This window comes from Sprattus sprattus (assembly GCF_963457725.1).
Source record: "Sprattus sprattus genome assembly, chromosome: 4".
NCBI classification, from domain to species: domain Eukaryota; kingdom Metazoa; phylum Chordata; class Actinopteri; order Clupeiformes; family Clupeidae; genus Sprattus; species Sprattus sprattus.
The window spans coordinates 37985076-38128802 of NC_137923.1; the positions used below are offsets into that span (position 1 = coordinate 37985076).

The 143727-nt window shown below is 42.7% G+C and overlaps 12 protein-coding genes across 20 annotated transcripts; 6 read left to right on the forward strand and 6 right to left on the reverse strand.

Annotated features, from left to right (window-relative positions):
- Positions 1-1569: 1569 nt before the first annotated feature.
- LOC308363785 (putative ATP-dependent RNA helicase ddx6) lies at positions 1570-10281 on the reverse strand. Its single transcript, XM_080836639.1, has 14 exons — positions 10147-10281; positions 7562-8699; positions 7313-7376; positions 7107-7211; positions 6776-6905; positions 6431-6577; positions 6247-6341; positions 5703-5825; positions 5380-5508; positions 5121-5237; positions 4927-4990; positions 4702-4803; positions 4248-4482; positions 1570-4053 (listed from the first exon to the last, which is right to left on the reverse strand). The coding sequence occupies exons 2-13, from the start codon at positions 7750-7752 to the stop codon at positions 4268-4270; spliced, it is 1482 nt and encodes a 493-aa protein (XP_080692765.1). The 5' UTR covers positions 7753-8699; positions 10147-10281; the 3' UTR covers positions 1570-4053; positions 4248-4267.
- A 501-nt stretch (positions 10282-10782) lies between these two features.
- On the reverse strand, positions 10783-13446 carry LOC308363790 (trypsin-2-like; the record flags this gene model as incomplete). The annotated part of the gene is made up of 6 exons (XM_080836654.1): positions 10783-10830; positions 11170-11271; positions 11657-11793; positions 11992-12248; positions 12727-12880; positions 13347-13446. The coding sequence occupies 6 exons, from the start codon at positions 13444-13446 to the stop codon at positions 10783-10785; spliced, it is 798 nt and encodes a 265-aa protein (XP_080692780.1).
- A 922-nt stretch (positions 13447-14368) lies between these two features.
- On the reverse strand, positions 14369-24913 carry lipea (lipase, hormone-sensitive a). 2 transcript variants are annotated; one of them, XM_080836637.1, is made up of 11 exons: positions 24885-24913; positions 23682-23931; positions 22014-22298; positions 21350-21440; positions 20800-20945; positions 19347-19532; positions 18760-18912; positions 16890-17034; positions 16337-16564; positions 15544-15914; positions 14369-15111 (listed from the first exon to the last, which is right to left on the reverse strand). In XM_080836637.1, the coding sequence occupies exons 2-11, from the start codon at positions 23919-23921 to the stop codon at positions 14791-14793; spliced, it is 2166 nt and encodes a 721-aa protein (XP_080692763.1). In that variant the 5' UTR covers positions 23922-23931; positions 24885-24913; the 3' UTR covers positions 14369-14790. The 2 variants fall into 2 exon arrangements, with proteins under 2 accessions (XP_080692763.1, XP_080692764.1); XM_080836638.1 differs by lacking the exon at positions 24885-24913 and having other exon boundaries at positions 23682-23990.
- A 15035-nt stretch (positions 24914-39948) lies between these two features.
- LOC308363495 (sodium/hydrogen exchanger 3-like) lies at positions 39949-57370 on the forward strand (the record flags this gene model as incomplete). Its single annotated transcript, XM_080836301.1, has 16 exons — positions 39949-40243; positions 50500-50802; positions 50984-51144; positions 51378-51456; positions 51582-51759; positions 52123-52343; positions 52518-52720; positions 53038-53127; positions 53775-53845; positions 53978-54107; positions 54478-54635; positions 55106-55229; positions 55466-55639; positions 55847-55901; positions 56016-56132; positions 57099-57370. The coding sequence occupies 16 exons, from the start codon at positions 39949-39951 to the stop codon at positions 57368-57370; spliced, it is 2631 nt and encodes an 876-aa protein (XP_080692427.1).
- Positions 57371-60826: 3456 nt separating this feature from the next.
- Positions 60827-83451, reverse strand: ago3b (argonaute RISC catalytic component 3b). 2 transcript variants are annotated; one of them, XM_080836635.1, is made up of 20 exons: positions 82887-83451; positions 79233-79404; positions 78619-78739; positions 77787-77995; positions 77173-77309; positions 76511-76645; positions 75846-75890; positions 75292-75379; positions 74920-75067; positions 74360-74479; positions 73877-74020; positions 72792-72925; positions 72266-72450; positions 71761-71920; positions 71467-71557; positions 71102-71296; positions 67059-67193; positions 66335-66436; positions 64299-64498; positions 60827-63752 (listed from the first exon to the last, which is right to left on the reverse strand). In XM_080836635.1, exons 1-20 carry the CDS (start codon positions 82903-82905, stop codon positions 63644-63646), a joined length of 2649 nt encoding a protein of 882 aa, XP_080692761.1. In that variant the 5' UTR covers positions 82906-83451; the 3' UTR covers positions 60827-63643. The 2 variants fall into 2 exon arrangements, with proteins under 2 accessions (XP_080692761.1, XP_080692762.1); XM_080836636.1 differs by lacking the exon at positions 75846-75890.
- An 839-nt stretch (positions 83452-84290) lies between these two features.
- olah (oleoyl-ACP hydrolase) lies at positions 84291-87817 on the forward strand. Its single transcript, XM_080836653.1, has 7 exons — positions 84291-84412; positions 84617-84744; positions 85033-85171; positions 85389-85488; positions 85737-85906; positions 86072-86154; positions 86525-87817. The coding sequence occupies exons 2-7, from the start codon at positions 84618-84620 to the stop codon at positions 86665-86667; spliced, it is 762 nt and encodes a 253-aa protein (XP_080692779.1). The 5' UTR covers positions 84291-84412; position 84617; the 3' UTR covers positions 86668-87817.
- An 8580-nt stretch (positions 87818-96397) lies between these two features.
- Positions 96398-101783, forward strand: tekt2 (tektin 2 (testicular); the record flags this gene model as incomplete). Its single annotated transcript, XM_080836640.1, has 9 exons — positions 96398-96553; positions 97001-97126; positions 97413-97618; positions 97737-97880; positions 99741-99855; positions 100080-100187; positions 100669-100812; positions 101267-101346; positions 101585-101783. 9 exons carry the CDS (start codon positions 96398-96400, stop codon positions 101781-101783), a joined length of 1278 nt encoding a protein of 425 aa, XP_080692766.1.
- Positions 101784-103775: 1992 nt separating this feature from the next.
- LOC308363496 (free fatty acid receptor 3) lies at positions 103776-104801 on the forward strand (the record flags this gene model as incomplete). The annotated part of the gene is made up of 1 exon (XM_080836302.1): positions 103776-104801. One exon carries the CDS (start codon positions 103776-103778, stop codon positions 104799-104801), a length of 1026 nt encoding a protein of 341 aa, XP_080692428.1.
- Positions 104802-108621: 3820 nt separating this feature from the next.
- LOC308363497 (free fatty acid receptor 2-like) lies at positions 108622-109620 on the forward strand (the record flags this gene model as incomplete). Its single annotated transcript, XM_080836303.1, has 1 exon — positions 108622-109620. One exon carries the CDS (start codon positions 108622-108624, stop codon positions 109618-109620), a length of 999 nt encoding a protein of 332 aa, XP_080692429.1.
- Positions 109621-114974: 5354 nt separating this feature from the next.
- usf2 (upstream transcription factor 2, c-fos interacting) lies at positions 114975-124054 on the reverse strand. Of its 7 annotated transcripts, none has more exons than XM_080836644.1 (11): positions 123681-124054; positions 122869-122912; positions 122557-122672; positions 122222-122341; positions 121913-122063; positions 118723-118810; positions 118154-118198; positions 117822-117880; positions 117277-117371; positions 116955-117083; positions 114975-116603 (listed from the first exon to the last, which is right to left on the reverse strand). In XM_080836644.1, exons 1-11 carry the CDS (start codon positions 123716-123718, stop codon positions 116523-116525), a joined length of 966 nt encoding a protein of 321 aa, XP_080692770.1. In that variant the 5' UTR covers positions 123719-124054; the 3' UTR covers positions 114975-116522. The 7 variants fall into 7 exon arrangements, with proteins under 7 accessions (XP_080692770.1, XP_080692769.1, XP_080692768.1 ...); XM_080836643.1 differs by having other exon boundaries at positions 117259-117371; XM_080836642.1 differs by having other exon boundaries at positions 122842-122912.
- A 118-nt stretch (positions 124055-124172) lies between these two features.
- lim2.4 (lens intrinsic membrane protein 2.4) lies at positions 124173-129683 on the forward strand (the record flags this gene model as incomplete). Its single annotated transcript, XM_080836655.1, has 5 exons — positions 124173-124186; positions 128070-128245; positions 128519-128668; positions 128851-128985; positions 129622-129683. 5 exons carry the CDS (start codon positions 124173-124175, stop codon positions 129681-129683), a joined length of 537 nt encoding a protein of 178 aa, XP_080692781.1.
- Positions 129684-136901: 7218 nt separating this feature from the next.
- LOC308363498 (formyl peptide receptor 2-like) lies at positions 136902-138417 on the reverse strand (the record flags this gene model as incomplete). The annotated part of the gene is made up of 2 exons (XM_080836304.1): positions 136902-137381; positions 137869-138417. 2 exons carry the CDS (start codon positions 138415-138417, stop codon positions 136902-136904), a joined length of 1029 nt encoding a protein of 342 aa, XP_080692430.1.
- Between the last annotated feature and the right edge of the window lie 5310 nt (positions 138418-143727).

Genomic DNA, 143727 nt, shown 5'->3' on the forward strand with positions numbered 1-143727 from the left:
CTTTATGGACCTCAAACCATAATTGAAAAAAATGGGTCCATTTTTTATTTAATTTCTTGCAGTGGGGAGTTTCTAAATCTCTTAATTTAACAAAGTTTAGGATCTCAACATTGGATTGGAAAAATAGGTCCATCATTATGTCAGATATCCCACAGCCTCGAGCCAATTTAGGTCTGGGGAACGGTTTAATCTGGGCACAATGGATCTCTGGTCGTTTACTGGATCTTTGTTGGATAAGACTAATCATGTTTGAATTTGTTGGATTCCACCCAGGGTGTGAAAACACCTAAGTCACACCACGCTCACTCCTGCGCAAGCGTCCTCACACACACACAAATGTTTGCCACAGCCAAACATTCCATCTCAGCCGCAGTCGATCTTCACACACACACACACACACACACACACACACACACACACACTTCCTCACACGCATACCACATAGCCCCTCTTTGTAGGAAAAGATACAGCATTCTTTCACAGATTCTTGGCTTTTGAGACACACACACACACACACACACACACACGTTCTTACACAGTAGAGTTTCCACTCATTCTAATGTCCCCCATATCTCGCTCAGACACAAACACACACACACACACACACACTTAATACATTCACACTTTTTGGTTTTCATACAAGTCCTGAAAGTGAGCTTTTCAAAACCCCAACATAGACGTTCCTACATCCAGTCTATCAGCTCACTCTCTGCTTTTAACCTGTAAACGGAAAAAAACTGTAAACAATGATCATCATTTACAGGTCCAGATACACCAGATGAGCCTCTTTAGGACAGACTCCCACTACAAACCCTGGTTCAGATAGGTGAGGTCATAGGCCAGAGGGAATTCTGGTTTAAAAAAAAAAAAAAAAAAAGGAGAAGCACAGGGTGCTACCACTTCCCTAAAAGTTGGGAAGAATTCTTACCTCAACTGGCCAGAATATTTACTGTAATACTTAGCGAATCTTCAGAAGTACCGATCAGGAGCTGTTCATTTTATGCAGCCCTGGAAAGGCCAAAATTTACTCTGGAGAGCCTTTCAGTGCCAATTTGAAAAAGCTAGTGGCACAAACCAGGGCAAAGACCTGATGTTGGAGATCTCACACACTACACCGTCACCCAACCAGATGCGTCTCACCATTCCAATCCACAAACCATCCCATCCCATCCCATCCCTCCATACACCATCCCACACCCCAATCCCTGATCGATCCCCAATCCCACCCACACTTGGCTCAAGCATACCCATCCCCACCCTGACCCACACACACACACGCTCCTACTCCCGCACTCATAACCCTCCCAGTCTCATAAACCCTCATAAGCCCCCCCAGTATTTGGCCCACCTCTCCACCTAGTCAACACACTTCTCCCATTTAGTTGACCGTTTCCTCCAGTTTTGGCAAAAATGCATCCCCACCCAGCCCAATCAAGACATTCCACCAAATCTCAAATACGCCCCCCCCCCCTCCCCATTTGAAAATTTAAAAAAAATTACAAATCAAATCCCAAACCCTTACTCCCCTACCCCCAACCCTTACCCTCCCACCCCGCTACGTTCCTCTGCAGCAGGGAAAAGACCAAACTTAAAAGTACGTCACAGCTGCCAGTTAGAAGATGCTACAGTTTATGCTTCAGAGGGGAGCGCAAAATCCTAAAAACTCCAGTGAGTGTGCCGAGCAGACAGCCTATCACGGAAGCTTAACACACACACACTACAGAGAGTGCTATAGTTATAACACCCGATACAGAGAGTGCTATAGCTATAACACACTCTACAGAGAGTGCTATAGCCATGACACACTCTACAGAAAGAACAGGTCAAGAAGATGATGAAGTGCCAAGCTATAACACACACACACACACTACAGAGAGAACAGGTCAAGAAGATGAGGTGCCAAGCTGGACACACAGAAGGAAAGGAAAAAGGGATAGATGTTCCAGAAATCAAAAGGAAAAATGTTGAACACCCCATTGTCTGAAAAATAAAAAAAGAACAAGGCGCAAAGAAAGATTAACACTTTAGAATGACAGTGTCTGTTGAGATATGAGATGATGAGCAGTGCCACAGGGTTTAAAAAGTGTGTTTTTTCTTTTCTTTTAGGCTGACTCACTCCATCTGATGGAGATAGAGGACAAAGAGGGTCTACGTATAGCTTGATTTTACCTCAAAAACATCCAAACTGTTGTTGTACATTCACCTGTTTGCCAGTATAATAAAAATAAATGTTAAAAAGGGAGGGGGGAGGGGTGTCTTCAAATAAAGTTATTTTTGTGCACAAAACTGAGGCAGGCAACTCACTTAGTTCAAAACACGAACAGCATCTCCTTCAGCACAAGCCCCCTCAGGCCAATCATATTTAATTTCTGCAGAAGCCTGACCAATTAGTACACAGAATGTGCTACTGCATGTAAGACGTCACTGACTGGTGGTCAGCATGAAGCTTAGCTTCGTGAGTAGAGCTCCCCTGTCACACACAGCTGTATCATTGGTCCTGCAAAGTTCTGCTCTCGCATGCAAAGCACTCTGCTGCATACAACGAAAAAGCCAGCAGTTGCAAGATGTCCCATCAGGCCATAAGGTCACGCTTGCCTGGAAGTCAACTGAATCATGATCGATAAAAATTTCATGTACATTTCTTTGCAATCGCCATGATGAAATTGGTCATGCAAAGTAGGAAGAAAAACTCAAATGCAGGGCTCATGATGGCAAGCTTGTGTTATTATTGCCATGTTTCTACAAGAGGGCACTGATAAATGGAGGAGGGCTGTTTTGTAGCCCTGTGTTTTGTGGCCAGTGTGTTGGAAGTAATGTGTTGTAGATGAATGAAGCATGAAGCAGAGTCGGCAGCCAAATGCATAGTTACCTAAGAGAGACATTCTTCAGAGCTCACAGGGGCAGTATGAAAACACCACAGGAGGACAAGCCCTCATGATGACATACCGCCCTGCGCCAATTCAAAACAAAAAATAAAGTAGATCACCTTGTATTGGGACCTAGGCACCTTGTACCTAGTCATTTTCAAAAATTCTCGCTAACAGGTGCCAAAAAAAAAAATCTACTCCGTCACACAAATAGCAGATTCTTATAGAACAGAAACTCTCCCGTAATAGGACAAAAATAAGAAAAGAAAATGAGGTCTCCTACTTTAAAAAGCACCATAAGCTTTTGTGCTTTTTATCAATTTTCCAGCCTAAACTAAATTGTTTCGATGGCTCAGACATGCCCTTGGTTCTTGGTGTGACTTAAAGACTTGAAGCCAATTGGCTGCCAGTACACGGAGCATCACATCAAAAGGGGAGTCCTGTCAACAACACAGCAGGTTTAACTGTTCTGCCTCGGTTAGACTTCTAAAATCTCTGGGCATCACAAAGATGCTAGCTAGGATAGTCTGCTTTTCTTTCAACGTCTCAACGTCTACAGTTGGTCAGAAATTAAGGCACTTAAGTGACAGGGCATGTGTTTGTGTGTGTGTGTGTGTGTGTGTGTGTGTGTGTGTGTGTGTGTGTACACGTGTGTGTGTGTGTGTACATGTTTGTTTCTTTAAAAGGACACACACCAAAACAGTGCGTGTGCACTCGTGAATGTGCACGCATGCATGCTGTGTGTATGTAGGTGGACCCATCTCTCCATTTTCTGAAACGACCTCTGAAACCTGTTTTTTTCTTTTTTTCATGTTCTTCCCCAAACCAAATGCTAACAGAAGGAGCAACAGCCAGCTCAGGGCACATCAATTCTGTTGTCGCTTGTTGATCTACCTCATCCTCCAGGCCCTCAGCCCTGTTTATTTATTGCAAGTCACTCAAGGACTCTGGAATGTTTAGGGTTTCCTTCTTTAAAAAAAATTAAAAGGGCCAAAAGAGTGCATGCCTCAGTTTTGTGCACAAGAATGAAACATTTTGCTTTATCTGGCTCAGCAATGGCAAAATTGAGGGTATGAAAGAATGAAGGGAACAAGCCAGGAAAAAAGAAAGAAAAAAAAATTGTCCATAGAGGAGTGTGCAAAAGCAAACGTCTGTGCAAAAGCCAGTGACACCATAGCCTGTGGTCCTGTAGGGACAGAAGAGAATAAAACCACAACTGTTAGTCAAGGCTAATTTTCCTTTAGTTTCTTTTCTTGCTGCTCCCACCATTTTAAATAATTTCAATACATTAAGACTTGCCGAGCAGCAATGAGACAGAAGATTAACATTCTCAGATCTCATTAAAGAGACTTATACGCCGTAACTACAGAAACCACTCACCTGCCGGTCATTGCTTCGCTTTAGGGCTGGCTGGGTGTGGTCACAGGACGTCTAGGCGGCTCCTCCTCCTCACCATCTGGCGAGACCGAGTGGTACTCCGCCACATACAGACTCTTGTCAATGGAGCCGGGAATGGGCTTGATGTCAGTCACCAGCTGCTCCTCGATGGACTTCAGATTGAAGCGGTCATCAGACGTGATCAGGTTGATGGCCAGACCCAGGTGCCCAAAGCGGCCTGATATGACAGCGGGAGAAAGAAACAGGGGGGGGGGGGGAGAAAGAAGGAAAGAAAGTATGGGTTGTGAGCAAGAGAGATGAAGAGAGGAGGGCGAGAGGTTAAGAAGGCAAAATCAGCATCATGAGACGATTGCAAAGAAAAGCTTGTTCAGATAGCGGTGCTCATGGTGGTATGGTATTGGTCTCTATATTGTACGCTATGGTGCCATTTACCCACCTGATCGACCAATGCGGTGCAGATAGGTTTCTGCGTTCTTCGGGAAGTCAAAGTTGATGACCACGTTCACTGCCTGAATGTCGATTCCCCTGGTGAACAGGTCTAGAGCAAAAAGACAGCAAAACTTATTTTCATTCTGAAAATACCAGGCCTTTGCCTCACAGACAGACCCGCCATTAAACTAACAATAACAGCACTTTAGAAGAACACACAGATTTGGCTCACCAGTGCACACCAGGTTCCTACAGAGGCCATTCCTAAAGTCATGAAACACTCGGTTTCTGTACTCCTGTGAGTGGAAGGACCGAAGATTAGCATTCAGCCAACACAGACCATTTCCACAAGATCTGAGCATTGTGAAAGGGTTTGTTAAGGTAGCACATGTACATTACAGAAAACCAATTGCCAATAACACACACCTGCATCATCTTGGCATGGATGTAGAAGCAGGAGTAGCCCAGCTGGGTGATCTTTTTGGCAAGCAGCTCGACCCTCTGGGTGGAGTTGCAGAAAATGATGGACTGATTGATCTGCAACTGCAGAGTGATAAAAGAGAAGTATGTTTAGAGGGAACACATGATACAAACCAAGTTATTAAGGAGGGTGGGAGGGAGAGAGAAAATGAGTCGACATGGAGAGCACAAGTGACATATAATAGGTTGGCCCGCCATGACCTACCCTTGAGAAGAGTGTGTTGAGACAGTGGACTTTCTGCCTCTCAGTGACGTAGGCATAGAACTGGGTGATGCCCTTTAGAGTGAGCTCCTCCATCAGGTTGATTTCATAAGGTTTCTGCAGATGTTTGCTCTAAGACACACACACACACACACTTACTTAACAAGACCATTAAACAGAAAACAGCTCAGTGAATGTCCTTGTTTTACAGGCAAGATAAAATGCTGCCCGAGGTTGGCCAACATGACAAATTACTTTCTCACACACACACACACACACACACACACACACACACACACACACACAGAGCCTGAGGTGTTGCTCACCATGAACTTCTGCACACTGATGGGGAAGGTTGCGGAGTAAAGCAGAATCTGCCGGCCCTTGGCCAGGAAGCTGATGATATCCTCAATGAGCACCACAAAGTCCTGAGAGAGCAGCTTATCTGCCTACAAGAGAAAGACATACGTACACAGTTTCACATGGAGTTCAAATCTAATCCACACAAACACCCTCAACCATAGTTTCTTTGTCTTGTCCAGTCTGGAAACTTAAAGTGCATTTTCTGCGGTCAGATCATTCTTCAGACAAATCAATGTGCCATGCAACTGGGTCGTTCATTAGCAAGAGCTTAACATAATGGTGTGGTTTGGCTTTTCTTCAAACATGTTCACAAACAAAGGCAAAACTATAGCTTGGGAGAATGAAGTCCAGCGCAATATGCCTACAGAAAGCTTGTGGAAATACACAATTTTGGTGATATGAAGAAACGTAGCAAGTATCTGATGAGATATGCCTACAGGTTGACTTTCACCTGACATGAGATGGTAGACAGACACTTATTGGTAAAAGCAGAAGACTACCACTTACCTCATCCATGACCATCATTTGAACTCTATCCACTTTGGCCACACCCTTCTTAATCAAGTCTAGAATTCTGCCCGGTGTCGCAATGACAACATGAACTGCATGGGGAAAGCAAAGTGCAACATTTGAGCCAAAAAGAAATTTCACTGATAATCTTGTTGTTGTTATTATTGGGTTGGTATATTACCGGTCTCATCCAGACGTAAAATGTCATCTCGCAGGTTGGTTCCTCCGGTGGTTGCCATGACTTTGACTCCACCTAGGTGCTTGCTGATCTGGATGGAGATCTGACTGACCTGCAGGGCCAGCTCGCGGGTGGGTACCATCACAACAGCTGGAGAAAGAAACAAGACAAATCAGACCACCTGAAAACTATACCCACAAGGCCGTGTTACACATGAAGCAGCATGATTTGCTCCCATCTGTGTGTGTAATTTGTAGGCTTATACTAGACTAATTCTGAGATGTGTAATGAAGGGGTTCATTAAAAAAAAAATATAATAAAATGAGAAAGAGTGAAGAGACCCCTTACCCTGGATGTAGTCTTTCTTAAGGTCTATCCTCTCCAGTAGTGGGATGAGGTAGGCCCCACTCTTTCCGGTCCCGTTCTTGGCCCTGGCAAGAATGTCACGTCCAGAGAGGGCGATAGGGATACTTTCCTCCTGGCAAGGGGACACAGACACAACTGGATGTCAGTTTAATGAAAGTAACTCTAATTCGATAATCAAATTCGACCTGCACTATGAACTACTGAGCAAGGTTTTCAGCAATCAGCGTTATGACATGAACAACAGTGCCACAACATGCAAGCTATTGGCTGTTGGGATGCCATGGAGAGTAGGCGGAAAGGTCTGATTGGTTACCTGAATGGGGGAGGGCTTCTCCCAGCCCATCTCAAATATCCCCATCAGTAGCTCCCGCTTCAGGCAATAGTCTTCAAACTCATTCCCCTTGGTCGAAGTCACATCCTGGGAAAACGGAAGGAGGAAAAGAGGTTGACATTTCAGTAAAGCCCATCAATTTCTATATAATACTACTCTGTTTAAGCTTGCAACACAAACACACTTACAGAAGTTCTGACTCTGGTGTCTTTGGGGGGGAGCAGTAGGCTCTTCTTCCAGTCATCACCAAACCTAAGAGTGAAAGCGCAGCAGACACCAAATATTAGTACAGTTCAAACACCTTTGAGTTCACACATTAAACTGCTCAGTGGTGAGACGTAAGGCCTATATTCAATGCAACTCTAAATAATAAAAAAGTAATACCACTACTACATAGATGTAGAATTTCACACACAACAGGAGGCTGAGGAACCCACCTAATACCGCCTTCCTGGGTTCCACCCCCTGGCTTCTGGGCTCCTCCTCCTACAGTCATCTTTCCAGGTGGTGTGCTCACAGAGTGGGGTCCTGATTGGGAGAGCGGTTTAGTCTGTCCTCGTAGCTGCCCGTTCTGCTTGTTCAGACCCATAACCATGGGGCCCATGCTTTCTGTTCTTGCGGTTGCCATTTTTTTCTCTCCTTTTCCTTCGGTTTGCTCCTTTGCCTTTTAAAGTTTGTTTGTTTGTTTTCGTCCTCTCTGTAAGGTTTCAATGCCCTTTCCAGAGTATTAATACCAAAAAAAAGCTAATAAAGCATTTACAATGCACTCTATTTCTTAAATCCAAAGTTATTTAGAAGCGTCTTTATAGTATTTACATATACACAAGTGCACGTACAGTGTAGCCTCTTTCAATAAGAGCAACTGACGTCATGAAAAATAAGTATTACTCCAGCTCTTCCAAACGAAGAGAAATGAGCATTTATATGCATAAATATAGAAGACCTGACCACAATATAGAAAATTATATGCAGACAAGCTTCACAAAAGTACAAGTCCTGCAGACTTAGAACATAGAACAGCTAAGGCAATACTGAACAGGAGAGAGTCTGAAAAAAATATCCACGTCTCGTGCTCACAGTTCAATCTCTTGTTTTCCTCAGTCCGTTTTCCAAAACAAAAAATGCCAGTTCATCAAAACAGCTGTTTTTCTCTCTCTTGGTTAAAGAGTCTTTTCCTGCTTTTCAGAACTTTTCAAAAATGCAAGGGATTTTTCTGTTTGTTTATTCCCCTTCAAATAGTTGTATTGACAATGAATCTGAATGTGTAAATCCTGTTGTTTCAAGCAGTCATGCTGCAAGTGGATTTCCTGATACCAAAAATTCCTGATGCTTCAAAAACAGAATTTATCCTGGGATACTGTAGTCCAAAACACCAAAAGTTCCCTTTGCTTTAATTGGAACCAAACTTCACCTGTGTAGTCTTTCTTGTAATAGTAGTTCTCCACAGACTTCAGCTGTGTGAGGGTGTACATATATATGCACTTGTGTGTCAGTTAGCATGTGTATGTGTGTACAAGGTGAGGGGTGAGAAGCGTTTCCTCCACTAAACAGGCCAGGAACTCAAACCTCAGTCACCTGACAAGGAAAATGGGAGAGGAGATGAGTTTAGCGCCACATTAATAGAACATCAGTTAATTAATTCCACACAGATGTGCGCACACATTTTAAGCACAGCCTCACTGTAAAGGACCCTTCATGCTGGCAGTTCACAAATCATGTCAGGATGCTTTGCAATGTAATGTTATTCAGAAAGTGTTACACTGGCATTATAGCAGAATCACAACCAAACGGGTTGTAATAAAGCATGTTAGACGTCTGACTGGCGCGTATTAACGATCTTATGTTTGAGAGTCTAGCTAATACGGACAATGCTAAAAACATGCTTCAAGACGCCGCCAAGCGCTGATTGTCAAATCAGTTGAAAAGTTCTGCAGCAGGGGGCAAACTTTGTCGATGCTATCTGTGGTGGGGAACACTAGCCATCTCTGACTGGCGTTGCACGCGTTTTACTAATACATTCGCATAAGCTAGTCGCAGGTGATACATTTTAACGATTTGTGTAATTGAGATGGCAAAACCTTAGGATAGCTAATGTTATTATGACTGAATTAGCTCCAACTACCCACACTGGACAGCTAACGTAGCTAGCAATACTTCGCCAACTGCAGGTTTGAATGATCAACCTAGTGGATATTTCAGCTATGCGATTAAATTATACATGGTTTTAAAATAGTTAAGCTGTGGCTTGACCCCATTGCCACATAAGCCATGTTAGCAGGAAATTACGCAGACCTGAAAATAAATTACCTGCTAACGGCAAGTGCTGTCGACATCGACGCATACTGTTATACTGTTAGCGAAACTAGCGATAGCTGCCTAACCTCACACCAACCAACTTGTTACCAGCTAACGTTAGACGACTAGATACGTATTTAAAAAAAAAAAAGTTTCAGACGTCGTGGTTCAACACAATTTCGCCGCATAGAGTTAAACTCGTCATGTTTACTAGCGTAACTAGCCACATCTTGATATGGCAACCTACACAATAATCACCATTCGTAGCTGTAGCTAGTCAAGTCAGCTTTTGCTAAGTAGCTCAATGTTTCGTTGGTTTATTTGGCTAGCTATCCATTATGGAAGCCCGAGCTAAATCCGTCCTCTGCATTATTGCATTGAAGGTAACTGCATACGTTCCGTTTCTTGCATTGCATTCCCAATTTACTGAACTATCTGGACGCTTCTAGTAAACGGAGAATCAAGTGTATGGCTTTTTATCCTTGCTCGCTAACGATGGTTAAAAGTAAGCTTTCGGTTGCTTTATTGTAAAGGCAAGAAATTCAAACAGCAAACCTGACCTGAAGTTAGTAATCCACAGTAGCCTGTGGGTGCTAGCATTAGCTTAATTTACCAATTTGTCTTGGCTAGTGTTAATAGCTAGCTACAGTTAGCAATAATATCTTGCAAGGAAGCCATTCAGATGTAATAGCAAGACAGAAATTTGATGTGAGTCGAAATATTTTACCTTTTTTCTCCACCGTAAGTCTTATCTTGATGTTCTAATCGATGCTGGTCAAATATTCATATGTATAGCTCAACAAATTCTCAAACTCACATTTACCAACTGGTCTCTATTGTGTTTGTTCTTGCTAAATCAACATGGTCGCCGTCTTCTTCTTCCTACCCTTCTTCGTCTTGTTTGTTTCATCGCTACTTATTTGACAGCAACCCCAGCGTGTTAATGACCTTACTGCCATCTATTGATGTGGTGGAGCAAGTCTCACAGCAAATGTACCAAATACTATTTACCACCATCAAATGCTAAATTTGTTTGTGAATGACTTACTTCTTGACTTTCGTGTCTTTAAAGAAATGTGTATTTGTTTGACTGAACTGAATAGTGACACATAGATAATTGAACATATTGTGACAGACCCTTTCACTTTAGTACAAAGAAATGGTCAAAGCCTCTGTAGATTTGATTTGAGTACAAATTATGTTTATTTGGTCATTTTTGTTCCACAAAACAGGTAACAGAGCCAACACTGCACAATTCATCTCAATGTACTACACAGACAAGACTTGCAATTTGATCTACAATCAAGTAGGCCTACAGACATTTTTAGAGTAGTGCAGCCACTCCTCTCCCCAGTCCACCACTTTAATGGGAGGCCATAGTCGATTTGATCCAGCTTGTAAAATTGCAGACCTAGAGAGAAAAATCAGAGAATCATCTGACACATTATATGTGTACAAAAGCAAACGTTTTAATGTCCCTACACAATATGTCTGGATGATGGGTGGTAACTGATAGCTATGTAACTTGGGTTATGGACAATTCTTGGTCAAACTACATATAATGTGTGCTACATCAAAATGTCAATGATTGTCAATGAATTTGTAATCATGAAACCACCTGCCACACAATGAGATTATTGCTCTTAAGAGTGAAAAGGGGCTAAACCCCTGGGTTACATTGAACCATGGTACATTTCACAAAACATAAACTGCCTGCAAAAAAGGACATGAAATAATGTGGTTGTCATACCTTAGCATAGACTCCAGGACGGTTCTCTTCAGCACAGCCCCAACCCCAGGACACTACTCCCTGAAGCTCATTGTTGCAGACCAAAGGACCACCAGAATCCCCCTGTGTGTGTGTGTGTGTGTGTGTGTGTGTGTGTGTGTGTGTGTGTGTGTGTGTGTGTGTGTGTGTGTGTGTGTGTGTGTGTGTGTGTGTGTGTGGAGAGAGCGAGAGAGAAAGAGAGAGAACACAAGTTTGTTTCTCTTTGTTTCAGTATTCAAGTAGTGTTTTCAACTGGCTAATGCTTGTGGTTTAGGTCAGTATACTCTGTCCAGAACTATTATGTAGGTAAAAAAAAAATGCCACCTCTGTTGATGTTGATTATTTGATCATAATCTCAAATACATTTGATAATGTTCATTATATACAAGTGACACTATCATTTACTTGTAGCATTTGTATGTGATCTATAAACATAAATTAATACAGAAGGATGAAACAGCTACTGTACCTGGCAGGAGTCCTTCCCTCCCTCCAGAAAACCAGCACAGAACATGGATGAAGTGATTCTGTCTGGGTAGGATCTCTCACAATCCTCCTGGGTCAAAATGGGCAAATCCAGACAGTTCAGACACCACCGGCAGCCAACTAGCCGAGGAGGACAGGATGGAGTTAGAGAGAAGAGTGGAGAGTTAGCTCTTAACACATAAAAACTCACTAAATAGCAACAGAATCTTTTGTATATAGGATATGTAGTCTGCTGAATAAACGTATCACTAATAATGATATAGAACTGGCTGTGTCTGTCTACTCCATCCATCTTAAGCGACTATTACTCATACTTACAGGGGCTCTGAGTAGACCCCCAGCCAGACACATGGCACTGGGTTCCCGCACCGGCACAGGATGTGGGCAGAGCCATGGGCTGCACATACTCATTCAGCTGTGCAGGCTGCGCCAGCTTGATTAGCATGATGTCATTGTTGATGGTGTAGCGGTCGTACTCTGGGTGCCTGATGACCAGCTCAGGGGTGATGAACTGCTCAGTGCCCTCCCCGTAGCGCACCTCATGGTCACCCAGCACCAAACTCATCTCACTGGCACTGGAGAAGGGGGCAAGGCAAGATGAGTTTATTTATAGAGCATTGTTCATGACAATGGAGAAATAAGAGGTTTAAAAGGTAAAGTGCATTAAACAGAGAAAAAGGCTAACAGTGAAAAATAAAAGATTAGAAGGAAGAGTTATTAACTAAAAGAACATGAGAAAACAGGGAAGAGAGGGAGACATACAACAAGAGAGAGGGAGAGAGAGAGAGAGAAAGAGAGAGAGTGGGAAACATACAAATAGAAGAAGAAATAAAGAATACATGGAAACACAGAAGCACTCACCCCAATTAGAAATGTTGCATTAAAGTGATGCATGACATGGCCTGACCATTACTGGTCATATCTATGCATTGAGTGCCTTTATGGATTTCTATACTTATTCAAAGTTCTTTGCAAACAAAATGTAACTCAACTAAATAGAATTTCACTGCCACTAAACAACAGATCTGAGAACAGCTGTGGGGTAGAACTCACTCTTTGTAGCAGTGGGCCGCAGAGACCACCCAGCGATCAGTGATCAGCGTGCCTCCGCAGAAATGCCAGCTGTTCTTCAGAGACACCTGCCAGGGTCTGGAGTGAGGCTTGCACTCGTACCCTCCCACAATCTTATCCTCAAGCTCAAAAGCCACTGAGAAGGCAGAGGGGCACAAGATACAGTTGGGAGAATAGAGGAAAAGAAGGATAGGAAGGATAAACAAACTGTGAGCAGATCAATTGTTTTTGAAGGCCCCGATGGCTTATGAACTACAGTCATAGACAAAAACAAATCATAGACCAAAAAAAACACGAAATTATATCAAGGCTCAAACGAGAGAATAACAGACTTCTATGGACCAGTGAGGCGCTGAAGCCTACAATGGCTCAATAGTCCACACAGATTTAGGAATCTGAAAATGGGAGAAAACTTTCAAAAAGCATGTCATCATTTACATAAGTCTAGAAGTCCCACACCGCTTTGCCAGAGACGGCTCACTGGCCTATGGTAAGTCAGCCTAGTTTACAAAATAGAAATGACTTCGTACTGATAGGTGGTACTCCGACGCTATATTATTCCATAGGATAAAACACACACACTGACACACTGACACACTCACCAGAGGCCCCTAGAAACAGCAGGAAGACTAACTTGTGCATAGTTGCAGTGGCCTGATTATGACTCAGTGGAGTGGGGTATGGTGGTCGCACCACGTGCATTTATGATGCTCCCAAAATGTTCTCTTTCTTCCACGCCCCTGTGACATTGACCAAGTCAGCAGTCCCACTTCTATTTACGGACAGTGGAGGCGGTATCAAATGTGGCAGATTGAAAAGGGAACAGCGGTTAATCAGTAAAACCAAAGAATGATAATACTCCACATATGTCCCACACATCCACTATTCCCACACCAAGGAACATTTGTTCCCAATGACAAATTTAACATGGTCTTCTGCAAAATCCACTGGCAGAGCAGGCACATCCTCTGGTGCATTCTCAGATAAGGATATTGCCAAGTGTAATTTATTACAATATCTGGACAAGGCCTAAACTGCACTTAAAGACAAATGGACACTGATATGGCTCCACAGCCCTTTGTGAAATTAAATTGGGATGCACACCCCTTTAATTGAAAAGACACAATTTAATTTTCCTTTTAATTGATTGTAAGTGCGTCCCCGGGCCAGTAGATGCTTGTTGATGCTGTGGAATTCGGGGAGGGGTCAGAGCATAAAACTCAGCCCTCAGCTCTTTGTCGCACACCAGCAGACTCCGAGTGAGACTCAGCAGATCTCCGAGGCCTTGGCTGTCTGCATGTCACGCCTGAGCAGTGAGAGTGCCCAGCACAGCAAAGCCTGAGGGTTTGTGTACTTTCAGAGTGATGTGGTGGGAAGAACTCAAGGTGTGTGTCGTATCGGGACATGATAAACTGAAGCAGGGTTGAGACGAGCTGCAAATGTGGGAGTGTTCTGAATGAAGGTCGGTTTCGTTTAAGGCATATTCAACTAACATAACTTTGACATGAATATGAGCAACTCAGTGGACAAAAATATTTTATTGTACTCATTTTACATTACAATAATAAGTCACAACAATATAATTTAAAGAAATTTAAATATATCCTTTTTAAATATCTACGTTTTAAGACCAGTGCAGAATCCCAAATTATTGTCAGTTCATGGTAAGAATGCAGTCGCAGCAGTCCTTCATGAAGGCTGTTTGTGTATTGCTGTTAGCTTAAGGCAAAGAGGTGTTGGTTTACAAAGAACATCGACAGCTATGGCTATGTGAGCCTTGTAAGGTTGAAAAGCTGACCATTTCTGAAAAGGCTAAAAGCCCAACATTTAGTTCCAATACATTAAAAAAGGTACACATTCAAGATCATGTGCAAAGGCAAGAAAGTCTTGAGCATGAGTCTTATTTTCTTTTTTTCCAGCACTTTACATTCTTAATTTTCCAAATGCTACATCAGCATAATGCACTGTGGTCCCTTTTAACAGACACGAGGATAAATGCCACATCCCCTCACTCTACCAAATTTGCTGGTCCTTCAATTCATCCACTTAATCACTCAGCTCATTTTCCCCCTCCAGCTCCTCATCTCGTCTTGACAACCCAAAGGGGTCCGTCACTGCAGTGATGTGATTGTTGAGGTGCACTTTTGGCTGCTCGCAGTTTGCAGACACCGGATATTGCTCAAACACATCTCTTATTCTCTGCGTGCAAATATCTGAGGCCTCCTGAGTTTCCTTGGAGAGCTGGAATAGGCTGAGGAAGCCGTGGGGGAGGTCCTCCACAACGGACAGGGTCACTGGTTGGCCGATGCTCCTGAGCCGCTTGGCAAACATCACAGAATCATCCAGCATGGCGTCCAAAGCAGATGCCTGTAGGTGAAGGAACACAAGGTCAAAAGGTCACCCATTTCTGAAAACGTAGACGTAGCCATGTGTCAATCTGCTCAATAATAATTAATTCAAACTCTTTGAGGCATGTAGAATGAGGACACTAATCTGTGCCAGTTTGGAATTAAGCATTTACATCCTCTTACAGCTTCCTATTCCCCCTTAATCTCTCACATTGGCCTCCTTAGTCCACGATTTAGCACAATAATCAGTTTGTTTACTCTTTCTTTTCTCACTCTTTTTCTTTCTGGTTCTTCACTTTCAGTCTCTTTTTCTGCCTTCTTTCCTCATACCCTTTCTTTATAGTTTGCCTTTTATCTCTGCCCCTTTTAGTCCTTTCATCCTTTCTCCCTCTCTCTTTTCCTCTTCTTTTTTTTATGCCCTCCCGCCATTTTGACCGGCCCTTTCTCTCACCACTATGTGCAGGGGCGGCAGGCCCTTCAGCAGGTTGTTGGGGGCGAGCAGCGGAGACACGTAGGGGTTCCTCAGGATGGGCGCATTCGGTGTTCGCACTTCCGACAGCTGCTCTGAACGGAGAGGCACAAAGCCCTCTGGGTAATCCACCAGTCCGTTGTTATGCTCTGCATCACAGGACTTTGCCTTTGGTGCGCCCTGTGGTATATGACTGGGGGGTGAGGACAGGGACAGGGACACGGGGTCCAGGAGGGACTGGAACCAGCTGGACGCCCCCTGGGTGAGGTCGGTCAGAAGCAGGGCGGTTTCACGGCCCAGGGCTCCCAGGGTGTCCAGCTCTTCAGTGGGCTCCACTGTCTGACACTCCACACCTGGGACACACATGGGGGGGAAGGGAGGAGATGAGAGAAACCTACTGGTGGGAAGAGACTGAGCTTGGTTGCGGGGAAATTCTAACAGAGAGAAGGGCGAAGGGCAATATAAATCTGAGCAAATTATTTACCATTGTGCTAACTTGGCAGAGCACAACACAATGTCTTTCACACCCTCCCAGTGTGTAAATTAATATTGACAAAGATATAAATCAATAAAAGGATATAGATTTAGCAGTTCTACACCAGTGTGAGGCAAAAACATCTCAGTACATAATGATCCTGAACTCTTTACTTATTTTATTCATTTACTGCTATTAACCACTATTGACTCTATAAAAGACCAACCAATTAACAACGACCTTCCTAACAACCCTATGGCTACCAAAGTCACTTATTTAAGTGTGTAAGCGTGCACTAACCAGCATAGGAGTTGATGCACTTGCAGAGGACACCCAGAGGCAGCATGGGGTCGATGAGTGTGAGCAGGCGGGAGGGCGACGCGTCAGCCGTCAGCAACGTGGCAGGGTAGGCGGCCATGATGCCGTCAGGCACACGCACTCCATTGGATATCGCTCGCATGGAGACCGTGATGCACAGGTTGCCGCCAGCGCTGTCTCCAGCCAGACACACACGTTCCGCTGTGGAACCTGTGCCACAGACGAGCCTTTAGTACTGATGTTGACATCGAATCAAAGCTACATGAGAACTGAAGCACAACTGTCTAAACTGAGAACTGGAGTAGCTAAGTCAGAAGCAGTAAAAAAGCAGCGTTTTGCAACAACCAGTGGAGAGAGTGTTCACAATGACTATCGTTTAATGATGGTAGTAGCACAACAATGATTTTGGGAAATGCCTCTCATATGAGAAGCTAAGAGTCCTCACCAGGTAGGCTAGTGCTCAGGTGAGAAGCAAATACCTCACCTGGCAGGTTAATTATTAGCTGCGACAGTGAGCTGCAGTAAGAGGACTCACCCAGCAGGTGGCAGTTCTGCAGAGCCCAGCAGTAGGCGTAGAAGCACTCCTCTAGCGCCCGAGGGAAAGGGGCCTCTGGGGCCAGAGAGTAGTCCACTGACAGAATGGGAACACCCAGCTGTCTGGACCAGCTCTTCAGATAGCTCTGAATGACCGAAAGAGGGAGGCAGGGAGAGACAGGGGGAAAAAAAACGAAAGCGGTTGGAAATACAGCCGCGGAAAAAATTAAGAGACCACTTCAAAATTATCAGTTTCTCTGGTTTTACTATTTATTGGTATGTGTTAAAGTAAAATGTACATTTTTGTTTTATTCTATAACCTACTGGCAACATTCCTACCAAATTTCAAATAAAAATATTGTCATTTAGATCATTTATTTGCAGAAAAATGACAATTGGTCAAAATAGCAAAAAAGATGCAGTGTCTTCAGATCTCGAATAATGCAAAGAAAACAAGCTCATATTCATTTTTAAACTACACAATACTAATGCTTTAACTTAGGAAGAGTTAAGAAATCAATATTTGGTGGAATAACCTTGATTTAAAATCACAACTTTCATGTGTCTTGGCATGCTCTCCACAAGCCACAGAGTCTTGCACCTACTGTGAAATTGGACTCATCAGAGAAGACGAACTTAGAAGACCCTCCAGTCCGCTTTGGTTCAATCCTTATGGTCTTTTACAAACCTCAGCCAGGCAAAGTACAACGTTGTCCCGGAAGAGAAACTTGCTTCCTTTTGCTCTGACAATGTTCCCCAACTCTGAGAAGTGTTTTTTCCAGCAGGGCAATGCTCCATGCCACACAGCCAGGCCAGTAAAGGTGTGGATGGAGTACCACCAGATCAGGACCCTGTCCTGGCCAGCCCAATTTCGAGACCTGAATCCCATAAAAAACCTCTGAAATGTGATCAAGAGGAAGATGGATGGGCACAAGCCATGAAAAGAAGCCGAGCTGCTTGAATTCTTGCGCCAGGAGTAGCATAAAGTCACCCAACGGCAATGTGAAAGACTGGTGGAGAGCATGCCAAGACACATGAAAGTTGTGATTTTAAATCAAGGTTATTCCACCAAATATTGATTTCTGAACTCTTCCTAAGTTAAAGCATTAGTATTGTGTAGTTTAAAAATGAATATGAGCTTGTTTTCTTTGCATTATTCGAGATCTGAAGACACTGCATCTTTTTTGCTATTTTGACCAATTGTCATTTTTCTGCAAATAAATGATCTAAATGACAATATTTTTATTTGAAATTTGGTAGGACTGTTGCCAGTAGGTTATAGAATAAAACAAAAATGTACATTTTACTTTAACACATACCAATAAAAAGTAAAACCAGAGAAACTGATAATTTTGAAGTGGTCTCTTAATTTTTTCCGCGGCTGTATATGAATAAATAAATAACTTGCATTTTAACTAAAGGCCTTCTTACACAGATTTCCCTGCAGCAAGGCAATGGCCATTGAAGCTAAGCAATGCCACTACTTCATGGCTCAAATCTAACCTATGCTTGTATGGTGAACAGATTTCAGAGCTGCATGATTTTCAGCACAAATTGAAGTAGTTTCATCTGTGTTCTAATGTGACAGTTTGAGGACACTGAACCACAGTATACTCAAGAAGCCTGAAGAAACACAAATTCTCCTTTTGGTATGTTCCTGTTCTGTCCCACAGCAATGATCTTACACCACAGTGTAGCAGGTATCGCATTGTTAATCTAATACAAAGTTAATATAATCTAATCTAATTTAAATTGTAACAGTATTGCCTTATTGTCCCAGTTAACTTGACGGTCAACTAAGACATGCTGTTCTCTGGACACAGCATATTGGCCAATGCTGGTTTATCAAACAGACAGGTCAAAACACACACCTCATGAGATTTGGAGGTCTGGGCCACAAATCCACCACCATGGAAGTGGACGACGAGCCTGGGTGAGTGGGCTCCCCGCTGAGGGCGGAACCCTGAAGGGAGAGACATGGAGCCAGAGGTACCCTCGGAATATGCCAACAGCTCTTCACTGTCCTGGCAACAGATCAGGAGAGGCACAAAATGAAGGGGTATTGCATCACAACAATATGAGCAATACAGCTCACTACATACACAAATGACTAAACAATACTACCATTAATAGTCATTCACAATGCCACTCCAACTGGCTTCTTGCAACTGTTACAATTACAGTGTAGATGCTAATATGCCTATATAAACTTTTACTAGTACTATATCTGCTGGATGATCTACTCCTTCTACTGCTACTATTAGTAATAGAACAACTACAACTATTACTACACCGTCTTCTACTACTCCAGCTCACTACTCCTACTTCTACTCCTGTTCACTACTGACTATTGCTCACTACTCATGTTCACTACTATTAAGAATACAATAATAAATTCCATTACCAGCAGCAGCGGCACCACTACCACACCACCATTGCTCTTACTATTCCTCCTCACCTGTCCCTCTCGGAGTGTGTGTGAGATGAGTCTCATCTTGACATGGCCTGGGCCCCAGTGGGCAACAGGAGGGTGGACAGCCACACAGAGGCGGTGGTCAGACGCCAGAGGCATACGCAAGGTGACAGGAGGTACAGTCAGGGTCAGGTTCACCTGTACTGTGTTGGCTGTAATACTGGCCAAGCCCTGGGGGAGATACAAGGAACACACAAGAGATGAGAGCAGGACAAGAAGAGTGGTCTATGTATGGGAGAAAAGAAGGGATGAGAGAGGAAGAGGGGACTAACAGATACTGACCTATATGTGTGACTCCAAAGGAACTACAAAAATGAGGTTCATTTAGGTAAAAAGTCAATCAGTAGTTGACAAAATGTCTCTAAGAAGGTGTACCACCCATTGGTCAGTAGATTGCCTCTAGCAGCAGTAACCAAAGCATCAGCAGCAGTGCTACACACTCCAATGTACATGTCTACCTACCTTAAAGAAACAGTTGAAAGAAACTGACTAAGGAAATTAACATTATCTACTTCAAATAATGTCTGTAGAAACTGATATTACATAGTTTCCTTCAATAATAACACGTAAAAGGATTCAGACAGCAGAGTGTCTTTCAATGTGGAGAGGAGATCTTTTCCAATACAATTCATGTGAATGGTGGCCATTGTTGTCAGTGACATTTTGCTGAAAAACTCATTGTGTTCTGTTCTGACAAGAAAACCATTTATGGTTAATTGAAGGCACAAAGCTAAGTAGACAATGGCAGAATTTCTATTTGTGGGGAGAACGATCTCCATCCCAAAAAAGGCCATCTTACATCGAATCGAAATCTATGCAGTAGATCTTCTGCAATGTTAAGGGTTTTTTGAACAAACATAAGCATGCCAAATAAGGCCAAGGTGAACTACGCCTTTTACACTTTGTACTCACATGCTCAAATCTATATTTTGAGTACCTTCTGATCTAGTGATAAGGATATATATACCAGGTGTGGTGCAAAGCGTTTCTGTATATTACTCTGGATTAAAAAAAGAAACTCTTCTAAATACCTGACCTGAATATATGATGCATGTCAGTCACAATAATCACAAACAAAAATACCACATCGTTTCTACTGTTTCCTTTCAAGTTGAGTATGTCTTGCCTTGAGAAGGGTTTTAAAACATTGTCCAATATTAACCATATTTTATTATTTGATTACAGGATACAACAGCATTAGTGACCAGAGTTGGCCAACAAAACCAGTCCAGGAACAGTTAAACCTCCTTTGTTGTTTCCTTCATTGAGAGATAAATACCATAAAATGGTAATTTTCTTTTCCATGATTCAAATTAATTCATACTTGCTGAGAATGTATTCAGATCACGTGGCTCCATGAACAAATTAAATTGAAAAATGTTCAAAAGCACTCTTGCACTCACACGCACACAGACACACATTACACACACAGACTCACTGAGAGTAGCTCAGATTCTGTGAGGTTCCAGAAGGCCTTCCAGAAGTGCATGTCCAGATTCTGGGTGATGCGCTCAAACTCGGCCCCTCTTAGCTCTGGGTCCACCACATACTTCCCTGACGTGAGGATGGATAAGGCAGCTCTCCCTAACAACAACAATAACAGGAAGTTCATTAAACTCAGGAACTCTGTAAGAAAGCACATTTCATGAGCTGTGGTCTGGTGTTTTAACTATCAGTGCCAAATGTTAGCCTCCACTATAAACCATATTGAACGATCCAAACACACACTGAACTGTGAGGACTTTATGGAGCCTAAAGAGGCAATACGAGGCTAATAGCTTTTAGCATTTTCACATTACATGAATTTACTGCCAAGAGACCTGTAAGGCTAAAATGATCAATGTCACCTCTTGCTGACAAACCTCTACACTTACATATTCATTTACATATTACCCTATACCACAGACCAATTGCAAATTGGTGGGAAACAAAATTGCTATAACATGGAGTGCAGTTTTAACAGTTAGCTAAACAGTGACAGCACTGACCTATACCGGACTGCTGCTTTTTCCAGTTTTCCCCAAAGGACACCATACTGATGACAACAGTCTGAAAGAAAGGCCTCAGGGCTGGGGAAAACTGAAGGGGAGAACAAAACAAGTATTTACAAACTCACACACACACACACAGTGATTCATCTCAGTTATCCAGCAGGGGTTGATAATGCTTCAAGGCAGTGATAATAGCAATCTCCTGATCAAGAGCACACAGTATAAAAGCATGACGAGCCTGTCAACACCACATGACCTCATATCAAAAAGAAAACACACACACTTGATCATGTACAGGATGTTACAGAAGTAGAGGCCATTAGGAAATTAGGCAGGGGGCGAGTGATCCATGTGGTCATCGCTAAATCTTTTTAAATGCATGCTAGTGACAAAGCAAACCCACAACATAATACCTGACCCCTATCACTGACACTGTGGATTTGAACCAAGTGAAGAAACCGCTGCCATACATAACAATTAGACAACCTCACTAACACACACACACACACACACAAAACACACAAAACACACACACACACACACACACACACACACACACACACACACACACACACACACACACACACACACACACACACACACACACACACACACACACACACACACACACACACACACACACACACACACACACACGTACCTGGAAGCCCAGGCAGCGTCCGTAGAAGCAGGCCTTGTGCAGGGACATGTACTCGCGCACAAAGCTGTGGCTGATGCCCTGGTCCTGTGTGGAGTACAGCTGGTCCACACCGTTCTCGCCCAGCAGCCTCTGGCCCAGGTACATTAGCGCACGCAGCTGGCGCAGCGCCGTACTGTAGGCCTCCAGCTCACTGGCATTGTGCTCTGCCCGGAAAAAGGCACTGTTGCAGTTGTCCGCCACGTAGCGTGCTTTCTGGATGACGTGGAGGACGCAGGCACGTACCACCTGCAGCAGAGACGGAGTGAGAGGACAAGAGATGAAGGATCTCTAACCAAGAGCCAACATCAACAGCACAGCCTTTACAGAATAAACTGTACATAGGACACTCAATGTCATAAGAAGTACAGAACTAAGCATTACTCAAGCTCACAAACCAGGGACTTCCAGTGTTTTCAATAACACAAAAACAGTATTTTTTTTGGCAACATTTTATATTGCATAGTATTGCAAGACATATAGCTTTACATACCATTTGTATCACATTTTATTATATGAAATTATATATGTATTTATTTATTTTATTATATACTATTGTCCTGTATATTTCTGTGTAAGTACATTGAGAGCCACTAAACCCGGGGTTAAATTCCTGATTCTGATTCTGATTAAGATTACATTCTTACAGAGCTATTGCGCCAGAGTACTTTGACCCGGAAACTCGGATAAATAGCCTGTCACAACACTCTGATTGCCTATTGTTACATAACACTAACCATATTACCAACCCTAATCTGAATTGTATGCAATATCAAAGCATTTGTGTACTCTTATGCTTGTTACTCAACATATTAATTACGCTGTACGTACTTAATATAATGAATTCCACTTTAAACAAGCACTTCATAATACAAAGTATATGTGTTACTTCTTGAGTCAAGGAAACAGAAATGTCAAACAGAACATCAAAACAGCTTTCAGTTTTCTAAGTTATATAATTTAAACTCCCAATCCACCAGTAGTTCCACGCCAAAGTGAGGGTTTATGGAGTTATAGCGGGGGGGGGTGCAGGTTAAAGATGAAAAACCAGAGGGAGAGACCTGGTCAAATTAAGTATGGCAGTGCACTCACAGAATAGTAGCCTGTAACTAGGCTACTTGGTGATGAGTTTATAACCTACATTTATAACATGGCTAGGGCCTACCATTTAGCCCATCAGTTAGAGGTGAACGTCAAAGAAAAGCTATGCAACAGCTGATGGACATCTGTTCCCCCCCCCCCCCTCCCCCCAAGTAAAAACAGGTAATAGGCTATATGAGGGTCTCATTCTTTGCACCATGGTGTTGGGAGGGGTGGGGCGCATTTTTTCACTCATTGTCAAAATGGAGTCTCCATGAAAGGTTTTTGAACCACTGCTTTAAGAAAACATCTCCTTTCAAATACACAACAACAAAAAGAAACAGAAATTCAGAAATGTAGCATGGATGAATCTCCACCAAATTTAGCAGGAATCCTTTCACTCACATTTCGGCACCATAAATTCAGTGTGTGGACACTGATCATGTATTGTTTTGTTTTGTTCATGTAAAACACAAGAAAAGCAAAGCAGTACATCATACACACACAAACACAAGGGAGGATGAGTCAGAGACAAGCATGCTTCCACAGTACCTTGACTAGCGTGCGGTAACCATTCGCAGGAGTCTCGGGGTCCAAGTCAAAATGATGGAAGACACTGGTGAAGCACTTGACAACATGCTGAAGGGCGCGCCCGTGCCCTTGGATATGCCGCACGGATTCCAGCAGGCGGGATGCAGCCTCGGTGTCACTGATGCCAGTCTGCCCTGAGAGAGCAGCTATGGCATCTTCACACACTGCCTCCAGAGCAGAAAACACAGCCTGGTTTTCCATGGCAGCCCAGCTAGAGAGAGAGTGAGAGTTAGAGAAAGAGAGAGAGAGAGAGAGAGAGAGAGGCAAGAATAAAAAGCAAGAATAAAAAAGAAACAGAAAGACAACTGCAAAGTCAAAAGCAAACCCTCTAGGGCTAGAGCTGAGTGGGCATCATGTGATCACAAGAGGACTCCTGACCTACTGCTCCCCATACTGTGGCGGACAAACAACAACATTCGATTCGATTCTCACTGAGGCCAAAGTATAAAGTTCAGGAATTAAATGCCAGTTGTAGCCCAATGACCTAATTGCAATTTCTCTGCCAGGGAAAGTCCAGAATTGGTGCATTTCTGAGCTCATTGTTATCTTTAGCTGATGAAAATGTCAGTCATGTTGTGCGCCTGGTTTGAGGGTAGGTGGTCTGGAGTGCAACAAGGTGGTTTTTATTTTCATTTATAATAAATCCCCTTTTAATTGCAGTTTTTTTTTTTGCAAATCAGGGCAATTTGGTAGGGCACACATGCTTTCTTTTGTTGAAAGATCGTAGTTAATCTGACAGTGTAATTTAAAATAAACTAGTCTATTGTTGCATTTCTTAAAGGACGAAACACAAACTGAGCAAACGATGTAATGTCTACTAAATGTAATAAGAGCCTTTAGTACAAGTAGCGACATGACACAAAACGACACAGGGAAAGAAGGCTACAGTACATAAAGTTGATTAACATGTCTACACTTCACGCTATCGCTTTCGATGGTGCAGTATCCCACGTCGCAAGATTGTCTTACATTTGCATACTTTACGCATGCAGCGTTGCAGAATAAGCCAAGCACAACTTATTAACCGATCGATGATGATAATGTCACATCATAGATCTGTCAGATGTGCATGTCATCAGATCGTACAGATACACCAGATACAATGCAGCCTAGCAGGTGAAAGCAGTTACGCCGACATGTATGCAAACGCTAGCACGCACTTACCAAGAACTGAGACAACACTATCAGCTTTCGAGACACAGGGTTACATGGCTATCATCTTTCCAACAACACAGAAACAGACAGTAGCGACATTTTACTGCTTCAAACGAGAGGCATTCAGAGTTATAGCGAAGAGTCGTACTAAGCGAAAAGGGCATTTCAGTCAAGAATTGCACTAGCCTATGAGTCAGAACTTCACCACTTTCAGAAAAAGAGGAACGTAACGCAATATCTAAGATATATTTATCACGTGACTAGCAACAACGCACAACTATACCACAGAAGTAGCAAACATGTTAGAGTTTGCTTTGAATCATTCATGATCCAAATGCACATTTTAGTTAGGCTTTAAAAAGTTCCGAGGGTTTTGACGCTCAGTGTAAACTTACCCGGACGGCGTACGCATCCCTCCGCCAAAAGCATCCTGGGTATGGTAGTCATGTGAGCATGTGGAGTTTGATTTCAAACCGCATCTAGGAATCACAGAGGATTGCCAACTTTTAGGACTTGTTGGTGTATATAGCACCTCCATGGAGCTTCCTTGGGGTGAGATGGAATGCCTCTTCCGAAATCTTAGGGTGAGGTGCATTGGGCCTATTGTTAGTGGCGAAAGTAATGGATCGAGAGGCTTATATTGCAAGCAAAAGGGTTGAGCTTCACGCCTAAATCCTCAAAGTTGGCAAATAAATAGGTACTTCACAACAGTAATATTAATAGGCAGATCAGTATGATATAAATAGGCCTTATGTGATTGGTTGTTGCCTTGTGAAAAAGTATTTGTGCCCTTGTGTCCTAGTCTTCCTAGGGAAAATATAGCACAAAACAAGGGGGGGGGGGGACAAGGAACAAGGGTTATTAAGCCTAATTTATACTTCTGCATCCCTCTCCGTCCTCGAAAAAAAAATGGGCGGGCGGGGGCAGGCGGTTGATTCAGAAAAAATTGAACGTACTGGTCGGGCTTATATACTACTCCGACGGCTATGCGTCCTAAAGCCTATTCAACCTATTCAACGCCAGACCGCTGGGTGGGGTAACTACTGTTTGTCGAGCCCGTAGCTACCACATAACCTCTTTATTGGAAGTCATTGATTGTTTTTCTTCCCAACTGTCACTGACATGACACGGATGCTGCTTCAAGACCTGTCGGGCAGGTGCAGTCACATGGGCCTTGGAGACATGTAGCACAGTCAATACTAACATGTCTAATGCTATATATTGACTTGAGTAGGCAAATGTATCTCCATCGTGGTGGTCATTTTTTTGTGAAAAACATTGCGATTTATAACAAAACGATATGCTTATCTTACATACAATACAGAAACTATTATAAAACGATCCAATAAAATGAATACGTTCTTATTTTCTTTGGTATTTTTGTCACATTCATACTGCAATGATCGCTGGGTAACCTTTGAATAACTACAACGCTATGACAATGCACTCATTGGCCACGAGACGGTTGCCCTTGTCAAAAAGTGGTAACGTGAATGTGTCACTATGAAACAAAGCATGCACACTTCGAACAAAATTACCCCCCAAACTCTGAGGACAGGGCCAGAAAAATAAACCCACGGTATTCATCATACATCTTACATCATGCAGTGTTATAGTTATATCAGACACACAGCAAGAACATGCATACCTCAACATACAGTTGTGGGACTGCGATTTCAACCATGAATATGTTGGAAAAACACATACATTAGCACACTTACTAATGATCATCTGCCAGGCTCTCACACACGAAAAGTTGATTCCAAAACTCTCGAATTTAAGACAGAGTGGACTGACAAGTAGGCTATGCATTTGTGCTGCTTGTGGGCAGGACAAAACCGATGTGTTTAATCTGCAACGAGACGGTTGCCCTTGTCAAAAGTGTTAGCGTGAAACGTCACTATAAAACAAAGCATGCACACTTCGAACAGAAATACCCGTAGAACTATGAAGTAAGGGGCAGAAAATTAAACCCACTGCAGTCTTCATACCAATCCACATGCAGTGTTATAGTTATATCAGAAACACAACAAGAGAACTAACAACTAACAGACAATGGTTGATGGTGGAGCTGCTGGACTAGTTTGAGTTATAAGCAGAGGACGTGCTTGTAGCGATTTGAGCGACAACTACAACAACAACAGAACAGGAGACAGGTGGTACGTACGTTTACTAGATTTTCCGCTAAATCAAGCGTTAGCGTATTCACAATAACTCTCAAAAGTGTGCTGCTAATAAGTACAACGTTGTCGTGCCGATTATGCTCTCACACGCCACCCTCATTGAGGCAAAAGTAATGTTTGACTCAAATGTCTTTCACTGCCGTTTTATGTAAAGTCAGTCATTCTAAATAGGTTCTACACATACATGAAATACATTTCCTATTTATTAGATGCAAAGTAATTATGCTGCCAGCATTACTCCGTAGCAAATTACGTTAGATGTCAGTTGAAGCTGGTTGGAGAAGGCACTTTCAACACCGAGCCACCAGCCAAGAGACCAACAGTGGTCGGGAGAAATGTACTTTTCGAGGGTTTATATAAAATACGGTAGCCTAATGCTGCATGCTGTGCAGCTTTGTAGTTTACCAAAGTCGTACTAAAACATTTTGACAGAAAACAGGAAATGTGAGGTCCTGACATGTGTGATTCCGGAAATGATGTTGTTTGGAAATGATGTCGTAAACTGGCCAATCACAGCCAAGGGGGTCTCCGACTCTCTCCGTCTCTTTAAGAAAAGTTAGAAAAAAGCGTTTGTCTCCGACCAGCTCTCCGACGGCTCTCCGACGGGTCGGATGGGCGGCAACACCTGGGTGAAGGTGTTACCAAGGCGTGCCAAGGCGTGCCAAAGTGTCCCTCTACGACCAAATCGGAGAGAATCGTAGAAGTATAAAAATGCCTTAGTGTTCATAGGCCTATCCAATGCTGGTTAATAATTGCAGTTTTAAAATTGAGGATGTACTGCTGCCCTTACATTGGTGTTAAGAAAGTATAAGCAAGTAAGGTATGTTTATTACGTTAATTATGCCCAATTGTATTTTTAATCTTGGAGACTTTTTAACTTCCTTTATATTTAAAAGCGAAACACTGCTTTTATTCCATACCGGCATAAGGTCTTCCCTGTTACTATTTGAGTGTAACAAATTTAGTCTAAAATTAAACCTGCCTGTTTGTTGCCTGATGCACTAACATTCTGAAAGGCATGAGTCAATGTGTGGTGGGCATTATGACTGACCTGTGGCACAGTATGACAGGCATATCATGGTCAGCAATTTATAAATGCTTTTTCTGTCTGCCTGGAATATGAACCATAAATCTCGAACATGAGTAAGCACAATACCTTATACCACCACCAATACCAATAACACATTCTTTTTTTCTCATGATAGTGATACAACAATTAGTGCTGGGTCCGCAGTGTAATCTGTATGTATTGAAAAACACCTTAACTATGGCCCATGGTTAGATCAGAGTCAGTATGTAACTGTCAACATTTTAGTCTATAATTCTATTCCAGTTACGCCATCTAGCTAATGGAAATGAAGTTCTAAGGCCAATAACATCAGAATTAGTTTTTGAAGAAATCCATGATTTTCAACATGACTTATGTGGTGTCTAAAATATACACACACACGGTCCCACTGAAGCAGAAGTCGAATAGCAGATGTTGGGTCTCAGTACAGTTTATTATTGCAGATGTTAAACCACAATAAGAGAAAGTTCCGGATAAGTTTCTGACAAAATGATTCCGCGCTGACAATTTAAAACCTAACCTGACACTCCCACTACAGCCCTGACTGACTGACCCTTTAACCCAATCAAATGCCCACCTCAACCTGACTCCATCCAATCATAAAGCTTCTAAACTGAGCCTAATGACCCACCCCTTTTCCCTCATTTGAAATTGTTCTGTGTGTGATTAACCCTCAAACTAATTAAATGAATTATCTAACATTTCTTCTAACTCATATTAAAATATCCCTCACTTACATACCAAAACTGGTGTATCCGGTATCCAAAACACTGCTGATGGAGATTTCCAAACACTGTTAATGACTAGAGTAATTGTATTCTTACAGTTGCAATCAAAATTATTCAACCCCCATTGCACATTAGGTTTATTGGCAAAATATACAATTTCTCAACTGTTTGCAACAAACAAATTACACAAGAATTGTTTAAGTAGTTTACTGAAACTAATATTACAAGGGTTTTATCCAAATTCAACACAAAATGCTACTTTTAATGACTTAAATGAATTTACTGCAGTCTCAAAATTATTCAACCCCTTCATGTAAAGCATCTTCAGTACTTAGTAGAGCACGCTTTTGCTGTTATGACCTGCTGCAAATGTGATGCATAGCCAGACACCAGCTTCTGAAAGCGTTTCCTGAGGAATCTTAGCCCATCCACCACAGACACACACTCACACACCTTTTTGTAACATTTACACATACGGATGCACGTGGTCACAAGCCTGCATGCACATAAGCGCTTAAAGGTAATACCCTTAAAGATGCAGTCTGCAATTCTGGCGAAGGATGTTGATATTTGATCTCAACAGCCGATTTAATGACACCCCTCCCTTCCTTGCTCTTGAAGCAACATGCTGATAGGCTGGCAGTGTTAATGGTTCGGTCCAAAACCCTTTGTTTGTTTTGCATTGACAGAGCCAGGACTGTGTGTGAACACCAGTTTATTTGCCAGTTTATAGGTGGCTAGGAGAAAGCTTTAAAGCCTTGATGGGGAAGCTGCAAAAAAATACATGATGCATAAAGATTCAAGGGGAAAGCATGAAATACAGTATTTGGATCCAAAGCAGATTATTTTAAATATAAAATGGAAAACACACTAAAGACAAACACTATTCAGATGCAGACTGGTATGGAAGAGACAAGTCAGTTGTCATTGGGGTGAAGTCCTAATGAAGACGCTTTTCTTGCAAGATATTTGTAATACTTCCTTTGATGCCATATACTGTGTCACATGCAAAATAAGAAATGCATGTATCTAAAACCCTGTGCCTTTGCTTAAATAGATCTAATCAAATCAAATCAAACTTTATTTGTACGGTGCATTTCTATACCAGGAGGTAACACAATGCGCCTCACAGAAGAAAAATGGGGGGGTTACAAACACTTGTCAAGAGACACAGATTTTCCAGAGATTAAAAACAGGAAATGACGTACTAACCACACTGGCCCCGTAAAGGCCTGCTCAGTACAGTTATCGTCAAACTAAGAGACAGCTGCTAGCCTGCCTGGAGGGACAGCTGCTGTGTCTCTTTACACTTGTAAAGAGACAGATTTTCCAGAGATAAATAAACAGATAAATATTTTAGCGCTAAGAAGTATGTCTTAAGTGCAGGTTTTCACCGTTTCAGCAATACTAGGTATTCTAGTAGAGCATTCCAAAGGATGGATGAACCTATTTTTTTGCAGCAGATGATTTCACCTGTGTCACCGATGTAATAACCTCAGAACTGTAACCAGTTTAACCACTTTAATTACAGAAATGAAGTGCCTTTACTTCAATAGATTTTCCCTATTTCCACACAAGCAGTGTCCCTGGGTACTTTGACCAGCTCACAAGTGTTTGTATTACTTATGTAGGCTAATACCCCATAACCCAGTTTACTGATAATCCTTTCCGCAGACATACTAATAATTAATCTATTTAGCAATGATTGCGTTTGAAATGTGTTTGTATTATGTAAGTATATGTTTGCGTTATGTAGCTATTGGTGAGACTTGGACACCCTAGAACACAATGTAATCTAGCAAATAATTCTGATCCTTCCAGTAAATACACTTTTAAGCTCTTAAACCATATTAATCATCATATCATTTCAACACCACAGACAGCTTCATAAAAAAAACTCCTGGTCCAAAGCCAATGAGGCCTTGGTTTATCTTGAGCACTAGTTAAACATGAAACAGGGCCTCAACCAACCCAACCACTTAAGGCATTTTTATACTTCTACGATTCTCTCCGTTTTGGTCGTAGAGGGACACTTTGGCACGCCTTGGCACGCCTTGGTAACACCTTCACCCAGGTGTTGCCGCCCATCCGACCCGTCGGAGAGCCGTCGGAGAGCTGGTCGGAGACAAACGCTTTTTTCTAACTTTTCTTAAAGAGACGGAGAGAGTCGGAGACCCCCTTGGCTGTGATTGGCCAGTTTACGACATCATTTCCAAACAACATCATTTCCGGAATCACACATGTCAGGACCTCACATTTCCTGTTTTCTGTCAAAATGTTTTAGTACGACTTTGGTAAACTACAAAGCTGCACAGCATGCAGCATTAGGCTACCGTATTTTATATAAACCCTCGAAAAGTACATTTCTCCCGACCACTGTTGGTCTCTTGGCTGGTGGCTCGGTGTTGAAAGTGCCTTCTCCAACCAGCTTCAACTGACATCTAACGTAATTTGCTACGGAGTAATGCTGGCAGCATAATTACTTTGCATCTATTAAATAGGAAATGTATTTCATGTAGCCTATGTGTAGAACCTAGAATGACTGACTTTACATAAAACGGCAGTGAAAGACATTTGAGTCAAACATTACTTTTGCCTCAATGAGGGTGGCGTGTGAGAGCATAATCGGCACGACAACGTTGTACTTATTAGCAGCACACTTTTGAGAGTTATTGTGAATACGCTAACGCTTGATTTAGCGGAAAATCTAGTAAACGTACGTACCACCTGTCTCCTGTTCTGTTGTTGTTGTAGTTGTCGCTCAAATCGCTACAAGCACGTCCTCTGCTTATAACTCAAACTAGTCCAGCAGCTCCACCATCAACCATTGTCTGTTAGTTGCCATCATTCGCTGTTTCCCGGGAGGAGGAATTTATACAATAAACGACTACCACACACACAACGATTTCTCTAAGATCGTCTTCTTGAAAATTGGGCATTAGGTGTCCAGGCAGAGGATAATAAGTGAGTGTGCTCCTGTATGTTTTTCATCATATTCATGGTTGAAAAGGCAGTCTCACAACTGTATGTTGAGGTATCAGAATCAGAATAATGTTTATTGGCATGTGCATTCTCTTGTTGTGTTTCTGATATAACTATAACACTGCATGTGGATTGGTATGAAGACTGCAGTGGGTTTAATTTTCTGCCCCTTACTTCATAGTTCTACGGGTATTTCTGTTCGAAGTGTGCATGCTTTGTTTTATAGTGACGTTTCACGCTAACACTTTTGACAAGGGCAACCGTCTCGTTGCAGATTAAATACATCGGTTTTGTCCTGCCCACAAGCAGCACAAATGCATAGCCTACTTGTCAGTCCACTCTGTCTTAAATTCGAGAGTTTTGGAATCAACTTTTCGTGTGTGAGAGCCTGGCAGATGATCATTAGTAAGTGTGCTAATGTATGTGTTTTTCAACATATTCATGGTTGAAATCGCAGTCCCACAACTGTATGTTGAGGTATGCATGTTCTTGCTGTGTGTCTGATATAACTATAACACTGCATAATGTATGATGTATGATGAATACCGTGGGTTTATTTTTCTGGCCCTGTCCTCAGAGTTTGGGGGGTAATTTTGTTCGAAGTGTGCATGCTTTGTTTCATAGTGACACATTCACGTTACCACTTTTTGACAAGGGCAACCGTCTCGTGGCCAATGAGTGCATTGTCATAGCGTTGTAGTTATTCAAAGGTTACCCAGCGATCATTGCAGTATGAATGTGACAAAAATGCCAATGAAAATAAGAACGTATTCATTTTATTGGATCGTTTTATAATAGTTTCTGTATTGTATGTAAGATAAGCATATCGTTTTGTTATAAATCGCTACTATGTTTTTCACAAAAAAATGACTACCACGATGGAGATACATTTGCCTACTCAAGTGAATATATAGCATTAGACATGCTACAGTTGACTGAGCTACATGTCTCCAAGGCCTATGTGACGACACCTGCCCGTCAGGTCTTGAAGCAGCATCCGTGTCATGTCAGTGACAGTTGGGAGGAAAAACAATCAATGACTTGCAATAAAGAGGTTATGTGGTAGCTACGGGTTCGACAAACAGTCGTTACCCCACCCAGCGGTCCGGCGTTGAATAGGTTGAATAGGCTTTAGGACGCATAGCCGTCGGAGTAGTATAAAAGCCCGACCAGTACGTTCAATTTTTTCTGAATCAACCGCCTGCCCCCGCCCGCCCATTTTTTTTTTCGAGGACGGAGAGGGATGCAGAAGCATAAATTAGGCTTTAAAGCCTAAAAAAATCATATCATTCAATGCATTGTATCATAAACAGTATAGCATTCATGGCAGGAATTTTTGAAGTCACAATGCTAAGCTAAGTTTCTAAAGGGCATGATCCACTTGTTGTCAGCTGACAGATAAACCTTTCCTGCAGATGCAAATAAATCACTTACTGTTGTTTACAGTGGCGGCTGGTGATTTTTTTTTTTGGTGGGGCTATTTGAGCGGGGGGTCTGGGGGTTCTCCCCCCGAAATTTTTGAATTTCGTAGATGTGATTTCCTGCATTCTGGTGCATTTTCGGGTGGCCAGCCGGAGATCCCAAATCATTCACAATGATACATTCGTTGTTCGCTATTTCATGTAGGCCAATAAATTAAAAACGAGACGTGAGCTGTTGATGCAGAGAAGTGCTGCTCAGTTTTAAAACAGCCCCTTGCCTATACCAATAAAATAACTCAAACCAGTCAATACCAATGGTCTAAAGACAATATTAATATATCTGCCATGTAGAAATCAACTGTTTCACAGGTAATGATAATGAACAAGTTACATGTTTATTATGGTCCATGTCCAGATAGAAAGTGCCAACACATAACGATAAATTATACTAGGGAACAACAGTTTTTTGTTACTACAACTACTATGTAGTGTACAACAATTTAGTTTTTTTAAAGACATGTATACTGCAGCTGTATGAGTATGAGAAGAAAGATTATTTTAACTGGTATGAAACAGTAACAGCTCACAACTTAGAAACAACAAATTGCACTCTTGACCGCACATGTTTTTAAACGCGTTCTGACCAATGCTTCAGTTCTGTCATTCCTGTCTGTGTCCACGAACTGTCTATCACACGCACTTGTTTTAAACAGCAGGCAAAGAAAACAAAAGATGGCATTGACATACCCACAGCTAGCCATGCCTTTCGATCGAACCAATCTCGGGAAAAGCTTCTGGTGTATGTTTTCCCCTTTTCTCGCGTCTGTTGGGTTATTTTCACTTCTGGCTTGTCTGGTCCGAGTTGTTTAACAATTAGCTTTTCCGCAAAAGTTCTTCTTCCAAAGGGATGCAGATGTAAGGATTTGACTGAATTTGGGGCTAGCCGAGCTCCCACAACTACATCCGACGTCGCCATGCTTAACACCTCTCTGCTAGAATGGAAAATACCTGTTAACAAGCAGTGGTGCATCTTGGTAGGGGCTCTAGCCTTCAGCGCCCGTAACCCATAAAATTCCTCGACGATGATTGGCGGATGTGTATTCTTTTTTGCCTAGCAACAGGGGAGCCATTGGCTTAAATACAGCACACACGGGCTGATCGACCAGGAGCCCCGGCAAGACATCCTATTGGCTACTACACCAAAAATGATAAACGTTCACGTTTTAAACGTGGAACTTGAAAGTGAGTGTAATGTAAATATAATTTTGGAGAGTTCTAAACCCATTCTTAAGCAAAATCATCAATATCATTGTATTAACACAGGTTATTTTTTCAAAATGAGAGATTATTTAAAAAAGAAAAGAAAAGAAAAACAGGCAGTCAGGTCAGCGGGGGGGCGGAGCCCCAGCGCACCCTATGGGCGAGCCGCCACTGGTTGTTTATGCCATTGATCAATGAATGCCCGTTGCCTGAAGTGGCCTCATCATACACCTATGGAGCAGCACCCACAGACAGTCCTCAGAACTTTGAAGGACCGTACCTTAGTAGGCATATAGGAAATGACCATGTCTTGCATACACACATTTTCTCTTGCCCACTTGTAAATATCCTGATTTGATGTCTCACTGCGCGGTCTCTCTCTGGTCTCTCTGCAGCTCATGTTTGCGTTCTATCCAGATGTCACATCCACATCTTGTTCTGTCTTATGTCATACCCCTGACACAGTGCTGCTCACTTATGACAAACACAAGCTCACCCGAGGCTGTTTGTCGAGTCAAATGCTGTCTAAAGTCGTTATTTCAGACAAGGCCCACTGCTTTTATTTGACCAGATTCAGGAGCATACTCATTGATAAGGACACTGAAAGGATAAAAAAGGATTTGACATTGATTTGATTGATGGAGAATTCTGGAGGATTGCTGGGGATGAAAATGGGCGACATATCCAAACATGGAGAGCAGCACTTTGCTGTTTGTAATCATCAGCAGCAAACAGCAGCAGTAACCGCAGCTTCTTTTTCTTCTTCTTCTTCTTCTTCTTCCTCATTGTCATCACTTCCACATCATAACGGCACTATCATTTTAATATCGTGATGACCCTAGTAACAGCACTGTTTTTCCCTCTTTGTTTCACGCATCCAAAACAGAGTCTAGAGTACATTAGCGCCATCTCCTGTTCATCACAATTAAAAACAACATCAAGTTTAAAAACGAGAATAATAATGAGATACAAAGATATGTTTATGCTCCCTTTGGATTCGAGAAAACCTACCGCAAAAGACTCAGTCACTTAAGATGACCGATTCAAATTTTAGTTTGAAAGTCAAAATAGTACGTAGGGCCCTTCAACCTTCCTAAGGGCAGTTTCGAAAATGAGCAAGCCAGCAAGTCTTCGGACTACAGTATCAACAACCAACTTAAACTCAGCTTTTGCAATTCAATAACTGCTGAAAATCCTACTCATCACGCAAGACCTCCATGATGTGAAATCCAGGAAATGGACAGTGACCTCATTAATGTACAGGAGTCTTTATCACAAATTAGTCACCAATTTTATGGTATCATAAAATTAATGTGAATTACATACGTACCTATTTCAAAAGAAACTGTTTACAGCTTCCACAAAATGTTTTATGATGCATTTGTTATTTCCATAGAGTAACAAAGAAGTAGGCTTAACGTGAGACTAACTCTAGCTAAGGGAGGATCACACCTGTATAAAGGCCCTCAAATGCTACTCCTCACATAGTAACAGGTCCCAATGCAATTACATTTTCTTTCTTTTCTCAAACAAAGTGTGTGTTTCTAATTAAACTAAACCTAAGTGGGACACCAATAAAACAAGTGAATCACTGAAGGCTGCAATAGCTCAGGCCACAAGAGGATTAGTGGAATAACTTTGTTTTACAGACTATGCTATCCCATCATTGTAAATCTTCTCATGCACTCAACTCGGCTATGTGACCCATTAAAAGAGATACTAAACATACTTTAGTGTGCATTGGTGTCGTAATGAGTGCTCTGCACCACCGAGGGTCAAGGATCCTCATCCAGGGAGATCTGAGAAGGGCAAACACCAAGCTGCAGTCATGGCAGTCTGCTCACTAATGTGCTCAAGGCCCTGTGTGTGTGTGTGTGTGTGTGTGTGTGTGTGTGTGTGTGTGTGTGTGTGTGTGTGTGTGTGTGTGTGTGTGTGTGTGTGTGTGTGTGTGTGTGTGTGTGTGCGTGTGCGTGTGCGTGTGTGTGTTTAAGTGAGTGAGTTTCATTGGCACTCTGACCAGCGGCTGTTGCTCTACATCACTGCCTGCTGGTAAGGGGGAAGTTTCTGTGAGTCACTCTCAAATAGTCCCAGGGTAAAAAAAAAAATTGCCAAACAATGATTACAGGAAACAGTTCCCACAAAGCCCAGCTGTCTGAGGCCCATCCTAAACACAATAGCTGAGTCAGTCATTGGCAGTGTGTGTTTCTTAGGAGAGGCTCAATGACATTCCAAATCAAAACAATAACTATACGTCATCACAGAATGACTTTTCATTTTTAAAGGCTTTTTTGGTCTTTGCTGTTTTTGTAGTTATCACATTGAGTTGCATACATATAATTAAATATAATATGGAAGAATGTATCATATTTAGCTTCCAGTTACATGGTAGTACTATATTTACTATATGTTTCATTTGTAGTTATATAAAGAATATAATCTGTCAGACATAATGTGCTGTAGTAGTTCACTTTAATTGCAACCCTTACCCAGGTACAAAATATTGCCATAACAAGTTGTATTGTGTAAACCTTGGATAAATGCAATCAATAGAGGCTCCACCCGGAACTAGCCCAGTCCACTTGGTATTCAGTCAGGCGCCTATACAGGTACCTATATCTCAGGCGCCCAAAGACAACAGCACTGTTTGTGTGTTTGGATGTGCTGGGGGGTGGAGGGGGAGGGGAGGGTGTTGGCACCAACCCTCTTGAAGGACAAACTGTGTGTAAAATGTCCGCCCTGACAGAAATCTAATTTAAGAGCCCATGTATATACACATGATCAATTTACAACTTTAACAATATCTACAGTATACTTCTGGTCGATTTACAACTTTAACAATGTCTACGGTATACTTTTGATCAATGTTAGGTTAATATGGGTAGAATACAGTTTGATTTTCAGTGATTTATCAGTTGTAGATGTATATGGGTGACATAAACACCACACAGAGTATGTCATTTAGGACATCGATCCAGGCTCAAAAGTACCCCTTTTGAGAGGGAGAGATACTGTTTTGTACAGGAATGAGGAATGAGGAATAAGGAAAGCTCTATTGTTTTCCCGAAGGTTCTCCTCGGATAACACAGCTCTTCAGTGGCACTCCTAACTCTGCTGACTCACGCTGACAACCCTGCTGTTCTTTTTAGAAGAGGCTGTGATGGCACTGAGGTAAGGAACAGACCTGGTGCCTGGAACTAAAATAACCTCTAGCTTTCCCGATGAGGCTTTGACCGAAGAAGAGATCAGAGTTTCAACTGTAAACAGGATTGTCGTGCAAGCCGCCAATGTCCTCCAAACCATGCTGGTGTCATCTTGTGATTAATCATTCCAGCTGGTACGGAACACTTCCTGTAACCTCACCTCGGGGACCACAGGTGTTCCCTCTTCCATAGGGGTTCATGGAGGGGCCAGTGCCTATTAATGACCATGGATTAATCACCATGCCAAAATGATAATCCTGGTTATTCCAGGTTGCGGTGTATTCCACATGGGGTTCAGTAGGTTAGCCTCATAATCAGATAAACCCTAAAAATCCTGCTCGTTGCTGTATGTATGAGTACCTCAGTACCACTAAACCCAAAGGGGTAACTCCTGTGGATAGATTGAAGTCATTTAGGAATCACAGGTTTTAAACATGTGCAATGTGCCTTGAAAACCAGCATGTTTCAGAAAAATGGCCCTTCTTAAGGTCTTATCCTAATCCTAAAAATCTATGGTTAAAAATGTAGTGTCCTCATGTGAATAGTGGCGTAGGATTCTCCTGTTAACATTGATGAGACATTGTCCTTCAATAAACCTCTTAAGAGGGAGAGATGTTGACCCTAGGGAAACTGTGAGGTCTTTGTCTTGCTTATGACTGCTTTTTTTATACCCTAAGTCTCTCTATTTGAGTAATGTAAATAATGTGTGCATTTCTGTGTTTGCACTGCTTTGTGTTATTCACTATATAGTGTTATTGTGTGCTTTTGTGTGAATATGTGAACAATGTGGGTCGAGTGCTTGCATGTCAGTGTGAGTTGTGTAAGTTAGGTGGTAAGGTGTGAGCGTTTATGTCATTATGTGTCAGTGTAGGTGTGTGTGTGTGTGTGTGTGTGTGTGTGTGTAGTGGGGAATCTATCCCCTTGAGTGAGCTCAGGATTTAACAGCTATCTTAAGGAAGCAGTTACTGGGAGCAGAGAGAAGGAAATAACATACGTCACCTGTCATTCAACTTAGCAGGAAAATCAGGAGAGGAACTCGAAATTCTAGGGTATTCACACCCTTATCATCTTTGTATCACTGTGTGTGTGTGTGTGTGTGTGTGTGTGTGTGTGTGTGTGTGTGTGTGTTTATACTCACTAAGAGGACCAGCTGGAGGCAGAGTCAACTTGGTCCTTTTTCTCCTGTCCCTTGCCTTTGCAATCAAACATTAGAGAACTTTGACAGAAGTCCAGTCAACATGTAACTCAGTGAATTCAGGTGAATTGTAACAGTCAAGGGCTGCCAATGACTCTGGACAATGTTCATGCAACAGTCTCTCTGTTGCAATGTTATCAACTAAACACAAGACATACTGGTGTACTGGTACTAATGACCCTATGTAGCTTCTAACTGTTTTGTGTGTTTGTGTGTGTGTGTGTTTTTGCAAGGATGCAGCAACACAATCTTAGCTGTATTCATTGTCATGCATAATCAGTCATGAGATAGTTAGAGATAATTACTTAAAGAGATAGCATAGGAAGATGAGCCAGATATATTAGCAAATGAACCGTATTGAATGGAATACCTCCAGATCTCATTGGATAAAAGAGCACGTTGGTTCTCTCTGTGTCCCTCACCACAGGACAGAGAATGTAAGAAAGACAATAAGTGATCTCAGACGTTTGGGTGCAGGACCTGCCACCTTGTGCAGTCTTCAACCAACAGGGATATTTGTGTTTCTTCTTGCAACATGCCCCCTATAACTCTTCTCCCTGCGTGTTACAGCGATGGCAAATTTAGTTATCTATTCACCCTGGTTAAATTAAAGACACAAAAGTAACTGACTTTATAAACGTACTGACAGGATATATAAATAAATAAATAAATAAGTGACTGAAACAAACAAATGGACCTCTGTCTCATCATTAATGAACTGCTCAAACAAGACCGTCCAGGTGAGAGCTAGAGGGAGGGGCTACCTGTTACCTCACCTGCACAGACTGGACAAGGGAGGGAGGAGAGAAGCAAGTTCAGGAGGAGGAGGAGGTGATGTGGACACAAACACACACACACACACACACACACACATCCACACACACACACACACACACACGCACACACATACACACAGGGGCAATATAGACCTATAGAGAGGTGTGAAAGCCCTGTACTCAGAGGTGAGGGAGACTCAGACAGTGACAAAGCCAGAGGAAGGAGGCTTGGCAGAGGAAAGGCACTTGCTCTGGAGACATGGCAGGTGTGAGCAGACTGGTGCTGTTGCTCACCGGGGGCCTCCTGCTGCTGCTGCTGCTCCTGGGGACACCCTGCCAAGCCAACACAGAACCAGAACCAGACCTGGACCACCACACCGGGACCACCAATACTGACAGTGGAGATACCCATGACTCTGGGGGTAGCCACGAAGATGGCGGGCATGGCACAGTGAACATCACCACCCTGCCCATCGTGTCCTGGAAGTGGCACCACGTTGAGACGCCATACCTAGTGGCCCTGTGGATTCTGGTCTCTTGGCTCTGCAAATTAGGTAAGGTTGTGTTCAGATTTCATGTCTACATGCAGCCTGCCATTGAAATGAGATGCATGATTTGCACTGGACAGATGATTTCAATGGGTCTGCGAGATACATTTAAAAGCCTGCTTTGTTGTGCCATTTGTCAAAGTTAGTGATATTCTCAACAGTGATTTTAGAGCAGAGGTTCCATTGTAAAATCTAAATTAAGCTGTTGCTATGACAGTCCCTCATGTGCTTGATAAAAGAAAAAATGTATTGGTTTTCTAAATCTTAACAGCATACACAAATGCACAACAGGACTGCTGATACCAACTCAAGCCAAATACAAACAGCATTTCACAGTGTTGTTTTCTTTGACCTTTACAATTTCTGCTCTTACTGTCAAAGCAAAAAGGTGACATTTCAGTGCAAACTGAGAGTAAACATGGTTGTACCTACCACACAATTAGTACCCAAAACAATTATTCCACAATAAGCGATTTCTGTGTCTATCTCAGCCTGTTACATTTTGTTTCGGGGTACTTTAATACCATGCTGGGACTGTTTTTTGAATCAAGTAATAACCAAGTATCATACAACAACTTAACAACTAGAGCTCTGAATCACAGGGAGGAAATTAGCCTGTGCCATTTCATTATTGAATGAGAAGTTTAGGGGCTGTCACACAATGCACTATACATTATACACAGTGCACAATGCTGGAGGCTTTATATCCTCTTGTACGAGACATGTAAATATTTAAGACCATGCTGGAAGCTTGATGTCCTCTTATACGAGACAACCTGCAGGGATTGTCATGGCTGATTTGTAGGTTTTTGATAAAGTAAAAAAGGTTATTTTGCCAGTATAATGCAAACAGCATAAACCTGAGCAAGTCTCTAGACTATACTGGTTTTACAGAGTTTTGCTTTCCCTTTTTATACACCTGATTAATCCCTCTTATCTTTCTACCCTTCCCCTTGGGTTATGTGTCATGTTTTAATGGGAGGACCCATTGGGCCTGGAAATATTCATGTCATATTTGGTCTGCTCTCTGCACCTGTCTTCATGGCAAGGCCCAACCTAATAGCACCTGGTTTGCTAGAGAGTGAGAGAAATGTGGATGGGTCCCAGATTAAGAATGAATAGCCTCTGGGAGAAGATGGTGAGCTCACAGCAGACATGCTAATAGTTCCCCTGATACACTTACTTCCAAGCCCAGCTTAATGCTTTTCACACATCAGTATGCTTGCTTTGTTTGATTCCCATATAAACATAGCGTGCACATAATCGAATTCATCTCAGTAGCGTAAACAATTTTCAATAGTTTGTCAGACTACCACAGCGATTACACTGATTGTTGATTTTCTTGACACACAACTCAACATAATTGAGTTTTCCACCACGGGATACCACACCACACATGCTTTTGTGATAAATGTAGGTGTGTGTAGACATGTAAGCAAACACGTACAAGGCACAAAACACAATGCACAATGCAACACTCATGTTCAACTTGAAAAAACGTCATTCCCTCCAATGTGTTAAGGTCAAGTGTATGGTATTTTTGCACTGGCAAGGACCCATCCACTGATTACTTTAATTATCATTATCATCTAGACATGTTTCTCAATGGAAATTAGATGACTGTTTCACTTTCTTGATCAATAGGTTGCATTCATTTCTGATTGTCATGATTATATACAACATCTCTGTGGAATGGAAAAAAAACCTCTATCTCTGTAATATACAGCCGCGGAAAAAATTAAGAGACCACTTCAAAATTATCAGTTTCTCTGGTTTTACTTTTTATTGGTATGTGTTAAAGTAAAATGTACATTTTTGTTTTATTCTATAACCTACTGGCAACATTCCTACCAAATTTCGAATAAAAATATTGTCATTTAGATCATTTATTTGCAGAAAAATGACAATTGGTCAAATTAGCAAAAAATATGCAGTGTCTTCAGATCTCGAATAATGCAAAGAAAACAAGCTCATATTCATTTTTAAACTACACAATACTAATGCTTTAACTTAGGAAGAGTTCAGAAATCAATATTTGGTGGAATAACCTTGATTTAAAATCACAACTTTCATGTGTCTTGGCATGCTCTCCACCAGTCTTTCACATTGCCGTTGGGTGACTTTATGCTACTCCTGGCACAAGAATTCAAGCAGCTCGGCTTCTTTTCATGGCTTGTGACCATCCATCTTCCTCTTGATCACATTTCAGAGGTTTTTTATGGGATTCAGGTCTCGAAATTGGGCTGGCCATGACAGGGTCCTGATCTGGTGGTACTCCATCCACACCTTTATTGGCCTGGCTGTGTGGCATGGAGCATTGCCCTGCTGGAAAAAACACTTCTCAGAGTTGGGGAACATTGTCAGAGCAAAAGGAAGCAAGTTTTTCTTCCGGGACAACGTTGTACTTTGCCTGGCTGAGGTTTGTAAAAGACCATAAGGATTGAACCAAAGCGGACTGGAGGGTCTCCTAGTCTCCAATTTTCAGCTTTGCCCAACACATGGTCGTCTGATGGTTAGACGGAGACCTGGAGAGGCCTACAAGCCACAGAGTCTTGCACCTACTGTGAAATTGGACTCATCAGAGAAGACGAACTAGGAGACCCTCCAGTCCGCTTTGGTTCAATCCTTATGGTCTTTTACAAACCTCAGCCAGGCAAAGTACAACGTTGTCCCGGAAGAAAAACTTGCTTCCTTTTGCTCTGACAATGTTCCCCAACTCTGAGAAGTGTTTTTTCCAGCAGGGCAATGCTCCATGCCACACAGCCAGGCCAGTAAAGGTGTGGATGGAGTATCACCAGATCAGGACCCTGTCATGGCCAGCCCAATTTCGAGACCTGAATCCCATAAAAAAACCTCTGAAATGTGATCAAGAGGAAGATGGATGGTCACAAGCCATGAAAAGAAGCCGAGCTGCTTGAATTCTTGCGCCAGGAGTAGCATAAAGTCACCCAACGGCAATGTGAAAGACTGGTGGAGAGCATGCCAAGACACATGAAAGTTGTGATTTTAAATCAAGGTTATTCCACCAAATATTGATTTCTGAACTCTTCCTAAGTTAAAGCATTAGTATTGTGTAGTTTAAAAATGAATATGAGCTTGTTTTCTTTGCATTATTCGAGATCTGAAGACACTGCATCTTTTTTGCTATTTTGACCAATTGTCATTTTTCTGCAAATAAATGATCTAAATGACAATATTTTTATTTGAAATTTGGTAGGAATGTTGCCAGTAGGTTATAGAATAAAACAAAAATGTACATTTTACTTTAACACATACCAATAAATAGTAAAACCAGAGAAACTGATAATTTTGAAGTGGTCTCTTAATTTTTTCCGCGGCTGTATATTAGTCTCTGTAGTTGGAAAAAAGGAAATGTCACTAAAAAGACACCAGTCACCACTATAGTTAACACAGCTGTATCGCACAAATCACCTGTTAGCAAGCAGTGAGCAGCAAACAAATTCCTTACAATCATCTCTCCTTATAAGGTCTCTTTGGAAGACTTGAGAATCGACTTAAAGGACTAGTTAGTAGTTTTGAAATAGGCTTGGCGTAGACTTTTATGTAGGCTTGACATATAAACAGTGTTCCCTTAATATTTTTCTGCATTTTAAACACTCAATTCAACTCCTGCCCTTTACATGTAGTTGTTTACCTGTCTTATACGTCTAGAAGCGAAGTGTGCATAAATGCATGGCATGGAACTCACCTCTTCCACCATTACCTTTGAATGCTCTCTGAGAAAGATGATTGTCATTGTCATTGGTGGAGCATTTGGTAATCGGCATGCTGATGTTATGGCAGTTTCACTATGTGGGTGACAGTGTCCTGATGAATGAGCAATACTGTTGGTGCTGCAGTCTCACGTTTCACAACAGAGGAAAGTGAAGATTTTGACAAGAAATATCATTAGTAGTACTCACAGAGTATGACAATGTGTGATCTGTCACTGGTGGAAAAAAGTATGGAATACTTTCCTTGAAGGGAAATTCTACCCAAACTCAGATACAGTATGTGAGGCTGCATTTCTCTCGAGTTGAGTGATTGTTTAAAAGAGAGGAAAAAGTGTGGTATTGTGGCTTAGAACAGGAACGCATCACATTTATTATCACATCATGCTTCATGTTGCATGTATTACATTTTTTGTGTCAACCTCATATCATGTTCTTTCTATTTTGAAGGTTAGATCCAGCGTTTTACTCAATTTAAACCATAGGCCTATTCCAAGTTGAGTGAGTGGGCAGTGTACGTGTGCTGCGAAGAATATTTTCACAAACCCAAGCCAAGACGTGATGTCTGGTCAACAAACGAAAGGCAGAACTCCTGACTTGAAGTGAGATAAGGGTTGTGGATCACTAGACTGTGTCGAAATGTCACATTTAAGCTCAGCGGGACAGAAAAGTGTAGAAAAAGAAAGTGTCCGGGGGGCACTGTGGCGCAACCAGTAGCCCCGACCACATTCAGGCTTGATGCCCATGGAGGACACAGGTTCGGTTCCGGCCTGATGTCATTTCTCCTGTCCACTCCCCACCTCTTCTCCCTCTCATTTCCTGTCCAACTCTTCACTATAACTATCGATTAAAGGCCATAAAGCCCAAAAATAAATCTTAAAAAAAAAAAGAAAGAAAGTGTCCTGCACCAGGGATCAATTAACTTCAAAATTGTCACTGTCTGGCTTATAGATAAAGGGGAGGGCAGCTCTGGACATGGGCCCAAAAACATGCCATCCCAAATTTGTGAGATTTACACACAATTGATTTTTCAGGGGGTACAAATGAGCTATGCTCCTGTCCCCACACCCTTCCCTACTGTATAAAGGTGAGAGCGATTCTATGCTTCATCTCCCTCAACCCCGACGGCGATATACTGTAGTTAACGTTTCACACACCTTCACATACTGCATCAAACCAAAGCCCTCACAAAACTGTTGGAGTAGTCCTTATTTAAACAACAGAAATGTGGTGCCATCAGTCTGCAACAACATTAATGTGAGCTGAAGTGTGACCGGTGGTATGTGTACACAGGGCTCACATCAGCGGAACCAAGACAAGCGGCTCGACGCCCACGGGCAGAAAGGTGTCAAAATGATGTAAGATGGCGGGTTAATGTGGAGCTATATTAAGCCAGTTTCAGGCCCATTGCTCCCTGAAGGACGTATGCTGCTGGAGAGCATCTTGGTGACTCAGGTGTCTGTGCTGCACTGAAATAATCATGGCCACAGGTCTTCATCACCACAGACTGTACTCTGTGGTGAGGTCAGAGAGAGGACAGAGAAGAAAAGTGAAGAAGATAGGGGTAGAACATGTTTGTCACAGGGGTACAATGAGTGTTCCTAGAACTCACATATAAACAGTTTTGTGCTGATCCGGTCATGATTAACATAGCTGATTGTGCCAAATATGGCCAAATCAGTTACTTTTATGAAACTAAATTGTTAGTGTTCATTCGAACATATCCCAGTTGAAATACTCATACTCAAGTCTTAAATAAACTTCGGGTCTGATAGAGAAATATGAAACTCTAACAATAATCAAGTATGAATGTATTAATCAAGTGCCTTATATTTAATAATTAGCTTGTATGTATCATGTGCTTATGTAAGCAGGAATATGGCTTTTCTGTGTTTCTGTGTGTGTGTGTAACTTAGATTATTAGATGCCACTTAATCTGCATATGTGTAATAGCATCACCAGAGGTGATAAGAAGGGTCGAACTGTGCTTCTTTCGACCTTGTCTAAAACTGACATCCTTGCAAGACAGGAAGCATAGTAAGATGACCTCTGACGTCAGAGACCCACCACGTGGTTATCCCTGCTGACAAACTGTTTTGGCATTAGAGACTGCTAACTTCTTTCTATATAAACCCTGTGTGATGTGTTTAATTTTACTTCTCTCTCGTCTGCTGCAGTCTGTGAGTGACCCCAGGCTCCCTCTCTCTGGCCAGCCAGGACGTGGTTGAGCCTGACAAGCTTGTTGTTGTTGTTTAATAAATATACTTATATACAACTCCGGAGTCCTGAGGTAACTTAGGTGAATTTTCACTTAACAAGGTCAGTAATAATTAGGAACCATGTGTGTTGACCATGGATTTCATTGTTGCGTTAAGTACCTCTTTAGTACCTCTTTACAAAGGTTTAAGACTTTAAGTCACACCTTATACACCTTCTCGTAACATAAGAGCTTGGTTTATTTGTTTATAACTTAAACTTAAAGTCCCCCCCCCCTCTACACACACACACACAGACCAGTCAGGATATGGGAATTACTCAGTTTGCATCATTTTTTTTAAAACATCAATTGCTCCATTGTGCCTGATTCTTTTCACACAGTTCTGGGCTCTCAGCCCATTAAAACACCCTGCTGATTGAGTGCCTTGCATCACCGGAGCACAATCATCAGGAACCTATAAGGCCCTCTTTCATGACGAATGACATAAGGAGACTGAAGAGAATGCAGGCCCTGGGCATATCTGAGTTATTATGTGAGGTTTTTGTTTCTCAGCGGACACTCTTGTATTAACCTAGTAAATGCTGCCTCACTGTGGAGCTTCACAGACATATCTAAATACTCTGAGCCGAGTGAAAGAAATGGACACCTCCCTTGCATATGACCAGAGAGTGGATTGTAGCTCACATTTGTCATTCTTGTAACCACTGGCACCTAGCATAGGTGAGTACAGACAGGGAAGCTCTAGAGACAGGGCAGAGGACACATACCAGTCAGTGCTTTGCAATGACCACTGGTAATTCCCCTCATGTCTGAAGGTACTAATATTAGTGTTACTCAGCCTTTTTTCTTCTATTAACCTATCATGTGCTGCCTCACTGTGGAATGTTCCAGAATCACTCAGTACTCCGTGCCCAGTTATAGAGATGGACCCCACACTGGCATATGACCGGAGTTTCATGTCTAAGGTTCATATCTCTGGTTTATCCTCAGATAAGTCCATTATTCAATGTTCATTGCGTCCCTTTGAGAAAGATACCCACAGGGCACATGTGAGTGAAAGGAAGGCTTAGTCTCAGTGTCTCTATATCATCAATTCTTCTTCTCTCAGTCCTACATGGCAAGGATGATGAAGAATGGGGGAAAGGCTTCCTGCTGTTCTTGTGCAGACGGAATGTTGAGTATATTTGAAAAAACTATAATGTCCCATAAAACAGATTCAAATGACAAACCCTATTTTAGTAGAATAATGACTTGAAAAGTCAGACAAACACTTCATCAAGTCACTGATTTTGATAAGTTTTAGCGTTGCTCAATGACACAGTGCTGAATAACATCTTTTATTAGAATACGTTTGGATGGCAGTAACTGAAAGGGTCTGGTAACTCACTCCCAGTATTAGGAGACATGGAGACTGGAGACTTCACCATCCCCAAACTTAGACCGATTGAGGAATCTTCTCCAGGGCCCAGACAGAATGTTAGTGTGAGAGAGTGTGAATTGTTCACTCATCCACATAGGAAAACCTTTAACGGATGTTGTGTAACGAAGCGGTCAATCATTAAGGGACACTTCAGTGCAGAATTCTATCAGAGTCCAAGCGTGTCAGTATGCATCTGTTAAATGATTTCTGCTCAGTCAAAAATGTATAATCAAGGTCAGCCGTGTCTGTGCATGCTGAGAATGTCAACGGCCATCCATCCTGGACTTTGTCTTGAACATAACCATGTGTGTGGAATGATATGACAATATATGGAATCATAAATATGGCATTGAATTGCACAGATTACAGTATGGGGCTTTCATGATAGGGCTTATGAAGAGTTGGAGCTTGCTGGCTCATTTAGGAATTTGAACGTTCAGTAATGTGACCAGTAATTTGTGATTTGTACCCACAACAATGTCCCTTAAAATCCACTGCTGACTTTTTTAAAGCATCACTGGACCAGCTTGCTATGAGCAGCGAACACCCAGCCTTACATTTATCTGACTTACGGGTGACCAACAGGGCCTTCAATAAAGCTCTCTTAACTGGAAAGGTGTCTGTATTACTGTGATTCTGCCATGAGATGACACGACGTATGAGGTTTTACAAGGGGGCTGGAAGGGTGGCCATTTGTCCCACCCTGTGAAGAGATATGCTTTGTATAAAAGGCTGAGTCTCTGCCTCAGAGTACCTCTGCCCTCATCGCATCAGTGCATCTACCTGACCACACAGAGTTAGAGGGAGTGAGAGAGAGAAAGAGACAGAGAGAGAGAGAAGGGGGGAAAGCCAGGGAGAGGAGCTGGGACAATTAGGACATCTTGTTCAGCCAACTTTTCACAGCCAGTGTCAGAGCTTTGCCTGGGTCTGCACTCCGCTATCGTCAAATTCTGATCTCACATCTGTTCTGGAGTCAGAACTGCGCTGGTTTTGGGACAAAAGCACTATAACTAGCTTTGCAGTATTTTGTGGTGCTGGAAGACTTCTTTTTTGGGACTTTTTCTGGGAGCTGTGTTGGACAGCTGAAGACTTCTGAAGATTTGTTTGGCAAGCGAAGAGCTTAGACTCGTCCATCTCACCATCTGTCTTCTGGTCATCACCATGCATGTTGCCCACTCCTGCCTGTTGGGGTTGGTGTTACTTACAAGCTTGACACAAGAGGTGCCAACGGAGGAGAGTTCAGGGTCACCTAGTGAGCACTTTGTAAACGAAACCAGGCACTATGGATCCGCTCATCACCTGGAGACCGCTTCCAGGGTGCTCAGAGTATCGCCTGGACGCACACAGGACGAGGCTGTGCTTCACAATTCTGGGAACCATGAGTCTGCACATCAACCCAAGAACATTTCTGAGGTTGCCATAGTCTCATTCAAATGGGACCATGTACAGGAGCCTTATGTGATTGTGCTGTGGATATTTGTGGCAGGAATGGCTAAGCTGGGTGGGTATCATTTGGACAATATGAGAAAGGTTTAATATAATAATATTAATAATAAAATAATACTTGTAAAAAGACAAAAATGGCTAATAATCTTCTACTAGTGTATCTAGATGGATACTATGCAATCATGCCTATAGAGTGTAAGTGCCACTGCTTCGCTTCTTTTCAGTTGGCTATGAAAAGAAATAGCTATTTTACCTCTTATTAGTTTAATAGTCAGTAGGTGGGCAATATTGATTCTATCAATATGTGTGCAACCTGGGGAAACAGCCCATGGTCTAAGCATTGTTACTACTTTTATATACTGGAATGTAAGGCATGATCATAGCATTTTTCAGAGTCATAACTTTGAGGTACATTCCTTGACCACCAGTGTTATCACTGTTCAGGTGAGAAAACTGACTACATTCATTATGAATCGCCTTGGCCACTCAGGTCATGTAAATAAAGTGACAATGACAGGGTTTGAATCAAACACAGGCAGGAAGGAGATTGTCTAAAGGCTGACACTAGCACAAGGCGGTGAGTGAAGGCTGTGGTTGTTCTAGTGGCCAGCGAAAAGAAAAGATGGGTGGCAGACTCATGGTAGCAGTTGTTTACACGCTGTTACAGGAGTCCTGCGACTAACCACATTTCACTGATAAAATCAGTTTAAGTCGTTTTCTGACCTGTAACATCAGAAGATGGCTGAGATGTGTACGTTTCTCCTAAGGCTACATTTGGTTGTGCTTCGAGGTTTCTTTAATGTTTTTAACATTACAGCTGCATTATAGCTGCATGCATCAGGCAATTCTGTCATTTCTTAGAGGTTTAATTTAATGTATGCAGGGTTGGGACGGAAGAGTCTTTTTTTATTACTGCCCTCTATTGTCTTTTCTCAACTGGAAGTCCCAAAGACTTCACTGCAGGACATTAAAACCTAGTCTCTTTGAAAAGGTTGTGTACAAAAATATTTACTGAGCAAAGCATAGCCACATTTAGGGCATCACCCTCTTAAATCACCTTAAAAGCCTTTTCTGAATAAGAGTTTTGTCTATTTGTTTCCCCAGCCCATACCAGTATAATCTGTGAAGAATTAATAATGCACCAAAGGAAAAGTTAACGCTACCACGGGCTGTTGAAACTATAATCCACAAGCTGACGTTAATCATTCACAAGCCAAAATAAACAAAATATCACCTCAAAGTAGAGATCAAGATTTCTTCTGAAGGTGTTGATTTGACCTTTGCAAAGAGAATGGAAAAATAAACAACCACTGTGACGTAGCATATGTGGAGTACCGTAAATAATACTTACCCCAGCAGAAACTGAAGTGAAAGTGTGAACCCTTGTTGGTTTAAATGAGCTGACTGTGATTCCCTCTCTCTCGCTCCCTCTGTCTCTTACCTGCAGTGCTTGAGCTGAACCATCATGTGACCAGCGTAGTTCCCGAGAGCGGCCTGCTCATCCTCATCGGCTTCATCCTTGGGGGGATCGTGTGGGGAGCTGACAAGGCCCAGACCTTCACCCTGACGCCCACCGTCTTCTTCTTCTACCTGCTGCCCCAGATCATCCTGGACGCTGGCTACTTCATGCCCAACAAGCTCTTCTTCAGCAACTTGGGCGCCATCCTCATCTACGCCGTCATTGGAACGTGCTGGAACGCCGGCGCCGTGGGACTCTCCCTGTGGGGCTGCTACGAAGGGGGTGCTATGGGTGAGTGGCCAAGAGGTACAGAAGGTCAAGGGGTCAACCACACTGGTAAATTGATAATGATCATGATGATGATCATCCATGATCAGTGATCATCACCCACCCAGAATGTAGTAGAACATTTAAGTAGAAGATTAACCATGGCAGCGCTCTGAGGTGACAGGTCATGACCTTTGTTCTGAAGGTGAACTCGACATAGGCCTGCTGCAGTTTCTGCTCTTTGGAAGTCTGATTTCTGCTGTGGACCCAGTGGCTGTGATTGCGGTGTTTGAGGAGGTGCATGTCAACGAGGTTCTCTTCATCCTGGTCTTCGGGGAGTCACTCCTCAACGACGGTGTCACTGTGGTTAGTTTCCCCTACCTTCATCATACCTACTTACAGAATGGACAGAATGGATACATTTACACGTTTATCTACAATAATTAAAACATTATATAATAAATATATAAATTAATCTGAGGGTGGAAGATTTACATAGTTCACATTTGATCTTTTGAAATTTGGTGAGCATATATACCGATCATGTTCCAGATTAGGTGATTTGGAACATATCTGTGGATCTGAATTGTTTCCCTTAGGTGCTCTTCAACGTTTTTGATTCTTTTGTGTCTCTGGGAGGGCCAAACATCGACGCTGTGGAAATCATCAGAGGCATAAGTAAGAATAGAAGAGTCTTATGTTAACCTTCTCTGTTGCTGTTGTAATGTCATGTTATTTCAAAAATGTCTCCAATCTTCCTAATTCGTCACTCCCTTGTCCCTTCTCTCTTCTAATCCCTACAGTCTCGTTTTTCGTGGTGGCTTTCGGAGGGGCGCTGGTGGGCGTGTTGTTTGCCGTCCTGCTTTCACTGATCACCAGATATACCAAGAATATCCAGATTATTGAGGCCGGCTTCATCTTTGTACTCGGCTACCTGTCCTACTTGACCGCAGAGATGCTATCCCTCTCAGCCATCCTGTCGTAAGGGCAACATCCACCTTCACTTGTCAAAACCCACAAAAGTACACAGACACAGACACAGACACAGACACAGACACACACACACACACACACACACACACACACACACACACACACACACACACACACACACACACACACACACACACACACACACACACACACACACACACACAAAGCAGACATACAAACACAAACTTTACTCACACATAAAAACAGACACGTAACAAAGTAAATCGTTATAAGCAATTATCTTTTCTGTGATAAATAACTGGCCTTTGGTCATTGATCACATCTCTGGCGCCTAGCAGTTTTAGAGGCTCCAAAGCTACCGTGACTGATGACTGAGCCATGTGATGACAGGATAACATTCTGTGGGGTGTGCTGCCAGAAGTACATCAATGCCAACATGGACGAAAGGTCTGTGACCACGGTGCGCTACGTGATGAAGGTGTTTGCCAACGGCTCCGAGACCATGATCTTCGTCTTCCTCGGTGTTACGGCCATCGATAAAGTCATCTGGGTCTGGAACACAGGCTTCATCCTGCTCACACTCTTCTTTGTCCTCTTATACAGATTCATCGGTGAGCAAAATCAGCATGGGGATGCCCAAAAGAGTGTGAGTGCGAGCGTGTGTGTGTGTGTGTGTGTGTGTGTGTGTGTGTGTGTGGGCCTGAGCCTGAGCCTGAGAGTGCTTGTGTTTCAAATGCATCTGTGCATCTGTGTTTGAGCATATGTGACCTGTGTTTTTTCCACAGGTGTCTTCGTCCTGACGTGGATCTTGAATAAGAACCGTCTGGTGCCCATTGAGCTCATTGATCAGGTGGTCATGTCCTACGGGGGACTGCGAGGGGCGGTGGCCTACGGGCTGGCAGTGATGCTGGATGAAAAAAAGATCACCGAGAAGAACCTCATGATCAGCACCACACTCATTGTTGTCTACTTCACTGTGATCTTACAGGTGAGGTTTGACATTGCTCTGTCCTAATAGAGAAGACAAGTCGGGAAAGTCCGGGGACACCTGTGGTCCGCATCTAGGGCTTCTTTTATGCATGCCATAGCAGCTGCATTCTGTGGACACAATGATTTCTGCCACTCAGTTAAAAACGAATGACAATATCAAGTTCACAAAATCAAACCTAATATTTGCACTGACAAAATTGTGATTACACTGCAAATTCAAAAAAAAAAAATCTGTTGTTTGTATTCTGAGTCCCTCACCAAGTCGGCATGCATGTGTGAGTCGTATCTCTGATTGATGAATGTGAATGTCTCCAGGGAGTCACCATGAAGCCCCTGGTGCAGTGGTTGAAGGTGAAGAGGGCGGCCGAGACAGAGATCAAGCTGGTGGAGAAAGTTAACAACAGGGTGAGTCTATACGACGTACCATACATCTCATATAGGTAAAGAAAACGATATGGACAAACAGAATGAGATCCTGAGCACAAAGAAACACAAGGAATCAAAATAGCAAAAAATCGAGAGAAATCAGATGCCATATGCCATAATGCCCTCAGAGAAAGAGCTAGGCTTATATCTTTGTGATTTCAAGTACAAACGAGGAAACTAGAGACTAAACAGATTACTCTAGCATATCATACACTATCTGAATCAGCCAAAATACTCCAAGTTCGTTTACGTTTTTCTTCGTCCGTTACAGTGCCAACTTCAGCACACACACGTGAACCTTATATAGCAAGATATCCATGCCTGTGATAACTAAAAACTAGCAAACCCATTTGTTTAACATTCATTTTCTTCCCCAAAGCAAAAATATGAGTTAAACCGTTTTAATATATATTTAATACATACAAATTAGTAAGAGCTTTATTTATTTTTCCCTGCCATTTTTTCCCTGCCTGGAGCTAGGGGGTGCTGCAGCACCCTCAGCACCCCCCTTCCTGCGCCACATTGTCTAAATTAGTGAATGATACAATGAGTGATGTATGCTATTCTGAGATCAGGAGATTATTTGGCAGTACAACTTCTCACTCTCATTCTGTGTCAATTACTAGGCTTTTGATCACATCCTGTGTGCGGTTGAAGACATCTGTGGACGAATCGGAGACAAATGGTGGACCAGAGGGTAAGCCAGAACAGAACAAAAATATCATGTTGATGGGTTTCATACAGCTGTCTAAAGTTTGCATTTGTAATGTAATAATATGCAGCATGAAGAGGGGAAAATCAAGTTGTTAGAACGTGTTCTCTCCATCAGGTGGAAACGCTTTGAGGAGAACTACATCAGCTGGTTACTGATGAAGCCCAAACCTAGGAAGTCCAAAGACCAACTCTTTGGCATTTTCCACAAGCTCAACCTCGAGGATGCCATGAACTATATCACAGAGGTGAAAGAGATGAGATTAAAATCATTTTGTGGAGCTAATCTTCTTTATTTCTACCATAACATACTCTTTTATATTCTATATTTGAAGTAAGTATTGTTCTTAAGATGCTTTTCACAAGCCTAACTTCACATACGTAACATAATTGAAAACAGAGAAATCTAGTCTTGTGTTTTTAACGTTATTGAAAATAAGTCGGTTTGTAGCAAAGGGAGAGCGATTACCTCCCCTGGCCTTCAACACAGGCACTCTGACTCGACACCAAGAAGATCATCATATTGCAGTTCGAGCATATACTCACACTCAACCCCAGTGACACCTTTTGTCACATCACTGTAAGCTAATTGATAACAGCGCCGTCTGCTGGTCACAGGGTGAGCGCAGGGGCTCTCTGGCCTTCCTGCGTAAAGAGGATGATGCCCAGGTGGACTTCAAGAAAAAGTTTGGCGCAGACATCGATGACATGATGCCAAATATCATGGTGGACACGGAGCACAGCGGGCCAGACCACGTACCTGTGGTTTCCTTCATGTGAGTAGAAGAATGCACTACTGCATGGCTCATTGGGGAGCCCTGTTCTTTCATGGTCCCCTGATAGGAGTATTATCACTCTAAACTACTCCATACTGCACTAAAAGTTAATGACACAAAGGATGACATTAACTGGCATGTCATGAACACGTGGGATAAAGCGGGACATGTGGGACACACGGAACAAACCGCAAATGTCTACATGCAGAAACAAATGAACTACTGACTGAAAGGGCCATCCGCTATTGAACAGGGCAAGCATATGCTGATCGATAAATCAGACATTCAGCCCACATAACCATCCCAAATGAATGCTATGGGCTTTCAGTTTTTTATTTCTGTATTTCATTTTAATGTTTTAGTTCATGTGATGTGAAATGTTGTGCTATTTAATATGTTAATTCACAAAGGAACCTGAGGTAGATGGAAGTTGTCTGTGTGTATCTGAGGTTTACTTCTGGCTTTGTCAGACGGGACCCTGTGCCATCTGTGTCTCTGGACATGTACGAGCAGGACCTGCAGGGCATGAGGGGCGGGGAGGACCTGAATGCCCATCACCTGCTGCACCAGCATCTGTACAGGAGCAGGAAACATGTATGGACAACAAATCCCCCCCCCCCCCCCCCCCCCCCCAACACCCACCCACACACACAGACTCTCTCACACATATAGACATACACACACATATATATTGCACTCTTAGATAGATATTAGATATTAATTATTATTTTGACTCAAGTTTCACAATAATATTGCCAGCAGTCTGCAAATACTGACATGCAAGATTGAAACGACTCTTTACTCTCTGCCTCTTTCTGGGGTCCAATCAGCACCGTCACAAGTACAGCAGGAGCAACTTCAGCATTAACCAGAGTGAGGATGAAGTGCAGGAGATCTTCCAGAGGACCATGAGGAGCCGCCTGGAGTCCTTCAAGTCCACCAAGATGGGTGTGGCACCCGGCAAGATCATCACCAAGCACCCTCAGAAGGAGCGACAACAAAAGGTCAGAGGTCACCCAAAGAACTTCCTTGTCTTTTACTTGTTTGCTATTGGTCAGAATCCAAAGAGCCATTGTGTGAAGAACAAAGAATTTCAAATATATCTTGAATCTCCCTAATCTTTTGTTAAATCATTTCAGTTAAATGTATTTCATCTTTTTGTGTCTATACCAAACAAAAGTGGCAGCTACAGCAATGTGATCTCTTTGCAGATGGCCAATGGCAAGCCCACAGACAGAAGCAGAAGCCATCCCTTTGGCGATGAAGGTGAGACTGATCTCCTGTTTATAGTTTGTTAGCCAACTAGCAATCATGCTTGTCACTCTTTCAAGTCAACATCTTTCTTGTTTTGTTGTGATCTCTTTTTCCTGTGTGGAGCAGATTTTGAGTTCTCAGCCTCAGCCTCAGCCTCGGACAGTGCCTCTGGAGGCGAGGGGGCTACTGCAGGTGGATACTCCTTCAGGACACCCTACACCAGTGGTCCCCAAATGGCGGCCCGTGGGCCAGATCCGGCCCGGGTACGGCACATTTTTGGCCCGCGACCTCGTAAAAAAAAAAAAAAAAAAAATTTTTTTTTTTTAAGATTAACGTTCTTTTTGGCCTCGCAAACTGTGTAGTAGGCTAACGTTACGGTTTGAGTGATGGTGAGCGCGATACGGCGAAATATTTGATAAAAAGATTCTGAATAGAAAGTTTACCTTTTAAAAGTTGTGCAAAAGAAGCGAGCTTCACTGTTGTCTGAAAATCTCAACGGGCAGCTTTTCAGCAGAGTCTGAAATGTGCACTTTATAATTGTATTTTGTACACCCCTGTTTGGCAATGTTGTTTTTCAATACAATAAAACATTGCATAAAGCAAGCCAATCTACTTTTCCATGATAAGAGCATTAAAGTAAAATTTGCGATTAATTAATTTGCGATTAATCGTGATTAAATATTTTAATCGTTTGACAGCACTAATAAAAACTGTTATTTTTTTAAACCGCTGTCATTTTTTTTTTTGGGGGGGGGGGGGTTGTTGGCCCTCAGCCTCACTTGCTTTACATAATTTGGCCCTTGGGGGAAAATAATTGGGGACCACTGCCCTACACTGTTGGAGGTACAATCCCCCGCCACAGACACATACAAAAGCTATCAAACTGTGAAACAGTGAGTTCTTACTGGCTGAGGGCATCACAAATAAATGTCACACAAGCATGGAGTCAGCTGAAACAGCATGTGCAAGGCAACTGCAGTGAAGAGCAACTCTTAGCCTGCAAAGCTCATGTTACACGAGATTCATGCAGCAATTTAATACTTTTTAAATAGATAATGAAGAGGACCATCTATGCCGGTAATTCTGTATTCTATTAAAGTATTGTTAAAAAATACTAAATGTGAAAATATTTGACATGAATGGAATATTAATGAAAGGACTATCAATGAAAGACTAGACAAACTTTTTAAACATTTCTGTGCTCCCTAGCTGGGATTGAGAACCCCGCTTTTATGCCGGAGATGGACACGCCCCCTCCGATGCACACCCCACCGTGGCTGAACCAGCCCGAGACGGACGGGACGGTGGTGCCTTCCCAGCGTGCTCAGCGGCGCCTACCCTGGACGCCCAGCCAGATCCGTCGGCTGGCCCCCCTGCGCGTCAGCACGCGCTCCGAAGACTCCTTTGTAATGGCCGACATCCTCAGCCCAGACGAGGACCCTGAAGATCCACAGCCCCGCCAGGACAGGTCCCATAAGTAGGCACCCAGTGGGTCCCCTCAGTAGTGATTGCCAAAGGACCACAGTAAAGATGAGTTTGATCTGACGGGCTGTTGCTAGATCCTCCAGGGTTTAGTGTTGTATCTCTTCCATGCCCTCCATAGCATACAATTCCCACAATCCATTGGGCTCATCTTCCTTTTATTTTTTAACTAGCCAACCCTTTCTGGTTGGTATTGTGTGCTGTTTGTTAAAGATGTGAAAACTATTGATGCAGACTATGAAGACTATGCACTGAACTGTATTTAAGAGTTAAGGATAGTGGCCGGAATAGGACAGGAAACAAAAAAGATATGAGATTCTTGTGTTGAGGCCTTTTAAACCATACAAGCCTATTTGTTTTGATCTTGTTCAGAGGCCCAAGGCATATTTTCACATGTAAATAGAACTGTTACAGTGTAAGCACTGATATTTATTTTTGGCACATCAGGCATAAAAGGTTTATGTTGATATTTATTTGGGTCAAGCTGTTGCTGAAATCAATGTACTTATCGAGAGTGGGAAATTATCTTTTGATTTCATCTTAATCCATTCATTACAGTTGACATTTGAGGCTTGTGTCAGGAGAATCACCAATATGATTTACAGTCTTTCAATTGTCATACTGTGTTGTCACATAATCTACTGTAAATTGTTGTTAAATAAATAAAATAAATATTTATACCTTCACAGCTCTTGGGGAATTTCTGTGCACCGATTTTCGTTAATGGATATTACTGTTGACTTTGCAGGCTTGGATATGTAAGTTAAAACAAGGATGTTGATAACAGTAGTAGTAGTAAAAAAGATGGCCTTAAGCGCAATGTTCATTCATAAACCATCAAACTTATATTTGATAATTGTTTCTTTATCAATATTCCCACACACACAACTCAGTTCTGTGAATATCAAGGGGATACAATACTGACAACACCTCTGGAGGGTATTCATCACCTTTGGCACCTTAGAGAGAAAAGAGGACAACTGAGACATTTTTTTTTGTTTACATATATATTTTAATTAAAATAACAATTAAATAGGACAACCAAATAAAAGGCTCAAGGAAAGACCAAAGTCAGATAAGTGTTAAGACAAAACAACAACAAAACAATTTTTACATATATATTTCTAAAATAGGACATTTTTTTCATGATCAGGCAGGCGATTCAGCACATCATACTGTGATCAAAGCAGTATTTAACTGTTATTATCCCTCTTTATGAATTAATATGCAGCAAGTCATGGTCAGCTGAGGTGCAGGGTTTGGAGATGTCTGGAGTTGACCTTCAGATGCAGTCCAAGATTCTGGCGAGAGGTTGTTGATATCTGAGCTTAACAGCCAATCAAATTTCACCCCCTCCCTTCCGTGCTGCCAGAGCAACGTGCTGATTGGCTGCAATTGTTTGTTGTCCATTTATACAGACAGGGCAGCGTACACCGTAATTTATTGGAGCGCACACAGTGAACGGACAGCTAAAGGAACCGTGACGAGAAATGAACTGAATTTTCCAAAAACATTATTGGATTAGGATCACAGACTGCACGTTTAAGGTAGGCGGACACCGGTGTGACACACACACAAACACACATACACCGATTCTCTTAGTTGTGATGATTAAAAGAGAAGGAGATCCCTCTTCAGCTTCTTTCACTACCACAAAGGGTGTCTTAACCAGCCAATGGGAAGCCAAAAAAAAAGAAGAGTTCTCAGAGTCTGGTGTTCCTTCTGCATGTGATTGGCTGTCTGTGCACACAGAGAGCCGTCTGACTGGGCTGATGCCCAGCTGTGTAGGTTGTGCTATACAAGTGCCCACCTGCCTACAAGTACAGTTGGTCCTGACACCTCAAAGATGATCCGCATATCAATGTGTTCTTGGCATATAAAGAGGTACACCAGTCTCTCGTATACTCGTAAACTCACATACACACACACACACACTATACAGAATATCATATATCAATATATACTCATCATCCATGTAGACAAGGCTCTTTTTTTTGCCCCTTTAAACATTTTTAAGTAAAAGCATATTTTTCTTGGATTAATATTTAGTTTTGTTTTCAGCACCATCAGGAAAGGCACATTCTACTGACTACTCACTTTCAGGATTATCCTTCTCCTCCCTCCTCTCTTCAACTTCAGATGAAAAAAAAAAAAAGGACAGAGGAGGAGACAGAACTAGAGCAGGAAATCATGTCAGAGGCACAAAGGGCAAGGATGCCACAGGTTGCTACAGCAACTGCATCACTAATACATTCTGGATCTTTGAAAGCTAGGTTGAGCAGACATGCAGGTGTAACATCAAATGGACCACAACAAAGCAATTTTTGTCGATATAAATATGTCCTTGCTTCATTTAAGCATGCCAGTCAGCGACCAAAAGACAATACATTCATGTCTTCTCTAAAAAATTCTCAAAAATATTTATGAGGCAATTACTGCATGTTTTTTGCAAACCAGGCAAAATGACTGGTGATGACCTCGAGCCTCGGTCAGAAAATAACACTGACATCATTTCCTTGCTATTCCATCTCCTGGTTTCTCTGTGTTCCATAGAGGAAGGTTGTCATGTTAAAAGCTTTTGTAGCGTTCTGTTTTTGGAAATGGAGCAAACAATAAATCACAGAAAGGAGAAGGGAAGTAAATAAGGAGAAGGAAGGGGAAGGGTGAGGGGGGGGGGGGGGGGGGGGGTGTCATACACCACCCAAACCATGACGCCTTCGCTTCCCTTCCCCCAGAAAACACTATTTCCCACAAGTTCCCACAAACGACATCACTTGCACACAAACCAAAAGACTACACACAACTGTGTCAACAGTCTACTGCAATACTTAAATTGATTATTATTAGTCTCTATTATTGTCTTATATTAATATTATTATCATCCTCAATATTAAGGTTTCATTATTATTTCTGATCTACCTTCATCGATTTCTTTTTTGTTAGCAAAAATAAGTGGTGTGCATTACATAGTTTCATTCTCTTTAAATATAGAAATATAATTCCACTCTGAGTGAAAAAGATTCTGAGGAGACCAGGTTACATCACAGCTGGAGGGAGGAGACATCTAGGCCCCACCCACATGTTAGACATACCCCTCCCCTTCACATACAATGCCCCACCCACTGGGCTCCAGAGGCCATTTCCATGGCAACATGAGTGGAGAGAAAGAGAGAGAGAAAGAGAGAGAGAGAGAGAGAGAGAAAGAGCATGAGAGAGCGAGAGAGTTCCTGACCCTCCAAGGGCGGTTTCTGAAGTCTCACAGACGGACACGAGTTGAAGGACAAAGTCCCAGTGGATGAACTAGCCTGGCACTAGCTATTAGGCTAGTGCTAGAGACGACAGCGCGACGGGCACTCATCAGGCCAGGTAAACACTCCTTTCAAGTAAAGTCGGGTGCTGGTTGCATGTTGGCTTCTTCTCACCGGGGGGGGGGGGGGGGGGGGGGGGGGGGGGGGGAGGAGTACAGGCCACACTCTGTGACACCTTGAACACAGACACTCACTGCCACCAAGATGGGGAGATGAGCTCCACATACACAAACACACACACTGCAATCGTTAAGACCCTGACACACACTAACCCAGTGTTCCTGGTGTCTGTGAAGACTTAAAAAAGGTCCCTCTGAACACAGTACCTCATATCTTAGCACCTTGAGAGTGTGTTTCATCATAAACACACAAACAAACACATACGCACGCATGCAGACTTATCTTTTAAGTGCAGTTGCATTTTCATACTTAGTTTTTACAGTTACTCTCTCTCTCAGTATGAATATAGTTTTTGTTGTGTACATTATTATATGTAGAATAGCAGCTAGTTTGGTACTGTGGCTGTGGACAGCCTAGGAGGGCATGCTACTGTACCACACTTACACTCTTGCAAAAAAAGGCAGTGAGACCAAACAGTGGAGGTTTAAGGACACGTTTCAAAAGTTCTAGAGATGTTCTAAAGCTTCTAGAGACGTTCTCCCCGCCCGCCTCCCCCTCAGGTGACATGACCGGAGTGCTGAACCTGTAGCGTGCTCACCTCTGGCCCATTCCACTCGCAAATCCTCCCCCCACGCCCATCCGAGAGGCACAATGGTTTGGTCCCAGCAGAACACCACTGAACTGACAGAGGCATTGGTTGTAGTCTGCTCAGGGAAAGCTAAGCAGAGGCAGAGAGAGAAAGTAAAAAAGAAAGAAAGAGAGGGAAAGAAAGAAAGAGTGGGAAAGAAAGAAAGAGTGACAGATAGAGAGAAGAGACAATGCCCATTTGGGAAAACATGACATTATAAATGCCAAAGCAACCTCTGAAATGTGAAGGCGTGCTCTAAACAGTGCACGAATGAGCCCCTTCTGTAAGGACAATGCAAGGATAGGAAGTCCTGCACACAGGATGACATGTCAGGCCCTCAATGCCTTCAGCTTATCTAAGCTTACTTACAAATTAATTTCATAAAAAGGAGAAAATAAAAACAACAGCATCCAGCCATTTCCTCTCAGATTCTGCTCAGAAAAAAATTCATGTTCATAGTACTCTTTGATCATGTATAGGTATTATCTTTCATTGGGGCCTCCATATAAATAAATATATATATATATATATCTAAAAAGGTGTAATTTCATATATATAATCTATTCATTTCCCTCCCCCGTTGACAGGCACTTGGTCTTTTATTCCTTGGATACGACACATTTCTGTAACTCCTCTGTTAGTCATCCCAAACCAGGACAGGCCCACTTAATAACATTCATCCTGACATGCAAACATCATTCTCCACCCAACCAATTGGGGGGAGGGGTGGTCTCTACTGCAACAAACAGTTAATTTCCCTTTGGAGATGCCACTGCTTCAGTACAATATCATTGCATAAGCCAATCAGGTGAAGCCATCTTTACCTGGACCCACTGCACCAACCAATCAGAATTCTACACAGGAGCCGCGGGCTGGTGGCTTATTGCACTAAAGGAGCACTGCGATAGGAGGGTTTGTTTTTGTTGGGTTTATAGCTGCATAAACTACATAAACATGAGACTTCACTTCAGACCGACACATGTTGGGGTGAGAGACAAGAGATGAGGACTGAGCTTTTAAGTACAGTAAGGACCAGCTGCAAGCTTTCAGTTACTGACAAGCAGCCATGGCTGGCCAGACGTTGACTGCCATCACATCGTGGAGACTATCTGCCCAGACACAGACACAGACAGACACACCCACACACACACCCACACACACACAGAAACACACACAACTAAGCCCAACTCAATCTCTGAGAAACCCAAGCCTTAAAGTTCCCCTAGATAAACCTTCAGGTAAGCCAGGCTTTAGCATCAGGCTCTCAAGTTTAGTGCATGTGCATGTGCATGTGCGTGCGTGTGTGTGTGTGTGTGTGTGTGCGTGTGTGTGCTGAGGAGAAGGGTGACAGGAGGGCATAGGGGTTCCAGATGTCTGAGGCTCTCATAGCACACTGACCTGACAGGACAGTGAGGACATTGCTCACGCCTGGCTCATGCACGTCTTGTGTCTGGCTCACACAAGTAATCGACTCAGAAATTCTAAATAATAAAATAAAATAATAAAACTCACAGCCAGAAGGACAGAGTACCCAGGCATCTAGAAATGCCACAAATATTTTAAAACGGGAATTGTTTTTGCCTAAAACATGAGAAAGAAATGATTATTACTATTTATGAAAACCATGCTCTGCTGTGCGAGCGAAGGCCTGGTAAATGCAAACAGAGGAGTGAAGTCCCAGGGAATGCACTAACCATAGTTTAAAACCTTTTCACCGAGCCAGTGGCAGGAGTGTGCACAGACGAGGGCCAGAGTGTTTACAGGGGGTAGTGCACTACAAAGGCATCGCTGGGACTGACTGGTCAGAGATGGGCCAGCCCTCAGGGCCCACAGCTAACTCTTGGCCTCATGTGTGCCTCCTCCAGACGAAAAGAACAAACAAGCAAACAAACCAACAAACCAACACGCATACAATCCCTCAGTCTGCCACTGACAGGGAGAAGAACTCAGATTGACTGGGAGGAGGACTCATAGAGAGTGAGAAGAGGAGAGAGGGAGTGGCGGTAGGGGACTGGCTGCTTCTCTATTGCATAAACAGTGCAGTGCTCTCCTCCTGAGGGCCTAAATGTTGCTGCTGGGTTGCGCTGTGCGTTGTCATCAGCTCGGCGTCCTGTGATTGGTCACCTTGGGGTCACCTGATGCTACATGGCGTCAGGCGGCAGGAGACTGATGGGGGAGACAGGAGGCGAGGTCGGAGGAGGGCGAGGCTGGGACTCTCAGGCGAAATACATGGTCCGCAGCGTGTCGTGGTGGATCTGCACAGCTTTGGCCAGAGCTGACGGGTCACGACCGTTACTCTGTCCCGAAACATGGCTGCCCTCCGCACTACAGGAGAGAGAGAGGGAGGGTTAGTGAAAGAAACAAATGGGAAGGGAACACGAGGCAAAGGGTGCAAGAGAGAGAGAGAGAGAGGGAAAGAGAGAGAGAGACGGACAGGCAGGAGTCGGACGATCTGGCAGAAAAACCAGACAGTAAAGCCCAGGAAAAGGAAGGGAAAAAAAGAAGGCAATAAACAAAGGAATGGACAACAAAACGAGGGAAGATGTGACACTTAAACAAAGTAAAAGAAAAGATGAGATGAGATTTACACAAACAAAGATCAGGGGGGGTGGGGGAATCCAAGTGTGTGGCTTAGGGACAAACCTGGGTAAGTGAACACATTCAGAGTAAGTGGTAAACCTCCTAACAGAAGAGCCATCAGGCTTTGTTTTGTCAGGAGAATGGCGCCATAGTGCTCTTCTATTCGTTAACCACTTATTCTGAGTTAATTTAGCCAGGTTTGTCACTAAACCACGTACTTGGCATTATTGAAGATTGAAACAAACAACCAAACAATTAAATTAAAAAAAAATCTCCAGCAGAGCTCCTCACCTGTCGTGCTCCTTGTCCACCAGGTGGTAGCGGGCGCGGAAGGCCACCAGGTGGGCGTAGTAGGCTGGCGCAGGGATGGAGACTGAGCGGGTACAGCGCACGTAGGTGTGGCACAGCTGGTAGGTGAGCAACTGGAACTCGTCGGCCGTGAAACAGTTGTCGTCCCACAGCACATGGTAGTGAGACGGGCGACTGGTACCCTGAAAGAGGGTGTGAGGAGAGTGTGTGAGTTTTTTGTTTGCAAGTATTTGTGTGTGTGTGTGTGTGTGTGTGTGTGTGTGTGTGTGTGTGTGTGTGTCTACCATTCCTATAAACACAGTACAGTTGTGTGGAGGTAAATAAGACTGAATGTGTAACACAGCCATTGTTATTCCTGCCATTACATGTGCATGTATATGAGTGCAGGCACATGTAGGGATGGGAACCGAAACCCGGTTCTTGTTTAGAACCGGTTCCTAATGAGCCGAATCTTTGGAATCGTTAGCCAAATTCATAACCGGGTCTGTAAACGGACCTCTGTGCCGTTTGCGCATGCGCGAACTCTTCCTTTAAAAAATCAGACCGCAGCAGAAATGGCAACTAGACAGAAGCGATCTAAAGTGTGGGTTTATTTCACTCGAACAAATGCAAACATGGTCACTTGTAACGTCTGTAAAACATGTATTTCGTCAAAGGGAGGAGGTACATCTACTATGAATAAGCACTTGAGCACACAACATGGTATTAAATTACAAGATTGTCATGTTTTTGATGCCTGCAGCAGCTCAACTAACGACGGCGCTTCATCCCTAACTTACCGAGGTAAACTCCTTAAAATGTTGTATCATAACAGGTGTTACTCGTGTGTTATTCAGCAAACGTTTGCGTTGTTGTGTTAACCATACTTAGCATTTAATTGCTTAACAGAATGGGCGATGTTGGACATTGTCATATAACTTAGGCTAGCTTAGCTGTAGAATCTTCTATTTTCAGCCGTTGGCTTGAGGCAGAGGCAGTGCTTGCCTCCACTCTGTTGGTTCTAGAAAGTTTGCTGATAACACACGAGTAACACCGTTATGATCAAACATTTTGAGGAGTTTACCTTGGTAAGTCAGGGATCAGGGATGAAGCGCAAAAGACTCTGTTAATAATGGCGTTGCCTAGCAACGCGTGCAGCTCCCTAGATATGGATACGTTTCTCGTAGCCAATTCAGTTGCATCAATAGTTAAGTTTTAAATATACTGAGTGCCTAGTTTGCGAATCATCTTTGTTCAAATACGTATGTGAGGCATTGTGTGCATGATACAAGTAAGTATGTTTCAGTACGTTATTGTGTTTGTAGTGGGTTCTACATTACTATTAGACGCGTTAATAGTTCGCGATTAGCCATACAACCAAGCAACCTACAAGAAAATATACAGTCCTTTACTTAATAACAAGGGCTTCATGTCAGATCAGAAAATTCAACGATTTTGTTAGTGCCATTTTATTGCCAGATTTAGTTTATCTCAAGAGTGCAATGAGGGAGGGGTTTAGATTGGACTAACCTAAACTAAACCTGGATGCATTGTAATGTTCCAACAATTATGAGACATTTCCTGAGGTATATCTGCTCTGGAAAAGAAAGATCAGTAGGTAGCAGAGGAAGGGTTGTATAGGGGTTGTTTGCCATTTCACTCATTCATCTACAGTATAGATGAGTGAATGAGTGAAATAGCAATCAACAGTGCTCTTCAATGTCAATGTATAGCTTTAGAGTTGACACTCTCACCACATATGCATTTAAATATTGTTGGTTTATATTTAGTGGCAAGAATGTCTGTTTTTTAATAAAAGTTTTTGGTTATTTATGTAAACATTCTGTTTATGGTGTGTGCAGCATTCTAGAAATTTATATAAAAGAACATTAATGTAAAAAAAAAAAAAAAACCCGTTACCCATTAAGAATCGATAAGAGAATCGATAAGGAATCGAATCGATAAGCAGGAATCGATAAGGAACCGGAATCGTTAAAATCGTAAAGGTTCTCATCCCTAGGCACATGTGTGTTTTTTACCTGTATTCCGGCATGGCTGCAGAGGTAAAAGTCGAACTCGTAGGGGTGTGTGATGTCCGTGTCCACGGTGGTACCTGCAGGAATGTTGCCACTCCGGCCCACCTGAGAGAGAGAGAAGACCACAGACCCTCAGACACCTCAAACCGCACACAAAGAGTAATGCCGTCACAGATGACGTCTAAGATCCCAGCAAGTGTGCTGCAGTGGGACAAGTCACCCAATGAACAATACAAAAGTTAACCGTTGTTGCGCCAACTGCGGTCACAGGCATTGCCAGTCCAGGTGTCACTATGCAAGGGCAGCACAACAGTCTGTAATTTGGCTACTCCACATTCCTCTACCTTCTGACCGTTCAGTCTTGTCCAACACACCTGTCCTCAAGCTGATGTTTATGTCCTGATCTTTGGGGATAATAAATGTTGCGGAGGGTCTTGTGTTTGAAGTTTTCACTGAAAGAAAGACTGAAACCCTAGGAGTTGAAAGACCATGGGGCTTGTGATGGTGCTTCTGTAAGTGTCCTCTATGTATCACTCACTACATCATCAAGCTGATGTCTACTGCTCACCTCACCTCACCCTTCACCCTTCACCCCAAGCTGGTGTTTATGTTTTATGACCTGATATTGGGAGATCATAATACTGCATGATGGTGTTGTGCCTGGGGCGTAGGAGTGCACTGACTGAAGCCGAGTACTGAAGGTTTATGAGTTCAACGGGCGTCTTACCCTCTCGTTACGGTCTGCGCAGAAGAGGCGTGTGTGGTGGCGCTTCTGTACCACAATGTAGGTGATGCCTGGCTGGTACTCCTTCTCCAGGGCGATGCACGCCTCCCGGATGGCCAGCAGCTCGTAGTACAGAACCTGCAGACGGGACACAGGACATCAGACCAAAGCAACAGAGAAACGCATAAGACCAAATCAATCATAATCAGAGCGTTAGACAGGACTAGAGTAAGAGAAAAGAGGGAGACGCAGGGCATCAGACAAGAGCAATAGAGAAACAAATAAGATCAGAGTAAGCAAGATTAAGAGCAGAACAGGAGAGAAGACTAAAGCAAAGGGAGACCAGAGCTACAAGTAAGACCAGAGACCTAGAGACCACAGTGACAGACAATGAACCACAAAGTAAGCAACTTAAGTGTCACCAGGTGACTCAGGTAAACAAATGCACGTGTGCGGTGGGCTGAGCCGATCAGGAAACTTTCCCAATGACTCACCATGTCGTAGCGCCAGGCACTAATCAACGTTACCATGTACAGGTGTATCACGGGAACTAGGTGGGGCTTGTGATTGGTGTACGGTGGAGAGACACTTTGCTTTTAAACCTGCATCTCTCAGTTTTACAGAGAACACGATGGGGACGGGACACAGAGCATGCAGAGCTCCAGAACACAGGGTTTAAAGCCTAAACGAGGAAGCTGACGGGAGCATTCCGAAGCCGGACTAAACTGACGTGGACTGAGTGTGCACGATCGGACCGTGGGCTGGAGTACTGGGATACTGCCGCGATAATCGTGGACGCTGAACTAAGCTAAGTAACCATCCCCTACCCCACGCTATGGTGCCTAACTGACGGCAATTAACTGCGGCTGCCTGGAGTTCTGTGTCCCCCCTCATCACGTAATCTGTCTGACCTAAACGGAGCTAACTGCCCTGTGTCTAAACTGTGACTAGCCCATGCCGGATGTGCTAACAGTAGCTAAGCTAACTGCCCTGTCTCTACACGGTGATTGACCGACACTGGAGGTGCTAACCGTAGCTGAGCTAACTGCCCTGTCTCTATCCTGTGATTAGCCTACACTGGATGTGCTATCAGTAGCTAAGCTAGCTGCCCTGTCTCTACATGGTGATTGACCTACACTGGAGGTGCTAACCGTAGCTGCGCTAACTGCCCTGTCTCTATCCTGTGATTAGCCTACACTGGATGTGCTATCAGTAGCTAAGCTAACTGCCCTGTCTCTACACGGTGATTGACCTACACTGGAGGTGCTAACCGTAGCTGAGCTAACTGCCCTGTCTCTATCCTGTGATTAGCCTACACTGGATGTGCTAACCAAGGCTGAGCTAACTGCCCTGTCTCTATCCTGTGATTAGCCTACACTGGATGTGCTAACCGTGGCTGAGCTAACTGCCCTGTCTCTACACTGTGATTTGACCTACACTGGACGTGCTAACCGTAGCTGAGCTGATGCCCTGCCGACTACACTACCCCTCTAGCATTTCCCTGAGGTACATAGCTGTTGCCTGCCTGTCTACCGTGTGCTGCCTCCTTGATGCCGTAGCCCGACATTGGAACTGCTGCCCCGTCTGCCAGGGCCCCCGGACCAACGGCCTGCTTAAACGTGTGGACTTGATGCGAGTGACTCACCCAAGCCTTTTGTGACGTGTGTTGTGTGGTGGTGACTAGTTTACTTATTGTGTGCTCCACGGTGGCAGTCTGTGCTTCCCCCCCCCTTCTGTCTACAGGCCCGGTCCACGGGGTGGTGACAGACATAGCCACAGCCAGCCAAAGTGCCGGGAGCCTACGGTAATTCCCTGCCACAGCCCGGAGGACACGCAGCCTCCATCGAGTGGGGGAGTGTGGGAGACCATCTCGCGACGCAGAACAGCTCAGCTCCATGTTGCCCCGGGTCAACCAACTGTACAAAGACTGCCCTTATTAGAAACTCCTTGCTCCTGCTTTTATTCTTGGACATTAAAATAAATTAGTTTTTAACTGGATCCTCTGTGCCTCTGACCCTTATTGCCGGGTATTGCTCCTTGGGAGAGAAGGGAAAACGGTGGTTGGGCTAACGCCGCCACCTGGTCACAAGTGGCGTAGTCGGCAGGATCTCTTTCCCGAGTGGAGCATTACCCGTCAGTATGACAGAGGACGCAGCAACAAGTCGACCTACGGCAATGCCAGTTTTCACGGGCGCCCCATGGGCACCTAGATTTGGGGGCCCGGGTTCAGAGACACTAATAGGGGAGTGGGTCTCCCAGACCACCTACCTGGCCCGCCTTCAAGGACTGAGTGGGCAACAACACATGCACTTTGGATTGGGATCCCTAGAGGGCGAAGCCAAGAGGGAGGTGTTGGCGGTTGCTGAGGGCGACCGTGACACGGCAGAGAAGACTTTTTGATGTCCTTCGAAAGTTATATGGGGATAGCCGACCAACAGCGGCCTTGAGAGCTCAATTTTTTTAACTGCAGACTGGGCCTCCTAAACTGTCCTCGGGACGAGCACATTCAAGTGGGGGAGGATGTCACCAGGTGACTCAGGTAAACAAATGCACGTGTGCGGTGGGCTGAGCCGATCAGGAAACTTTCCCAATGACTCACCGTGTCGTAGCGCCAGGTACTAATCAACGTTACCATGTACAGGTGTATCGCGGGAACTAAGTGGGGCTTGTGATTGGTGTACGGTGGAGAGACACTTTGCTTTTAAACCTGCATCTCTCGGTTTTACAGCGAACACGATGGGGACGGGACACAGAGCGTGCAGAGCTCCAGAACACAGGGTTTAAAGCCTAAACGAGGAAGCTGACGGGAGCATTCTGAAGCCGGACTAAACTGACGTGGACTGAGTGTGCACGATCGGACCGTGGGCTGGAGTACTGGGATACTGCCGCGATAATCGTGGACGCTGAACTAAGCTAAGTAACCATCCCCTACCCCACGCTATGGTGCCTAACTGACGGCAATTAACTGCGGCTGCCTGGAGTTCTGTGTCCCCGCCTCATCATGTAATCTGTCTGACCTAAATGGAGCTAACTGCCCTGTGTCTAGACTGTGACTAGCCCATGGCGGATGTAATAACCGTAGCTAAAGCTAACTGCTTTGTCTCTATCCTGTGATTAGCCTACACTGGATGTGCTAACAGTAGCTAAGCTAACTGCCCTGTCTCTACACTGTGATTGACCTTTACTGGATGTGCTAACCGTAGCTGAGCTAACTGCCCTCTCTCTACACTGTGATTGACCTATAGCTGAGCTAACTGCCCTGTCTCTACACTGTGATTTGACCTATACTGGATGTGCTAACCGTAGCTGAGCTAATGCCCTGCTGACTACACTACCCTCCTAGCATTTCTCTGAGGTACTTAGCTGTTGCCTGCCTGTCTACCGTGTGCTGCCTCCTTGATGCCGTAGCCCGACATTGGAACTGCTGCCCCGTCTGCCAGTGCCCCCGGACCAGCGGCTTGCTTAAACGTGTGGACTTGATGCGAGTGATTCACCCAAGCCTTCTGTGACGTGTGTTGTGTGTGGTGACTAGTTTACTTATTGTGTGCTCCACGGTTGCAGTGTGTGCTTCCCCCCCCCCCCTTCTGTCTACAGGCCCGGTCCACGGGGTGGTGACAGACATAGCCGCAGCCAGCCAAAGTGCCGGGAGCCTACGGTAATTCCCTGCCACAGCCCGGAGGACACGCAGCCTCCATCGAGTGGGGGAGGGTGGGAGACCATCTCGCGACGCAGAACAGCTCAGCTCCACGTTGCCCCGGGTCAACCAACTGTACAAAGACTGCCCTTATTAGAAACTCCTTGCTCCTGCTTTTATTCTGGGACATTAAAATAAATTAGTTTTTAACTGGATCCTCTGTGCCTCTGACCCTTATTGCCGGGTGTTGCTCCTTGGGAGAGAAGGGAAAACGGTGGTTGGGCTAACGCCGCCACCTGGTCACATATGCAAGGAGACACATGCAGAGAATACTATTCAATGAGAGAAAAAGTAAGAAGGAGAAAAGGGGGGAATAAAAGATAAAAAAATGGAGGAGAGAAGAAGCTCGGACCTGTCGGAACTGGCCCTCTGAGACGCCATCACGGTAGAAGATGATGCGGGTGGGCTTGTAGCGCGTGGACTTGTAGAATTGGATGAGCAGCTCGCGCACCATGGAGGATAGGTCCTGGATGATCTCCTGCCGTGGACGCTGAACACGCACTGTGGCACAATAGCGGCTGGGGTGGGCATCCATACTGCCCACCACCTGAACACACAAACAGAGAGACAGAGAAAGAAAGAAAGAAAGAAAGAAAAAAGAAAGAATATTATTTATGGACCTGTATTTTCAGTGATAATTATTTTTTTTTTATGAATAATGGCCACACATAGACTGTAATGAGCGGATACCGACATAGGGAGTCTTAAATGACTTACTGCAGCGATAGATGGTTTCTTGCCATCTCCTGCAGGAGGGTGGGTAACATCTGCTCCAAGGAAAATCACTGGCTGCTGAAAAACAGAGGGCCTGAAAGAGAGAGAGAGAAAGAAGCACAAGGAGAGAGAGGGAGGACAATATAATAGACAAAGAAACAGAAGGGGAAAAAAGAGAGTGGAAAGAGTGAACCAATTACCAAATGCTCTGATGTCACACAAAAAGATATTAGTGCAGAATTAAAAAAGTTTTTACCAAATCCACATTACAGGTATTTTTTAAAGTCATTGGCTTACCGTTGGTGAGGGACCAGGATGTTGTTGATGCCGCCCAGCTTGACGTTGATCTTGAGGCAGAGGTTGGACAGGGTCTGGGGAGACGTCTTCACCACGTTCTTCACCTGGACACACTGGGTGGCCATGCCCAGGAGAGTGTCCCCAACACGCTTCACCTCAGCTGCAAGGACAGAGGACAGCGTATTACACACACATTCACAAAAACACAATCAAGAATATTTAATGTATGGACCTGGGTCCTTGTTTGGATTTGTATGGACAGATAAGTTTCATTAATAAATACTGCAATAATCCTCCCATCAGAAATGTTTTCAAGGAATTGTATCGCAGGTGGACTTTTAGGAATCTGCTGCTATCGACATTTCAATACTTAACTATTTTATCCAAGTTTTTGCTTCATGTATAAATGTACATACAGTATGAATGTTCCCAAGCTGGATAACTGTGAACTGTTTGTTTGCATGTGGACATCTGTCTCTATGCAGCCTGTCTTTGCATCCCTTACCGTACACAGGGGTCTTTCCGGGCAGAATGACGATGATGAGCTGCAGGCCAGCGTAGGTGTTCTTCAGGTGTCGGAACATGGGCTCCACGCTGTCAGCACCCTGGGCGTACTTACAGAAGCACGGCTGGCCCTGGATGGGCATCCCAGCATCCTTAGAGATCTTACGCAGCTGGTCAGTAAAGCTCCTGCAGGCAGAGACAGAGAGAAGAGATACTTTGAAGCTATGGTTGGGTTTGTGTTTTGGGGTGGACATATGTGTGCAAGCTTTGTGTGTGTGGGTACACTTTTAAAGTGTGGTGTATGAGTGTGCCAGGGCTAACCTGAGTATCTCCTATCTCCACAGTTTCCCTGTGTGTGTGTAAGCATGGTGTGTGTGTGTGTTTGTGTGTAAGCATGATGTGATCGAGTGAGTGAGTATGTGTATATGTGTAAGTGTAAGTGTAACACCTTAGTTATACTCCCTTGTGGATACACAAGTATAAGACTGGCCCAATCGTGGTGTTTGTGTGTGTGTGTTTATTCTTACTTAAGGATCTCCTCCCTGCATTGTCTCTGGGTGGCGAAGCAGGCGATGGCCCACATCTTGATCTCAACTCCAGTGTGGAACTGCTTCCCTCTCATGTCCCACACTCCATGGCTCGGTGTCGCCACCGTACGATTCTACACACACAGGACATGTCACCTGCTTAAGCCCACCTGCATGCACACATATTAAGGCTCACAAAACATAATTAAAATAATAGATCGAAGAGACACACACCTCACAGAATATCATTCAAATTATAGATAATAACATGTGCATGCGTGTACATGCACGCACACACACACACACACACACACACACACACACACACACACACACACACACACACACACACACACACACACACACACACCTCATATGCATAAACATAGCTTAGAAAGCATCATTAGTAGAACAATCAACACTCAAGCACACTCCATGAAACAGAGGTGCTTTCAAATTCAGCAATCAGAGGTAAACATTCAGTTTTCTTTGAACTTCTAAATTTGAATGTTTTTGTGTTAAAATTATGGTTGGATCCAAACTATAACACCCCGTCTAAAAAAATGTAGTCTTTGTTTGCTAATTAGAGGGCACCTCAGGTCATGTACAGCATACAGCGCAACGTGAACAAACTTATACAAAGGGGCTAATGCCTGATGGCAATTAAGCACAGACTACATTAAATTCTTCCTTCTCACAACTGAGTGCACTGTACACACACACACAAACACACTCACAAATCAAAACCAAAATAGCCTATCCCACACCATACTGAAAAATCAACAAAAGCACAGCAAACTTACAGACAGACAGAGAGAGAGACAGGAACACAATTAGAATAAGACTAGAATAGGTGAAAAGGGAGGGGGGGGGGGAAGGAGGAGAGGAAGGGAAAAAAAGACAAAGAGAGAGAAAGAGAAAGAGAGAGAGATAGAGAAAGGGATCATAAACACCTCAAAAACATAAACTAGAAGAGATTGACAGAACAGGAATGTTAAAAGAATTTCTCTCTCTGTCTCTCTCATTCATACACACAGACAAGCCCACAGCAACCCAAACAGGCGTGATTTAATAAGGGACGGTACCATAAAGTGTTCGGAGCTCACCCTGCCGCCATACTGCAGCATGGGGGCAGGCAGGACTCGCCCCATCACCTCCGCCATCTCGTCTCGAACGCGAAACTGGAACTCCTGCACGAACGGGTCCGCTTCGTAGTTGGCGCTCCGCACCTGGGGAGAGGAAGGAGGGGGACAGGCGAGAGAAGAGAAAGAATCAGATGAATACCAGATGGATAATCCAAAAAGAATAAAAGAAGAATGAAACAAGAGTAGGTCAAGACAGTAGCCATGCAATCATATTCTACAAAATCTCCTAAGACAATTTTTGCCTACGATCCTGATGGGTTTGATTCTTTGCACATTTCAAATATTTATTTCTGATTATTTCCAAAATCCAAAGAAAGACACAGAGGACACAAGTTATTTTGCACACGGTCACCATATCATTCTCCGTTTACAAGACCATGAACTATGCAGTACTTACTCCAGCCACCAGGGGGAGTGACTCACCAGCCTACTGATCTCCTCTTGTCTGTCCGGGGCTGAGCGTGCTGTGGCTTTGATCATGGTGGATGTTTGGTTGTCTGTCAGCTTCTTTATGCAGCGCTGGCCGGCTACAATATTACAGACCTGGAAACAGGAATTGGACATGAGTTATAAGTAATTCAGTATCTGGTAGACAAACATGTGTATGCAGTTATCTTAATACATCTCACAATGCACGTCAAGTGATTTCTCAAACAGAAGGAACACGAGAGACCGCAGAAAATAGGGGATACATTCTAAAATCTTTCCTTACTGCACAATTCCATTAAAAAACAAGATAGTAACGAGTACACATGCTCTACTTTCACTAGCTTTGAATGCCAAAATACCATACTAAGTCCGGTGAAAATGTCTTTAAGATTCGATATTTTAATATCAGGATCATTTGTTTGTTATTTAAAGATCACCCAAGGGACAGCTAAGAGAAGGGAATGAAATAGCGAGCAGTAAGAGAGCACATCACGTTGGCTACAGAACGAACCATCCTTGGGGATCAGAGATTTAGAAGGAAGGATGGGACTCACCTCCAGGGGCAGGTAGGTGTGCTTCTGTTCCTGGCCTACCTGCAGACAGGGCAGGTGTGGGTACTTAAGCTGCAGGTTGTACTTCTCTCTGAAATACTGAGCCACTGTGCGTTCCACCGTCTGCCCGTTCTCCAGCTGTAGGGGGAACCTAAGGAACCAGGGGGACCATTAATGAACCCTTCCTTCAATGGATTTTAGCTTTTTACCATATCACAGCATCACAGCATGCTAAACCAATACTTCTGGACACATGAGACTCATAAACATTGCATGACTACAACTATCACGTACAAAACATCTTCCTAAGGTAATGCCTCTCTGAGCTGTTTTCTCTGACCCCTGGGTTCAGTCCTGTTCCCCTAGGATGCTCACGTTTGGTGACTGGCTGGGCGGCGGGTCACGTTGCACACCCGATACTTCCTCCTCATGGTCCCACAGTGCGTCACTTCTACCTTCAGACCTGCACACACACACAAAACTGTGTCATTTAACAGGGACGCACAGCAGCAGCTGATGACGCACCCGCTTTAACAGGTTCACATCATCAAGGACAGAACCTGACTCTCTAAGGTCACAGACATGCATGCACAATCTCTTCTGGTTCACTGCTGCTCAAATCAGCTCATAAGGTACCGTCTGCAGCAGACACACACATGCACAAGCCTGCACACCTTTGATGTCTATGGTAAACCTGACTGTGTGAGTCAACAGCAGCTGATGAAGCACACCCTTATGACTGGTTAACATAATCAACTCAAAACCCATTATCAAAGACAGGCACTGACTGTCTAAAAACATGGGTCACAAAAAGCTACAGGCACATTATTTCTCATTTCATGTTTACGCCGATAGATGGTTTCTCTACGTTAACTGAAACATAGCAGCTGCCAAATTGTGTGTGGCGCAACTTTCTTCAGTGTGCGTACCATGAGCGGAAATTCTGCGGGCGCCCATGATGTCATATTGTCTGCCTAAAGTAAATGGATGAAATATTTAATTGTGTTCTTGCCTGTAGACCTTTTGAAGGTGCAGTCCGCTATTCTAAACCCAGTGGCAGACAGTCAAAGCCTTCTAATCAATTTACAAAATAAATAATGTATTCATAAATAATATTTGAGCTTACTGTTAATAACTTAATTGCATCTGTCCGCTTTCCCAAAATGCTAATATGGTGCCTGGTATAAACTGTCTTTTTAGCTAACATTAGTTTCGTACTTTTCTAACTAGCTAGCTCATCTTACATTTTACTCAAATTCAACATTGAAAGAGACAACATTTGGAGTCTACTGGATTTCCAAGTGTTTATTTCCCGATGGGCAACTAGAATGCACAGGAGAGAACAGCAGCAGCACCTGTTGAAGCTACTGGCCTATGAACAAACTTTATATACTATACATTCATATAACTACACTAATTAAACCACTGGTGAAATTCAGATTGAATACCAACCTATTATCAAAATAAAGACAAATTTTAAACTGGAAAACAATTAAAACCTCACACACACACACACACACACACACACACACACACACACACACACACACACACACACACAAACACACACACACACAAACACACAGAAACATACCTTTGATCTCTTTGGTGAACTTGACTCTGTGTGAGTCTGTGAGCGGTCGTGGTTGCTCATCGATATTGTGGATGTCCAGGACCTCACACATGAACTGGATCACAGGCTGGGCCTTATAGAACGCTGTGGCAGACACTGCAGAACCGAACAGAGAACAACATGAGGGAACCATTTAATGAAAAACACCAGCAGTCATCAAAGACGAATCCAGCAGTACATTTGCAGTACATTTTCAAGTCCTAAAAAGTCTGGACAATAATGAAAAAGCTTCTCCAAACTTGGGCTGCTTCTAAACTGAAATGTGACCTGGTTAGACATCTTGTTACAATTGCACCATCTTTAGAAGGCTATATTATATTTGTGGTCTATGAAGTCCACAGAGATGGAACTTCCAGCTCAAGTAAAGACTCATTTCTAAGTTCTGATGGCAGTTTAGGAGTGTGTCTACTGTCAGTCACTAGCACCTGCTACCAAGCTCATTTCTACACACTAGCAGGGAAAGGACTAATGGATGAAACTAACATAGCATCTGAGGAGCTCTATTCAAATCTGAACTTTCCCCATCTGTAAGCATTTCAGGTTAATAGCGTGCACATGTCCTTTGGTTAGCCCTTAGATGCCCGATGATGGAGGAACCAAAGGGGTTTGAGGGCGGTGCTCACCATCGATGTTCAGCATCATCTTCCACATGGCAGGACGCACAGACTGGTGGAAGCCAAACCACACCTCTCTACCGCCTCCCAGGGGATGGTCATAGCCTTCAGGTGAGGAGAAGAAAGAGCGGCCCACAGGGGTGTATCTGATGGCAAACACAGAGGGACAAAAGTGATTTAGTTATCTCAAGTCATGATATAGATCAATTGACCAAGTGCCTTAATGAATGTACACGTCACACTACACATGTGTGAATATTTAAGTGTGTGTGTATGTGTGTGTGTGTGTGTGTTTGAACTAGTTTACTAGCATTTGTGTGTGCCTAAAAGAGAGATGTGATCGCACTATGTAAGCGTCTGTCTGTGTGTGTCTTAGAGTTTTTAAAAGTTACAGAGCAATGGACACTAAAACACAGTTTTTGTAACCAACAACAACGTTTGTTGTGGTTTGCGTGGAGTCTAATGTTAGCAAGTTAGCTTGTGTTAGCTAGCCTAACATTCTTATGGTGTGCTGACATCATACATGTGACATGTAAATGTTATCTTAAAATGTCAATCAAACCAAACGTCTTAATAAGATGCCTTAAAGAGGGCAGATGTCTGTGTGTGCATGAGGGCCTCACGTCATGGAGGGCAGGTGTCGGAGCACTACATCCACAGCGTGGACCGGGTTGGTGTTGATGGGCTTGTCGAGCTCCAGGGGCTCGGGTACCCCACGGCCCGTCAGAACCTCATGGAGCAAGTGCCAGCTCACCGGGGCCACGAACTTCATGCTGACCTTAAATGGCCGGTCTTTTCCCCCCTCTCCTGGCAGAGTCACATCCAGGTCCACCTGCACTCACACAAACACAGGGAATGGTCAGGGTGTATGGGTTGTCAATCACAGGCTTTAAAACAACATCGATTCATGGGCAGCAATAACTTAGATCATCTAATACTGTGGCCTACAATTGATATGCGATCCTGTTAGACTCACACAATGCAAACATTTTTATTTGAACTGACTAAAATATGCAATATATAGTTGACATTAGTTTTACTTTGTAGTGTATGTAACACCATGGTTTAAATCCATTTCTCACATTTATACACATTTAACAAAGCATTCTGTAAAGCGTTAATGTAACTCTCCATCTGGAATGCTGTACTATTGCATCAACGGATCATTATATTGCCTCTTGAATAAACACATTTAAATACAGGAGAGTTTACTCATAATGTAATTGAAAGTGTGGAAAAGTAATACATAGGTTGTAAACAGCATACATCACTCATCATGAGTTTGAAGACCATAGTTATGGCAATATTTTTACCACAGTGCTGCAGTCTGGCACGGCATTTGCGCAATGCAACATGGGGCAGAGAGGGTAGTGTGACTCGAACCCTTGCTGTGACCACTGGCTCTGAATAGGACATGTTTATATTTGTGTTTGTTTGTGTGTGTGCTTGTCTTACTCCGCTTGATGCCACTGGGAGTGGGTTGGCTGTGTACATGCTCCTCTTCCCATCATAGACTGGCCGTCGATCCCCAAAGATGGTGACCTTGAAGTGCTCTACCATAGAGTCCACCACCTCCCTGTTCACAGTACCACACGCAAACGCACACGCACACGCACACACACACAAACAGGTTACTCATCTACACTGCACACTTGAGTGTCCCTAGCCTGCACTGCACTGTGTTTAATAACACGTGTAACCCTTACATTTCCCTTAATTAGCACTGGTGTTTGTTCCCTCAGCCACACTCAAAATGTGTCGAGTGGCTAGTCTCTGGGGTGGCTGCTGCTGCTTGCTAATTATGCTACTCCCCAAAGCATGGTTGAATAAGACAGCAGACATAAAGTTATGTAAAAGAACCGCAAGATAGAATCAATCTAGCTGCAATTAGAAAAGATCAGACGGTATGATGATGACTATAATTATAGCAAATGGAAAGAGAGAGGGAATACTAGTAGCCTGTCAGAGACAGAAAACCATCTTAATGAGAAGAGGAGAAATAGAGTAGGAGGCCGAGGGGGTGGGGTCTGTGTTGGGGTGGGGTCTGTGTTGGGGCGGGGGAAACTTGCCGGTTGACGCGGCGAGGGCACTTTTCAGGCTTGATGTCCACCTCGTACAGGTAGACGTCCATCTTGGGGATGTCCACCTGGAAGCAGTTGGCCAGCAGCCGGATGGGCTTCCCCATGGTGCCATAGCCTGGCCGCCGAGGCACGGTAAACAGGGACTGCGCCGGAACCACCGCTGGGAGAGAGAGCAAGAGAAAGAAAAGACAAAGAGAGGAAGGGAGACAGAGAAAAGGACAGAGACAGGTTAATCTGATGTTTAGAACCTCTAAAAATAACGTTCTTCAGGCCGCTGACAGAGTGATTGAGATCACTAGGAAGACATGGAAAAGCACAACTTCTGCAGGCAGTGACACAAATAGCACATTGTGTTTCATATGGCGGTGATACATCACCTTTGGGTTAACACTAGAAGCTACATATTAACACTGCTCGTATCTGCACTTAGGCTGCAGGCTGGCCCTTTTATGCTGTATCACCCCTTAAAGGAAGTCGCTCATTTTGATCCATCATTCCGTTTCTCTACCCAAAGCTCTGGCTCAGATCATGTGTGAACACCAGACTACGAGGTTTAAGATTGAGTACACCGATTTACTTTCCTTCTGGTCACTTCATAAGTAATACTACTTCCATGTTTATACTGACAGATATTTGAAGTTATTAGGGTTCCCTTCCCACCCATTTTCACTGACAACATGGCAAAACTTTTCAAAGACCTTTCACAAACTACAAGTACTACACAAAATTGCATACCTAGTCATTGAGTAAAAATGAAAACAACTTTTTTTTTATTCCTTTTGTTATAGTCTAGTCAAGCTATGTTGATTCAAGTAGATGCCATCATGCTGCAGACATTCTCACTGCGAAACATTATAATAACATAGTTGATATATTAGACCTAAACTACACACAACAAAATCAACTTTCATGACTTTTCAAAAACGTTTCTGGAACTCAATACATTAACTGAATTTCATCACTTTTTTCAGGCCTCCCATACCTGAATTTTTCAGGATTCCCATACCTGTGGGAACCGTCGGTCATGTGTTAAATGTGGGTCATGTGGCTGATGGTTTGTAGCATTGAGAATACAAAAGATCACAAACAGATCAGTAGGGGCTGGTAAGACAAGTTACCTGTCAGCTGAGGTACCTTTGTGCTTTCTGAACAGGTGCTCAACTGTGAGGGAAGACTAATTTTCAATGCCCACACACACACACCTCTTACCTCCTCCTCCTCACATGTTCTCCTGAGGCATAACCATGACAACAGCACCTATGTGGATGGCTGCCTCTCCATAGCAACACAATCACTCCAACCAGCAAGGAGGAACAGGTGTATTCCAGCCTCTTAAGCAGTACATGTGTGTGAATTCATATGCACACTCTCAAAACTATTTCAGTACAATCCACAAAGATTCCTCTGTTGCGATGCTTAATATAGACCTTGAACAAGCTACTCAGTCTAAACTGGGTTTCAAGGTCAACACATCCAGTTCCTGCAAACTGCAGCATATGGAAAGTAAAACAAAAAGTAAAATAAAGAAATGTGGGAGAAAACTGAAGTTTTCAAACTCTTCCTTTCAAGGCGATATTCATTAACCACAACACTGGCGCGGTTGCTTGAGTTTAAATCTGCTCTCAGTGTCTCTGTACTGCACTCGCCCCCCCCTCACAGTGAGATTACAGCTACATCAGAGGTGTATGATCATGCATGCATGAAGTGCATGAGGGCATCAAGTTTTTAACTGCCAAAGAAGATCAAATTCACTGGTTCTCCTCTATGCTGTCTGAGCAGAGAGTGAGTGTAATTTAAATTCAATAACACAGACAACATTCTGCAAAAAAAAGGCACAAGCTTTTTAGTCAAATTCCAACTTCAATTGAGCCACCCAATGTCCCATTACCATAATATTTGAAGCCCCCAGTTTACAAGAGCAGTCACTAAAGTCATAAGAAAGGGATTTCTAAACTGGTAAGAACACGATGTGCATAAAAACTGGAAGGATTGAGTTGACTGACGAGGCTATGGGCGTTGTTCATCCCAAATTATGATTTGCACAAAGTATTTGAAATTACATTTTGTCTCATGATACGGACTGATATACCAAGCTGGGTATTCTTAATGGCATTGTCATGGCAACAGCTTTTGCAAGGGGCACACCTGCCGGAACAACACCCTGCGTGTGACAGCCGAATCGCATTTACGTGAGTGACGTGGCCATAATTCTAACATAGAAAAACCACACACACATAACATTGGGTGACTGGTGGAAACCACCACACCAACTGCCACACTCATGTGTTTGCTGAACCTGAACGCCGGATAAGCCCAGTTTCCGGAAACACCATTCATGATTCCTTTTCGCATATTAATCACTGGAACAGGCACGATTATCTGTGCAGGCCTCAACATTAACAATTGCCCGCGGCAACCAAATTGAGACAAGTGGCAACCATTTCATCAACCCTGGTTGCCTCTTGTTGAAACCGAATTTTCATGATATTCATGAATAAAATTAATGTTTCAGAGATATTCGAACGTGGTCGTTTGGCACCTTAATGTAGCCTAAACCACCGGTTAATTCATAATACTAATCCCCACTTGTCAAAATGATACCTGCTGCTTAACAAACTTGGGCTCACAACGTGGCTGTTTGTTGCAGTAACTAACTTGAAGCATGACAGGAGGTAGCATCTTAGGCTGTAACGTATACATCCAAAGATCTTCGATCTTACTTTTGTTATGTGAGCAATCAAACCGCTTTCAGAAACGGTTATGGTGAAATACATTCTAACTCTAGTGTATTTCACAAATGAAATACGCAATAATGTCAGATTAAGTACAATCCGTAATGGATAACCAATTGCCATTCTCACTTAGCCGTAAATATTCGATGTGTCTTCATTCCCACATGAAATGGCATATTAGAGCGTGAACCTCTGAGAGATGAGGCAGCACTGCAAATATTTCTAGTATGGTGACTAAAATAGAACAATAATTCATGACACAGTCATAGTAAAGGTCCCACGCCAGTTAACCTCGCTATCTATCCATCTTAGGGAACCATCTTAAAAACTGCCAGTTGTTAGGATGTGTCCATGTGAACCAATTAACTGCAAAGTTAAAGTTATGTATTTGAGGGTCCAGTAGAGAAGCTGCACATACCCTGATTAAACACCCCAATTCAATTGAGGAGACCAACTAGATAGATATCTAGTGGCAATCATTTCGTGCAAATGGTTCTTTGCTATTTAAACTGTTTTGTATTCAAATACTATTTGGTCTAAATAACTACTAGCACACACACATACACATTCACACTCGAGTGTATGTATACGAACTCAATAATGGCAACCATTTAGACGGATTTGACAACCAAGCGCTCGTGCCTGGTTGGCAAGTTTAGCGAACACTTTTTAGAGCTAATATTGAGCCCTGCTGTGCTTTTTTGGTTGTACAGAAAACTCTTGTATATTTCCATTTAACGACACCATCTCAGTGAATTCACTCGAACGTTGATCTATTCACAATTAACAAAATTACTAAACTAGACGTAGCTAGTTTAGGCCTCTGGAACGACGACCGAAACTTTACGAACTGATTTTCTTCTCGTGTCTAGTGGACGATGCAAAAGGTGAGCATAAAGCATAACGTTACCTGTAGTGCTGATTTCCATTCATGAGGTCTCTGTCCGGATACTTCCCGGCTCTCAATGATCGAACTCGGCTTAAGTTTCCCTTACGTTACTCAACGCTACTGCTCCGGTGTCGCAGGTCCACTGCACGACGCCTTCCTACAGACGACTCCCCGGCTTCTGTCGTTGGTGTGAAAAACGGGCCGCTTGGGGGGTCCGCTTGGCCGGAGGTCCACCCGGCCCCCGTCTTTGCCAACAGGCACAGGCTTCCCGACGTATTTCTTTCCGTCTGTCGAGGTTCCGTAATTGCTCCCAGCTGACAACCAATGCCTTCCAACAGACTCCCTTGAGTCTCTGGAAATATTTGTAAAGCTAGTTTAGTTAGCCAGCTAAGTTAGCTACCTCGGGCAATTTCTGGGCGGTTGCTGAAGCGGATCTACCGAGCTAACGAACGTTAGACGATTTAAACCACAGTGACAGAGAGGAGAGGGAGTAGCCGGGAAACTAAATGTTGCGTTCACAAGACCGAAAATGTCCCTTAGTCGGTCTTGGGCCTTGTTGTCTCCGGCAGTCCTCCCGGTCCTCTCGCTCCTGTAACCGGTTTGGCTTTTCTCCCTCTCCCCGTCAGGGAATTCCTACAGGAAATACCAACTTCCGAAATTCTCGTCACTTCCGGGAGTCAGATGTCAAACATGAGCCACCCATGTCCATCTGTTAATTGATGTGTTCTCTCAGAACACATGATGCACATATATTATCTATTAATATGGGTATTACCTTGATGCCTCGCTGACTTTTTTTAGGCATAAGTCACAAATAAATGGAAGGCACTATTTCTGCACAAATCCACAGCACAGAGATACAAGCTGACATTGAAGTCACTCTGGCTTGCACCAACTTGCCACAGTTTCATTCCAGTTGACTGCCTTCAAACTGGAACTCACATTCATAACTCAGGATTTTGTTTTCGAATATGTCATAACATTGTCCATTCTAAAATGGCTACATATATCCGTTAATGTTATCTTTGCTCTTAAACCCAAGTGAATGGTTGGGGAGGTTTCAGCTAATTGTACCAGGGGGCAGGGGCCAGTTCTGATTATGTCTTAAAATATACAATGGGCCATAGTCTTTGGACTTCAACTTTATAAGACTGAATAAAGTAGTCCACATCTACATTCAGTAGAATAGCTCAAAATTCCCACAGAAAAAGTGGAAAGGAATGGCCATGTCATTGGAAGCAGTATATGTCATCTTTGTTAAGGACAGTGGAGTGAACCGTGTATGAACACACCACCAGTATACATCTGTTGTTACCAGGTGGCGCTACGTGGCATTTTTTGCCTTAAGTCCGCACAACTCTGCAGAAGAAGAAATACAGGAAACATCCTTAACGTTGATGTTGAGCTGTCCATTCGAGTGTGATAGGCAGAAGAACAGTAACCAGCCTTCGCCCCGTAATTATATCAAGGGCTTTTCTGTTGACTGTCTTTTTTTGTCGAGACAAACGAAATGAACGTTACTACTAACTGAATGAAATAGTGCCAGAGTAAGTTAGCTGCGATTCATGTTCTCTGCACGGTGCCATGGTGATGATCAAAGTCCCTATGATTCCTATGGCCCTGCTGGAAGCTGTTTCTATGCCATGCTTTTCTACAGATATTTTTTATCAGATGTCCTTGGTAATGCAAGTGTTGTTTTGAGCCATGCTTTGTGAATCGTCTCGTTTCAATTGTTTTTTGTTGTTGTATAGTATGGATAAAGTCATCAACTGTTTTCGTAAGAGGCCTGACGCCGTGGCTAGGCTCATATGTTTCCCCTGGGCTGGGGGTGGCTCGATTCACTATGCCCGATGGGGCAACACTATGAGTTCGATTGAAGGTAGGAGTGAATTTTGGAGTTATGAACTTCAATCCTCTAAGCATAATAGCAATGAATGGTTTACTTCATGGGGTCTTTCTTCAGTTCAATTTAAGTTCTTTCTTAGATTACAGTATGATATAAATTGATGTTAAAGTTGGCGTTACCTATTGTGTACATATAAGCACACAGTATTACAGATACAGATAGTTGCTCCATGTTGTCCATGCCCATTTCCTTCATCACTTCTTGATTATCACATATGTTATGTGGCTGTAATGGCTGTAACTGCCTCTTCCTTCAATGCAGTGTATTCTGTTCGGTTACCTGGGAGGGAGTCTCGAGCCAGAGAGCCCTTTCACCAAAGTATGCAGCAGGTGGTAGAGGAGGTTGTCACCGTATTGTTGCCGGTCCTCAGGGAGAAGCCTTTTGCCCTGTTTGGCCACAGGTGAGGCATTACATGGTAGTAAAGAAACCAAGAAAGAAACATATGTAGTGCACATCTGTTATAACCATTTCCTTTCTGACATCATTGTGAAAAGCTGTCAAGCATAGGCATTTTTTTCCTTAACTATGCACACAATTTCCCAAATGTTTCCAATTTGTGTAAATGCATGTAGAACATCACATCTGCTGTTTAAGACCTCTCCTGTTGTCCCCGTCAGTTTTGGTGCCATGTCGTGCTTTGCCTTCGCTGAGTCCCTTAAAAGTGCTCATGGGATTGAGCCCATCCATATCTTCCTCTCTGGGGCTTCTGCTCCATATGTGAGTAAAGAGCAGCAGCCATTGTCTAATAACATAGGTTAAAGGAAAGTTGAATGATCTCTTTCATTAGATATGACTGAATTATGTACTATGAAATATATGTCTGTAACTCTGCAATTAGTCATGGAAGTTGCTCGCTAGAAGAAACATTCTCGTTCAGGTGCATTGTTTATTGAGAACCCAGTTAGATTTACCACATGTCCCGTACAGTCTCTACCTAGGTTCTTAACCTACTTCTTCTTCCCAAGTCTGAGACCCGTCTCAGTGCCCCCTCCAGAAGTGCTCTGTCAGATGAAGAGTTTCTCCAATGGATGAGTAGAATTGGGGGCACGCCCCCAGACCTATTGGCCAATCCAGAGTTGATGAAGCTCTTCCTTCCTTCACTGAAGGCAGACCTTCACGTAATTGAGAACTACAGGTAAGTTGTGGTGGGAAATATGGTAGATAGTAAAGTCACTGTACAAACATAGATGGAAGTAAATTGTGGCATCTGGTAATGAGTTCATGAAAAGTGCTAACCATGCCTCTCCGCTGACACTGACTGAGCATGTGTGAACTTGAGGAACTTTGTGAACTTTCCCAGATGTCCACAGCCAGAGACACCCTTACTCTCTTGCCCGGTCTCCTGCTTCGATGGAACGCAAGACGTGCCACACGATCTGAAAGGTCAGCATGCGCTCCCTTTGCCTGTCACGCATGACTGCTCGTCATGTGATGGTACCCCTGGCGTTGCCATGGCAGCCCAGATCCACAATGCAAGGGTGTGATGTTTTAACATGACATATGGAGGCTGTAATAAGCTTAACGTGGAGGCACGGGTCACACACACACATCACACGAGTCGTGACCCACCTTAATCACCCATTCTTTGAGCTGAGCCACTAATGCAGCATAACTTCAAGTGACTTTACTGGTTGTGTGATACTCCAGCTAAGTCCTTTTTTGGCTAAAACATCAGAAACAGGTGTCATACTGTTGCTGCCTCTGTTCCTCTACACCCCCATGCAGTTAATTGTGCTTTTAATCCCTGTCATAGCCTGGAAGGACATAACAAGTGGAGACTTCACCATTCAGATGCTGCCTGGGGCCCACTTCTATCTGAAAGATGCAGTGAATGAGAGGGTTATAATGGACCATGTTACAAAACACCTGGAGACAGCAGAGATGAACTACCTGTGACTGTTGCATGTTGAGCTGAACTTGTGACCCACTACAGCACCTTACTGTTTTATAGAAGTCTCACCTGTCAAAAACATGACCCATGGCATGTGAACATTAGGTAGTCACACGAGTAAAGGTTGGGATTATAGATGGGGGTAGCGGGTAATATGCGCTAAGAAGGGGCCCAGAATCTGTCTAGAATCATGATTCTTCTCACCCCCCTCAGATCTCTTTCAATGTATTAAATGTACAAACGATTAATGCCAATGAAGTGGATTTAGTGTTCACAGTGTATTTTTTGTAATTGTTTTTAATATCTAAATAATAATGTGTAATGTAGACATTTTCTAGCCTTTCAAAGCTACTCATCTAATCATCAGGGACTGGATGAAAACTCAAGAGATGTTGTTAGAATTAAGTGGGCATGGCACATCTACACTAGACACACTTGGGACCCTAAACAGAAAAAACATTGAAATTCAGATTATACAAAATTGTTAGCCTGGACACCAGCCTGAACTCCGCCCACAACATTTTTGGTCTGGGAGATTCAGTCCGGCTTTGAGCTAATTGGGAGAGATTCAAGTTTTCGGAAAAGCAATCTGACTAATCAAATTGTAAGGGCGGGCTTTATAAGTTGATGGACAGATGACCAACCAACGCTTGAGTTGATTAGATAGATAGATTATAAATCGAACAAAGATGGCGCCGTCTCGGGAGCTTAGTGGGACATATTTTATATGATTTAAGCTATCTACACGACTTTTTTTATGTCTACATTGATTCGGTTAGTAGTGTATGTGCAACACGAATGTTGCCGAGGATTGTAGGTCTTAACTGAAGCGCTGTAGACCATTATTGATAGGTTATTGCTAACGCTTAGACAAAAAAATCCATTGAAACACATAGTAGCAGCTAGCCTTGCTGCTAATACGTACGTGAGCAGGCATATCTCACTGATATTGACAGCGCATTCATTTTGAAAGAGGAACAGAGAAACGCGATCAAGGCATTTGTCGATCGAAAATATGTTTTTGCCGTCCTTCTTACGGGATCCGGTAAAAGTTTTAATGTATCAGATGGTCATTCTATGTTGCTCTGATTAGTTGTAGGTATCCAATTGAGCGAAGAGGCATTTTTTTCCTAGTTCGTTGAAACACGCCCCATAATCACAGCCCAATGGCTCAGCATCAGACTCATTCTGACTAGAATTATGAAAATTGTATGTATATCTTTGAAATGTAATGTGACCTGCAGGGGGAGCTAAAATTCAACAAATGATAAAAATGATTACTAATAATCTAAAAACCATTTGGCCTGTGATCCTTTTTGATGCCAACGCTATGAATCTGGTAAAATGCAAATGTCTAATAATATGTTTGACCATTTGTTAAACCACATTCAAAAGGTTAACTGACACAGAATACTGATACACAGAACACAGAATACAAAATTACAGATGTTTTTTCTGCACACTGGCCTATTTGGAGTGTCCTTAAACTTAAGCTTCATATACAGTATGTGTGTTTCAATGGCCGAATTAAAATATCTATACCAAGTACATAAGCATACCCACATACTATTGTTTAATATCATTGAATTGGACAATGGACAAAAGAAGACCTTAGACTCCTACCAACCAGCCCTCATTAACAAGGCCAACTGTATATCTCACTGAATTGCAGAAAGCACATTCGGTTTGTATGACAAGGGGCTGGAGGATAAAAGCACAAATCTTATCAGGAGGAAAGACAATCTCATACAAGTTTCACATTTTTTACTTAAAAAAGCTGAAAAACATAAACATAAAACAAACATAAACATTCACTTTCTAATACAGGACAGGGAGACTGATCTTTACTCTGTTGTGTGTGATCACATTAAAGTGAGCAAGGGGGGTGCGGCCTGAGGACAGAAAAATGGAATGAAAACCCTAAACAACCAAATTAAGAACGGAAGTGGTCAAGTTCTGAGGTCTGATCAAAAAATAAATAAAAAATGTAATTACATTTTCTGTCATTGTCAAAGGGGTGCCTGCCATGGAAAGTTTGGGAACCACGGTGTCATGGGATCAACTCGGTCACTTGCTACAGATGCTTCTGCCTTCTGCACGTGCCTCTTCAGGGTAGGTTTCTGGCTATACTTCATTCTACTTCTTAACCTTTGTCTGTGTTTCATTAATTTCCGAAGAAACAGAGGAACCAGCAGCATGACCAGGACCTTGCACAGGCGGTAGTACTTGCAAGGGTGGGGGAGCTTTGTTTACTGCAGGAGCCTGCAGGTAGAAGACACAGTTGGCATGCTATGGTCCCTTACTGGGGTGGGGGGTGGGTGGGTTGTCAATCAATAAAGCCCGTTATAATTAAATTATTACAGTTTCTTCTGGTAAACCGGTAATCAAGTTTGAATTTTATGAAAGAACCGTGGCCCCCTGCGAGTAGTGATGTGCACAAATGTTTACATTTGCTTCGAAGCCACAGAATGAGCTTTTTTTGTCATATAGTCCGACAGTCATCAACCAGGGTTAACTGAGCAGTTGTCCCATCTTGGTGACATACCTGACTCTACAGTTACCCTATAACTGTCAATGAGCACTTGGCACAGGAAGCTCCCCTCCCCAAATTCAGGGAACATGGACTTAAGGAAATGTGTCATTCGTGGTTTTCCAGTAATACTGCACTGTGGAAGTGTAATGGGGGATGGGATGTAGAATGACCTGACCTGCTCAGGAACTGGACGGGAATGGGAATTGCCCTTGTCTGCTCTCCGAAGTGAGCTGCATCACTTCTCTGGAGTCCTCATCCGTCTCAATACAGAAGCCCTTCTGTGGACCAGTGACACACACACACACGTTTACACACACACACACACACACACACACACACACGTTTACACACACACACACACACACACACACACACACACACACACACACACACAGGTTTACCCAGCTAGGCAGTTAAAAGGTTTTACTGAAGTGGACTGGACTGAAGTGAAGCACCTCTGGGGTATTTCAGTTGTAAAAGAATAATTCGATTCCCCTTAAGTAATGCAGATCTAACACAACATTATTAAAAGAATAATAAGAATCACATGTGTACAGAAAGAATTTGATTATACAGAGCCATCTACACTGGATCCTCTAATATAAATCAGGACATTATTATATCTATTATACACTTGCAAAGTACCAATACACACAGTCCAAAGTATGCACCTTGAGGTCAAGATATTCCACACTGCTAATTGTAGTCATAAACATCACCTAAATGTCTACACATAATCTATGTTATAACCTTGGGCAAACTAAGACCAAACTATCATCATTAATTAAGAGCATCCTATTGCTGCTGCCGAGCTAACCTACGACCTACTTCAATGGCTTTGAGAGGCCTTTACCTATGCTGTCCTTCACCGTCCTTTGGAGCAAAATACAGTAGAACACACATACTATGAAACTACCATGAAGTTATGTTAAACAGCGATTACGTCCACGCGATTACTGCTTTCATTTGTCCATTATGAATCATCAGGAAACCAAAGGCTAATCATCTTCCACAAAGAGCAAACTAAGCTGCCGTGACGTTTAGAGAGAATGTTTGAGTACTTCTACAGTATCTGTGCTACCGTACATGAGTGAGATTTATAGATTTATACAGGCTCATGCTGGACCCAACTGGAGGGACAACTCACCATATATCTGTAGAGGTTTGCTGGCAGGCTGCAACCGGTGGGAATGTTACTAAAACTTGGAATCCGGTTCTTCGGGATGTCTGGGGCCCAGATGTTCACCCAAGGGTCCAGTCCGTTGACTTTTGGAGGATTGTGACTGTTCAAGTTTGAACACTCTCCATCAGAGAGCTTAAAGCTACAGTCTTTGGCACTCAGCGTTGTAGCAGAAATTCCAGATGTGTCTTTCTGCAGGATCGGAGCTGTAGATGTCCCTGGTCCACTGTCTTGTCCTTCAGCTCCAGGCATCCATGACTGTGGCTCCTAGGGATTCATGTTGGTTACCTTGCCACTGCCACAGCACGCCTGCTAGTATTGTAAGACACTATGCAGCAGTACATCGCTCAATTAAAATACCTGCTTAGCCTCTAAATGGGGTAAATATTGGCCTTCCATCAGGCCTCCTGCCGTGCCGCCTCCTGCTCCAGTCCATTCTCTCCAACCTGCCGCACGGAGAGACAGGCTCAGACCATGTCTCGCCTCCTGCAGAGAGACATCTTCAGCCCCACGGGTCAACTCCAGCTCTCCGCCAGTCTCTCCTCCTCTGAGGGCTTCTGCCGCTTCATCAAGCTGCCCTGCTTCTGCCTTTTTAGTCCCCATCCTCCGAAACTAGGGAACTCCACAAATCAGGATCCAGAAGAAAAAAAATACTGCCAACTATGCTCAAAAAAATAATTATAACCACCCACTCCTGTCCTGTAGGCCAAATCCCACCAGCTGCCACCAATTGTGACGGACCGAGCCTTGGTTGCCGTCGAAAATTTGTGGGTTTGGCCCGAAAGCTCAGAGACAGAGTGAGGGTTCAAATATAAAGTTTTATTAGGCTTCAAAATACCTAGGAGAACTGCTAAGCCTCACAAACATACTGAGGACGAAGAGCAACAGTCTCACCTGCTCAGCCTCTAAATGGGGTAGAGGACACAATGCAGCAGTACATCGCTCAATTAAAATACCTGCTAAGCCTCTAAATGGGGTAGAGGTCAAAAATCAGCAGTCACAAAAAAGGTCCACCTACAAGACAGGACAAGGCTCTGAGACACAAACATAGTATATCCTCACTACCATCAATCAAATAAATAACTATGTAATACATAAATATTGTCTCAAAGGTTTGTTAAAAACCACCTTATCCAAGTGCTATCGCCCAAACCATTTTAGATGTCCCCCCCCTGCCAGTCTAGGCAATTAGCAGTGTCCATGAGGGGGATCCAATTGTAATCATTGGTCAGAGTGTTTGTGTGTGCGCAAACCATGGCTGTTGGGTGCGCTTGTGGTTGCAAAGAGAGCAGGACCACGACCGTCACATGGTTGTACTCACGTCCTTTCAGTATGGTTTTTATGTGTGGTTTCATCAGCAAAGCCTCGTCAGCAGCATTTTCCATTGTTGCTGTTATCTATCTGTTCTATCAGGCTGATGGTTACATACACACATACAACAGACACTGTGGCATATAACACTGCATGAAATCATAGATTTGGAATTCTTCGCGGAAGATGTTAATCGTGCATCTTCTCATCTCACCCTCAGTCTCACAGGAAATGAAGGTAATCAAAGAAAGAGCGACATCTGTGTGCTGCTACACTGGCTATATCAAAGACTTGCACTGCATACACGCAGGAAGTAACTCATGCAATGGTGCAATCGTTTATTGCTTAACATCTCCTATGAATATTTATGGAGTTCGGTGGCTAATTTTATTACTATTTGATTGCTGTTACGCTTCGGCCGGCTCGTGACCGAAGCAATAACGTTTGGAGGCAGACAACAACGGTTTTCTACAATAGGTACGCGTATTTATTAAGTCCATTCAAATATCACAAAAGCAAAGGAGACGTGTCTAGGGTTTACGTCTTTAGCTGGCATAGTCAGCTCGAGAGAGAGAGAGAGAGAGACAGGTGTCCACTGGTCCTTTATACTGCACACCTCCCCAGGTGTGGATAATCAGTCAATCAACGGCACTCGTCATCCCCACGATTCCCTGCAGGCCGTGCATGGCCACTGCAATGTCTGCAGGGGTGCAGGGGGTCGTAACAATTGCCTAACAATCTTTTTTCCCCTGAGCCTAATAACTGCGATTAAAAACAAACAACACTGCAAATACAGTGGGGAAAATAAGTATTTGAACCCCTACCGATTTCGCAAGTTTGGCCACTTGCAAAGAAATGTGTGATCTACAATTGTATTGGTAGGTGTATTTTAACAGTGAGAAACAGAAAATCAACAAAAAAATTCAGAAAACTGCATTTTATAACATTTATGACTTTATTTGCATTTGATGCAAAACATAAGTATTTGAACCCCCAAGCAAACAGCAAGAATTGTGGCTCACAATGACCATGTGCCCAAGAAGCACACAGATTAGTCCTCATTAGGTCTAACAAGGTACACCTGATCTCAACTGGTCACGTTTATAAAAGAAACCTGTCCAAGGAATCATACTTCATACCTTCAACCTCACCACCATGGGCAAGACCAAAGAGTTGTCCAAGGACGTCAGAGATAAGATTGTAGACCTGCACAAGGCTGGAATGGCCTACAAAACCATTGGCAAGCAGCTTGGTGAGAAGCAGACAACTTTTGGTGCGATTATTCGTAAATGGAAGCAACACCAAACAAATGTTAATCGCTCTAGGTCTGGGGCTCCATGCAAGATATCCCCTTGTGCGGTATCAGTGATCATTCGGAAGGTGCAGAATAACCCCAGAACTACGCAGGGGGAGCTTGTGAATGATCTCAAGGCAGCTGGGACCACAGTCACCAAGAAAACCATTGGCAACACTTTTTGAAGTAATGCAGCACTCGCAAGGTCCCCCTGCTCAAGGAAGCGCATGTACAGGGCCATCTGAAGTTTGCCATTGCACACTTGAATGATTCTAAGGAGGATTGGGAGACAGAATGTGGTCAGATGATGCCAAAATCAAGCTCTTTGGCATCAACTCGACTTGCCGTGTTTGACAGGGGGGGGGGGGAATGCTGAATATGACCCCAAGAGTACATCATACCCACCATCAAGCATGGAGGTGGAAACATTATGCTTTGGGGCTGTTTCTCTGCCAAGGGTACAGGACGACTCCACTGCATCAAGGGGACTATGGATGGGGCCATGTAACGTGGAATATTGGGCTCGAACCTCATTCCTGCATTCCCTCCCATTGAAAACGCAACCTTAAAGATTTGGAGAGGATCTGCAAAGAGGAGTGGACCAAAATCCCTCCTGAGATGTGTGTAAACCTGGTGACCAACTACAAGAAACGTCTGACGTCTGTGCTTGACAACAAGGGTTATTCCACCAAGTACTAAGTCATTTTTGTCAGTCAGTTTTGCTAGGGGTTCAAATACTTATTTTTTGCATCAAATGCAAATAAAGTCATACATTTTATAAAATGCATTTTTTTCTGGATTTTTTTTTGTTGATTCTGTTTCTCACTGTTAATATACACCTACCTTTACAATTTTAGATCACACATTTCTTTGCAAGTGGCCAAACTTGTGAAATCGCCAGGGGTTCAAATACTTATTTTCCCCACTGTATGTGCAATTCCTCTGCTTATGTGGGAAATACTGGACGTGCAGAAAGGCCAACATCTAAAGGAATCTAATTAAGCAATGTATGAGTGTATTTCTTTGTTATAACCAGGTGTGTTGATCGGTGTCGTGTTGCTTTGTGACTGTCTGTCAAAGGCACTCTTTGTCTGAGACAACATGGCTGAGTCCCAGCCTGCCCCTGCTTTGACTTTTAATTTGGCACATTTAGTTTGGAGCTGTAAGGTGATTTGAATAAGCTTGCCTTACCTGTGCTATTCAAGGGAAACGTACATGAAAACGTATGAGGGAACTTTGATGTCTGTGGCAACCGCACATGATCCACAACATAGTTGAGCCTATAATAAAAGTAGGGGAGGCCTATTTATAACATCCCATGCTGATTGTTCAGTGGACAGACGATGTCTGACAGTCGAATACACCATTGAACTGTTTCCTGTCTTTGGAAAAAGGAAACATAATTTGCTGGGCCCATTTCTCACAGGTATGGCCCCTTTGTCCAAATGTAATTACCTCTAAGTTCTGGTTCAGACTTCATTCGGCCGTCAAAAGGGGGAGCCTTGCAAGGGGTCAGCTTTGACCCTGGGTTGTGCGGACAGGCCTATTTCCTCTGGCTCTCATAGTACAGGAAGAGAGCTATTCACTGGAAGCAGATGCCATGTCACCGAAAGGGGGCCATGCTTGACCAAAGAGCCCCATACATATTTCTCTCTATCTAAAAGTCAAGATAGTATAACAGTGGTGTTCACACGAAATCCGTCAAAAACACAACAATCTTTCATCTATCTACAAGGGTATGATCAGTCTAACTCTTCAGCTCTACTCTTAAGAGAGAGAAAGGAGGTTTCTCTGTCCCAGACTCTAGCAGGTCCTGTCTGAGGATAATCACAGCACCACTCTCTATTTACCTCTGTTTTCAATTAATGTAATAAAGAATTACACTAGGAATGCAGGACAGCTAATTAAAACACCTTATCATCTACAGTTTATGCGAATGTGTCATAACATTTTAAACCTCGTCCTCATTATTATGTATCATACTAATTATTATTAATATCTTGAAAACTGGCCAAAAAGGATGATTGTTGTTTTGATATTGTGTTTCTTTGCGAGTCCAGCTTCTCAACTTGTTGCCTCCTGTTTACCCTCAAGACAGAAACTTGACTTTGGTTATGTCTAGATCCAGAGGCATCACGCCCTGACCCAGGGTGGGCACATGCCCATCATAACGTGTTATATTTTGGCGAAAGTTAAAGGATTATTCTGAGTTTCTGGACATCAGGCAGTCAGGAGTAGAGGTGTTCTGTCTTTTGACAATTCTCGAGTGCTGCCCTCGGATGTCCACACTGTTATACCACTACAAAGGTATAAATCAGAAAAAAGCTCCAAATAGCAGCAAATATCCAGAAACACCATATTAGGGGATCCACGCAACCTTGTGTAAAGATAGACAGTTGTAATCTCACAAGGCCAGCCACAAATCCATCAGTCTGCAGTTTAACAAATCCAAATGAAGACAAGCAAATATTATGGCAGGTTTATATTGTATTATTTGAAAACTTATATTATTTGAACTCTGCTGACTTATATAGGACTGACATAGCCTGGGTCTATCGGGAAATGTAACGGTTACGTAGCCCAACACGTCAACAACCGACACAACCGCATTGTGACACCTTTCAAACTACAGTAGCCTACAGCGTTTTTTTTAGGCCGTTGTCATGGCACTTCAATTATTAAGTAGCGCGCTGGACATGTTGGTTTGTTTGTTACCTAGCGACCGAGCACTGGCATCGACACTTTTTGCGTCTCGGTGATAAACTCGCGGGCAGAGGGAGACGAACAGTTGCATTTGTAATTCCAGAACGTAAGGTGAGTGAATATAATTTTAAACAACATAACCGTTCAAACATCTGTTTCCAAAATCGCTATTGCTTCACAAGGAATTATTTCACGTATTAGGTTCATCGATATTTCAGGGTAGTTCTAAACTACCGATAAGGAGAAGAAACATATTCTACCTTAATGTCATCTGGCAGGGTAGGCTGCATATTAACATATTATATCTATCATGTCGCACAATTGTTTGATCACTGTCGACTTTTATTTTCGGAACTTGACCAAATGTACCGGTGTACAGTTGTTTCACAAAAATACAGATAGCCTGTTGGCCAATGGACCTATTTGACTAGGACTACGTAGGCTGCACATACCTGTAGCTAAAAATTTTTAAACTAGCATTCTCAAAGCTTACACTCTTCTGCTTATTAAAACACCAATATTTTAAACATCCTTCAGTGTGGCAGTACTGGGTATCCCTTTGGTGGGCTATACGTTCTTAACAGAGTTATTGAACTTTCTTATGACAGCACAATTTTCTTATACATGTTGATATACTGTATATCTTGGGAAATATCATGAATCTTATGCATTGAATGAGTGTACATGTATCTTGTGAACTCAGCAGGTGTGAAAATGGCCACTTTGAGTATGAAGCCAGGCCTGCACCACAGTGTGTTAGATTGGGAGGCCAGGAACAAGCAGTTGTCTGAGACTGCCGAACACCAACGCCAGGTGTCCCACGATGTCCGTCAGGAGGGACTGGCTCTGCGCAATCAGACCACTACTAAAGTAAGGGGCTGATCGTTATTATGCTGCCATAGTGAATGGACACCTGATTGCTATTTGTTTATCCAAAGAATGCTGAAATGACAGTTTGACTTATTATTTATCTCATTAGGAGAATATTGTTTAATTCTCATGAATATATAATGTCTGTCTATAGTCAAAGTCAAAGTCAAAGTGTTTATTGTCGCATGCACCAAATTGCTTCAGCACAGCAAAATTCTTAAGACTTGGCCAGCATCATCATCTACGCAGTAGACGTCATACAGATAACAAAGTAGCATATACCAAAAATAACATATAACACTATAACAATAAAACATATAACATAAACATACGACAATTTAAATAACAGAAGGGCTAGCAGCAGTTTAAAGTGTGGAGAAGTGAGGAATATTAAATTAAGTTATATTTAATTAATTTATATGTCTTGATTTGTCTTTTCTGTTTCAGACCAAATGGGATGAGAGTGACAGCAGTCGCAGACTGAGCGACAGGGTTCATGACATTGCCCACTGGAAGAGCAAACTAGAGTCTTGTGCCAAGGATGTCGACAGTGAGATGGATGCCCTGACTCAGGTGATTTGTGAGACCTATAATGAGGAATAAACAGCAAACCAAAGAGTTAATTAAAAGAAAAGACAGATTTAAAGATCTCAATTGAGTAATGAGCAGTTCACTTTTCAGTGCATCCAGCATCTGAAAGGTGACTAATAATCTATCTGACTAATAATCCATCTAATAATCCACCTGATGAAAGCCACCTAATCAGCCACCTAATAGTCCTTTTCAGATAGAAAGTGTCGAAATTCCCCTTTCAGAATGCTGTAGTTCTGGTGATTAATGTTTGTGAATGCTGTTCCAGTCTAAGGAAAAGATTGAGCTTGCTCTGGCAGCCACAGCTCTGCCTCTGGAGGTAACCATAGAGTGCCTGACCCTGTGGGAGGGCCGGCGGGGTGGAGAGCTGGTCAGCGACCCGGTGGAGGCCGAGCTGAAGAAGGACGTGGAACTGATTGACAGCTGTCAGCGCATGTTGCAACAGCGCATCGATCAGTCTTTTGAACAGCTGTGGTGAGATGGAGGGAGGAGTCAGAGAAAAAAATAAGGGTCGTCTCATTGGTTGAGCTTATGAGGTTGCCCATAGCAGAGTCATGTGACATTATAAGTAATGCTCCGTGGTGCCCCTCAGCCTGTTGCAGGAAGCCTGGCACCAGGTGACCTCTGACCTCCAGAACAAAAGAGATGCCCTGGATGTGGACATGTCCTGCCTATCACTCTCTGTGACCTCACCGCAGATCTCCCTGAAGCCCAACCCTCTCAGAATACCAACCAGGTAAAACTCTCCCAGGGCCAGGTTGGAGCACACAACCTGTCCTCCTACATGTTGAGAATTCCTCAAAAATATTTTTTTCATCTGTATAATTTTCCATCACATCTTGACTGTTTGCAAATGGATCATTTTGTTTGCTGTGGCATTTGTCAATAAGCAAAGTAGCACGAATGAGTGCTATATACAGCCGCGGAAAAAATTAAGAGACCACTTCAAAATTATCAGTTTCTCTGGTTTTACTATTTATTGGTATGTGTTAAAGTAAAATGTACATTTTAGTTTTATTCTATAACCTACTTGCAACATTCCTACCAAATTTCAAATAAAAATATTGTCATTTAGATCATTTATTTGCAGAAAAATGACAATTGGTCAAAATAGCAAAAATGATGCAGTGTCTTCAGATCTCGAATAATGCAAAGAAAACATGCTCATATTCATTTTTAAACTACACAATACTAATGCTTACACTTAGGAAGAGTTCAGAAATCAATATTTGGTGGAATAACCTTGATTTAAAATCACAACTTTCATGTGTCTTGGCATGCTCTCCACCAGTCTTTCACATTGCCGTTGGGTGACTTTATGCTACTCCTGGCGCAAGAATTCAAGCAGCTCGGCTTCTTTTCATGGCTTGTGACCATCCATCTTCCTCTTGATCACATTTCAGAGGTTTTTTATGGGATTCAGGTCTCGAAATTGGGCTGGCCATGACAGGGTCCTGATCTGGTGGTACTCCATCCACACCTTTACTGGCCTGGCTGTGTGGCATGGAGCATTGCCCTGCTGGAAAAAACACTTCTCAGAGTTGGGGAACATTGTCAGAGCAAAAGGAAGCAAGTTTTTCTTCCGGGACAACGTTGTACTTTGCCTGGCTGAGGTTTGTAAAAGACCATAAGGATTGAAAAAGCGGACTGGAGGTTCTTCTAAGTTCGTCTTCTCTGATGAGTCCGATTTCACAGTAGGTGCAAGACTCTCTGGCTTGTAGGCCTCTCCAGGTCTCTGTCTAACCATCAGACGTCCATGTGTTGGGCAAAGCTGAAAATTGGACTCATCAGAGAAGACGAACTAGAAGACCCTCCAGTCCGCTTTTTTCAATCCTTATGGTCTTTTACAAACCTCAGCCAGGCAAAGTACAACGATGTCCCGGAAGAAAAACTTGCTTCCTTTAGCTCTGACAATGTTCCCCAACTCTGAGAAATGTTTTTTCCAGCAGGGCAATGCTCCATGCCACACAGCCAGGCCAGTAAAGGTGTGGATGGAGTACCACCAGATCAGGACCCTGTCATGGCCAGCCCAATTTCGAGACCTGAATCCCATAAAAAGCCTCTGAAATGTGATCAAGAGGAAGATGGATGGTCACAAGCCATGAAAAGAAGCCGAGCTGCTTGAATTCTTGCACCAGGAGTAGCATAAAGTCACCCAACGGCAATGTGAAAGACTGGTGGAGAGCATGCCAAGACACATGAAAGTTGTGATTTTAAATCAAGGTTATTCCACCAAATATTGATTTCTGAACTCTTCCTAAGTGTAAGCATTAGTATTGTGTAGTTTAAAAATGAATATGAGCTTGTTTTCTTTGCATTATTCGAGATCTGAAGACACTGCATCTTTTTTGCTATTTTGACCAATTGTCATTTTTCTGCAAATAAATGATCTAAATGACAATATTTTTATTTGAAATTTGGTAGGAATGTTGCCAGTAGGTTATAGAATAAAACAAAAATGTACATTTTACATTAACACATACCAATAAATAGTAAAACCAGAGAAACTGATAATTTTGAAGTGGTCTCTTAATTTTTTCCGCGGCTGTATGTTTATTTCAGAGTGAACATCCTATTTATTCTGGGTTTATTGCAGTTCCAGTACTCCCCTGCAGTGGGAGCAGTTCAGCATTTACAACATAACGAGAGGTAAAGAGGAGATGCAGACCTCACTGGCCCTCAGAGAGAGCATGTGCATCACCCAGGCACAGGTAGGAAGAGTAGAGAGGAAATGAGCTCTCTATCTCTACAGTCATTTTAAATGATCAAGCTAATTTTAATGTACTTTAGGGAGCATTTAGAAATAGGTTTTACTTCCTCTATTACCCTTGAATCATATGTCCGACCACCAGCAGCTGTATTGTACAACTATGTGGGATTTAATTCTAGAGAGAGTAAAAGAAACATCCTGCTTGTCTTGGAAACCCTCCTGCAGGTGCAGAATGAGATGGAGTCTCAGAAGACGGCTCTGGACTTTGCCATCCGCAAACGCACACATCACCTGGAGCAGGCCAGAGACGAGCTGAAGTGGCAGCTGAAGACTGTGAGCAACATGCATCCTGCCCCTATTTAGTGTGCTTCTTTATTCAGTGTGCTTCTTTTGCTTGCTTGTTTCTTTATGTAGTGTGCCTTTTTATTTAGTGTGCTTCTTTATTCTGTGTGCTTCTTTATCTTGTTTGTTTCATTATGTAGTGTGCTTCTTTATCTAGTGTGCCTTTTTATCTAGTGTGCTTCTTTATCTGGTGTGCTCTTTATCTAGTGTGCTTCTTTATCTAGTATGCTTATTTATCTTGTGTGCTTCTTTATCTAGTATGCTTCTTTATCTTGTGTGCTTCTTTTCTCTACAACATTTTCCTCCTTTGGTCACCTGCCCTTGTATTCCTTCATCATCTCCTCACCTTTTTCGCATAGCTTGATTTAGTTTATGTGCTCATGCTTGTGTCATCATGTTTTGCGTTGTCTGATGTACCAGCTCTAAGTGTCTTCAGCAGCATACTTGAAGCATTCTCTTCACGCCCTCACAGACCAAAGACGAGATCCAAGACCTTCAGAAGGACATCCGCGACCTGGAGACTGACCTGCATGCCAAGCAGGGTTTCCTGAAGCTATCGCACACACGTCTGGAGAACAGGACCAAGAGGCCTGGAGTGGACCTTTGCAGGGATGAGGTAGCCTGCTAGCCTTTTAGCCTGGTAGCCTACTAGACCTTAACCCTATACATGTGTGTTGGCATGTGTATCATTGGCCTGTGAGATTACCAGAAAGGTACTGTGTGTTGTGTATTTAAATTATGAGGCTACACTACAAGGTGCAGGCAAGGATTGGTAAACAGACCATGTGCCTCCTGGGAATAGAGCCCAATATGTTAGAGGCACTAGCATCAAAACATTTATAGTACAATATGTTGATGCACACAGGCAATAAAATAGTGTTTGTCAAAGATTGATTTTCTTCTTCTGTGATAACATGTACTTAGACTTTACCAATCCATATGTATTAGTATGGTTGTAGCTCCATGTGGCCACATTTGTGTACCCTGAAGTGGGGTAGGGTCCAAGCACTTCTTGGGGAATAATTACGATTAATATGTGGAGTAGTTACATGGTTTTAAATATTAATCAGGTTACGTATGGGCTGGTGGAGGAACTGAAACAGCTGGAGGCCACCATCCAGACTCTGAGCCAGAAGCTGGGCCAGGCTCGGTGAGTTGCCCTTCCCTTTACCCCTCTTGAATATTCAGTGTTTACTCAATTTTGATGAAACCATTCAGATTTGATACACTGACTTTGTTAAGGTAATGACTCACATGAATTTAGTTTGCCATCTTTTTCTCTTGTGTCCTTTTAGCACACTGGGTTTGTGATAGTCTTTTATGGTTCTGTGTGTGTGTGTGTTTGTGTGTGTGTGTGTGTGTTTGTGTGTGTTTTGTCCCTCCTACAGACACTCACTCCAGGCCCTTCAGGAGCATGAGGCTTGCATGCAGGAGGACCTGTCTCGCAAGGACGAGGCCCTGGCCCTGGTGCAGCGCTGCCAGGAGGTCCGCCAGCGTATTGCTGCAGCCAAGCCAGGCCACCGGGCATCCGGAACCGTCGTTCCTCTCACCAACTCCAGTGGAAGACACACCCTCACCAAGGCCTAATGCCACATCATCCCCTTATAACGATCCCCATCCCTCCTCCCTTAAGAAATCCCCGTCATCACAAAGCTGGTGTCTTACACCGCATGCATCTGTTTAAATGCCACTTATTCGTATAGGATATATTATAAAACCTTCCCTCAGCCATCCCCTCTTTTCATTGCACACAAAGCAATACACTAGATGACAATACATCATGTCTCAAGTTCACAAGTGTTTGTGTGTCTTGTTTTCTTTGCAGTGGTATGTCATCTGACCATAGTGTGTAGTTATGGTTTGTGTGGTTTTCTTTGAAAGACATTAGGCAGGGGCTCTTCAAAGTCTGTCTCAATCCTTCATGACTTTAATAGGGTTGTTTATGTGGTTAGTGTGTTCATTGTTTGAGTTGGTCAGTGGAAGAAAGCTCTATGATTTTTCTCCACTGGCGTAAATTGTGTCATTAGGAATTGGACTCTAACCTTAATCAGAAATAGATTGTAAATGACACATGTGACTCTCTCACACACACACACAAACTTTCTCTCCTACACACACACACACACACATAGGCAAAGCATAGGCAGAAAAAACACACACTTACTCTCTTGCAGTGACATCGATAATAAACTCTTTTTACTGCCTTCCTCTTGGCCTTAATGTCTCCTAATGTGTTTGTTTGTGTCAGGCTTTATCTTGGAAATAAAGTAAGAAGCAGAAGGATGAGGCTGCGCTTTTTGTGGTTTGTAAATGTTTTTCACGATCCTCCCATACTGTATGGTGTAGAGGATATTATGATACTGAAATAGTTTAATGGTTATGAAATGGGACCAATAAGGCCTTATCGCGGCCGGGCAGGGATTTATTTTCATTGTCTGTGATCTGCACTGAAGGACCCATGTTAACAAAGATGCGGATTGATTATGACTGTCATGTGATCCCTGAGCTTCCGAAAGTGTTATTTGGTCTTTCATTACATTGTTTACAGTAAAAACAATACTAATTTAAAACCTGTTTTTTTATTTTATGTTACATTTACAAAATATTTTCATTGGCACAATTCTTCTTATTCTCTTTCAAGTTTCCATTTCTCAGTTTTGGTTATTGTGGTTTTTCTTCTGATTTCACTAAACTAGGGAGCTGACCTGCCAAGTATCCATCCATTTACAGTATGACACAGTGGATAACTGGTTTTCCTCAAACAAACCTAACCTCCCCCTACTGGAATAGACACACACATACACACACACACACACACACAAGCTGAAATGTGATTCATCCTCTCTCGTGCCAGTGGCCATTGCCTCATCACAAACTAGCTACATTGTGATTATCCACCAAAGCTCTTTATGACTTTATGGCCTAAGTGAACCAGGGCCAAATCTCTTCCTGAAACCCCCAATTATTCTGAATCATTAAACTAAACGGCTTCATGCCCCCGCCCCAACTCTGCCCATTCATCCCCCGGCTCCTTGCCAGGTAAATGCCATCTTACTCAATTACGTGCGCCCGAGTGGCCATCGTCAACCTGGGCTTGCTTCAAGCCGTGCCTTTAAACGTTACCCACACCACGTATTTACGAAATCACATGGCTACTCAGTCTCTCTACCACTCTCTCTCATCCACGCACACACACACACACACAAATAGACACAGATCTGTTCACGCCCATACACTCTTCACTTTCTCTCCCCTTCCTGTTCGACTCTTACAGTCTGGTGCATCGAAGTAAACACATGCTGGCCAGCTCTCTCTCTCTCTATCTCTCTCTCTCTCTCTCTTTCTCTCTGTCCCCTGTACTCTCTTCAGTGGACTTTCAGTGATGCTGCCCCTCCTGTTCTAAGCCTGTGTCAGCCTGAACCTAGGGAGAAGAACCTGTTGTGTGTTGCCAAGATCATAATGACTAACACTGGGGCTCACATGCAAGAAATGCTACCTCGGCATCCAATTCTGAGGATCGACCAGAAGCTTACCCAAGTGGATTGATAAGAACAGGGCTGTCTTTTACAGAAGAGCAGGATGGTAGCCGTGGAGGACCTTGTCTCACTGACCATCTACTCTTTCACCTTCCTTCTGGGCTTGCCCTCCAACCTGCTGGTGTTGTTTGTGTACGTGCGGAAAGCCCGCAAGCACAGCGCCACACCCAGCGTGGTCTACGCCCTTAACCTGTGTGTGGCCAACCTGGCGCTGGTGGCCTGGATGCCCATTAAGATCCTGGAGACAGTGCTTCAGGCCTGGGCACTACCCCCAGCCATTTGCCCCATCTATAGCCTCTGTCTCTTCTCATCACTGTATGGAAGCTCTCTATTCCTCACTGCCGTGACTGTGGGGCGCTACCTGAGTGTTGCCTTCCCCATCACTTACAAGCTATACCGGCGCGCCCGCCTCTCCTGCGTGGTCAGCATCATCTTGTGGGCACTGGTGCTGCTGCACCTGGGTCTGGGGCTGTCTGTTGAGCAAGGCGGCTACTTCGTTTCATCAGTGGGTGGCAACGACAGCAACAGCCTGGTGTGCTTCGAGAACTTCACCGAGTCGCAGCTGTTGTTTCTGATGCCGCTGCGCTTAGAGATGGCGCTGTTACTCTTCCTACTGCCGCTGCTGATCACGGCCTTCTGTACACTGCGCTGCGTGGCGCTGGTGGGCCGCTCGTGCTTGCCGGCCGGAGGTAAGCGGCGTGTGCTGGCCATTGCTTTCTCCACGCTGGCTGTGTTCGTGGTGTGCTACGCGCCCTACAACACCTCGCACGTGGTGGGCTTTGTGCTGAAGAAGAACGTAAGCTGGCGCAGGGAGGCCATGCTGACGAGCTCGTGCAACGTGTTCCTGGAGCCGTTGGTGATGCTGATGCTGTCACCCGCCGGGCCCAGGGGCCTCTGTGCCTGTCTGAGGGATGGGACCGGGACTCAGCGGAACCCCAGCCTGGCAAATCCCCACACCATGGAGCCGCCAACAGCTGTGGGGCAGGCAAGTGCATCTCAGACAGAGGGACAGAGACCCACATCCACAACTGCACCACCACTCGACCAGCCTAGAGAAGCCATCGGGTAGGAGGTGAGAGAGGGATGGATAGAATAATGATGAGGAGATGGAGGAACATTGAGACTAGTGCACTCCCATGATGGACTTCAGACTGAGCTATAACTGCCCATGATACAGCTAGATCTAACTGAAAGACTATACTGTTGAAGCAATGAGAAGCCCTCTCGAAAGGATGGCTGTCTTGTAAGAAGAATGTAAAATATGGCAAGTAAACAAATGATGCACTCACCCACTTTTTAAAGTTAGTTATTCACATGACAGAATGGAAAAGACAGTGTCATTCTGGCTCATTAACTGTATTCTCTAAACAAGCAAGTGTATATTTAGAACACTGTCTTAACAACAATATTCCTTTTATTTGTACATATGTATGGGTGTGCATCTCTGTGTTATTTTGTCCATGTACGTGTTTATATAAAACAGACGTGAACAAACATCCCTCCCTCGTGTCTTTGATTTCACGCTTTCAAGGTAGATTTCCTTTCTCAAACATGCAGGTGAGTCCACTACCGTCACCTTATGTGCCCTTTCCTGATGGATGATTTTGCTGGCTGTATGCTCAGTCTGCTCAGGCACACAGGACTTTAGGGAAAGTGTCAGTGACATGGAAGATCTATATTTAGTGAGGGTTAAATAAAACTCAGAACCTTTTCAGAATCTAAACGATAACCATCCAAGTTCCACAGTTATAAAACTACTCATAGTAGTATAAAAACTGATTTTTAAGACAGATTATGTTCCAATCTTACTCTTCACTGAATTTATAATGCCTTTTTCATTTGAGAGGTCTCTCTGAGATGGGTGAGGGCTTTGCATTTTGGCAGAAATATATTAAATGCACTGAACTAACGTAACTAAAAAGTGAAATCAAACATTTCTATAATTATGACCAATGACTATTAATTTAAGGCTGTAGGTTAAGTTAAAATAAGGCCTTTTATTCTCGTATGTAAAAATATATTTAAAAAATATGCCCTAAATAACAGCATGTGAATGTACAAAACTTTAACATAAATGAGTGCATATTTGTACAATTGAAAATTGACAATGGCAACATTGTATTTTAATCTGAACACTTTTAAAATGTAGCTGTCGACTAAATGCTAAGTTACCTCTGAATTCAAATCCTATGCATGTGTTTCTTAGAGGAGAACCCCTGAAAGAATTATTCCCGTATCAAATATTCTAGCACCATTATGACTCAGTAAAGCTAACCCCAAATGACCAAAATGTCAACGGACTTTTTGTATATTTTTCACTTGTTTACAGTTATTTGGTGTATCAGAGCCCCCTAGTGGCCATGATCAGTTAAAATCCCAAGGTGGTCATTGTGACTGATCATTTTATGTGTTAATGTTATGATTTTTTTTAAAGAACAGAGCTGTACCCAAATGTCTTGAGATGGATGATGAGATATTTGTAGGGGAAGAATCACTCAGTTCTCCTCACAGATAATTTAAATAAGACACACTTGCTGGCTTTTGGCTGAACCTCTGTTCAGATATTACTACTTATGTACAGTAAATAAGATCTTTGCTTAGGATGTACCCTAATCACGTCTAGCAAACTACTCAACCTCGAATCTAGACTCACATGTGATACACAAGTGGGATCCCTTGCCCCGAGGGCATCGGCAGCGATTTAACTGTATGAGGAGCTCCCAGCATAGGGCAACCCCTGTTTGAGAGATAGGTGAAGCACAAGTGTGGGGGGCACTTGGATGGCAGAAGTACAGAAGTAGAGCTGCCAGAACGTGCATGAAGCACATGAGGGCGCTTCCCGATGGAGAGGGCAGTGTGACGGATCAGCACCTGACTGCCTCTGCCTGCCATAACAATCTGTTTGGTGTTGTGGTCAGTCAGGCTGTAGGTGGATTGCCCTGCAGACTTGGATTTGATGCCAGCTGGGGTGTCTGCTCTTATCCTCTATACGTCACATGAAATGGCTCCCATCCAGATATCTGGCACAACAACACATAGCACCAAGGGAAGGAAGTCAACTTAAGTAATAAAACCACAAACAATTGCTGTCACATGACCGGAAATTAATTCCGAAATCTGCTCCTGACAAGTTAATTAGCTTTTTCTCATCAAACAGGAGGAAATGTTTTAGGTCATGTGGTTTATAGGGCCTGTGAGTCATAAACGTTGGCTTATGGTCAGGTCTGTAGGTTGTCACAGTTCCTCTCCCTCTTGGCAGAGCCAAAGCCAAAGTTACTGAGAACCAACCAGATATCCTGATAGATAGCTGACTGAAGAATCAGAGCTCTTTTTCTGAGCCCTTCCCCACAACACATACCCCTACTCTCTCTCTCTCTCTCTCACACACACACACACACACACACACACACACACCCCCACACACACACACACACACACACACACACACACACACACACACACACACACACACACACACCACATTACCCCATACAACCACATATCTAAACAATGACAAGAGCAACTCTAGATCACCCAAAATTATTTACATATAGAAGGCATAAATATAAAGGCTGAGCTGAATACAAAATATGAAGAGCTGATGCAGGTTGCCATAACACTAACCTTATGAAATTAGGTTACATTAGTATTCAGTACCGGATTTTAACAGCAATCAAAACTTTAACCTATTTTATTTCTAGGAAAACAAGTTTCCCTTACTATTTTCTGAAACTCAGATTTCTGCAGGTCTTCTTATCTTAAAATTGATATGATAACACCAAAAACTACATGACTTGACCTCCAGTAACGAACGTGACACAATGTTCTCTAGCTGCCATAATTGTGACGCTGTTCTGTGTACCTCATTCTGAGTTTCCTAGTGTTGCTGAGAGACACTGTTTGGCGAGCTTCAGATGTATGATTGGCGACAAATTAAATTTCCTCACCCCAAAGTCAGGCAATGAGAGGCTCTGTTTGCTGTAGGATATTATTCAATACTTGTTAAGGCAGTGCCTAGTGTGTTGGACCTTCAGAATGACGGGGACCTTGATGCGATAACAAGGACAGGATGGAGGCATCTGAAGGTTCAACTCGAGATTTTGGGGGAGATTGACTTTTTTAGGGTCAAAATGGATCATACTGTACATCATCACTAAAGGTAAATCTTTAGATTATGGTTTCTTTAATGTCTCTACCTATTGTCACCCAAGTGAAGGAAATTAAACTAAAGCAAGACACAATGTATAGCATTATGGCCGGACATATAAGAATTTGTCTTTTTACGATACTGTATATGGTCACACTCAGGATACATTTAACATATTGCTATGTTATGTAACTGTTTAGATTCTGCTCCTCGCTCATTCCTTTCTCATTTCATGGAATAACAGCATTTTGTTGACTGTTATATAAATAACCGACCACTGAAGTGTGTATTAGAAACCACTGCTACAGGATCCCAGTGTTTAAACAGCAGAACTTGGAAGGTTATGTTAATCATAGTAAAACTAGCATTTTCAAACCATTTCAAACAGTATAAAATTAAATGGATTGATCAAAAGTGTGTAGTAAATAATTTCACTTTTGTGGTAAGTCAGAGCTCTAACCCTTAAGTTGGGTGAGTTGCCCCAAGGAGAAACAAATCCAAGATCTTTGCGCTGAGAAGAGCTGTCCATCAATTCCACCCAACAAGTAACACTATGGTGTGAAATAACACACACACAGGCACAAACCCACACAATAAATACATAGAATCATTCCACTTATCCCCCATACTAAAATGCCCTTTTGTGTCGTCCTCAGTCAGGCTTGTCAGCATTTTGAGATTTTCACCAGTATTGTTGTATTTCAGACTTTCAGATTTACTTGTAAACACAAACACATCTGCCATGATGGTAAGCCAGCTCCTGCTGTCTGTCTACATCATCACCTTCATACTGGGGTTCCCTGCCAACATCCTGGCCTTCTGCACTTTCTGTATCAAGGTGCGTCGCAAGCCAGCCCCCATGGACATCCTCCTGCTCAACCTCACTATCTCTGACCTCATCTTCCTCACCTTCCTGCCCCTGAAGATGATGGAGGCATCGGACAACATGGAGTGGAACTTGCCCTACTTCCTGTGTCCAGTCTCCAGCTTTTTCTTCTTCTCCTGCATCTACACCAGCACGTTTTTCTTGACAGCGGTGGCCGTGGACCGCTACCTGGCCGTGTCTTTCCCCATCCAGTACAAGGTGTGGCGCAGGCCACGCTATGCTGTGATAGCGAGCATCTTCTTCTGGCTGGTGTCCGCTCTGAACCTGAGTATAACTTACATAGTGCCCTTTATGACAATGACAAATGCAGACAATGTAACTACTGACATGTCCAGCACTGTTGCCCCGCAAGTCCTGAAACCCAAGAAGTGCTACGATAACTTTGAAAACAACCAGCTGGATATTATAGTAGATGTGCGCTTTGAACTCTTCCTGGTGCTCTTCCTTGTCCCCTTTCTCATCTGCTGCTTCTGCTACATCAACTTCATCCGCATCCTGTCCCAGCTGCCCAGCATTACCCGTGAGCGCCGCCTGAGGGCCGTGGGGCTGGCGGTGGTCACCCTGCTGGTGTTTACCGTCTGCTTCGCGCCCTACAACATCTCCCACGTGGTGGGCTACGTGCACCACAGGAGCGAAGAGTGGAGAAACTTTGCACTCATGTCCACCACGCTCAACGCCTGCCTGGACCCTATAATCTTTTACTTCTCCTCTTCCACGGTGCGCCAGGCCATCAGCTGCTGCCTGCAAGGCTTGACGGAGAAACTGCACGTCCTCCGAGCTCAGTGCTGCCCCCCCATGGCTCCTGCTAGACCTGACATTTACAAAGAGACCAATCCCCCTAACCCACTAACCTAACCCACTAACCTTTAACAAGTTGACCCCCCATTTTCCACACACACAAGCACACTAACTGTGTAAACTGTAAATCTACTACTATAAATATATTATGGGGGTATATGGAGGTTATTGTTGTAAGTTATGATTATTGATGCACCATAAAAAGGCGATTTCATCCATTGAGAAAATTTGACAAGATTGACAGCATGATTAAGTTGGAACCGTTGCTATTCTGGGATTGTAAATATGTAGGCATCTGTGGACCCTCGCACATGCATGAGATCAAACTAAATCAAGCCTCTTTTAGTTCTGATGCATCAGACAGGCAAATTAAAGCGTTTCATCTGTCTCCATCTCTTGGAGTGCCAAATGGTCAGATTTATTGTGAAGCATTGCATGGGGACACACACAGTGATGATTTTTTTTTTGTCTCGCCACAAACAGCCTCCTCATACAAGACATTCAATTTTAACCCAGATACTCAGAAAACTGACATTTCACCTCAGATTCGTAGACTGCCTCATACTCGTATAGATACATACTGCCCTATACCACCGCTATATTCTTTTTCTAGAGTAATGTATGCCTTTTCTGACAGCACATTAATATCTTTCACCAATAAATCCACCACAACCTGTACAAGACAATGGGTAACATCACAACTGTAAACACAAAACATAAAAATGATCACAGACAGGCCATTTAGCGGAGAAGAGAAATGAGCACCATTTGCAGAACTGAGGGAAGAGAGCCAGCAGTGATCAGTGTTCAAGGGGCTCTGGCTTTGAGATGAACAATCTCTACAGGAAGTAAGAGTAAGAACAGTTTATATAATCTAAGGTCACTGAGTTACAGTAAAGAGGAACTGCAAACACCTGCAGCCTTCTCCAAGGTGAGAGGATAGACTAGTAAAATGTTGTCATCTGGACACTGCTTTAATGAGGTTCCTCTCTTACTCATTAGCTGTGAACGAACAACTTCACTCTGTTAACACCACTGCGGTAAAGCCATCAGCTCCCGTGTTTTACTCCTTTATGGTCCTATGGGAAATCCAATGGTTGTGCTCAATATGAGTGAGAACATTAATATAGCTTGTTGTAAATCAATTGTCTGGTAAACAAGAAGTCTTAGTTACCATTTAATAAATGTCCTTGATATGTGTTGCAGTCTGTTTACTGAAGTTTTGAAAATTGTAAATGAAAATGACAATACTAGTTTTACATTCCGTTTGGTTGACAGGCTTTTTTTTTGTTCAGTAATACATATTTTTGGGCTCTCAAAAAAAACAATATTTTGAATATTGTTGAAACGTTTTCCTTTCTTTATAAAAGTAATAAGCAGTTTTGTTCATGTAAGAAGGGCAGGGCTTTCCACTGAAGAGTGCTCCTGTCATTCTTGGTGATAAATGCTGCTCGTTACTGCTGATAAATTGGTGACCCTTGAGCTTTTTTTCTGTTGTACTGAGGGGAATTCCTTCCAGTGTTCTCCTTGCCAGGAAACCTTTCCAACATATAGCTACAATAATTCTTTGAAAATTAATTCAACTACTGAGTGATTGGACTTTGAGTATTTAACATGCACTGAAAGAAGCTGATATGGTTACTGAGCAGGTGTATTATCAAGGAAGAGATGGGAGAGGTGTCACCAGTGTGTCATCCTTGACAGAACTAAGTAAACACACTATTCCTCTTTCAACACACGAAACATAACACAGAATATGAATTACATAATGATCTTTTTTTTGCTCCTCAGAGAATAATTTTAAATGGTTTTCATTATTGTGTCTGCTAAATGAACTATAATATACTAAACTAACTATAGACTTGTCCTCAACTGTTGTCCAAAGAGGTTTCACTCTTACATTTACTCTTCTACATGGTACTAAATGATGACACTGGCGTTGGCACTGGAGGGGAATATTGAAATGCAAATCTTTTATTGCAATCTTTTGACAGCACAGGTAGTGTGGCTGACTGCCTACACTAGCAGAGAGATATTTACTTGCCTGTCAGGGCATCCATTTGTCTGTGTGTCAGTGTTCGTGTCCTTATGTCTGTCTGGACTTTGCCGGTTTGCATTTTCCTCTGTACTGCAGTCTGCAGTGACGCCATAGCTTGGGTGCTCCTTCCCCAGCAGCTTGCTGTCTTGTTCATCTGTCTCACTCGTCTCCTCTCGTCTCCCTACCCTCCTTTGCTCCTCTCTCACACTCTCTTTCTTCTTGTTTATTGAGTCCTCCAACCTCTTCTTCTTCTTCTTCGTTCTTGAGCTCCCAATTGGATGCCAGAGGTTAGCAGACCTTCGACCCAGTCTTGACCCTGCCCCATTCCTGACCTGTGTGCGCTTGGGGAATTGTGGCTGAGACCTCTGGCACTGTCGAAGGTTTCTGAAACACAAACACACACAGGAAGACAATTCCAACATGCATGAGACTGAGTAACAGGAAATACACAAATAAATTCCTTTGTATGAGCAATTAGTCAAATCAGCATGCCCAAGAATGTGTGCTTGTGTGCGTGTTTTCTCCACATCAGAGGGTCTTATGGTCATAGCACCCATTTGAATTTGTGAATTTGTATGGCCTTCTCACATTTTCAGAAACACATGAGGTCTTATACAGACTTCATATTTATCCTCTAGGTCCTCCGTAGCCCGGACTTTTGCATGCCGCCAGAGCAAAGGAAGATGCTCAAACAACTTTCCTGTGTTGGGATATGTACACACAAACACACATACAAACTGACAGAGATAATGTATTTAATATATATTAATCAAGTGCCTTGTATTAATAATTACCTTGTATGAATCATGCGTTTATGTAAGCAGGAACATGGCTTTTCTGTGTGTGTGTAACTTACAATATTAGGTGCCACTTACTCTGCACATGTGTAAGAGCATGTTTGGACCAGAGGTGATAAGAAGGGTCGAACCGACATCTTTGCATGGCAGGAAGCATAGTAAGATTACAGAGAGATCAGTCTACTTTGATTCAGATTCATCAACATCGCAGATCAGGGAGTATTCCACACATACACAAACACTACAGGACACATGCACCACCATACATACCCACACACGCATCAGATCAGCCTACAAACAACGAATACAACCATCTCTATCCCCTAGGTTCCACCTCGGAAAAGCATGCATCCTCTCACCCTTCACTCTGGGGTGTCGTGCACTCCACGAGGTCAGCACGGTTTTAGCAGCATCCAGTGGTCATAGTCCAAAGAGGCTGGATCTAAGTAAACAAACCATCTTGAGACACTGAGAACCCAAGCTGACAAGATAACACACTGTCACAGCTTTTTTGAATCACACAGTTAGATTAACACAGTCAAGACAAACCAACAGTGACATCAGGATTGACAACATGACAGTAGACATAAGGTGACACTTAACCACACAGCTCCGATATCTATGATGATACCCATTAAGATATTCATCAGATTTAGTCATACATACAATATGCTAACATACTTATGCAGACAACATACAATACTGATGAACATCTTACACGATTGAATGTTATTTGTCACTGCATAAACCCTCACACTACCTGTCCTTTGTTTTACATGGCAATTTCCCAAAATACCATCAGAGGGGATGAACAGAAATCCAATGCGAGGAAGATCATCTTTTTCTGAGAGCCACTTCCATGTTGGTGGAACAGCTGATGTAAGCCTCCTCCCCAGGCTTTGTGAGTCCTTTTGTGACTGTTCTCACCTTTCACTCTGCTCTTCTTCCTCTTGGGCTGCCTCTTCATCTTTGCATGGAGCTTCAGGCAGCTGGCACACAGCCCCTGGGGCACGGGACGCTGATGGAGCTTCAGGCAGCTGGCACACGGCCCCTGGGGCACGGAACGCTGTGGTTTGCTGGGGCCCGTGCCAATGGAGCAGTGGGAGCCGTCCGACACATTCCCGTCCTCATCTTCACAGCCAAACACAATCAACCCCTGACTGCCACGGCCAGTAGGGTGACACTCCCTCCCACTACGATTAATCCTAAACATCAAGCCAGCCTATGCCACACTGCTCTTGGATCTGAGAGAACCACCTGCATGGCACACCACAGGGTTTTAGCACCGTCACAGCTAAGACATTTTACAAGTACCATATATCTCTAATAATGCCTAGTATGCAGTCCCAAAAAGCTGCCCTGACCTAGATAGGATGAACTCTACAGCTAGGTATGATTTAGCTTTAACAAGAAGCTGGATGCTGATTACTTCAAGGCAGTTTTAAAAAAAAACTATACCAAGGTAAAATACAACAAAACCTGACTACCTGACACAGTGCCTCAATGCATTAACCATTAGGCAGATGTGCCTTAGGGAGAGCCAAAAATTCGGGCCACAAAAATGTTCGCAAATATTTTCACGGTGCCCTACTGTAACCGATTTAAAGTTCAGTTTGTCAATAATATGAGTTTTGCCATAATTGAGCGAGGTTAGTCAGTGTTGGTGTTTTAGAGCCACCTTTGGAGATGTGGTGAACTGTTGTTTAATTTGACACTGACCTATTTGAATGTTCTGATTATTTTAACTTTTATTATGAATATCTTTGTGTAGAAGGCTGATGTGTAGCCTAAAGTGCTGATAGGAAACTTCTATGTAAATGTCATGTTTCGAAATGCTAATTAGGCACCTGAAAATACTTGTGTCGTGAGAAGACTTGAGAGCTCAACAAAACATTTTTTTTTCTATTTAATATTACCATATCTTCTTTTTTATTTACAAAATGAAAGGAGAGAAAAATTACATCTAATAAACAACTTACCTCGGCCGTTCGGTCATGTCGGGAAATATCAAACTTTGGCTCTCCGAATATACTTAGCTCTGATGGCCACTTGAGCGTGAGCAAAACTCCTATCGAGTTATTGTGTCAGTCACAGCGCCGCCTATGAAAGTTTAACTAAATTTGGCATGGGTCCACAGAATGTGGTAGAGATGCAGTGTTTCCTATTTTGTGAACTTTTAAGCTTTGCATCACGAGATATAAGCTATCAAAGTTTTACATTTTTGCATCGAACATTATCCACAAGGTGGTGCTACTGCTCTTCCTAGAGGCCAACTTGCCATACAAATGGAGAAACGGTTGTTGAGCTACTGCTCAAAAAGTGTTTTGAACATAACCCACGTCTGGGGTCACTAGCATGAACTGACACGCCCACCTTGGGAAACAAACATTATATTCCGTATGAGCCATGAAGGAAAACCATCATGTCAAGTTTCATGTGGATTGGTGAAGTCTATGATATCGACAAAAAAATCAGTGGGACAAAAATAAACCTTTGACCAGTATATGACTACCCCGTGGTGTCAGAATTAGCTGTTTCTATAGGTTGTTTTGAAAATATATAAACCGTGTGGACTCTTTTGATATAAACATTGCAATTTTATTGTACAATTTGATAGAAATCATGCCAGTGGTTAGGATGAATGGAGAGTTTACTACCTATGGATACCTGCCAACTCCTAATTGTGGTTTCAACAAACAAGGAAAGGTAATTATGCAGGTGACAATGACAAAGCAGACACCAAGCTTGTAACACTGTGTCTGACCATGTTGTAATTTTTGTTTGGATGAGGAAAAAGGGGAAAGACTTTCAAATGACGTCTGGCTGAACCCCACAGATGCTTTTCATGACCTAAAGGAATCATTGCTGACCATCCAGTTCTTTTTTGCGCTTTTAGCTGAGAAGGTGGTAGTTTAGACTTATTTTTTTTAGACATAGCTCCTCGGTATTGCACGAGATACAATTGGTCTTCAGATCTGACTATAAAGCAATGCATTAAGCCGAGACTAAAAAGTAACATTTCTGGTCTACATGATCAACATATCAATCCAGTGCTTTTAATAGCCTTTGGACACAAAAAGCATCGTTTTTGGGAATCGTGAAAAACAAATTAGGAATATTGCGTCGTTTCATTTCCATGATCTCGGTCATCCATTTTTCTTCACATTGTTTAACATGACAATAACCCCTATTGTAGTAAAGCACCTGCATTATAGATCCATAATCCACAACATTGACCAGCTCCCCTTGCTACATTGGGTGTGTGTGTGTCAGCCAGACCCCCCCCCCATACACACACCTCTACGGGTCACAGTGTGTAGTGTAGCCTTTTGCATGCAGCATACAGGTACCTGAGAGAAGCCTGGAGTCCTTCATCACCCACCCGCCCCCATTAAGAGGTGCGCAGCAATGTAATGCAAACTTTACACAAACGCTTCAAACTATTATATACATTATTATTCTTCCATCCTTCTGCTGCTCACGGCTAGAGAACACTTAAACCAGTGCCATGATGCGTGTTAGATCAGTGTGGGAAAAGCAGAACAAGAGAGCTGCTTCAGTCACTCATTCTTGCTAGGAGTCTTGAGTATTCGTGATTTTGTCATCAACTAATAAATTAAATGACAACACAGAAAACACAACATTTCACAGACAGCAGTACAACTTCAAAATAATGAGGAGTATAAAGCAAAAAAAAGAGAAACAATATTAGCCAACTCCTTAGGCTGACAAGGACAGAGAAGAGCAGATATGATGAAGAGCGGGAGTCTTACTCATCAGGTATGCAGGGTTTGTGGGGTCTAAGCTCCTCTGACTGTGAGAATGTGTGTGTGGTGGGGGGTTACTTTTTTTTGTGTCTTCAACTACTATCAAGTCTCCAAATTGCCAGCCCCCCAGCGTATTCGGGTATGTTTGTGTGTGTAAAACCTAAAAAGATAATTTTAATTAGCAAGTGCGGGTGAAAGGTGTTGTGAGTATATGTATGCTTGTGTATGCTTGTATGTATGTATGTGTGTGTGTGTGTGTGTGTCCATGTCCAAATCACTGCAGAAACAGTCTCTTCACCTAAATATGCAGTGCTGTGCGAGTGTGTGTGTGTGTGTGTGTGTGTGTGTGTGTATGCATCACTGTGGTGCTGCCTCCTCAATGCCGTGCTGCTGTAACTGGGCCCGGAGCAATGCGTTGTCATTCTTCAGATCCTCAATCTACAAACAGAATCCGGCAAAAGGGGTGCATATTAGATCACTACTGACTAGGGCATTTCTTAATACTGTTCAGAAAATGAGGTTAATATGGGGATTCATATATATATATATATATATATATATATATATATATATATATATATATATAAATAAATGTGTGGGTATATGCATGCATCTGTGTGTGTAGGTGGTGTGCGTGTATTATCATTTTTTTTTTTTTTAAGTTTGTGCATATGACAGACTGCATGAGAATGTGTGAGAGACAGCAACAGTTTATGCCTAAACTGGAGTGAGTAAGTTTGAGACTGATATGAGTTAGTCAACGAGTGAGTGTATGTCTGTGAGACATGCCTGTTGTCTGAGAAGCTCGTTGTCCAGCTGAACTCTCTCCACCTCCTTAAAGCTTTCCTGCAGCCGCTGGTTGTTCTGCCTGAGCTCACGGATGTAGTCACAGGCCTTAGACAGGATCCCTCCTTTACTCTGTCAGGAAAAAGGAACACGGTTAAACAAACACACCCCCCCCCCACACACACACACGCATGCAAACCACACTCATACTTAGACATGCAGACACAAACAAACACTCAACTTCATTCACACTTATGATACATAAGTGTGTACAACCCCCCCCCCCCTGAGAAACAAAAATGCAGACCTTGAGTGTGATGCTCACCGCTCCACTTTTGTTGGTTTCCATGTTGCAGTCTGGGATGATTTTTGAGAGGGTCACAATCCAGTTGTTGATCTTATCTCTTCTACGTCTTTCCACTGGAACAGGTAGACACAAGACATAGAAATTTAAATACTGTAACTTCTGTTATCGCTGTACATGTATAGGGGTTCATCTGGAAGTGGAATCCAGGTTCTCTCAAACCCCATGATCAATCAGCATAAAATCAACCAAAACATGCCTTAAAAGCTACATATGCTGTTAATCAGACACAGGACAAGGGGATGAAGAGAGACTCATAAACTCTTTAGAAGTTGAGATCAATCAAGGGGATTATTTTACTCAATAGTAAAATGGTCCCTGGTGGACAAGGGATGTCAGGGGAGTTGAAGTACAGCCATTCTGGTGTGTTTGGGTGGTTGTTTACTCTATGGATAGTTTGCTGACAAACATTACACAATACAAGGTTTCTTATGTGCACTAAAAAAAAGGCCTCGTAAAAAATGAAATTCCGCCAAGGATCATGGGGAAAAGTAAGCACTGCTCACCCTCATTGTGTTGCGCCCTCCTCCTTTCATCTCGAGGTGCTCGTGCTCCCTCCATCTTCCTACAGAACAAGAAGGGAAGACAGGAAGAAGGATTTTTTTTCCCCCTCTCAAATATAACCTTAACACCCGCTCACACCGTGTGACCAGTTGAGACATATCCACTGTCTGGAACTCAATTAAAGAGGCCGTGCCCCCACAACCCCCGAGTTCACTCTGCCTATTGCAGCGCGGGGGGGGACTGGTCTGAATTTGGGTGGGTGAGTGAGAAGGGGGTAAATGGGAATGGATGGGTGGAGGGGATGGGCGTGGGGGTGTGTAGAAGTGGTCCTCACCAGCTGGCATTGCCGTGTTGCAGCATCTTGTTTTCACCGAAGTCTCTGTTGAGGGCAGGGGAAGGGGCAAAGTGGTTTGGCAGGACTTTGTTTTAGGCACTTAAATCACACAAATCATTTTCAATGGACAGACAGACCCAAGCCAAATGTCAACGGGGTTGTCTCCGGCTGAACAGGTGTGGTGGCTGAATGGACCAAACCATGCAGGAGTGGAGTAGGGGTGTACGTATTGACAGGATGTACCTCAGATTGGCAGGTTAACATGGTATGGTCCTGTGTAAGCTACGTCCTTCTAACCTGATGCGTAAAACTATAACTTCAAACTGTGTGTAAAACTGGAGTTTATCAATCTATCAAGTCTGTGTGTCTCAATAATTAAAGCACAAGTTTACTGTGTGAGGTATGATAAAACTGTGTGTTTGTGACTGTCATGTGTGGACTTGAGTGAGTGAGTGAGTGAGTGAGTGAGTGAGTGAGTGAGTGAGTGAGTGAGTGTTTGTGTGTGCGTAGGCTAGGAAAGCATTCTTACATGGTGTTGAGTGGGTAAGTTGTTGCATGTTAGTACTCACGTGGTGTAGGTGTGTGTACGGGGTGCAATGGTCCGAGGTGTGCCCGTTTGCAACACATCTGGGGGACTCATCATCACATAAAACTGACCTGTGATAGAAAAGAGAAAGAAAAAAATAAGAGGGAAAAAGAGGATTAACTCAATGAATGGCATTGGTCCGCAGCTAGCTACCTATGCAGTTGCGGCTGGTGACTTTTTTGAGGGGGGGCGCAGTTGGGCGGCACGGTTTAAATAGCACTCTACAATGAGAAGAAAACAGGTTTTGAGTAGAATATTTGTTACTGAGGTTAAAGGACTGCATATTTCTGCTTTCACTACATGACACTGCATGAAATGGTACATATGGGTGTGGTCTGCAATGGGAATAGGGACCAATAAGCACTGCACTGGATTACATCAACATACATGATTGTTACACTATAACAATTACACATAACCAATTTTATTAAGACACATATCATAGTGGACATTACACTAAGCAACATAAATCTCATTCGTATTATATTTACAGTATGAACTCATCCTTATTACATCCTTATTACATAAGTCAATATAAGATAACCGCAAATCGCTGCTAATAGCAGTGTAAAGCCCACTATAACTTCATGAAACACACTTACTTTTATCAGGTATGCACACAATGCCTCACATACGTATTGAAACATTGATGATTGGAAAACTAGGCACTCAGTATGTTTAACAACTTAACTATTACTGCCACTGAATTGGCTACCAATGGAGGTATCGATATATAACTGTTAATCTTAACTGAGGAAGCTACACACGTTACGCCATTACTAACGGAGTCTTTCGTACAATATTCAAAAAAACGAAGCTTTATTTCAAGAACACACAGTGCTCAACACTTTCCAATAACAACTATCAACTGTAACTTGACTGTAACTGTAACTTGAAAACGCATTACTCACTGAACAGCCCGCCAACAGCTCCGGTTAGCATACAGGCTAACTCTTTGTTGGCTGTGATTCTCCCGTAGATATGTGATATTTATATGGAATGTTAGGGAATGACAAAAGGTCTCTGATTCGACCATTCCCGGTGCGATTATCAGTGGCAGACCTACCATAGAGGCGAAATAGGCAACTGCCTCAGGCCCCCACTCAGCAGAAGGCCCACGATAATTTGCCCACCCAGGCACCGATGGGCCGATAGGATGGCCCAAGTCTATAACCACCCGGTCCTCCCGCAGATATCGTCGGTTGCGACAGTTTTCCTTGCTTCACCGAATACATTATATATTTAATGATAACCAAAAGGAATCACTGTCTGCTATTTATACTACTCCTAGTGACCTGTATTCACACTCATGGTTACTATTTTCTTACTATTTTCTAATCTCCTCCGTCAGTCTTACTATGTTTATTTGTTATTAAATGTCAATCACTCTAGCCTAATACTTGCGTGTCTCGCTCGTAGACACCTTTAAAAACCCCTACACACACACACACATAATCACACACCCAGCATGCAACACTACCATTACCACTGATGTTTACACCCCATCGTATGTTCTGTTCTGTTCATTTCTACAATAAAGTTCAAACCAGTGGCGGCGGACCTTAAGGGCGATTGTGGCGACGAACTGCTTTCAGGAAAAGGAGATTTTTTTTCTCTGTCGGCGTACTAATTAAGATAAATTGACAACAAAACAATTAGGACTTCCTACACCAAATGTATCGATTCAACAGGTTTCTACAAAGGGTGGAATCCTACATCCAAGAATTGGAACGAAAGAAAATCATGGCTAGCACGCTGTGAAGTGGCTAACGCGGTCTGTATTCTTTATTTGTAGGCTACCACTGTCACTTTTCATAGGTTGTACAGTGTGAATGTTCGCTTTTTGCCCTAACACTGAGTTATTTTCTTTGTGAAGACTTATTTAGCTTTTGTTAGCCAATACTTTCGAGATCAGTCAATAAACATAGTTGGTTTTGACTTATATGTTGCCCCCTTCTTTACGTTGTTACTGGACATATTTTATGTGTCCTGTAAAGCTATGTTGCATCATACGACATTTGAGACATGTGGATAATGAAAAAGTGGGATAATTTAATGTGGAGCCAAATCATGTTTGCTTATGAAGGCTCCTGAATGCAACTTTCTTCCATATAACTAGCTACTGTAGCTATGTAGGTAGAGGGGAAATATTTTGATTGTGTGCTGCCATCTACTATACAAAAAGGTATTGCTGTATGAGTTAATCAGCCTACAAAAAAATTGATATTGCTTAATGTAGGTCGCCCTAATCATTATCAAAAAAATTGTGTACTCTTTCTCTGCTGACATTTATTCCTAAAGGCTCTGTAGTTATACATATAGGCTAGGCCTAACCATCTGATACTAGCCCAGAGTTAAGCATATTCATCTAGCAAACTATACCTACCTTGGAGTGTTACAATAGCCAGTATCATTTTATTCCATGTGTCCATCCAGGCAAATTTGTGGATCCAAATGTTATTAAAAAACATATATAATGTTATTTCTTTGTAATCATCCAAAATTATGTTAAGTGTATGGGTATTTTGCATACATTGAGCGGTAAACGCGCCGTATATTAAGTGGGCCGCTCTGACAGACAACTCCCGGGCCACTTTTTCCCCCCAGTCCGCCCCTGCTTTGAGGTGGCCCTTTTTTTTTTTTGCATTAAAAGGACGGATGAAGAGGGCCCCTGGCTATGTTCGCCTTAGGCCCCCAAATGACTAGGTCCGCCACTGGCGATTATATAAGAAACCCTGTCATTGGCTTGGGCGCATCTTACGAACTGTCATCCGCCAATGAGAAGCTGTCCTTGCTCAAATGTTTCTGCCCATTTTTCCTGCTCTCATAGACTTCCACTTGGCCGGCGCCCAGAGTGGCTTCTCTCAGTGATAACGAATGGCAATATATTATGTTTGGTCACATTTAAGTGGTTGTTAGCAGGGGCTTGCGGTCTCCCGCACACATTTAACGCGTTTAAATAGTACATTTCTTATTTTAATTATTTGATTTATAATGTTTTTTTGACATGTAATTTTTGTATTTATTTTTTTCATCTCAAAATTGTAGGATGGGCGGCGCCCCAGCGCCCTGTATTGACGCACCGCCACTGTACCTATGTGAGATTAAATATATGTGTGAGTGTATATGCGTGAGTGGGGGGGGGGGTGGGGGGGTGGGGGGGGGGAGCTCACCTCCCGCCTGTGAGGGGTCTGCGGTCGCCTGCACAGACACAGCTGTCCCATCACTCACAGTGGTTGCTGGGAAATAGGCGAAGCGAGTCTCTCCACCCACAGCCTCCCCTACGGGACTGCCACCATTACTAAAGGGGTTCTGGATAACAGCCTGAACACAGAAAAAGACAGACAGAGAAATGAATCACAACAGTAAGGGGACCCAGAAGAGATACAAACAAACCAATGCAAACATTGGTTTCGGTTTGAGACACGTTTACAATTACATTTAACATAAAATGAATCTCTGACACACACACACACACAAACCTGAGCAACTGCCTGCTGAGCTCCAGCAAAGGCTGCTGTGGATACCACACTAACTGCTGCTCCCCCATCACCAATGGCTTCCAGCTGGTCCTCTGTCACCTGGACCACCCGGTATGTCACCTATCAGAGAGAAATCTACCTTTTAACAACACTGCTTGATTAAACACACTCAAATAAATGGTGCAGAAAGCAGTATGACCCAGCCATAGGAGCTGAATGAAGAGGTTAAAAGGCAGTAGTTTAATGATGTACCACATATTCCTCATTCAATCCTTGTGCCCCAGTTTAGAGAACAGAATGTATAGTGAACTGTCAGGGTCAGGGGTAAACCTCACCTGGCCCCCATTGCTTTCGGTGCGGAACTGGTACTGGACATTATGGTCTCCAAATGCTGCCTGTTGGACACTGGCTATGGTAGCAGCAGCCTGTTCCTCAGCCCCAACCGCCTCACCTGACAAGACATAACCAACCATGTGTCAAAATAAACAGGAAAATCACTTATAAATGGCCATCAGAAAGCAATGCTAAGCAACTAAACAGCTACTGAGTATAAGAATATGACTTTATTTCACACTAAACATTCCATAAAGCCTAAAAAGATGACAAATATCTGCACATACACACATTCTCCAAACATGTGAGCCTACCCTCCTGCAGCTGAACCACCTCCTCGGTTTCCTGTTTATCGTGACTGTAGAGGCAGAGAAACAGATGTAGTAGTTTTACAACTGAATGGTGAAACATGCCTAACATGGCAACCCGCTAAGAACAGTTCAACTTCAGTAATGTGGAAACCCGGCCAGTGGCTACCTGTTTTCGCGCACAAAGTAGATAAGCAAACGATTTTCAGCTGACCTAGGCTATAATATTTAATGTACATGCTATACATTTGTTTCCCCAATATAATCTGAACAGCGATAGGATCAATATTAAACGCAATTTGAGTGTGTAATTTACTTGGTGATGTCGGATGCCGCTATGTGACCATCAATTCAACACAAAAACTGGAGCATGATGGGCTAATGTTAGCTATCCCACTGACCAACGTTCAGCTAAGATAATTCAGTAAATTGTCGTTTGAACACTATGCATGTTTTTAAACCATTTGTAACTTTGAACTAAACAACACTTAACCATGTAGTCTGGTTACTATAATTCAGTCAGTATCAACTGCATAAACGAAAGAACCTTTAATAGATATAGCATGCAGTCTTCGGGCTAACATTAAATGACAAAGTTAGCGATTAAGCTAAATAAACAGCAAATAGTACCGTGTAGTGATGAGAGCAGGCTATTCAAGCAACCTGTGCATGTTCCGGCAAATCCTTATTTGCCTTACTGTACTGTGATTAAAATGAAAACAAACTATACATGTTTAGCTGTAAACAGTGCCCAAAGATGGAGAGACTGGGCCTCGGAAGCCATTAATGCGAGCGACGGGCAAGGGACACGCTCTCACCTCGTAGGGGTGTCCAGGCTCTGTTCGAGCATATCCATGAAGGTAACGATATAAAAAGTGATATTCAGCGACACTGAAAAACGGAGATGGAAGTCCTGATCACGGGGACAAACACACGGGTCATGTGAGAAAGACAGTCCAGGACACGTGAGGTACAGGCTGGGCAAGAACCTAAAATGGAGACCGCAGAGATGGAGCTTGTCTGCGCGCTCTTGCGGAAATCGTCGTTTTCGTCCTCTTGTGACACAGATTGAGAAAGCAGCGAACGTAACTCCGTCACTTGGGAGCTATATAACTGAAAACAATAGTTTGATTGCTATTCCGTTTTCTATTAAACTTAAATATATTTGACTATGTTGGTATTTCTATTTCCTCTTGCTACTTAATTCCTTTCTTCTCTAAGCGATCGTTATCCATGGGCTCTTTCACTGCAAAGCTGTTGATGTATCCATCCGCAAGACTGCAGCCCTATTCGGTTGCGGCTAATAAAATATGGAGTGGAATAGGTAGGCAATCAACTAGATATTCGCCGATTACAAAGTTAATATAGCTTTTTGTCGATTGAAGCGCTTGGATAATGGGACACACATAGTAATTAAGCGTGGGTTGGTCACGCTTTATTCATAGCTTATTTGTAAGATAATTGTTGAAGCGTTCCTTAGACCCCGTAAACAAGTTTACATATTTATGTTGCCTGTTTCATGTAAGTTAGACAAAATGTCCTTAAACGGTAATGTTGCTAGAGAGGTCCCTGTCTTATTTACAGAAAGTGCCCTGCATCTGATGCACAGCACAGTTTCGGGAAGTGTAACCTATGGGGAAATAATGAAGTGTGTCAGTGAATGTCTTCTGCCCCAGAATAAGTAGCATAGTTCCCTCAGGCGTTATGTTCTCGACATCGCCGAGTTTTTTCTGATGGACAAAGAAATCGTTTTGTAAAGCAGCTACACTTTCAACGTGTCGATTCCTCAGTCTGTCATCGACATGTGATACAGTTGTAAACCTCATTACCAAATCTCACGCTGCACATGAGAGAGATGACTCAGGTGACCAAACTGATCCAATCCGGGTTTTCCGTCAAACCACATGACACGGATATGGATTTCCTCGACAGAAGAACGAATTGTAGCAATTTTATCGAGACAAAATGAGAAAACGGTTCCATAATAGTTGGTGTAAAAAGTTATCGTACCTATTTTGTATGGGATATCTGTACATTCTTTTATGCGAAGTGGACCAATATGAAGCTTGTAGTAGGTCATGTTTAAGCAAGTATTCGTCATATCTTACGTTTGGCTCCCTCGCATGTCAGTTATACGCATAAACACACTTGGCCAAAAAAATAAATAACATGGGAACAAGAGTAGCCTACCACAAATAACCAAAACAATATGGACTGGTCACCACAACAGAGAAATGTCTGACAGCTCTTGGAAGCAGTTACTGTGAAGACACATTCACTAAGCGTTTCTAAGTGATTATAGTGCTGACAGAATGTGCTCCGTTCCGCCAGTGTTCAGGCCCAAGTATACCTCTTCATTTTTTATTTATTTTTTGGAATTCACCCCCTTGTCTAGTTTTGCAAGGATAAAAGTGTCTGCTAACTACCAAAACCATAACAAGAAGCATGAGAATAAAATGTGAGACAAAAATATTTTAAAGCTAATTGTGATCAACATCAGGCTACTTGAGACAAACTAAATGTAATCTTAAGCACTTATTTTTCTGTCAGCATTGAGTATACCCACCTCTCAAAACAGGGCGTTTATCCTGTGCTGTATGAAAAAATTAAGAGTATACCCACTTCTCTAGGGACCACTACGCCACTGATCTTAAGCATTTGCACGCTTCTTCTCACGTTTAATACAAAGTAAAATAATTCAGCCCTCTAGTGTTGTGTTAAGACATTGCATCATGGGATTGAGATCCAGGCCATGTCATCTACACCAGCTAGTTGTGCGATGTTTTTGTATCCTGCTGGTCAGGATCTATAGTATAGGCATCATTTTACGGGCTATACTAGCCCCTTGGACTGACTTTACTTTACTGTTTGTCACTTTGCACTATACTCACACACACAAGCACAGTAGCTACTTTATTTGCACTATCCACACATGCACATAAACACTCTCTGCACTCCTTGCACTACCCCCCACTACTTTCAACACTGTCACAATGAAAGCACATTGTTTTATAGGGCCAGATTTATCCTGTACCTGTAAACACCCCACTCCCTGTGTACATGTTCTCCCTATGTGTATTGTTTTTATTGTGATTCATGTATGTATGTTTGCGAGTTAAGTGTATAAGATACTGGATGACCTTAATTTCCCTCAGGATTAATAAAGTATCCATCTATCTATCTAGTTGGGCAGTAGTTGAATGGGTTAGGTTGTTGAGTATGACGACTTGCATGTGACTAATAGCACAAGGAATTTAACACCTTCCAGTGTATTACAAAAAGAAATACTGCAGTTTTCAGTATGGCAGTTTCACACAACAGATATTTTCCTACTGATTTGCTAGCATCAGAAAGCATTATGAAGACATACTGTATAGCTTAAAGTGTAACTATACCCTCTGATTTTAAGCATCATTTTGAAAAATGCTAAAGAGTGGGCAAGGGGATAAGGGGGGTGGGGAGGGGCTGAACGCTTATTAGACTGAGAGTCTATGTACTATATCATCACATAAATGTACCAAACAGTTGTCTTTACATCGGCATTGGCCTTGGATGATTTTAAACAGTAGATGTTGTGGTGAGCCATTTTTAACCCTTGAACACCAGCAATGACAGTCATGTGATGTGTTACAGTCATTTCATTTTGTTTTTACAGCTCAAAAACCTCTTTAATGTCTTTCAACAGTGATGTATTTCTCAACAGACAGTTTGCTGGTGACCCTTGCAGGTGACTTGCTTCTATACACAGCGTGTGATGTCACTTCTCCGCCTGTGTGTGTGTGAGCACATGTGTGGGCATAGATGAGCACTACTTTAGACTACTCCCCTGGCTGGAATGGGGGAGGTGGTAACACATAGGCCGCAGTAAAAGAAACTGTATGCTTCAGCATGTTGCTTTGTACCACAGCAGTACTGCAAGCCTCTGCACATCCACAGCTGTGCCTCACTCCAGCCACACACAAAAAAAGACAGAATGAGAGACCCCCCATCACCCTAGGCTTAAAGCCCATGTGGTCACGTGCACAGGGACCCCTCCACCCCACCACCGCAACACCCACTTTGGCCAGTTCAAGTGCATTTGTTAGGTAAAGGGGGGGAGGAGGAGGAGGTAGATGAGTTTAAAGGATTTTGCCTCCATCAACAGAAAAAACAGGGGATAACCTTTTGGAATTCCGCCCAGAGAGGTTCTCTTTGACTTTCTCTTCTCTGGCTCGCATCGTTTCTCTCTCTCTCTCTCTCTCTCTCTCTCTCTCTCTCTCTCTCTTTTCCCTCGCTCCCTTTCTTCCCCCGAAAGGTGAACAGTTAAGAGGGTAGTATCTCCAGAGGTTGCAAGGTAAGACAAAAGGGATACATTTTCTGTGTGATTGTGTGTTAATTAATGCCCTTTTGAGAGTCAATGCACTTATTGTTAGGAACACTGGTTTGAGTGCAAGTGTGTTGGCATCTGCTCTCAATGACATTGGCATTATTGTGAATGTCTGGATGGTTATTGATAACCTAGGGTGGATAGTAGCCAGGTGAATAGTTTCATAGCACCTTCCATTTATAGAAAACCTGCCTGTATATTTTCTGATTAATGTTCGGACCTGTCTGTATTGGGATGATCCAGTCCAATCCAATTTGGAGTCCAAACACAGAAGATGGCTATGCACGGCCATGGATAGAGGATAAACATTTGCATGGTCCCCATGAATTCCAGTATTCCTGTGCAGTGGGGATGGCTGTAGGTTCAAGGAATATTAGTTGTACCTAATACATGATACATCTCCTTTGTGGGCTTGAGATAAACAGATATGTTTTTTTATACATTTTTATATTTGCCTTCTGAAAGAAACTCAAACATGTCTAATACTTGTAATACAGAGTTTATTTCTACTTAGGTATTTTTGTCTTTGAAGCTTGTATGGCATAGAGGTCATTGTTTGAGCCTCAGTTCAGCTATGCCCCATATATATACCTAAGTAGAAATAAACTCTGTATTACAAGTATTAGACATTAGTTTGTGACTGAGTGTGCGTAAATGTGTGTGCTACTGAAAGAGAAAGGGGAAGAAAGGAAGGTGTCACTAGCTTGGGTACATTACTTTAACTGTGTGTTATGTTTAGAATATTGTACCAGCCCTGCTCCAGACTGGTCAGGACAGGTGTGTGCGATGATAGGTACCTGAGCATTGCTGAAGTGTTTCTGTGTGATGTGGTGTGTCTCAGGATGTACAGTTTTATGGGTGGTGGCCTCTTTTGTGCCATTGTGGGGAACATCATGCTGGTGGTCTCCACTGCGACAGACTACTGGATGCAGTACCACCTCGCAGGAACCTCCGCGCACCAGGGCCTATGGAGGTACTGCATGGGCCACAAGTGCTACCTGCAGACGGACAGCATAGGTGAGCAATACACACACACACACAAACACACACTATGTCATTTGGTGACATATCCAGCATTCTGACACACTGGCTTGATATCTGGCTAGAAACACCTAATATTGGATGTGTGATGTATTGTACCTCACTTCATATAAATTGTAAACTACAGTTTAGACATATCAAACTCTTTACATGGTGTGTGTTGTTGATCTTTGATGAGGTATACTATATATGACCATTTATCTGGATAGTAATCCCTGGCAACTCCTCTTTATACATTCATGTGCCCAGCCTACTGGAATGCCACACGGGCCTTCATGATCTTGTCTGGGATGGCGTGTTTTGCTGGTGTCCTCGTTGGCATCTTCTCTTTCGCCCATTTCTCCGCCTTTGAGAGGTTCAACCGCTCCTTTGCTGCAGGGGTCATGTTTTTTGTCTCAAGTAAGTCTCTTGCTCTTTTTCTCTCTCTCACACACACACACAAACACACACTCACACACTCACTTAATAGGTCAGCACAAGTGGCATAAGTGGGTCAGAACAAGTGGTGAATGATGAATTCGACTCTTGTCGGTGCACTGTCCTTTAAGGATGCTATAATGATGGTGCTCTGTGATTGGCAGCCTTTTTTGTGTTCCTGGCCTTGGCTATTTACACGGGTATCACGGTGAACTTCCTGGGCAAGCGCTTCGGAGACTGGCGGTTCTCCTGGTCCTACATAATGGGCTGGGTGGCTATGCTAATGACCTTCTTTGCAGGTAAGATAATGGTTATGCTAACAGTCAAAAAGGTAAATACATTCACAATTAGATTCACAAACACTAAGCTACTTACAGGAATTACAATCACATTCATAGTGACAGTTCACAGTGTTTTGACATTGTGTATTTAATGCAATATTACAGCAAGATAATTTCCATAACACTATGTAAACTTACAAATATATACAGACATACAACTAAAGTTGCAGCCACTCTTCCCTCAGTAGACACTCGTTTACCATATGTGTCAAACTAAACACATCCTCCACCCATTAAATACCCACAATCACAGGATACCCACGCATATATCTATAGGCTATCTAGATCTAGCAGTTTTTTTTTTTTTTTTTTCAGTTTGTGGGTGGTGAACGTCTGTGTAAAGTGTGATGCATGTTGAATGTTTCTTGAGTTGTTTGTGATCTAATTCTGTGTTTAGTTGTGATGGCTTAATTTCAGCCCTATATTTTTAACATTTTATATGGATATTGAGAGACAGTCTCCTTATTTGTTTTCTTAATATCATCTGCAACCGCTAATTTTCACTGTTCTATCTCTCTCTCGCTGTGTGTGTGTGTGTGTGTGTGTGTGTGTGAGTGAGTGTGTGTGTGTATTTGTGTGTTTGATCCATTACAGGAATCTTCTACATGTGTGCATACAGAATGCATGAGTGTCGCAGAGTGGCAAGTCCTCGCTGAGAAAAGAAAAAGACGAAAGGGGAATATTTTGAAGGAACAGACCTAAGAGAAAACTCTTACATCCAGGAGCTGATGATTTTCCAATGGCACATGAAACTTACCACAAGCCCTATGTTTCACAGCAGATGAATGGACAGTTTTATACCTAACACAATGACAGTTCTTCATTTAACTACAGTATGTTATTTTTCAATAAAGATTCTCACCACAATTATCTGCCAGTCTTTTTTCAGACTTGCATGCAGTCTTGCAATTTTGCAGTCTTCAGTCATGCAATTGCTGTTTCACATGCTGTTTCACGTGTTATGAGCAATACATGGCCGTGGTTTTGTTTCTGTGTGTGAGTGGTTTTGGTCTGTGTGTGTGTATTGTTATGTCATGCTTTTTTTCTGCAAAATCCCCTTCTGAGGAGATAGCTGACCCTAGCACCTTCTGCTTCTAATTTCTCTCTTTCTGTTTCACTTCTGCTACACCATAAACACACACACTTCTAAAACACTGTCCCAAATAGGAACGTCCTGATTCCATATTATTACTTTGACCTCCGCCAAGGCCAAATACCCTATGTCGCTACATTTACAAAAGTGCCGAAATGACTGCCAAGCATAGGACCAGGGATATAATAAACCAGCAATATTTTAAAGACTTATCACATGGAACAGAATGTTGTCAGTTAATTTGAACTATAACCTATAACACAATAGTGGCATGATAGTGCATTGTTTTGAATAGCTGGTGAGGTAAAAAGCATAGTGAAACAAATAGAGGATGTGAGAGAAAAGCTTTAAAGGATTGAATAGACTAGAGGGCAAGAAATAAAGAAAGAGAGACGTTTGCAGACTAAGTCAACCAATTCCTGTGTCAGAGTTGACGCCTATGAAAAGGAACACTAATGACAACTTCCTCAATTTTGACAAAACATTTAAGTTAGCAGTGATTAATGAATTTCCACGAGTTTAATCTCAGAATTCCTCTCACAGAGTTACAAACGACATAGCTATGCAACCAAACAATCCATAGGAAAATCCACAGAGAAAAAGAAGGCAGTGAGCTGGTGTCAGTTCTTATTTGAAAGAGGAGGCACATCCAGCCTCTGTGATTTTATTTTTTTAAATGTATTTAAGCCCAAGTCCTGCCATCCTTTGATACATACCATCATAACACAAAGGAATAACACATACCAGATCCTGACTGTAAATCATCCAGCACAAGCAGAAATCCACAGATATATAACAGTGTAGCCTGCATATATATTTAAACAGACAACGCCCTGTGCAACAGGGCAGCGGTGTTAGGGAAATTTATTTTTAGGGCATATATTCATCACATCCCCATGTCATTGTCATGAATTTCTGTGAATATGTCCAAAATGAGATATCTCAAAGTCTCTATGATCAGTCTCATGTCAATATATATTCTTGTGGAGCTTAAGCACAGTGCCATGGTATATTTTACATTTGAAACCAAGAGAATAATGAATAACGTTGGAAAATTGCATCTGAGTACAAAGTATCCATATTAAGGTCTGGTTGTGGAAAAAATAAATATCTCTGCCATAAACTCTCACAAAGATCATGTTCAAATAAAACTGTTAAACAAAATACTTTTGTGAGGACAGTGACTCATCAATGGCTCCATGTTCACTCAAATTGCATACAGTATATACATATAAGCATATATATGAGTATATATGATACAAATCTTTATCGTATATTGTAACAGAAAGTCCTATGTACAGTGTAGAATTTCTGATTTTTTCTAGACTGAACTGCAGTGGCGGTCCGTGCATTTCACGACTAGGCCTTCAGCGATGTCCTACACGATGTTAAACTCAGTGAATCCACCTCCTAATACCATCATTACGACGCCATGGCTCTCGAACCATTATATTTATACAGAAAGGCAGTATAAGTGAGCATTGCATCACCTGAACATAGTCGAGTACAACAGACTTTATTAATATTTCCGGAGCATTTAAAATCAATACACCCGTATTAACAATAAAGAGTAGTAAACTCTCAGTTATATGATCGCTTGGATATTACTGTCACAACTTAAAAATAAAAGGCGATATTCAGGGATTAGTCTACAAAGTTTTATTAAGTCCACCGAAAGTAGCCTATGTGAGCTTTAACAAGTTTGTCCACTAAACATCGCATTGTCCCACCTGCAAAGCAGTTTCATTAAACTTCCCATCCTCACGATATCCAGTTTTTCTTGAAAGTTCCGTCTTGAAAATGACGTTGTAATTGTATCAAAAACTGGAATTATCAAGTTGGTGTAAACCAGTTTATTTGAGTTGGTTAATGTAATTATATTTAGTCTTACCAATTGAAACAACTAGCATAATAAGCATTGAAACCGATGTACGTCGTTTTCGCATTAGCCAGCTAAACTGAGCACTGAAGCACTGCACCGGTCTGCCTCAGTATCCAATCAAAGGACGTTTACGTGTCACGTTCAACGCGAGGAAAGAAATCTTCCGGGCCTTCTAGAACATAGACATCATAATATACATATTTATGAAAAGAAAATATTCAAATTAAATGTATTTTATTACATTTATTTTCTGATGATGCTTAGGCCAGCAGAGAAGGCCTTGAAGGCCCTGACGGACCACCACTGCTGAACTGTGACATCAAATAAAGATGAAATAAAGATTTAAAATAAAGACATTCCTAGCCATTAACCTTAAAAACCGATACAAAATGAATCCAGAATAACCACATATGGTTTTAGCTTGCTGTGAAAAAAGTTGATGGGTTGCATCAGAGTGAAAGTTGAAACGGGGGTGAGACATTATTCAGAGGACAGCTATTTTGGCAAACAGAAACCTTAGACCTTTGAGTAAGAATGGGAAACCGCCATCTGAAAACAAGTGACTAACAGGAACTGTTAACAGACATTTTAGCTACATAACTTCCCCTATCTCCTTTCTAGACCATCTGTGTTGACCTGAGTCATTTCCATTTTCCACCAATAGTGAACAGGTTCCATTCTGGTTTGCACAATTTTGGACCCTTTCGGCACATTTCAACCAAAAATTAAAGCTGCAAGCAGCGTTGAGCGGGCCCGAGCACGCGTGCGCACGTCGGGGAAGGCGCTGGTCGACGGCTGACGTGCACGGCACAGCCGTCCGTCAAGCGTAGAGCAAGCCGTGAGAATGCCACGTACATCAAAACATCACAACAATACAGCGCAAAGAATAAAGAAAGCAACGTTTCCAACCACCAACAGGTGGCGCTATAGGCGAGTGGCATTATGGGCATATGTCCGCGTTCAGGCCTGGTCCAGCGTCCACCCTATGACTTTTGGTCAGGATCAGACAATGTGCGACGTTTCCAACCACCAACAGGTGGCGCTATAGGCGAGTGGCATTATGGGCATATGTCCGCGTTCAGGCCGGGTCCAGCGTCCACCCTATGACGTTTGGTCAGGATCGGACAATGCAGGCAGGAGTTTTAAGTGACTTAAGAGCACTGACGAGGCATAAAAGTTTGAGGGTCTGCCACGCCCACACCCTTCAGATTTTGGAAAAACCCTACATAACTTTTGATCCCCCATGACTGAAGAGTATCTTGACCAAGTGTGAAGGCCTTACCATTAAATCTGTAGGAGGAGTTCGATCAGATGCGAGGTGTGGAAATGGCGAGCACTGGCGAGTCGTAAAAGTTTGAGGGTCTGCCACGCCCACACCCTTCAGATTTTGGAAAAACCTTACATAACATTTGATCCGCCATGGTTGAAGAGTATCCTGACCAAGTTTGAAGGCCTTACCATTAAATCTGTAGGAGGAGTTCGATCAGATGCGAGGTGTGGAAACAGGCAAACACCAACAGGTGGCGCTATAGGTGAATGTCACTATGGGCATATGGACGCGTTCAGGTCGGGTCCAGCGACCACCCTATGATGTTTGGTCAGGATCGGACAATGTAGGCAGGAGTTTCAAGTGACTTTGTGGTTTGTGGCGAGCACTGGCAAGTCGTAAAAGTTTGAGGGTCCACACCTTTCAGATTTTGGAAAAACCCTACAGTAGTTTTGATCCCCCATGGCTGAAGAGTATCCTGACCAAGTTTGAAGGCATTACCATCAAATCTGTAGGAGGAGTTCGATCAGATGCCAGGTGCGGAAACAGACAAAAACGCAGTCAAAACGCATATTCCACTCAAAATTGCGGACTTCCTGTTGACCTGCCACCATGGCGTCAATACACTTTTTGTGCGTCTGGGCATGACAAAGGCGTGTAGCGAATTTTATCAAGCTATGCCAAACTAACCCCAATGCATAGGGGCATTTTCAATGTTCTAGGGCAGTGGTCGGCAAATAGGGGCCCGCGGGCCAATTTTGGCCCGCCATCTATTCTGTCTGGCCCGCGAGATGACGTTAATTTGAAAAAAAAAAAAAAAAAAAAATAAATTTTTTTTCAAGCCCCCAAAAAGGCATACAGCAATCCCATCAATTTGAAACATTTATTGAGGTATAGATGATCGTCCTAAAGTGACAAAACAACAGGTGGAACATCTGTGCAGTTATCCATGACGCACAGGTCGGAACGGTATTGGCACGCGAGTGCGCGTAATCTTGTGCAAAAAAAAAAAAAAAGTGTCCTGTCTCTGTTATGTTCATGGAACTTCTTGTTACAGGACCTATTTTATGTGTAGTAATGCACTGTGTAAAATACCGTTTAGTGATCCTGTGTATAACTGAAACTATCAGTAAAGAGTTTATATCTATATTCACCTGCGTGGTTATTCATCTTGTTGTAAGTGTAGAAACATAGCAATTGGCGACGAGACTGGACTGAATCTATATGTGCAGTGAAAGTATCACGAAGAAAGAAATTGTCGACATTTTTACCGTCTGTTTTTGCCTACCCTGTGGATGCTAAGCTGAATCAATGGACCAGCAAAGCTATCATCAACCACGACTGGAGGAGGGAAACAGGACGCATGGAATGAACGAAACAGTGAGTGACAAAGTAAACTACTAAAAGAAGAAAACTTGGACATTGGCTACTGTAAGTTGAAAGAAAAAAAAATGAACAAGATGGCTGGATGTGTAGGGCAAATGGACAGTTTTGATAGTACTGTGGAAGACTGGGCTTCATACATTGAACGACTTGAGCAGTATTGTTTTACAAACAAAATAGAGAACGACAGAAAAGTAGCCGTGCTGTTGAGTGTCATGGGTGCAAAAACGTACAATTTGCTGCGCAACTTGTTGGCGACAGATAAACCAGCTTCAAAGGGTTCTTTGTAGGTCCTGCATTCTGAATCATTTTTTTCTTTTCAAGGCTTTCGACAACGACATTTCGCATCGATAACTAGCATAGCAATGTTCAGCTAATCATTTTTACACGTCATCTAAAAGAATATTTGTATACGGCAGGTTGCTAAGCAAGCGCCTGTTTCATGAGAGACGACACGAGATGCAGCAGGCGGCATAAAAACAGCGAACATAAGCAAATAAACGTTTTATTGGAATTAAATGAAATGCGTTTTAAAAGTTAGATGATGTTTATTTTATTTTAATAAAATAAATAATAATTTAAATAGTAGACCCCCCCCCCCAAAAAAAAGCTATGGCCCGCGATGCCATTGTCTGAAAAAAAATTGGCCCGTGTCCAAACGTAATTGCCGACCCCTGTTCTAGGGGGTGCTACAGAGCCATTTTGCCTCGCCCCAAAAATCGATCAACGCAAAAGATCTTCGATTTCCCGGGACAACGTCCCTGCCAAATTTGGTGAGTTTTCGAGCAAGTTTCGCACAGAAAAAGAATAATACACTGAGGAATCCCAATAGGGCTTCGCTGCTTCAGCAGCTCGGGCCCTAATAAATCAGTTCGGAACCTGAAAAGTTGGTTCCCAGCTGTTACTAAAAGATAGCTGGTTTCACCGATGTGAACCGTGATCACTTCAGTGGGACTATCATCTTATAGTTTGGAGAGGAAGCAGAATGCTGATCATGGTCAGTGGTGGTTGATATGAGTGTAGCGGACCACAGTCAGTGGTGGCTACCTTAAGTTGACATGAGTTACACCATCTCAGGGTGGTGAACAACACCGTTTCACCCCGTTACTTTAACCACTCTTCCGTGTCTTTTAGATTTCTCCTAGTTTCATATGGCTGTGTGAATGAAGTGGTGAGTGCATTACGGAGCATTACGGATTCCCTCCTATTTCTCCCATTCATTATCTCGTCACTGATTTGTCTCCTCCCTTACAGCGTCTGGAAAAACCCTAGTCCAAAACCTTATTAGCTATGTGAGCTATGTCACTCACGTTTGCTATTTTAGGCTTATCAAGACGGTGGGCTCGCATTGTCGAAGAAATTGCTCCAAATCAGTCCGATATAATAACTCATAAAAGTTCACAGGATGTGCACTTACATTTTTTACATCATTTAAAACACAATACAATTATACGTGGGTAGCATATTTACATATTTAATTCTTCATCTTGACCAATTTCCTGCGTTCTTGTCACTCTCCCCCTCTCTTCTTCTCGTTCTCCAATTCACTATTCAGCTAACCCCCTAACCTCCAACTCACTTCTGATTGGTCCATTACATTCAAATAGTGTAAATCACACATTTAAATGCTCTTTTTTGTGTAGAATTCAAAGTATTGTCACAGCATTTCAATCACTATGAATTAAGTTTTTGATAACCAATATGTTAATAATACTATTTCTGATCTTAACCATGAAGTCACATCCACTTCATGTCTTTGGCCTTTTAATTCTATGTATGATATTTTTTTTTTAAGATTTATTTTTGGGCTTTTTGGCCTTTAATCGATAGTTGAAAAGAAGAGTGGGACAGGAAATGAGAGGGAAAAGAGCTGGGGAGTGGACAGGAGAAATGACATCAGGCCGGAATTGAACCTGTGTCCTCCATGGGCATCAAGCCTCAATGTGGTCGGGGCTTCTGGTTGCGCCACAGTGCCCCCCTATTTTTAATATTTCTGATCTTATTGTATTTACAAATTCATCAATGCCCTCTGTTGATGATGCATCCTTGATAACAATGCTCCCCCTCAAAATAAGTGGAAATGCAGGCTTATTTGCTAGATGGCACCAAGGTTCAAAGAATCCTAAACGAAACCTAAACGGCACATGACCTTGTGAAAGTTATCAGATCTTTGGTGAGAGGTCAACTTGGATGGATCTTTGTGCAGCATCCAATCAGACGTCAGCAATTGTGCCAGGGGGCGATTTACCCTACACCTGCGCCTGTGCATGTTCAGGAAGGGAGCTGTTTTCCACCACGTTCTCCTGCGACTTTGTTGTCGGTTCGCCTCCATCCACAGAACGTCTGGCCTTGCTCGACAGTGTCAGGCTGAGACGACGGTGGCGCATGTTGTACCCCATACAGAAGTACAGCAAGGGGTTGACACAGCTGTTAAAGTAAGCCAGGCCCTGAGCCAGTGTCAGGCCTACCTTAACCGCCTGGGTCTTTCCGCTGGTCATCTTGACCAGCTGCAGAAAGTGGTAGGGCGCCCAGCACAGGAAGAAGGCGCAGACCAGGCCGGCCAGGATCCGCAAGTGACGGGACTTACGGTTGAGACGTGTGCGACGGATCCCCACGCCTGCCAGCAAGTAGCAGCACAGGATGACCAGGAAGGGGAGGAGGAAACCACACACGAAGCGGATGGCGTAGAAGGTCGTCTTGGCAGTGCTCCCGCCCTCTATCTCCTTTTCCTGCAAAAAGAGAGTGGGCAATGTTAGATTTCATTCTGTGACACAGGCCAAGCTAGAGCAATGGCCATGACATGCATTCATTTTTGAGCTGAACAAAATTGTGTCTGTGGTTGGGAAAGAATGATGTGGCAGATATTTTTAACTACGGGACTTGTGCATGTAAGTTTAGTTGTTTTAAAATGGCCAAATCACACTTGTGTGAAAACTTTAAAAGGCTTAAATGTAATGACATTTAAAAGGCTGCAATTGGTTTTCATGTTCCCTGATACACTGAATGACAGCCATGTGGATGATATTTCCAGTTCTGCTATGTGTGGACATAGACTATAATCTCAATGTTTCAATGGTACATAAAATTGTCCTTTTTGGCAATACATTTTTATTTTAGAATGTGACTAGTTTTGGTAAATGGGTTGGTTCTAGGTGCTATGCAAGTGAACTATTAAAACAACACAATATGAGTTGAGATAGTGATTAAGCTTCAGACCTGTAAGCTACATTTGCTGAGATTGTTCTTGTCCAGGTAAACCTGCCGGTAGATGAAGAATGGCGTGCTCATGGCCGACGCGACTACCCACACCACCGTGCTGATTAACCGTGCGGCACAGAGGGTACGGTGCCTCTTGCTGAAGATGGGCCGCCACACGCACAACGCCCGGTCCACACTGATGACAGCCAGGAAGAAAACACTGCAGAACATGTTGGTGTACTTGAAGAAGCCATTGAACTTGCAGAGAAAGACGCCAAACGGCCAGTAGTCAAAGAAGATTTTCTTTGCCAGAGAGATGGCACGAGTCAGGCAGAAGATGAGGTCAGCGATGGCAAGGTTTACTAGCCACACGTAGGTGACTTTGGGCCTCAGGTGCACCCCGGCTATCCAGATGACTATGGTGTTGCCAACAGTCCCCACAAGAACAGTGATGGAGTAGAGCACAATGGTGATGTGGTTTGTGATGGCGTCGATATCCATGGATGTCTTATCACCTTTAGAGGAGGGGCTGAGCAGAGGCGGCACGACTGAGACGTTGGAGGCCATTCTGCAGAAAACACAACTAATTAATTTAAGTGTATTATGCTTGATACTTTAGGTTGATATGACTCAGTCAAAGCAACAGGATAACTTGACTGGGTGAAGTTGAGTCAACAAATCTTTTTTTACAGTGTATGTCTTACTGTATTATTTTTTCACTGTGCTGTATCACCAACTCCAATTTCTGTGTACATTGTACATTTGGCTAATAAAGCGATTCTGATTCTGATGAAAGCACAGACCTGCAAACCTGAAAAGGACCGTGCTCTCAGTAGCAGCATGTGGACTTTCATCATCTGTTCCGTTTCCGCTCATGACAAAGGCCAGGAGGCAGACAGTGTCTGAATCACTGTCTGCCCCAGTCTGAAGAGGTTCCCTATGCTTTGAATTTCGTATAGATTTTTAGTACACTTTAAACAAATGATTTCCTGGAATGGCAAGAATAGACCTGGAATGACTAGAATGTTCATTGTACAGATATAGTGATAATGTTTTCACTCAAATCCTAAACTTTTACTTTTTCAAAGGGAACTGTGTCACAAATGACCAGCTTTTAATGCTACTGCTTTAATTTACTTCTGGATTTCTTTGCTTTGAGGAAAAACATCAAACCCTTTCATACTATCCATGTTGTGGTTTCCGGTGCACTTCCTAATTCTTTTCATAATAAAATATGTATTTGCACATACAGCATTTGTTTACAGTCTAGCTCAGCAGTCAGTCTAGCCATGATAGCCCTCTCCAGAACAATGTCATGATAGAGCAAACATTTGCTGTCAAGGAACCTGCTGCTTTCCACACCATATATCAGAATAGGTTTTATACTGAAGTATACAGACAGTGATAAGGCATACTTAATTGTTTCAAAGAAATGTCCAAAGTCCAAAAAGAATCGATTTAAAAAATTAACTTTGAGGGTGATACACAATTTGCCGAAGTAGAAAAATAGAGTGAAACTCCAGTTCAGTGTGCAACTCAACATGAAGATGAACTCACAATATGTGTGTCGTAATACTTATTTATTACAATGAAAAGATTCTTCTGTGGCATCAATTTGACAACTTGACGCCCTAGGCAACCGCCTAAGTGGCCTCTAATGAATGGTTGGTTTCACATCAGTTTTATTTGTTTATCTAGTCATTTCCGATCTTCAAGAAATCAAATGGATAAAACAATACAAACAAGTGCTTTGTATAAATGATAATTCCCATGGATCTTCTCGAGTAAATGCTTCACAAAATATGACTGAAAAATGTATGATGCATTCATTATTTCTGCAGTTTTCTATGATCTTTTTCATGCAATTTACAAACTGACGTGACAATTTTCTTCGATATCACAGCAGATCTGTATTAAGAGGAGTGGATCATAGAGCTGTTTCCCATGCTCTACTATGTGTAAAATGATGCTTACCTGTTTCCTGAGCCAATGTCTGCTATACTCTTCTGTGTGTGCTATTGAATCAGAGTTGCAACATTTGCAGTGTGTTTATCTCAAGTGCTTAACTGCTAAACAGCACAGGGCATTCAACTACTACTCTCCTCCCTCTGTCTGTCTTAGAGAGGAGGAGGCAGCAGCAAAAATGGCTAAAGGACAGCCCCCAGTGCTTCGTGCAGACATTGTTGTTTATAGAGCTGTTTAGAGACTTATCATAATTGCATCCACGCCAAGTAATCCCTAGATACCAATTGTTTACAAAACAATCCCCACCATGATCCCTATTATTTGAAAGTTAAGAGCAGACTTTATAAAGAAACAAAGTCATACAAATTGTATTGATTTCACTGGCCTGTCAACTTTTCACTTACCTTATTCTTTGTCTCTCACAGTAGGCCTACAGTAGATTACATCTCTATCCCCTGTATGTTAGAGACCCGATAAAACTTCTTAATACACATGAACACTTCAGTACGGTACTTCCATATTGCAAATATGGTCTCAGGACTACATTTCTAAATCTACCAAACACATAACATAAGCTATTAAGTGACTAATACAAGCCTCGAATGATAAGGTTACAAACCTAATACATAAGGTTGCTGACATTAACAGAATAGTAGATCAGTAGTAGATCAATCTTGACAGTTATTGAGGTTAAACATCCCTATTGTATGTCAATAATACCACACTAGGTGTACTGTATAGCCTATTTCAAATCTCTCTGGTCCCTTTTGTATTTCATCACTGAAGTAGCACATTGCCTACTTATGACCCCTGCTGGTGTATAATTGTGTGTCAGTCAATAATCTATCTATAAATCCAGGAATCTCTGTGTGTCTGTCAGTCTAGGGCGTATCTCCCTGACGGTAGTTACGTTAGTTATGAGATTTCGCATGTAGCTTACGCATGTCAAGAACCTGTGCATCCTTGATTTTGAAGATTTTTGAAATCATAGTTCGCGAGATATTTGTATTTTACCGTTTCCCGTAGGCACGAATGGGTTTTTTTTATTTTTTTTTTTTTTATTGATGCTTATTGACAATACAACAACATAAAGAATATCATAAATTAAAATAATATAGCAGTACATTACAACATTCATATACAAATGATAATGAACAATGACAACAGGAAAAAAAATAAAAGCACATCACAAAACAAGGAGGAAAGAAATAATTATCCTTTAATAACCGTGTGGAGGAGACATAAGAGTCTATCATTTTTTTTGTTATTTTTGACCAAATGAAGAGATTTAAGAAGTGAGTCCATTTCTAGCTTAAAGACATGGAAGGATGGCTGTCCTTGTAGCCATTTTTGTTTGTGGAGGAAACATTTTGAATGCAAAGTAAAAAAGTTTACAACAAATTCCAAAGGGTAGTTCACAGGGTTATCATAATAAAAGAGAAAATCCTTTGCTGTAAGGGAATATGACAATTCAAAAAGATGATTATTTAGGTCATTAAGAAACCTTTTTGTCTTCTCACACTCAAAAAAGAGATGCAACATTGTTTCATCTGCATTATTACAAAAGGAACAAGCAGAGCTTATGTCAGCATATTTCGCTATATTGACATTCACTGGATATATTTTATGTAGTATTTTGAAGTGAACCTCTTTAATCTTATTTGTGATACAGTATTTACTGGGTAACAGCCAAGCTTTTTGCCAGTTAATGTGCTGTATCAAGGATCCCCAGTAGAATTTCCCTCTAGGTGTTATTCTTTTTTTTATTTGAAAGATCTGGCGAATATGTTTGTTATCACACTTTCTGTCCATCACATCAATCCCATTCAAAAGTAAATTATACTGTGTTGCATTGTCCACACCAAATGAAAGGTGACTTTTGACAAGTTGGATTAATCCCTTAGGGATAGCTTTAGTGACTGAGTTAAATTCCCTAAATGGGACTGGGAGGCCATGACGTGACAGAAATTGTTTGTATGTCAGTAGAGTGCCAGATCCATCAAACAAAGAAATAACATTAGTAATGCCATTCTCAAACCATCTAGAGAAAAATAGGGATTTGTTTTTAACTTTAATATCTGCATTGTTCCAAATTAGTGTTTTATGAGGTGAGAAGTTGTGAATGAAGCACAGTTTCCATGCAAGAAGACATTGTTGGTGAAATTTAGACAACATGACAGGTAATTTGGTAGGGATATAGTTACATTTTAAAACAAAAGAAAGACCACCCATCTGGTTAAATATATGATTGGGGATAAAAAAAACCATAAGGAATTAAGATGTATAAGACAACGCCTGATCCAGCCGACTCTAAATGAATTAACAGTGTCTGTGAAATCCAAGAAATCTAAACCTCCCTTGGCTTTGCAATCAGAGAGCACCTCTTTCTTAAGTTTATGAGGTTTATTTTTCCAGATAAAGTCCAGAAAATTTTTATTAATCTCTTTTAACGATTTATTATTAATAAATAAAGAAAGGGAGGGATATACAAAGTGAGATAGACCATCTGCTTTGGATAAAAAGAGTTCTACCAAACATAGATAAGTCTCTTTGCAACCAAGAGTTAAAAATACTTTTAGATTTGGCCATTTTTGTTGTGTAGTTTAACTGCTGTCTATCTGTTACATTCTTAGTTATGTGAATTCCAAGGTATTTAACAGTATGTTTTACTGGAATATCCTTTATGAAGTTGTCATCACATTCATGCAAAGGTAGGATCTCACATTTGGAAACGTTCAGCTTAAGACCTGAGGCATTTGAGAATTGCTCAACCAAAGTTAAAGCGCAAGACAACTGATCTTTGTCTTGCATAAACAAAATTGTGTCATCTGCCAGTTGTGCAATTTTTATTTCTCTGTCAAAAATTGTTATACCTTTAAATTCAAGATCATGGATTATGCTTAAAGCTAGCAATTCTGTGACCAGGAGAAATAAGAAGGGAGAAACTGGGCATCCTTGCCTTATTCCACGTTTGATCTCAAATCTATTAGTCGTGTTTTGGTTAATAATCACAGAACTATTTATATCCTTATAAAGCATTTCAATTAGGCTATATTAATAAAAGAATCGCCAAAACCAAATAATTTAAGAGTCTTCAAAAGGAATGCATGTTCAATAGTATCAAAAGCCTTGTAGAAGTCTAGAAAAAGGAGAAGAGCCTGTGACTGCACTGCATCAGCATAGTCTAGAACAGGGGTCTTCAACAGGGGGTCCGCGACCCCCAGGGGGTCCGCGGAGGTACTGCAGGGGGGTCGCGAAATCTTTGGTTGATAAGACAAATTATTTTTAATATTTAAAAAAAAAAAAAAAAAAAAAAAAAAAATTCAACCATTTTTTTACCCCACAAATTTAAATGTCTTCCGAATCAGAATTGTATTTATGCCCTTTAAGTTTACATTAACATGAATCCAACATATTGTAGTGAACGTATAAATTGATCGAGAAGACGTTATCTTTCAGTCAAATCGACACATTCAGCTACCCACAGGAGCTCTCTCAAGCTGGGCACCGGTTCACTCACAGCACCTTTCATGCAAATACGACAGCACAGGCACTAGCCAATCAGATCGCGTTTCTGCCCAAGTCTGAAGAGCTTGAAGATCAAAAATAAAAGATGGCGGACCAAACGCCATAGCTGGTCTTGTTTGTACCTATAAATTGTTAGTTTGACATTTTTTTGCTTAGATTTTTTAAAAATAAATAAAGAGAAATAGACACTGTACAAGGTCAAAAAACGTTAATTGTAACTGAAAAATAAGTCTGAGAGGATTTGCGAGGTGTATGAGCCCCCTACCTAATGTTAGGATGCTACTACCTACAATCTTAACAACTTGCTAGCGGTGTGATTGACAGGTCAACAAACCAATCTCACTATAACATCTATGTTGTCAACACAACTCCATGCGCCAGACT

What these genes read in the sequence shown, in the direction of transcription:
- LOC308363785 (XM_080836639.1), bottom strand. Translation starts at nt 7,752, where the DNA reads ATGGCAACCGCAAGAACAGAAAGCATGGGCCCCATGGTTATGGGTCTG. An exon ending in TCAACACACTCTTCTCAAGG is followed by an intron (nt 5,238 to 5,379) that starts GTAGGTCATGGC and finishes ATCACTCTGCAG; the next exon opens with TTGCAGATCAATCAGTCCAT. An exon ending in TCCATGCCAAGATGATGCAG is followed by an intron (nt 4,991 to 5,120) that starts GTGTGTGTTATT and finishes TTCCACTCACAG; the next exon opens with GAGTACAGAAACCGAGTGTT.
- lipea (XM_080836637.1), bottom strand. Translation starts at nt 23,921, where the DNA reads ATGGAAAACCAGGCTGTGTTTTCTGCTCTGGAGGCAGTGTGTGAAGAT. An exon ending in AAAGCAGCAGTCCGGTATAG is followed by an intron (nt 20,946 to 21,349) that starts GTCAGTGCTGTC and finishes TGTTGTTGTTAG; the next exon opens with GGAGAGCTGCCTTATCCATC. An exon ending in TGCCGCCCCTGCACATAGTG is followed by an intron (nt 15,112 to 15,543) that starts GTGAGAGAAAGG and finishes CTTCACCTACAG; the next exon opens with GCATCTGCTTTGGACGCCAT.
- ago3b (XM_080836635.1), bottom strand. An exon ending in TGCAGGGAGGAGATCCTTAA is followed by an intron (nt 72,451 to 72,791) that starts GTAAGAATAAAC and finishes CTCTGCCTGCAG; the next exon opens with GAGCTTTACTGACCAGCTGC. An exon ending in CAGAGGGCCAGTTCCGACAG is followed by an intron (nt 67,194 to 71,101) that starts GTCCGAGCTTCT and finishes TCCCGTCTGCAG; the next exon opens with GTTCTGTACTACGAGCTGCT.
- olah (XM_080836653.1), top strand. Translation starts at nt 84,618, where the DNA reads ATGGATAAAGTCATCAACTGTTTTCGTAAGAGGCCTGACGCCGTGGCT. An exon ending in TTTGCCCTGTTTGGCCACAG is followed by an intron (nt 85,172 to 85,388) that starts GTGAGGCATTAC and finishes TGTCCCCGTCAG; the next exon opens with TTTTGGTGCCATGTCGTGCT. An exon ending in CACGTAATTGAGAACTACAG is followed by an intron (nt 85,907 to 86,071) that starts GTAAGTTGTGGT and finishes GAACTTTCCCAG; the next exon opens with ATGTCCACAGCCAGAGACAC.
- usf2 (XM_080836641.1), bottom strand. Translation starts at nt 123,718, where the DNA reads ATGGATATGCTCGAACAGAGCCTGGACACCCCTACGAG. An exon ending in CGTACACACACCTACACCAC is followed by an intron (nt 118,199 to 118,722) that starts GTGAGTACTAAC and finishes TGCCCTCAACAG; the next exon opens with AGACTTCGGTGAAAACAAGA. An exon ending in CGGTGAGCATCACACTCAAG is followed by an intron (nt 117,084 to 117,258) that starts GTCTGCATTTTT and finishes TTTTCCTGACAG; the next exon opens with AGTAAAGGAGGGATCCTGTC.